The sequence below is a fragment of the Falco peregrinus genome, chromosome 2, assembly GCF_023634155.1.
Source record: "Falco peregrinus isolate bFalPer1 chromosome 2, bFalPer1.pri, whole genome shotgun sequence".
In the NCBI taxonomy this organism is placed as follows: Eukaryota; Metazoa; Chordata; class Aves; order Falconiformes; family Falconidae; genus Falco; species Falco peregrinus.
The window spans coordinates 47,832,550-47,975,775 of NC_073722.1; the positions used below are offsets into that span (position 1 = coordinate 47,832,550).

At 41.0% G+C, this 143,226-nt stretch overlaps 3 protein-coding genes and 2 long non-coding RNA genes across 10 annotated transcripts in view; 4 read left to right on the top strand and 1 right to left on the bottom strand.

Annotated features, from left to right (window-relative positions):
- Positions 1-1,779: 1,779 nt before the first annotated feature.
- On the top strand, positions 1,780-92,169 carry FAM193A (family with sequence similarity 193 member A). Of its 3 annotated transcripts, XM_055795718.1 has the most exons (23): positions 1,781-2,303; positions 36,779-36,844; positions 39,527-39,772; positions 40,785-40,951; positions 41,220-41,387; positions 43,810-44,044; positions 47,292-47,416; positions 54,719-54,863; positions 59,711-59,788; positions 61,380-61,492; positions 61,640-61,882; positions 63,821-63,974; positions 64,076-64,255; positions 67,268-67,519; positions 69,978-70,176; positions 71,360-71,632; positions 72,003-72,285; positions 74,509-74,695; positions 76,609-76,839; positions 78,707-79,550; positions 82,296-82,377; positions 90,003-90,130; positions 92,081-92,169. In XM_055795718.1, the coding sequence occupies exons 1-23, from the start codon at positions 2,031-2,033 to the stop codon at positions 92,152-92,154; spliced, it is 4,746 nt and encodes a 1,581-aa protein (XP_055651693.1). In that variant the 5' UTR covers positions 1,781-2,030; the 3' UTR covers positions 92,155-92,169. The 3 variants fall into 3 exon arrangements, with proteins under 3 accessions (XP_055651694.1, XP_055651693.1, XP_055651695.1); XM_055795719.1 differs by lacking the exon at positions 59,711-59,788 and having other exon boundaries at positions 1,780-2,303; XM_055795720.1 differs by lacking the exons at positions 90,003-90,130; positions 92,081-92,169 and adding an exon at positions 85,148-86,032.
- A 16,606-nt stretch (positions 92,170-108,775) lies between these two features.
- On the top strand, positions 108,776-126,690 carry LOC114012974 (uncharacterized). Of its 3 annotated transcripts, XR_008745545.1 has the most exons (5): positions 108,776-114,561; positions 114,657-114,746; positions 116,583-116,732; positions 120,569-122,037; positions 122,953-126,690. It is a non-coding gene; the product is annotated as an uncharacterized LOC114012974 (long non-coding RNA). The 3 variants fall into 3 exon arrangements; XR_008745543.1 differs by having other exon boundaries at positions 120,569-126,690; XR_008745544.1 differs by lacking the exon at positions 116,583-116,732 and having other exon boundaries at positions 120,569-126,690.
- Positions 126,691-126,917: 227 nt separating this feature from the next.
- TNIP2 (TNFAIP3 interacting protein 2) lies at positions 126,918-134,973 on the bottom strand. 2 transcript variants are annotated; one of them, XM_005229857.4, is made up of 6 exons: positions 134,402-134,973; positions 131,667-131,972; positions 129,684-129,767; positions 128,850-129,131; positions 128,361-128,480; positions 126,918-127,866 (listed from the first exon to the last, which is right to left on the bottom strand). In XM_005229857.4, exons 1-6 carry the CDS (start codon positions 134,867-134,869, stop codon positions 127,585-127,587), a joined length of 1,542 nt encoding a protein of 513 aa, XP_005229914.3. In that variant the 5' UTR covers positions 134,870-134,973; the 3' UTR covers positions 126,918-127,584. The 2 variants fall into 2 exon arrangements, with proteins under 2 accessions (XP_005229914.3, XP_013157443.2); XM_013301989.3 differs by having other exon boundaries at positions 134,780-134,972.
- LOC129783712 (uncharacterized) lies at positions 129,719-133,262 on the top strand. The gene is made up of 3 exons (XR_008745546.1): positions 129,719-129,841; positions 130,569-130,915; positions 131,736-133,262. It is a non-coding gene; the product is annotated as an uncharacterized LOC129783712 (long non-coding RNA).
- An 809-nt stretch (positions 134,974-135,782) lies between the features above and the next one.
- The window catches only part of SH3BP2 (SH3 domain binding protein 2), a 92,803-nt gene continuing 85,359 nt past the window's right edge, over positions 135,783-143,226 (top strand). Inside the window, exons 1-2 of the mRNA XM_027791047.2 lie at positions 135,783-135,921; positions 139,204-139,321. The gene's annotated coding sequence lies outside the window, so the exon portion shown is untranslated. The remainder of the gene's footprint in view (positions 135,922-139,203; positions 139,322-143,226) is intronic.

The window sequence follows — 143,226 nt, forward strand, 5'->3', positions numbered from 1 at the left end:
TGGGAATTAAATGCTGTGATGTCAGACTAAGCAGTATTACTTTAGCTCCTGTACGGTTGAGTGATTTTACTATAATAGTTTCTCATAATAATGCTTTTTATCTGTAATACATAGGGGATAGAGAGACTGACAGAGCTGTAATCTTTCTTTCAGAAGCATGGTGTTAAATGAACGGGGACCAAGTGAAAATATAATTCTGAAAGGAAGATAAAGACGGCCCTATATAAGAGTGAAATAAGACATGTCACCATTTCGAGTGAAAGACGTTAGCTCTGAAAATAATGCCATATATTAAGAGATGTCACATGAAGTCAACTTCCAATTTATAGTATAAGGCCTGGAATTTATGTTTGTGGCAAAAGGCTGCATACAATTGTGTGACTTTTATATAGCCCCTACTCTGCCACCACTATTTGCTGTTTCTATTTGCTGTTTATGCTGTGCTATGTGTCCTCCTGAGCACTGAGTGCATTTAAGAGGACTAGGGCCCTGCCCCAAAAAACTCACTATTTACTTGACCACATAATGAACAAACATGTTCTCCTGGTTTAACAGCTGCCCATGTGTACATGCAAAGCTCTTCCACATGTTAACAAGGCAAACTAAGCCTGGAACAGCTTCAGCATGGATGGTAGCTTCTACTGGAGCTGCCAACCATTCATCAGGACACAGTGAAATTAGTGCTGCCTTCCCTTTCTCTCCCCGAATTCCCGAGCTGTCTTTTCTGTGACCTTTTAAGCACGTACAGTCATTGGAAAAAGAAAGGCAAACGTGCTGGTGCCCCTGAACTATGCTCTGACCCCACCACCACTACCACACAACGCCATCAAAATCTCAATGCTGCAGTAAGATTTATGCTGCCATAAGTTATCACTGGGTTTAACATGCTCATAGCTATTATTTTTACATCACGCTGCCCCATCACATCAAAGCCCAGCACTGTAGCATTCCATCTTTCCTGGGGCCCTATGCATGATGGAGTGTTGTGGAGAATGGCCCAGGGATTCAATGGTGATCGAGGCAGCGGCCTGCAACCTGCCGGCAGGTGACGGTGGCAGAAGCGGCATGCCAGCCATGGCTAACGGCAGCCTACAGCGGCGCCTGCTTTGGCCTAAGCTGGAGGCCGGCACCTCAGGTGCGAGGAGAGCATGTGGCTGAGGCCCACCGGCCTGGGGGCGCCTCAGGCGGAGCAGGGAGAGGTGTAACCTCCAGCTTCTGCCGGCCCTGCCCGGGATGTGGGGAGGGTGGGCTTTGTGGGGTGCTGAGGGCCGCGGTAGGGGGACAGAGCCCCCACAAAGCCGGTGGCCCTAAGCACCACGCGACGCTAAAGCGGTTGCCCACCGAAGAGCTGTGTTCCGGCAGCGCGCCGGGCAGGCTGCGGCCCCTTCCGCGGGGGCGCGCCCATCCGCTAGCTCTGAGGGAACGCGGCCCTTGGCACCACGGCCCCTACGGGAGACATCGGGAGCTGCGGCCCCTTTAAGGCGCGGGGTCGCGCGTCACGTGGTGCTCGCCGGCTCCCGGGCGGCGGTGTAGTCCCTTGACCGGGGTGGCAACGTCGGCCGGCGGGGCTAACGGCGGCGGGGAGGACTACAGCTCCCAGCGAGCACCGCGGGGACGGATGAGCTCACCGGCCGCGCCCAGGCGGGTCTCGCAGTGCACGCCGGGAGTCGTAGTCCAACGTTGCCCTGAGGCGGGCTGCGCGGCGGCGCGGGAACTACGTATCCCGGCGTGCCTCGCGGGGCTGGTTCCCGTCAGCGCAAGGGGGAGCCCCCCGACGTAAAGGGGGATCACTTTCCCCTTGTGTCCGCCATATTGGACGGTAACTCTGGTCAGCGGCGCTGGGGCCGAGGGAGTCCCCGTTGCCGTGACAGTCGGTGCGCTCAGCTCCTCGGCGCCCGGGGTGGCCCGTGCCCCGGCCCTGCCCGTCCCCTCCGCTCCCGGGCGCTCGCGGCGGCCCTGCGCCCCTTCCCCTCCTCCTCCTTCTCCTCCTCCCCCCCGCTCCCTCCTCCCTTGCCCGGGTGTCAGGCGCGATGAGTCCGGCCGACGCCAAGCGCGGAGCCAAGCGGCGGAAGAACAAGAGGGGCGGCGGCCTCAGCAGCACCGGCGGGCCGGGACCCAGCGGCGGCGGCGGCGCCGGCGGCCTGGGCAAAGCCGGGGCGGCGGCGGGAGCGGCCCCTTTGCGGGCTGCGACCCAGGCGGCCGCCGCCTCTCCGAGCGCGGTGGGCGGCCTGCTGACAGCGCCGGCGGCGGCCGCCGGCAACGGAGCCTTGGGCGGCGCCGGGGCCGCGGCGGGACACAGCGAGGTGAGGGGGGGGCCCGAGGCGGGCGGCGGTGACATCCCGCTGCGGCGGGTCCGGCACACACCCACGCGGGCGGCGCTGGCGGCCGGGGGGGTTCGCCGCGCCATCCGCCCTCCCCGCCTGCCCCCTTCGGCGGGTGCGGGCCCTGAGGCCTCGGCGGGGCGGGGGTGGCGGGTGCTGGGCCTCTGCCAGCGGCGGGGGGCCGCGGCGCTGCCCTGGGTGGCGGGGCGCTGGGACTGGGCAGTGGCCCCGGCTCCCCACCCTTTGTGGGGGAAGGGCAACGCCGGCTGCTCGGGGCCGGGGCGTCCTGGGGTTTCTCCTGAAATCCCGGCAGGAGCCAGCTCCGGGGTCCCCACTGGCGGGGGTCTTCGGCTCGGACCCCACCTTAGTGGAGGAGCTGTAAGTAATAGGCCTTGAAAATGAGAAAATATACCATTGTGTATGGTTTTTTTCCCGTTGATGTTGGAGCCCTTTTTGCAGCGGGCAACTTCATTAAAGCACAGGAGGTTCATTGTAGCTTGGGCTGTGGTTTGCACTCTGGTGCCTCTGAATAATATAGATCTGTTACGTTATTCTCTAATACGGGAAAATTTACTGGGAACAGATTGCGTGGTTTATTTGGTCTTTTTTCAGGAAAAATTGCTCAAGGATTAGGCCTTTAGAAAGGTATCCTTCTGGCTTAAGTGGCAAAAGAGGAAATAAGTTACGTTCCTTTCTCTCATGAAGGTTCCCCCCAATTTTTTGTTATCTACGCTAAGCTTGCATTTAGGTATCATATTTACAAAAGCATTTCCTGCTGACAGCGTCTTCAGATTTCCATGTGTATGTCATACAGCCTGCTCTGTTTCCTCTCTCTCCCCCATAAACTTGTTGTACACGTGAGGGGGAAATAGAAGAAATGGCTTTTGTGATGTAGGGTGTCTGAAACACCATGATGTAACAAATGGGGGTTTTGTTCTCCACATGACTTTATGCCCATCTATTTTGCTAGGTCAACAAGCGTTTTAATGATTGTTTTTAATACTACCCCACTCCCCTTTAAAACTTGTCTTTCTGCACACTCAGAGTTGGTTATCCAAAATCCACAGTGCTTTAGATTAACCGTTTCTGTATGTCTGACCTAATCTGGTGCTTATTTCAGGCATAATTTCCTTTTGGGACTGTAGCCCTTATATGATTTATGTGCATAATGAAGAAGAAGAATGATGTGCATAATGGTAAAGAGGGGTGCAAGTTTTATTTGTAACTTTGCAAGTCATCACTAAGCTCTGTTCTAGTTAAACCTCTGGCAGGAAGATGCATCTTGTTTTGTTTTGTATCTTAAATTGTAAGCTCTTCCAGGTACAGGTTCCTAGGTATTGTTGGAATAAGCGTGATAATGCCAAGGGAAATAAAACAAGAAGTGGAGCAATATGCAGAATGGGACATAGATGTTCAAATAGCAAAGGCTCCGCTATTCCCTGAATATTTTGATGTCAGTATCTTGTGGTTATATGTAGCCTAGGACTAGATTAGGTTCTAACCTAATCATACTCTATCTGATCTTTTTCTGAAATTTGTCTGAAAAGGGTGACATCACTGCTAGTCTTCCTACTTCACGTTTCTTCTTTCTTTCAGATTAGGTAGTTCCTAATAAAATTTCTCAGTCTTCAGGAGTCTTTGCTTGGAAAGTATAAGTCATTTCTTCAAAATTAAATACAGTCTTTCAGCACTAAATTTCCGGGAAAATAATTGTGTTACATGTACTGATAACTTATTCATACCCTTATAAGTATGCACAACTTGTTACTTTGTATTTGTAACTTTGTCTTGATGGATCTTTTCTGCTTGTACTTTTAGATGTGTTTACAATTTGTGAAAAGTTTCCATTTCACTTAAGTGATTCTGAAGACTGATGGCCAAGCAAGGAATTAAGAAGTCTGTTAAATAGTTCAGTTAAGCAAGAATAAACCTGTAACACAGACCTTAATTAATCAAAAAGCATCTTAGAATTAGATTTTGAGGATAGATAAATCCCTGTGCTCAGGTTCTGAAGGGTAAATGCATATACTCTGTAATACTCCTTTAAAGTTGGTGTTACTTCCTCGATACTGGTTTCAGTGACCTTTTTCTTGACGTTTTCAATACCTTTCCAATGGTGATGACTTAAAAGTTAACTGACAGTCTTGCTTCAAAGATGAAAGGAAAGATGAAATCTTAAAGCATCATTACATGACTATCACTTATGTGAAAAAGTAATCTCCTTAATGATTAATAATTTGCTGGTTAAGGGTACATGTTCAAGACTTCATTCTTTGAGTGAAAGACTAGCATATGTTGTTTCTGGATGAAGCTGAGAAAGAAAACTGTATTTTACATGACTGATCACTTACAAATTAGATACAGTGCTTTGGCTGGATGGAGAGTAAGCAATGCACTAATAGCTGTAAGGTAGTAACCAGAGTTGCTTTACTTTCATCTTACACTGAATATTGTAAAATTTCTGCTAGTGGTTAAGAGAAATCATCAGCCAATTCTCTGCTGGACAAACTTTAATGTGGAATCTCTGAAAATATATAAAGCATTAAAGCCCCCAGAATTTGCTGCACAGCATGATGGTTTTTACTTGTTAGCATCCTTTCTATTTCCAGCTTTTGTCACTTCCTTGGTTTTAGGGCATCCATTCTGGATGTGGTACGCACATCCTTCTACTAATGTTCTATTAGATGCTTCTTCCAAAACTTCTCTGAAATAGCGTGAAACATGGCATTTAAGGAATAATCCCTGTGTGCACTGCATTTTTGTGTGTCAATGATTGTTCAGAATGAGATACAATTTCAGCATGCTTTCTAAAACAGGTTGAACGGAGTTTTAAAATGGCTATATTTACAGTTGAAACTAAAAGCACGTGTTGTGCCATTATTGAAATTCTAGCTAAGCCTGTTAGAGCTAACAAATATATTTTAATTGAGGTTTTTGTACATCTTATCTGGAGAGGTTTTTTTTAAGACTGTAGGCTAAATTCTGCATTAGAGTATGTGCTGAGTCTTGTTCTGGGATGCAGGTGGGCACCTCCTAATGGAATCTTCCTGGAAGCTACATTGCCCCATGCACATGCTTTATGGCATCCAAATTCATCCTCTCTAGTATTGTCAGATGTTTTGGAATGATAGTGAAATTAAGGATGGTTTGGCAGTGTTTCAGTGCAAGGGAGTATCTCAGTTTTGGAAACCTGTAACTGTTGATTTTACCTGGAATCTCAAACAAAATCATTTTGTTGTGTGGTGCTGCTGCAGGACTTCCCCAGCAGTAATGTTTTTTCCTTACAGAACTATTTACAGCAATGTTACGGAGTGAGGAGTCAACTATCCTATAAACAACAGTAATTGGTAACCAGAAAATAAAATAAATACTTTGAAGTTTAATGTATATATTTAAAGAAATAGATTTTGCTTTCTGTTGGTTTTTTTAGTGTTTTTTTTGTGTTTTGTTTTGTTTTTTTTTAATTCAGTAATGCATTGCATCAGGCCTTCATAATTTGATCCTATAAATTTTTGACTACGGTTGGATTCTTGATGCTATGAGATGCATTTGATTATCTGTATCAACCACTGCATAACTCGGATATGCTGTAGTAAAATGGGCTGTTCCTTAATATGTGCAGGTACTTTGAAGAGTTGTATGTCAGTGGCTGATCAGCTACAGGAGCATTTTTTGTTACAGACCAGACTGATCTTATGTTATTAAGGGGAATAATTTAATAGCCATTTTACAATTCTCTCACTTGCATTTTTCAAAGTATTTTTTATTTGTCGAGTGTAGTTATATATTGTCGTCTTATGTTTGAGAGCTGTCTGGTTTAGGATTTCCATAAAATATTTCACTGGACTAATCTGTTACTATGAGATACTGCTTTTTAAATAGAGATTCTATACATATCAGACAATATATTGCCACCTTTTAGACCAGTTTTTTCAACAGCTTCATAGTTCATGGCATTTCACTGCTATCTGAGCTTGATTTGTTGTGTGAGATTTTTCCCTTTTCTCTCTTCCCCCTCCATGATTCAAACAGTCAAAAGAAATAGTATACAAAAGAGGAGCTTTGTCAGGAACTCGGAAGTTCAGCAAATAGCTAGCTTTTGTACTTTTATGTAGGACCTCCTCCTCTCCGAAAGCAAACTTACTTTGGCCAGTTTTTATCAAAGCTCAGGTAAACTAGATAATTTCCAATAAAGAGAATAGTACTGTAACGTCTACTCTTCAGGCTGAGGAAGCAGGGACTTCTAAACACTGATAACACTTACTCAGTGAAAAGTAAGTCTTTTTAAGTCTTGTAGCATATTTGTTCCTCTGACTAAATGCAGTTCACTCTCTTTTTTTTGAAATAGACATGTAGTCCCTACCCTGAAGAGCTTATCTCTGCTTAGTTTTTTAAATAAAAGGAGATGCAACAGAATGGAATGAAACTATTAGCATTGCGTTTAGGTGATACGGTTGAGCTAACTTGCTAATTTAGAAAGAGAATCTATTGTGATTTAAGTGATTCTAACTAGAACATTTCAAACTTTAAAACAAGCTGAATATATGCATACCATTCACATTTTTAAGTGAATAGATCTGAGAGCACAGGCACACGTATTAGTGGTTCTTTCAGATCTTATAATACTGCCCCTGGGAAGTGTGTGCCTGTGTGTACCCATGACCTTAATGTATATCCAGTCTGAGTGCTCCATTTCTTCCCCACCTCCTGCACCTGCTATATCATGGTCAACTGATAATGAGAATAATCAGTTGTGAATTGTTAAATGAAACATGTGGAAAGGATGTCTGAAAAAAATGGCATCTGGTTCAGCAGTGTCTAATCTGTACTTGTACTAGCTCAGTATTCTCTTGTGGCTTTGTTATGAGACAGTTGATGCAGGGTGTGAAGGCAAATGGTTTGCTCCCTCTGCCCCCCCCCCCCCTTACTGTATTGCTTGCAAAACGGTTGAGAGATTGAGAGAGAAGCCTTTTACTCTTAAGAAAAACATAGTGGCTCCTTTCCCTTCCAAACTTTCGTTTCTTGACTGTGAAAACAAAACATTATTGATTTAATTTGGAACTGGATTAATATGAAAAGTTAGTTCTGAAATAGGTGTGTATTGATAGAATATTCAGGGTTCTTGTCTACAGGTTTTTTTGGTCCCAATTAGTACCTGAAGCATCATTTAGGTATTTAATACCACATTATTTCGTTGGTTATGGCATGCATCCTTTTGTAGTGGTATCCCATCTTGAAAGGATCTGAGGGCTCCCTTCTCCTTTACAGTCTTTGTAAAGAAGGGATCCAGGCTTATGCTCATCTCCTTGGCTGGCAAGGCATGCTTAGTGGCTGTGGAAAATCAATTTGGTGGTGTTGGGTGCATACAAGAATAATGCTTAGTCCCTGATGTATGTGTAGCAGGGGTGGTCCTTAACAAATACAGGTCTGCTGAAGATGTGTTGTGGAGATGTGATTGGGAGAAATAACTGGGAAATAAAGTTGCTTTGATTAGGATGTATGGGGCTTCATGGATGTGCTAGGCAGTGTTCCAGGTTTATATGGATTTAGGTAATCAAAGAAGATACAATATTTGTTGGGGCTCCTTTACTGATGTGAAAGGAGGTCATATATCCTTTTCTATGAAGATAATGAAAACAGTTTCCACATTTTCCTTTCTTGTGGTGACGTATTTTTTTAATAACAACTGAGGTAGCTTTGGACTGCTCTGTTGTGAGAAAGAGTATTCCATGTGTGAAATTTTCCCAGGAAATTAAACAGAAGGAAAAATTTGAATCAAATGGATAGAAGAATGCTGCAGTTGAGTTCTCTTTCTCTGCTGCTATCTTAATCTGCAAGTTCCAAATTTATTATGCTGCAAATGAAGAGTTCAACTGCGAAATGATGTTTATGATGCTGCTTTTAAAGTCATTACGGGAACTGCCCAAACTGAGGCTTGTCTGAGAATGTAACAAAACAAGTATGCCATTGTTTTTTTTGACAAGAGAATTCTTAATTTTTATATTGTAAAAATTCAACACAGCCTGTGACGCTATTGACCTTCACCTCCTAGCCATGTAAGGAACACACCAGAAACAGTATTAAAGATAGGTCTGAGCAACGTAGCAATTATCCTGGAGTATGGATTTTCTTTTTTATATCTTTTCTATATAAAATTTATATATATATATATATATAAATGTACACCTGCTTTAGTGGTGCTGAAGCTAGCTTGAGCATTGTTTTACAAAGTGGATTTTAGGGGAAGAATGAATGGGTTTGCCTGCAAGCCTGTCTGAGGCTGTTGAACTGAAGGTGTTCATGTTGGACCAGTGATAGTGCTGGAGAAAAACTTTCTTGGAGTGTGAACTTTAACCAGGATCTTAAATAATCAACTTACCTTCCATTGCACAAGCCACAAATGTAGTTCTCTATCTCAAAATTCCTAGTTATGACAGAACATACTCAGGCATCTGAGAGGGAGGCACTGCTGTTGTGCATCACTCTGTAGACGGGTCATCTCTCTCCACTCTTTATTAAATGAAGCCTTGAGGGACTTGGGTACAAGCTGGGTGCCAAAGTTGGATGGTATGAAAAATCTCTGTAGGAGGCCATGCTTAGCCTCTAGTTGCCTATTCTGTTATGACTTCTTTCAAAGAGGAAAAAAAAAAAAAGTTGGAGCTCAAAAGGGTTGAGATAAGTGACCCCCTAGGTCATTTCTTAAAACTGAAAGAACAGCTTTGCTTGTTTATAGGGAGGAAACAAAAGATTAACTCCACTATGCATTTCTCAGAAGAAAAGCTCTGGGTACTTCCATGAAATATTGCTATGCATAGTCTTTTCTCAGGCCTGGAGAAATAAAATGAAAGTTTGCAAATGCCTCTGTAGTTTTACTTATGGTGGAATGTCATGAACTTAAGTTATTGTGTACAGTAGAACTTTACAATAGTCCTCCTTTTTAACATTTTGAGCTGGTTTGCAGTAGCTTTGTCAAGTGTTTACTTCTGAAGGAACCTGAAAAACATGAGACCACAATCATCCAGGTAAATAAGTTTGTACAGGGTTACAGAAGTCATTGTTTTGAAGTCCAGAGCTTTGGACTGCCTTGATCTAGATTAGACTTGCCATGGCATCTGGGCTTTAAGGCTTCTCTTACGGTCTCATCTTCTACTCGTCTTAGAACGTGGCTGTGGGAGGTGAATTGCTGGTGGTGCAGGATGGGCTGGGAGCCCTGTGCCGCAGTAGGCAGCTAGGACTAATTTCTGGGAGTGTGCATGGATGGCAATTGCTCTTAGAAAAAGCTGCTGGATTATTTTTTTTTTAACTGCTTTGGCAGCAGTTCAGTGGTCTGTGTTGAGCTGCGAACAGATGGAGGATGTGATCAGCTGTTGGGGCAGTGTTTGTAGCCTCTAAATAGCTGTTCCTTGTCTTCTCCAGGGAAAGGTAGCAGGCTAGATAGAAGTGTCCGGCTGGCAGCCCAGGGGACATCACTGTTCTAGATCTAAATTTTCAGATGCCCATCTTTATTCTAGATACTAATTATGCCTATGCTATCAAAAGTGTTAGCTTAGTCATGGCTTGCATTGCAATGTCAGCTTTGCTCACTTTGATCCATAAGTCAGTTGTTGCTCTTTTTGGAAACCACAAATTCTCTGCTTAAAAGTTAAAGCAAAACGAAACAGTGAAGAAAATGGGGCAGTGGTTGGTTTATATCCCACATCTGTGAACATGTTGATGAGGTAAGCTTTCTAGAGATTGTATACAAATATATGCATTGCTAGCATATAAAACTCTAGTGATTAATATCTGTTTATTAAATATATGTGGTTTATATGTTAGCTACTTAATTAAATCCAGTAGTTGTGTAAAAAAATAAAAATGTCAAGGGCTCCATGAACCCATAACTATCTTTAATTTTCTGAATTAGGAATTTAAACACTGTCAACTTTTAAGTCTGGCCTAAGGCTTTTATTACCTAGACTTCTATGGGCAACAGTGAAATAATTGATAGTTATTTTTGTGTAGTTTTCTTTTTTCCCCTCCCACTTAAGGTCTCTCCTCCGTTAGGAAATCTACAAACTGAGCAGAAGAAACTCCTGAAATTATTCCCCAAAGAGGGTATTGGAGAGAAGGGTAGAGTAGTACACGTGTTCCTCTACAGCATCGGAAGCTGAAGGAGATGTACAGTAATGGGTATCTCATTTCGTTATAACACTCAGAAAGCTATTGGGAGGAGTGGGAAGGGGGAGAACGCGTATGGCATGTTGTGTTAGGAACATCCATCTCCCAAGACAGCTTTCATCTAAAACTGGTCATCTAAGCTAATATATGATCTGGATTCATGGTCATAATCTGCCTCTTAGGTGGACTTAGCACAGCTGTGTGCTAACATGGCTGTCTAGCTTCTGCCAGAGCTGGTGCATAATAACTCGGAGTTAGTGTTGAGCTGTATCCATCAAACATTCTTTATGCACCACCACCAGCTATTTAGGAGCTATAAGCCTGATGTTTGCCCACTAGACCAACATCTGAGCAAGACCCTGAAACAGCACCTGGATATACTTCGTATGTAGCAAAATACTGCTTTCTCAGGGAGTGGCCTTTTTTGGTCTATTTTTATTGTCCCCCTGTGTCAGAAGAAACAGGTGGCAGTTACAGATCTGGTAAGTTAAGAGAAATCTGGGATTGGTGAATGAGGATGGGGTCTTTGGAAGGATCGAATAAGACTAAAGTGGCTTTTTCTTTCCTCTTGGATGATGTAGGAGGTGAGTTAATGTGGATGAGGAGAGAAAGAGCTGTAAAAGAGCAGGCATTATTGATGTTATGTGAAATGTGCTTAGCCTTCTGAAATGGGCAAGTGAGTTCATGGAAGAAACACTCTTGAACATACTAATTGAGAATTACATTATATAACCTTTCTTTTTCTTAACTTTACTAATAAGTTTTGGGTCATGTCCTTATAACAAATACAATATTTATATACAATACAAATGATAAATTATTATTATATATAATTATAAATTATAAATTATTATGTATAATTATATATTATATTATATATTATATATATTCTACACAAATTATAAATTATGTATAATTATATACAAATATATAAATGCAATATTTATATACAATATAATATAATGAAATATTATAGTATTATAATATATAATACTGTAGGTTTTATAACTGAAAACCTATAGTTTTCAGTGTCTGTTATGTAGTGACATCTAAAATAAACTTAATTATATCAGCATTGTGAAGTGAGGAAAAGAAAAGAAGGCTGTGGATTGAATCCTACTCCTGGAAGAAGTCTATTAATGCAAGCCATGACTCTTCAGAATTTATGTATGTGTTTATTAGGGCATATCTCATTGTGGGTAGTGCTGAGATTTGATGGAAACTGTATTAAATTCAACGTACGCATAATGTTCTGCAAAGTGCTATAAGGCTCTACCTTGACTCCTGTTCTGCTTTAAGGTCTGGGCTGTCAGACTGCATCAGTGACAGCTCTTTACAAACAAAAGTGGCTTTAGACAGGGGTGCTGGACTTGAATGCACTCTGCCACCTGCTTCTTCTCTTTGAGGCTTTTTTCAAAGAGAAAGAGCTAGTGCAAACAGCTGTATGTTGATGTGGCTGGAGTCAGTGTGCTGACTGTGGGCACTGCAAACTTTTGGATTTTTTTCTGTGTTTTGGGATGAAAGTAATAGATTATTTTTTTGAGAGCCAAAGCTTGTTTTCTGGTTTTGTTTGGTTTGGGTTTTTTTTCCCGTATATGCAGAAGTAGTAGCTTTAGCTCTCAGAGCAGAACTCTTCCAAAGCTGGGAAGGTGGTGCTACCATTGAATTGTACACAACAGTAGCAGCTGTTTTCTATACTGTGGGTTTTTTTTCCATTGATGTATGTGCAACAAAGTAACTGTGATTTAGAAATACCTTTCTTGAGTTCATGTGTTTTCTCATAGGCAGACTTTGGTTAGTTTGTGGGTATTATGAGAAGTTATGGAACCCCTTACAAATTCTATAAGCATGTTAAGCCCAATGTTTCAGACTTGTTGTAGGGAGTGTTTCAGAGATGGATGTGAGGCTCTGAATTTGGATAACACTAATGTTGATGCGAGCCCAGAGACACTTTCATGGACAGATGTGTGAGTGAGAATGTGTGTGTGCATGCTCATACATGTGTGCGCATGTATCTAAACTTTTTAAAACACTGTATTTTTGAATGTGGGTTAATGTGAGGTTGCTGTGGAAGTGTAGGCATGAAGTATGTGTGCATGTACTTTTTTTTTTATTAGAACATGTACATATGTGTTAGGGCTGCTGATGTGCAAAGAAGTGCCTGAGTAAATGTTTAAAGGTTCTTCACCACACTGGGTCTCATAGTGAAGCCAGTCATTGGGAACAGAAGAGTTTGCCTTAAAAAGCAGTCCTGAGCCACAGTACAGTTTTGCCAGCCTTTAATGTTTAATTGGTGTGGAGTTAATGACCAAAAGATTTCTTAATTGCCATAATGCTTCCAGGCTGCTTATCTTCAATAAGCTGCTGCCACAACAGATGGCAAGTTAGTGGTTTAACTGAGGTTCGCTAGAAGTTTTTCCCCACTTCATTTTAATGGCCATAACTTATCTATGCGGCAATAGATAATGTGCAGTTGAAACCCAAGTCTTTGCTGGCATAGGCTTAAGATGAATTAAAGTTTTATTTTGTCACTCAGCAAGAGATAGAACACTCCTTTACTGTCAGAAGAAACTTTGCAGTTTTATCTGTGTGATCGTCTTTATTTTATCTTTACCTTTTCCTGGCTACTCCCAAGATTCATCTCCACTGTAGTGTCATTCTCCGCTTCTTTTCAGGGAGCCTGCAGGGGATTGTACTGGTGTCTGCTGTGATTTGAGACAGCTTGCAGCAGCAGCCTGAAGCTGACTGGTTGGTTGTTTTTTTTTGTTAGTGTCATAACTAGCTAAGAGTCTGAACCACAGGAATAAAAGTGGACAAAATTAAGCGTCCATAACTTTCAGATATACTTTGCTTTAAAAAAAAGATTCTTATGTTTTCAGTGGAAAAAAATTATGTATTTTTTTTCTGTCCTGAAATCAGGCTACCATACTTGTACAGTATTCTCCACTAGCTATATGTTTGAAACCTTACGTAGGACGAACAACAACTTTATACTGAGGAGCATTGCATCGTAACTAAGTTATTAGTTATCATTCAGTATTTTCGGAAGTGTTGTTGTTGTTGACCTAAATTACTGGTTTTCAGAATTATGGGGACATCATGACACTTATTTGTGCATACTTTGAATATTTATTTAGCCTGCTTGTTGCATGTTTTTTAAACTTGGTCTTATGTCTTCATAATAAGAATGAAGAGGAATATTCTTTTGTCAATACTTACAGTAATTCTGAGCCTGTATTTTCATTTATAATCAGCTGAAAAATCCAGTGACAATTTAAGATTTAAGGGATTGTTTTGGTCCCCAGGAATTTGTTAAAACATTACTAGTAATGGCCTGTGGGATTTGATTCCTTAAGTACAAGTAGAGCTTTTGAATAGAAGTCTGAATGTGTGCTTGCCTTTTGTGGCTTTTGACTAAGGACGTAGAAATGAGTATGTGTCTAAATGTGAAGCCAGTTCTGAAACAAACTCAGGAGTCAGTGGGTTGTACCTCATGATGTTACCTGTTGGTGAGATTGGCTCATCCTTTCAGTCAATGAGGTACTTCTGATGATTTGACAGCAAAGCTGCAAAAGTCTATGGTAGTCCCTGTCTGGTCTCTGTTAAAGTCTAGAGGATCCTAACTAGTGTTAAACCTCTGTACTGAAGATGCTAAAAAAATCCATTGAAGAAAGTTACTCCCAAGCCTGTTAATATTTATGATAATCCTGATAAAGTTGACATGCCCTATCATTAGCTTTTTTCATGAAGTGTTAGCTTGGTGAAATGGCTGATATATAGTGTGGAATGTTATAATGCAAGGGTACTTGAGGTATTGCCCTAATGGAAATAAAATAAATCCCAAATATTTTGTGCTTTTACATTGTAATTGTTTTCCAAACTTAGGGACGAATGATTCTGATGAGAGAAGAATTTTCCATGGTTTCTTTGTGATTCATGCATTTCCTTTTTTTTTTTTTTTTTTTTTTTTCTTATAGCAGGAAGTTAGTCTTCACTGTTTTGTTTTGCTTGCATTGTCCTATCTCTGACGCTTCTGCTACAAATATATTCTTATGTGTAGTTTGCTTGAGTAATTTCACTTCTGAAGTTAAATGCAAAGCTTGTTTCTATTAACTCATGATCAGCAGAAGATGGTGCAATGGACTCTGCCTTTATTGATGCTTTTGAGGTTTTATGTTTACGACTACTAAATTTTTAGTGTCCTTACTCTTTTACGCTAGAATGGATGTTTTGTAGAGGGGCTGTCCATTACATTAGAGGGTTTGGATAAGTATAGGAATTATCTATTAATAAGTGTTAGTACATGGTCAGGGAGGTGTTATGTCTGATGATTATTTCTCTTGTAGGTGTCTCTGCTTAGTGGGGTTTACTGGGGTTTAGTGGAGCATGAATCCCTTTCGTTAAATCCTGAGAGGATCACTGGAAGATGTCTTTTTGGCACCTGTTGTGTCTGCACCTTCAGTAGTTTGTTGTTATTCTGCCTTTCCTCTTAAGCAAAATTTGATCAATGCTAGTGAGCAGTGAGGATGACAGTAGCTCCTCTTCCTGGAAAGCCAGACGTCCTGATCTAGTTGGCCTACTTTTAAAGGAAATTACATTGGATAGGCTTAAAACTTCCCTATAATGCCAGAAAATGGTGGTGGGGAAGGCATAAAGGGTAAGTAACTGTGTCCCACTGTTACTGTGTGGGTATATCCTTCTAATCAGGCTGTCTCTTTTTTTTTTGTGTGTCTTCCTAATCACTTTTACTTGTATGTTCATGAGAGAAAGCATGCATTTGCATAACCGGTGAGCGGGCACTGAGCCCGCAGGCAGAGCACAGGCATGTATCAGGAGCTGGTAGACCAGGGAACTTGAGCTTTGTGGCTCTGTTTTTACCTTTTGTGAATCATCTTAGGCAGACTCTACTGATTAGAGAGCTTTTTATCTTCTTTTGAAATATTGAAGGACAACAGTATTGGTATTTATCAGCCTTGATATGTATTAAAAGGTGAATGATTTGTCTGAAAAATACAATTAATTTTATTTAATTTTTTTGTTTGTTTTTGTAATTGCACTATAGGAAGCAGACATAAATCCAAGCAACCATCTTTTAGAGTACTGCTTCTCACAGCACTTATTTGGCTATGCTTGCTTAACCTTTTAAATCTCTTGCTAGCCAAGTAGCCAGACTTGCTGCTAGTCTGAAATAGCAAAATGCTTTGCTAAAATCTTACTGAAAGACCTGTCTTAAATTTCTTTCTGTTAGAAAGGTATCTTTGCTGAATAGACCATGGTTCTTGGGGGTGGGTTTGGAGATCTTTCTTGTTAAAGAGCCCATTAGAACCTGATGTTTTGTTCTTGTGAAGGTACTTGTTTATAGTAACAGAATTACCCTTCAACTTCCTTTTTCATAATCAAAACTCATTAAACTCAATTATTCAAGTGTGTGTGCTGGCTCTCATGTAGTTTTATGGTTCCTTCTGCAATTTTCAAACTATCTCCTAAAGTTTAATACCAGAGCTGAATGTAATATTCCAGAGTTTCTTATGAATGCTATAAAATCTTGACTTCAAGTTTCATTCCATCCTTGTTTTTATCTCATTCATTTGTCTGTCTTCTGGCCAGTGGAGATAGTGCTGATTATATTTCTTGTCACTTGTTTGTCTAACCTGCTTTTAAAGTGACCTTGTGGATGGGAGACTGCCAGACCTTGCCAAGCAGCCTATCTTTGTCCTTACGCCGTTACATAGAAATCTGCCTTGCTGCAATTCAAACATTTTATCGCTTGTTCTGTTTGCTGTGGAGAACTGACTTTTCCTCTCCTCAGTGTTCTGATCTGTAAGCTTAGTGCCCCCAATTCTTTCAGCGTTTCCTGGCAGGTAATATTGTCTACACCTGGTAGTTGTTCTCTTGTGCCTTTACTCCAGCTGTTCATGTCTGGTTTGAAGACCTGTGTTCAGAATGAGTTGCAATTGTCCCTCTGAGATTTACCAGAGCAGTATTACGTGGAAGGATTATGTCATGTGTCACATAAGCTATACATCCCAAGGTGGCATTAGCTTTTTTCCAACAGTCTGACCTTGTTGACTTCTCTTCTGCATACAGTCAGTCAGCTGTGCCTGTTTGGAAATTCGTGGTAGTTCTATCAAGATCCTGCTTTTTAGTTTGACTATGAGAACATCTCAGTAATTAAGACTGTCACAAACATTAATCAAGTAAATCATGACATGTATTCTTTCTCCCCTGTCTAACTGTCACAGAAGGCAGTTGTACTTGTTTGACATGTCTTGTTTTTGACAAAACCAAGGTGGCTGTTCCTCCTTTACATATACTACCTAAGTGCTTAAAAAGACTTGTTTGAATATATTTGACTTAAGTTCTCTGGGACTGAAGAGATGCCAGTATTATTCCTCAAGTGTTTTTGCCCTTCACCTTTCTTTTTTTTCTCCCTCAGTTGTGTTTGTTGTTGTTGTTTGTTTATGAATTTTTTTTAGGTATGACATTTATTTGCTTTAAAGAAAGGGTTTATATAGTTCAGCTTTTTCTAAGCTTCTGATATCTCAGACATCCTCCACAAGTTTTCAGAGATGGGATTATTGATTTTGAGGTGGCTCAGATGATTTCCTGAGCAAATTGGTTGAATGTTATAAAATCTAACTAAATTAGAAAAAAAATATGACTATTTCCAGTAATAGGCCACCTCTGAGGGGGTATTTTTACTCATTTATTTGTGCTGATTATGCTAGTCACCTGCTTGTAGTTGTTTTCTTTAGTGAGGACTTGTTCTTCATTAATCTGTTTTCCCTCTTCATTCAGTAATGGACAAATTCTCTTGGTAGTAGTAGTGTACTGGTAGAACGATTTCTTAGTAGCCTCAAGCTATTTTGTGCCTTTAGCCTTTTTAATTTGTCCCCTGTATTCTTTTGCCATTGTTATGCTTATTATTCCCTTTCTGTGTGCTTTTTCTGAATCATTATTCTCTTGCAATGTTTGCTGTTCTCTTGCTGTGCTTTATTTTCTTGAATTTGTATCTATTGTGTCACTGGAGAATTAGCTCTTCCTTGCCTTTGACTCGCCTTCTGTGAGCTCTTATTTAGTGATGTTAAATCTTGTGTTTTGCTGTTCTGTCTTCCTTTCCCTCTTCAGTAACCATTGACTTGATGGTTCACTTCCAATAAAAATCTCTCATTGTTTACTGTCAACCACTTCTTTCTTGCTGGCTACAACTAAGGGAAGAGTCTCTGGTTGCTGTTTTAAAAAAGCAGGTTCCTTGAACTCTCACTGGAGTTCTGCAGTGTTCTGTTCCCAGTAGGTGCTTAGGTTCTTAGTATCTCCTTGTAACGGTAAGACCTATGCTTTTGTTACCTTTTCTGAGCAGGCTTGAGAGTGATCGTGTCTTTCCTCCATTTTTTTATGGTCTGTAGTAAGCTTGCAACGTGATAGCACTCATGTGGTTTTTTACTTTTATGATTTCTAGACTTCCAAGATACCTCCCTCTGCATTTGTGATGCTTGTATCCTTTAAGTATAGGGCATAAACCACTGCTGGGCGCTTGAATTTGTTTGTTTGGTTTGTTTGTTTTCCTATGAACTGACTATATCCTCTTTCTGTTAGTATTCCGGCTGGGTATGGACTCTTAGGGAGTAGATCATAGTCTTGATGATGTTCAGAGAGTTCTAGCTCCTTTTTGTATGCTTCATACATTAGTATCCATACCTCTAAGATTGATGAATTGGCTGCTTGTTTTTGATAAACTTTGCGTGAATAATTACTTGTTCTTAGGCTCTTGTTCAGGTTGTTCTACTACATTATCTTTGGACTCTTGATGCTAGCGTAAAATATTCTTTACTCAAGTTAACAGGAAGAGCTTCTTTTGTGTGTTAATTCCTTGAGATCTTCTACATTCTCATGTACCAGCACATGGAACCCCCATCACATGATCAGAGCAGCCAAAGCTGTCCTCTGATAGCATTTACAAAAGTGGGGTTGTCTGCAGGATGAGTTTGTTCCTGACAGTGTTAGGATATGGAAGGCTGACGGGGAGCTTCTTACTCATTCTTGGTTGTTGTTAGCAGTATAACTAGTACCAGTGTTGATAAGCAGCCATGAACTGATACCAACAGTGGTTGGTGTGAGGGATGAATGCTGAACAGCTTTCTGCAACACCTTTGAGGTGTTGCATATCTGCCTGTTGGTTAGACCTGATATACGTGGTTTCTGCTCCTCGTAAGAGTTGTTCCAGACAACCATTTTGATTTTCTTGGGTCTGAAGAAGGCAGACAACAACTGGGTCAGTACGCAGTCCTAGATGGTGTGTGCAGACACCTTGTTCTCTATGACTTTTTCTCTGATAAAACTGTTTAGCTCCTTTGTCTTCGGCAGTCTCTTCATAGGTTGCCTGAAAGACCTCACAATCACAGATGTTTCAGCTGCCTCCTACATCTCCTTAACACCCCACCCCCAAACCCCCCAGACCACTTTATAAGACAATCTGTAATGACGAATGTACCGCACTGGATTTTTTTCCTTGTTATCTTCTTCAGTGTAGGAAATATAAGCAACTCTTCCTACAAATCCAGCAAGGACTTCAGTTTGGTTTCGTATCTGAATGTAGCCCTTACATCTTTGGGTCAGGGAACATATGAGATGAGAGTTTTGGAGATGCCACTTTTTTGTTCCAGTTACGTATGTTGGCATCATGGTTGGCTTCCTGCTATTGGCACCCCTGCCTTTTGGTGATGGGTAGCTGAATATACTCTCTGAACTCTCAGATCTCAGCTTCTTAAGTTGCAGCAGTAAATCAAATGCTTGGGTCAAAGGACTTTAAGCTTTACATGTTTCCTCAGTTAATTCAGTAAATTTCTGGTCCCTGCCGTAGTGGTAGTTGAAGCACACCATGTGTTAGGTTTCAGTAGTATATTTCATGTGGCTATAACAAATTTAGTACGTGATGTGATGTATGCATGAATGGTGAACATCTACAGCTGGGCAATTAGGGAATAATGAAGTACAAGGACTGAGGTAGTCCGCTATGTATATTAGCGTAACGTGTTTTTATTAACTTTGTAGTGATTTGTTCGAAACATAACCTTTGAATGCAGTTCTGATGCTGCATCTCTTCCTGTAATTTTGCTGATTGCTCTTAATTCTAGCTGTTGATCTAGGACTCTGATTCTCATTGATGCTGTTTTTTGCAGAATTGAAGGGGCTTAGAATTATTTCTCTCCCTTGTATTTTCTCTGTCATGTCTGAATACAGCGTATACAATTTGCCTGGCCGTCTTGTTTCTCTGTTATGGCAAAAACATGGCTAGTTTTTGAAATTGTATTTGGTGGACCTTCCTGAAAACGCTCTCTCCCATTCATGGTTTTACTTAATATTTTAGGAGATTTTGCTGTCAAGAGTGTGCATGTTTAACCCTTTACCAGTTACCAGGTGAGGTCATTTTCTTCTAAAATAATTCCTGGAGTAGAGCATTTATGGCTGTATCATGGAAGCTACATAATCAAGTAGTTAATTCCTAGATGTTGTTCTATGCGCCTTTAAACTTGCCTTTGCATGAATGCTTCTTACTGTTCATAGGGAAAGTGCTGGCACTTCTTGGGTTTTTTTGTTCTTTTGCATAATTGTGTTCATTTTACGTATTTCTGTTCAGGGCTGAACTATAAACAACAGATTAAATCTCGAACAACTCTCTATTAGAGAAAAAAATAATATATAAAAGCATGGTAATTAACTGTCAGGGCTAGTTGAGACTACTTGGCAGGATTTTAACTACCTGCTCAGAACACTTTTGACCGTTCTACTGGGGAAAAGAAATGCTTGAATCATCTTTGTTATTAGACTTTTGTTGTGTGGGTTTTTTGGTGTGTGTTTTTGTGTTGTTGTGTTGTTGTTGGTGGTTTTTTTTTTTTTTTGTAGCACATATGGCTGTATGATTGCTGGAAAAATGTTGAACATTTTTTTAGTAGAGGAAAGGCAGGATCCTGGTAGGAGGTGGATTGGCTCTGTTCTGCTGTGTCGTATTTGGCTACAGTGAAGGGAAATAATACATGTTGGGGTATGGGCTCCTAAAGAGTTTGTGATGTGTGTAATTAAACCAAAATCTCCTTCCCTCCCCTTGTCCCCTGGAGAGCCTGGGTTCTTGGTAGCTGCACATCTGGGTATTACAGGCCCAGGTCTCTTTTTGCTCAAGTTTCAGTTTGTCTGCATTTAAGTTAGTTTTATTTTGTATACCTGCTCCCATTTCATTTGTCAGCTAGGGAATAGCATTTAATGCTGTGCATAAAACTCTTTAAATATAATTAATTACTAAACTTCAACAGTAAAAGTCATGATTTCCTCTTCCTCTTTCCCTTATGGCTTAATATTAAATTTGATTTTAATTTGGTTTCAGGTTTTCAAGTTTGCTTTATCTTGCAGATTGTACATAGCTTTATACAAAACTTGAAATGCTAAATTTTTGTCGTTTTTATTTTAAATGCAGCGTTAGGAGATATGTAACAGCCTTATAAGAACTACTGTAGGCAGATTTCCCTTCATGTTCCTTGCCACAAATAGAACTTAAAAAAAGGCACAGGCAGCTTATCTATTACAATTGGATTGCAGGTATATTTGGGCAACTGCAAAGCTTTTTCATGTGAATGGTGATAAAAATGTGAAGGGATCTGGGCAGCCTTTTAGGTACTGTCTATCTGTAGAAATACTGTAAAATGTCTTTCATAAACTATTCCACTTCATTTGAAATAGATCTTCACTATCCCTATCTTCAGTTCTGCTTCACATCCTTCATGCTGTGACTGATAGTATTTTACTTCAGTTGGAATGTATTCCAGGACGTTTTACTCTGGTTTCACTGTCCTCAGTTTAATTCTTGTCTTCCATCTATCCCCAGTGCACTGACAGAGGCACCTTCTTTGCTTAGCTAAGCTAAATGAACCAGCCTCTTGCTGGGCTGTCACCATGTCTATTCCAGTTAGTAATGTCTTGAAGGTGGTTGACTAAATGAGCTTTCTTCCACAGGCTGCAAAGCAGCACTAATAATTTCCAGTGTCTCTTGAAAAGAGCGTGATGCATCTTGGAATCCTGTTTGATTTTCATGGTCTTACGGATGAGCATAAGCCATGGGTATAACCAAATCCTTCTCCCCATTCACTTCCAAATCGTGATAGAGAATTAACCTCAGAAGGTTGCAAATATAGCACAAGACACTTGTCAGTGTCTCTGACTTTTTTGAAATGTTCCCTTAAGATGTGAAATTTCTTGATTTAAGGCTGGGAATTGAAAAATTCTGACAGCTGAAAATGTAAACTATGAATAATTATTTGAATAAGATGAAAGGGATGAAGTTAGAGAATTATCAGTAAAAATCATTTAATAGACGTGCACAGTGATACTTAAAAAATAATCAATTTCTAATAACATATTTTTCAGTTTGCATGCAGTATCTCAGATCAGTGCAATGCAAAATACAAAGAAGATAAGGATATTAATTGCTGCTGGCTTTAATCTGAATAAATAGTCTTATTTAGCCAAGTAATTGGTTGCACAGGTATAGGCGTACTGTAGTTTCTTGGTTACACACAACTTAAGAGCTGAGTGCCTCGTACTTTATTATAGTTATTTGGCTTTTGTTCTGTTTAAAAACTTTTCGTTGAGAAGAATGAAGGTACAAGAAAGATGAGCACAAGTTCTGTGTCATGGTTTGCAGCCTTTTGACTTGTCCAAAATGTAGGGCTTTGATTCTTCCTGTCTTCACAGTGTCTTTGCTGAAGTGTTACTGTTCTAGTATACAAAGTAAGTTTTAAGGGAAGAAGTTAAGATGAGGTTTAGTATAGAAATACTACAACTTACCTTCCTCCCTTAAACTTAAACATAGATACATTTTTAAAAATACTTTTAATGGCTCAACCCAATGTTTTGTTTTGTTCTGGAGGTAAATTTTTCCTCTATTTGTGATGCTGTGAGGAAATGGCTCATCAGTTGAAGCTGCCAATTTGTGCAAATAGTGGTGCTGTAGTTAACAGTGAAGTTTGACAGTTAGATGAAAGTGCAGTTTTAAGCTTCTATTCTGTGCCCCCCTCGCACCTGCTCAAGGGCCATATCTTTCATTTATTGCAATACAGTGTGAATTTCAGTATGGTAGATGATATATATTTTTCTAGTATGTGTTCATAGATTTAAGCATGGTATAAATTGTGATTCTGATACTTCTAGTTCTTTGTAAGATGAGACAGATGGTTTTAGGTTCAGAGGAAGATAAAATGAGAAGATGGGACTTGCAGTCATAGGCATTTTTCACGGCATCAGGGATCCGTTGCTTTCTCCTGTAGCAATCCTTCTCTGCTGGAAGGCAATTAACCATTAACCACCAGAGACTTCAGTCAGTGCAGGTTTGCTATGATATTAATAACTGTTGCTTGGAAGCGTACATTTTCCTTGAGAATGAATATTTGCAGGGCCTTGGGGATGGTTGGGGAGTTTTATCTTCAGGGCTGGGGTAGCATTGCGTCTGGGTTTACTGCTTTTGAACAAGTAAGGGTGACTTCAGCTTGTTAGCTCTGTGAATGCAGTAGGAGCATTTTTGTTCCCAGATAATGTGGATCTTCCAGATTTTTGTCCCAGAAAACCTTCGGTTACTAATTGTAAAAGGGTATATTGTTAATGGGTTGCAGAGAACTGTGGTAATGCTGTTAACTTTTTTGTGTTGGCTTGGAAGGAAACATGAAATTTTGTTCATAAAGCTTCCAGAGGATGTAATGACTTGGGAAGGGATAATAAGAGCTCTCGGCTGATTGTGGAAAACCAGTATTTGTTCCTATGCTACAAACAAACGGTATTCAGGCAAGCATTGCCAAATTCCATGTGATTTACCTAGCTAGATAGATTAACCTTCAGTGGCTGTGCTGATGGCCTATGCCTAGCTGCACAATATTTTGTGTACTAAAAAAAGACTTAACCTGGTCCTTGAATCTATTCACAGTGGCATGTAATGGAGTAACAGAGAAGTTATTTGGTATCCAGTGGGGATTTCTTGCTGCATACCAGTTCTTGTGGCTACCTTGTAGGAAGGATCACGCTAATTTGTTCCTGACTTCCAAGGGGCCCATTTTCTAACTCTTTCTGGTTTCTCAGAAGGTAACAGATAAATGGTTCATCAGATGGAAGCATCTGAATACACAACAGAAGAAAACTGATGATCAAGAAGGAAAAAAAAAATATTGCTAATTGATTCTGAACCCAGGTGATTTCTGTTTTAGATTATTTGCTACTTGCAGTCTTTAAATAGGGCTTATACTAGATCATATCTTCTGGAAAAAACAACCAAATAGGAATTAATTCAGGAAGGTCTTTGGCCTTTGCTAATAAAGATTTTATGAGATCATGTGTCAGGCAGCACTTAGATAATTTTCTTAAGTACAACTTATGTAGGTTTGGTTTTAGCGGTGGAATTCAACTTAGAGCATCTGCAAAGCACAGCACGACTTCTGATAGGGTCTGGACACTTAGTTCTATAAAACAACATTTTTTCCTTTTTTTTTTTTTTTTTTTTTTTTTTTTGTCCTTGGGATATTATTTGATAGTGATTAGTTGTCCCATCAGACCTTAAAAAAAAGAAAAAGGCTGGGGGGTTTATTACAGTGGTTGAGGTAGGAATGAATATACCCATCTGTAAGTTTCATGGAATGAATAGTCTAAGTCTGTAGTATTCAATTTAACATCCAAGGAAGTAAGTTATCCTTGTTTAATAAAACAAAAGAGATAAAGTTTAAGTATAACCTGGCTTTAACTTCCAGTTAAAAAACTAAGTGATTATAAATCAATCTGTCTTGTAACAGCATACAGATCGGAGTTTCATCTTCTTAATTCTGGTTTATGAACCCTTCTTAGTTCCTGTAGAGATTGTAGCATATTTTTGTGTGTGCGAACATTTTCATATTGTGGCACTACAATCTGTGAACTACTCATTTCCTAACAGGTGCTCATTTCTTGAAGGATGTATTCTAAGATTCAGCTGAAAGAAGAATTGAGTGTTCTATTGAAGAACGTGTGGGAGGAAGGGCATGGAATATAGATGTTGCTTCCTTAAAATTCATTACAGAATAATAATATCTGTGTTCTTTTGAAAGTACTACTTCAAGTTGTCTGAGATACTACTGAAAAAAACTTTCCTAGGATAATTTCAGGCCCCTTTATTTGCAGTGTAGCTCATTTCTTTTAAGTTGGCTGTGTTTGAGTGTAGCTTTTTATCAATCAAGGTTTCATGGGTTTGTGAATTTAAGTAGCTGTTTAGACTTCTGTCTACTCCGGTTACTGTGCTAGAGTAGAATTGTTAAATCTTGGCTCTGAGGACCCAAAAGAAAATAAGATGCAGCAGGTAAATAATCGGTTCTGTGTAAATCTACCGGAAGTGTTGCTTTTACCTGCATTCAGAGGACCTGCGTCCTTAAACAACTGGAAGTAGAAAGAAGGCTGGTTTTATTCCTATTCTGCATTGTTCACTGCTCTTATTTCCTTCCTCCCTGCTCTGTTTTTAGGCTTTTGTATGTGTCTGGTCATACTGTGATTATGTATACTTTTGCACTGACTTTTTAAAGCTATGTATGGGATTCAGCAGATGCTAACAGTACCAGCAGTTTTCCATACAGTGCTGAGGGGGGAGAAATGCCTTTAACTTTGTCCAACTACTAATATTATGCCTTAAGTTGAAAATCAGGGCTGTATACAGGTGACTTACCCCCTCCTCCCCCTCCCCCTGTGATGAGCCTGTAAATAGTTAAAACTTATAAAAATTTTTGGCACAAGGTCTTGTTGGCCAAGTAACTTAGACTTGAGTTTTATTTAGTAGGAGGTAGTAGAGGCTTTTCATTTTGGTTCTGGTTTAGGGTGTCTCCCAAAATGGGCGAGATGGGGACAGCCTTCTCACCTACCCCCAACCCCTTCCTCTTAACTCATAACTTTTGCTAAACCAGAAAGTACTGATCTTTTTGAGTAAGTCCAGTGTATCTGTACTACTCATACTTTTTATAATTCCTCTCCCTAGATAGAAAACCTGTAATGATAAAGGCTTCAACTGGAATAAGTATTTCCTTTCAAATAATTTTAGTTTATGCTGAAAACTCCTTTGATGTTTTGACTTAGTATCAAAGGTCCTAAAGGACTTCACTGCTGGGAAAGAAGCAAATGAGGTTTGGGGTATGGTGAGAAGAATAATATTTTTGTATTTTTAAGTCATTCATAGCAAACTTGCTTTGTTATCTATATGCAAGGTAGATTGAGCTTTCTAGATTGTCTCCCCACCTCAGCTTGTCAGCTTGTTTGTCATAAACAATTTATTTTAGGAATAATTTTAGGAATTACTAAACTATGGCTATATGATGTTATGTTTCCTTAAATCAGAGTGATAAGTTTTGATAATATGACTTGTTGAAAAAGGGAAGCCTTCAGAGAACCTGTCTTGCAGATGTCTGTAATGGTGTGATTATATTTAATAAAGAAACCAATGACACAGAGAGTCAACTTTATTACATTGTAAAGATTAAAATTGCAATAGAAGTGTAACTAAAATTATTGATGTCTCAATGTTGTAATTTTTCTCATTATTCATATACAAAGAAGGATTTTTTTTTTTGTATTGGCTAAAGAGGGATTTACCTGGAATCTCACAAACTATATTTTAGCAGTATCAAAAGTCAAAAGAGATAGAAACCATTTTGCTCATAAGAATTTTCCATGGAGATGCTTGGATAGTGAGTTTCTAATTTTGGACTAGTGTGATGGCTGTCTCTTTAGAACTTCTAATAGATTTATGAATATGTTGTTCCTAATATGAAGCAATACCATACTTCACCTTTTGGAGGGCTAAATGAGTGACCTACTTGATGATAGCCCTGTTAGCTCCTTGAACAAGTATTTGGGTTTGTAATTGAGTGCAACACCAGTGCTATCTGCTCTGCATTTTCCTATTTTTTGTGTGTCTTAACAAACAAAATTAGTGTGAATTGTCAAGCTAGATGAATTGACTTTTTCTAGTGCCAGCATTGTTTGTCTTCCTCCTTCCCCCTTCATATAGATTATTTCCTGTGGTTAGCCCTTCAGTATATAATTCCCACTGGCTAAGCATGATGGAGGGAGAGTAACATGATAGGCTAGCATGCTTTACAGTCACAAGACATCCAACATGTGGTATCCAAATGTATATACACAAGAGTGTACATAAATCAGTTTTAGTAACATGCTGTCAGTTGTTGTAGCTAATTGATATATCTCACAGCTAACATGTTCTGCAGCGAATCTGCTTCCACAAATGAACTCTGTGACAATTGTGTGTGTGCAGTCATGTTGTGCTTAGCTCCTTGACTGTCAAGTGGAGTTTTGCCTTATGTCTACTTCAGATCAGTATGGTAAGGTTATATATTTGACTGAGCTCTCTGGTATGATGTTAATGATTTTTAAGTGTGATAGTTATTGAACATAAATGTGCTGTGTATTAGATACCAGCGTAAGTAAGGGTTGAGTTGACATACTAGCTGTATTGATGTGTAGTGCGTTCTGCCATCTGGAGCCTCTGCCAGGTTTCTCACTAGCGCCTTACTCCTGGCTGTGGTTCAACTTCTGGCAACTTCTCTCTCTCCTGCTACTTCATTATTTCAGATCTAAAAGGTAGTTTATCTGTATTTCATAGAATCATAGAATGGTTTGGGTTGGAAGGGATCTAAAAGATCATCTAGTCCCAGTCCCCCTGCCACAAGCAGGGACACATTCCAGTAGGCCAGGTTGTTCAAAACCCTGTCCAAGCTGTCCTTGAACACTTCCAGGGATGGGACATACACAACTTCTCTGGGCAACCTGTTCCTCAAGTAAATCTACCCTCCTTTAGTTTAAAACTGTTACCCCTTGTCATATTGCTACAGGCCCAGCTAAAAATTCTATCGCCATCTTTCCTATAAGCCCCTTTTAAGTACTGAAAGGCTGCTGTAAGGTCTCCCCAGAGCCTTCTCTCCTCTAGGTTGAGCAACCCCAGCTCTCTCAGTCTGTCTTCATAGGAGAGATGTTCCATACCTCACATCTTCATGGCCCTCCTCTGGACTTGCTCCAATAGGTCCATGTCCTTATGTTTGGAGACCCAGAGCTGAGACACCATTCCAGGTAGTATTCTCCAGTAAAGGGGGAGAATCAACTCCCTTGACCTGCTGGCCACACTTCTTTTGATGCAGCCTGGGATTCAGTTGGCTTTCTGTGCTACAAGCAGATATTGTTGGGCAATGCCGAGCCTTTCATCCAGCAGCACCCCCAAGTCCTTCTCCTCAGGGCTTTTCTCAATCCATTCTCTGTCCAGCCTGTATTGATACTGAGGATTGGCCTGATCCACATGCAGGACCTTGCACTTGGCCTTTCTGAACTTCATGAGGTCCACATGGGCCCACCTCTCAAGCCTGTCAAGGTCCCTGTGGATGGCATCCCTTCCCTCTAGCATGTTGACCGCACCACTCAGCTTGGTGTTGTTGCCAAACTTGCTGAGGGTGCACTCAATACCGTTGTTTGTAGTGCCAAACAAAGATGCTGAACAGCACTGGTCCCAGTATGGAACCCTGAGGAATGGCATTTGTCACTGGTCTCCACTTGAACATTGAGCTGTTGACCACAACGCTTTCAGTATGACCATCCAACCAATTCCTTATCCACCAGGTGGTCCATCTGTCAAATCCATGTCTTTCCAGTTTAGACAAGGATGCCATGTGGGAAATATTTGAAAGTAATATTCAGGTTTTATGTTTCAAATTTCAGATATAAAGAGAATCACGACAGCCTTGTAACACTCCTTGAAATGCTTGTTCTTCCACAGCCTTCACTTTATCTCCCTGATAATTGACATAAAGATTTAAAGGTTCTCTGAAATTACATGTAGTCCAGTAGCTTTCTAAAGGAGTACCAAGGGAGTGATTTGTTGCATCACTAACTTGTTTATGGATATGTTTGTCTTCGTTGAAATTTTTTCCAATGTCAAGAATGTGAACTACACTAGAATAATGCAGCCCGGTCTGGGAAGGGATAACTTCATGAGTGTTAATGCCCAGAATAGCATGCTGTGTAAAATGGATTAATAGTCTGCAAAATTAATCAGTTGGCCAGATGAAATGTTGGCTGCCTTAATATGGATATTTGAATTTTAGTTATCTTCTTGTCTTTGCTTTCTCTGGCTTCTATTTGGTACTTTGGCATCCTTAGTAAAACGAAGGATCTTGTGTAAGAAACCTTCACAACTTTCCCTGTTGGTGATGTTTGCAGCTAATCAATAATCACTTTTTCTGTTGATGTGTCTCCTACAGTACTGAGACTCCCTGGCAAGCAGGTAAGTATAACTGCATTCTGATCAGTGTCACTAGAGATGTGGGATTATCACATGAAAAATGTAGATGTTCATAATGTCAGTTTCTTAAGCAAAACACTCCTGGTTCTAAATCAGGGAGGGATACTATGGTAGGATGGCTGGCCCTCGCTGTTTCCCAGACCTGGAGGCAAGAGGGGAACTCTAGAGAAAGGAATGTTACCCTGTAGTCTAATAGCATCATGTTAGAGAACTTAGACTTGACACTCAAAAACCCATGGGCCCCCATGGGATACACCCCTGAGTGCTGAGGGAGCTGGCAGATGTTATTGCCGAGCCACTCTCTGTCATCTTTGCAAGGTCGTGGAGGACAGGAGAGGTGCCTGAGGACTGGAGGAAAGCCAGTGTCACTCCAGTCTTCAAAAAGGGCAAGTAGGATGACCCAGGAAACTACAGGCTGGTCAGCCTCACCTCCATCCCTGGAAAGGTGATGGGACAGCTCATTCTGGAGGTCATCTTGAAGCATGTGGAGGAAAAGAAGGTTATCGGGAACAGTCAACATGGATTCACCAAGGGAAAGTCATGCCTGACCAACCTGTTACCTTTCTATGATGGAATGACTGGCTGGGTAGATGAAGGGGGGTCATGTTGTCTATCTTGACCTCAGCAAGGCTTCTGACACTCTCCCGTAACACCCTCCCAGGTAAGCTCAGGCAGTGTGGGTCAGGTGAGGACAGTGAGGTGGATTGAGAACTGGCTGAAAGGCAGAGCTCACAGGGCTGTGATCAGCAGCACAGAGTCTGGCTGGAGGCTGTAGCGAGCGGTGTTCCCAGGGTCAGTACTGGGTCCAGTCCTGTTCAACTTATCCATCAGTGACCTGGATGAAGGGGCTGAGGCACCCTCAGCAAGTTGGCTGGTGACACAGAGCTGGGAGGAGCGGCTGATCCCCCGGAGGCTGCGCTGCCATTCAGCGAGGCCTGGGCAAGCTGGAGAGCTGGGCAGAGAGGAACCTCATGGAGTTCAGCAAAGGCCAGTGTCAGGTCCTTGTGCACCAGTACAGGCTGGGGCTGACCTGCTGGAGGGCAGCTCTGCGGAGAGGGACCTGGGAGTCCTGGTGGGCAGCAAGTAGCCCATGGGCCAGCAGTGTGCCCTCATGGCCAAGAAGACCAATGGGATCCTGGGGGGCATTAGGAGGACCGCAGCCATCAGGTGAAGGGAGGTGATCCTCCCCCTCTGCTCTGCCCTGGTTGAGGCCGCATCTGCAGTGCTGTGTCCAGTGCTGGGCTTCCCGGTTCAAGACAAACAGGGAACTACTGGAGAGGGTCCAGCGGAGGCTACAAAGATGAAGAGGGGACTGGAGCATCTCCCTGATGAGGGAAGGCTGAGGGAGCTGGGGCTGTTTAGCCTGGGGGAGAGAAGACTGAGAGGGGATCTTGTCAAGGCCTACAAATACCTTAAGGGTGAGTGTCAAGAGGCTGGGGCCAGGCTCTTTTCAATGGTGCCCAGGGACAGGGCAAGGGGCACAAACTGCAACACGGGAAGTTCCATCTGAATATGAGGAAAAATGTCTTTCCTTTGACGGTGACAGAGCACTGGGACAGGCTGCCCAGGGAGGCTGTGATATCTTCTTCTCTGGGGACATTCAAAACCTGCCTGGATGCCATCCTGTGCAATCTGCTGTAGGAGAACCTGCTTTAGCAGGGGGTGGACTTAGATGATCTCCAGAGGTGCCTTCCAACCTGGCCATTCTATGATTCTGTAGTTTGTTCATCTTTTATCATTATAGCTAATAAAAGTATTTGCTGGTCTTCATTCATATACACCCCATTCCCCCCACCTCAAAGCTGTGTTTTGCTACTGCATCACGCTAAACCAGGACTACGTGAACTATGTTTGGAAGTAGGAGCCTCCAAGCTTTTTACTGTTGCCAATTAAACATTTACCGATTTCCAGGCTACTGCTTAAAAGCTGTATGGAGTTAAATTTTCTGTAACTGACGTAAAAAGAATTTTTTCTTCTAAAACAGTAATAATAAACTCTGATAGCACCTTGAGTTTTCTGAGTATAGCTGTGCCAATGAACCTGGAAATGTGTTGTGTATTGCTGATTGTTTTCCTGCCTGTTGTTGGGTATGTTAATTTTGCATTCTTCATACTCCAGCGCTAGGGAGAACTCTTACATTTGATGTTTTTTTAACATACCATTTTAGTATGCTGTTCTAAAAGGGCATGTCCTCTTACTGCAAAACCTCTGGTACTTTGGGGGATTATCTGAGACATCAGAAATCTTTAGACCTCTATCTTATCTTCTATTAGAAAAAAATATTGTTCATCTGCCACTTTGGTGTCAGACTTTCATGACCATGGACAGGGACTGTTAGTCACCTTGGGCCAGCCCAGGTGCCCCTGGCTGAGTGCAGCAGCCCCAGGCACACACTGTGTCAGAGGACACTTCTACATTTCTTGGCCATATTGATATTGATGATAAATATACCTGTAGCTGCATTAGTAATGTGGTGGTCCTTTCTGAGAGGATTCCTGAATATAGTTCTGGGTCATTGCTCATCTGATTCCAGAACCACCCTGGATGATATTTTTCCCCGTGTTAGACCACCCATAACAACTACTTTGATGAAAAAATGGAGTTCACTGTTCTTTGTAGTGCGGGTAATGTTCTGCTTTTAGGCACATAAGCTTTGTTTTGCTTTGGTTTTGGAGTAGTTAATATTATGCAGGGCTTACACTATTCTGGTGAGTTTGTTCTTCCTATCATATGGTACTTGGAACTAGTCTGTCCAGAGTGTAGCCAAGATAACCTTTTCTGTGAGAAACCAGGCAGTACTTTGCTTCATCTCATGAATGGGTTCTTCCAATGCTTTAAAAAATGTGCAAGGGTTTCTTAAAGTACAGCAGCTGAAAAATAATCATAATGTTGAAATACATGAAATCACCTAGGTCAGGGGAATGACACTGCCAGGTAGGTCTGTTTTCAGTTTGCTCTTCCTCTGAAAAACTGTGCATACCAGATAGTTAACTAGGTATAATACGGACTTAAAGGGATTAAGGAAGGTGTAACTGTTGGTAGTTTACTGCTGGTTTTTACATTTCAGTATATTTTGAGTGCTGTGATATACCATCTGCAGAGGCTGTTGCTACTGCAAAGACTACAGTCACTAGTGACAATGCTCAGGAGCAATGTTTAAAGCCAACAAATCCTAAAACGTTGCTGTGCTAGAGGTCTGGCCAGCATGCTGTCCTGTCTGTTGGTGCTTTGTACTAGATGAATGGAGAAGATAACTCTGGTGAATGTGTAGAATAATTGTCCTCCCATGCGCCTTTCCAGGTCTTACCAGTCCAGAGATGCCTTCTTCAGATTTTGTTTGCTACCTACTGTTGAACCTTTCTCTCATGCACTTAGCGTTATTCTTTCCCCTCATCCATGCATTTGACTTTCACAGTGGTATATCCTTTGTATTGGTTGGGGTTAGAGAGGAAGGAAGGATGCTAAATTTTCACTTACTGAAATCCCATCGTTTCCTACCTCTTGAACTGTGAAGGCATAAAGAAATCTTTCTTCATATCTGAAAATCACTTGGTATTTTGTGAGTGGCGCTCATCTGCCAGCAGCAGTTCTGTAGTTCTGTGACCAATTTAGCTGTGCCTGGGAGAGGAGAGGAACAGCTCAGGCTGTGGCTGGAGAGCACCCAAGTCAGAGCTTCACTTGGGCTATGGGGAGGGAGGTCTTCACCAGCCAGTGCAACTTGAGACTGCTGGCTCCCAAACGGTGTTGGGCGACAGTGGTGGAAAGCGAGGCAGAGCTGCTATGTGAAGCTGCAGAGCAATGTTGTAGTGTGCTGGCTGACTAGAAGAGCCTGAGAGAAGGCTTAGCACAGAACAGCTGTGGCAAATGGATTTTGGCATAAAAAATGTAGGCAGGAGAGTTAAGTGGCTTAGACAAGATACCTTGTTGAGTTTTGGGGGGAGTAGCCAGGGTTAAGTGCAGTACCTGTCCTCAGTGTTACTCGGACACAGAAAATGTGTTGTTTCAGATGTTTTAACAGACTTTAATTTTTCACTTCCCTATATAAAAGTAAGGGAATTAATTCAAGTGGTATGCAATACCTTTGTTATATTAGGACATTGTAAAATAAAGTGTAGCCTTAATTGTCTCTTGATAACATTGTAGTTTTTTCTAGTCAATATTTTCCCTTACATGCCTGAGAAAATCAGTGCAATATTTTCTAGCTGTTTTCCCCCAGGAGAGATTTGATTAAATCCTGCATTCCTTTTGAGCATCGCGTTTCTGTTGAAATGGTTAGGGTTCAGTGATGATGAGCCAAATCTAAATTTTCTTCCTGTGCTTTTCTTTTCCTGAGCTCTCCTGAGACGTTGCATCACTCTCACTTCCATAATGTTTGTGTGACTTCACCAGCTTCAGCTGCAAGAAAGATGGGGGTGTGTTGTCTAGTAGTATGTCATTCAGCCCACTGAAGGTCTGATTTTGATAGTGACAGGCTATTGGGGCAAATTATGGCAGTCTTTGAGTGTTTCTGTTCTAATTGCTCAACCAGTTGTTCAAGGTCATGCAGGTGAAATCAAGGAGCATTGTTTAAGCTGTGATTCTCACTTCCTTCATATTTTCTGGTATTAATTATACTCTGCCAAGGTGGTGTATGCTGTATTATCCAGAAAACTAACATTTTATAGAGGGTGAGTTAGTGTGACAACAGCTTGCAAGAAAAAACAGTATTTCCATATATCTTTTCCATTGTAAATGATGTTTGTAGCAAGAACAGAAATTTTTTTATTCCCCCACCCCTTCCCATTATGGTGAAGAGTGCATGCAGAGATTCTTATGTTCCTGGTCCATGTCAGCCTTCCTTCTGGCCCTTATCTTCATGAAACAGGTTTTTAAAATGTAAAACTTAAAAATGATGAAAAAGGATACTCAGGAGTGTAAAAATAAATTTTATTTAATGAAAAAAAAAAAATTAGGGTTGTCCAAAAGTGATATCTGTGTAGCTTGTTACTTCTACTTTAAATCTCTGCACACAGAATTACATCTGTCAACATACGGCCCAGTAACTAGATCTTGTAAGGTCCTGCCATTCTTCTGTCTCTTTAGTAACATGAAGAATTTAGTGCTATTGCTTAACTTCTTAGTCTTGGGCATTTTCCTGACACAGACTTTGGATAACTGCAGTTTACTGCATCTTTTTTGAAAGTTTCGTAAATAAATATATTCTTTTAAATCATATTTTTCTCTAGTACTGGTGAAGTATAAAGCAAGCATTAACGTACTGAAATTATTAGTGCAACTATAACGTCCTTGAGCTTCTTTAGAACCCTTGGCTGAATGTCAACCACTCTTGGTGGTTTGCTAGTTTTTGAGTGGTCCATTTGCTCTATACTTTTTATTCTAGCAGTGCTTTGCTTTGAGACAGATTCTTTAATGCATCTCCCATAAATACGCTTTTCACTGGGAAAATAACTTGAAACTCCTCTGTAGGTAACATGAAGATGCAAAAAATAAATGTGGTGTTTCTGCTATGACCTTAGCTTGTTTGAGCATTTTTTAATGCATCTGTTTGTTTGTTAGCATTACAGATCTTGACAGGCTACCTACTACTGCTCCTTGCTCCTTGTGAGCCTTGAAAAAGAATGTAGTTGTAGTTTTTATACTCCCCCTCCCCCCCCCCCTTCCTTAAATTATCTGTGAGACTGTCTCTTTTTTTTTCCTCTCTGTCTGTTTTTAGCTTGCTATTGTTCGAGCCTCATTTGGACAGCTTCTACAAGATTCTTCTAATGTTTTCTCTAATATGCTATTTAGCCATATCCTTCCATTGCCTGCCATTTCATTATTCACCCCGGCTTAAGTCCTTCTTGTGATTTTTGTATTAGCTCTAAGCCTCACATAAAATTGTCTTAAATCCCATTGCCTATAGACAATTTTTGATTATTCTCTTCAAGTTTCCTCCTTTATCTAACTAGTTTCTTTAAATTCCTTGAATTTTGTTCTTTCTGCAGATATTTAGTTTACTAGGAAATTCTGGGGGGGTTACACTAATATTTTGAACCAAATCCTGCACAGTGTTCGAGATCAAGAGATGCCTTTTCTTTTGTTGTTAGCATGAAAACTCATTCCATGAAGCAGTCAGTCCTGATGGTCAGTATTTTGTCTTGGCATCCTGTGACATATTAGTGGATAACAAACTTCCCACTGTTTTTGTCTTCCCTTTGTAACATTTCTGACTGCCTTCAGCTTGGTCACTGGACATCTGCATGTTTAAATGTGATAGTTCATGCATTTCTCATTATGGTTGTCTTGAATGTAAAAAAAGGTAAATGTACTCCCTTAATGAATAGGTAATGTTTTTGGATAAACTTGTCTTTTTTTTCTTTTTTTTTTCGTCTCAAAAACTTTTTTTTTTGAGCTGCAGGTAACAATTTCATTCTAAACTTTATTACTAGTTCCTTTGTTATTGAATGCATTATACATCCTAATACCAAGTGGACCTCCAGTACTGGAGGATTTATTTTTTTGGTGAAGAAGACTTTTCTTTAATCCAAGAGACCTTTTCTTTTTTCCACTTTTTGGAAATTGGCTGAATAAAAATAGGGAACTTGTTCCACATGACCGTTTTTGCTCCCATGATTTTAGATCTGAGATGCTTGGCTTGCATATGAGGGGTTTTTTGTTAAATGCCTACTCTTGGAAGTCAGCATAGGGGTATGTAAGCGAGGTTGTGTGGTTTCTGATTTGTATCTTAACTACAATGATTTGAAGATTGTGTTTTATCCTCTACTTTGCCTTTGAAAAATACTGCTGGAAACAATGGCTTCGCAATAATCTCACTGGCTTTCTAAACTGAGCAGTCAGTTATTCTGTGAATGTATAAAACTGAAGGATGCTCCTTTGTGTTGGCAGAGGCTCCAGTTTGTTTCTGGTTTGGTAGCAGGGTAAAAATATTTCCTGAACTCTGTACATCTAACACTAAAGATGTAGGGGTTCCTATGTTAGAGACTGGTTTTTGTTGCAGTCTTTAGAGTATTCTTAAAAATATTAATATCAGATAATAGTAGGTGAAAAACTGGAGCACAAAAGTGTATGAAAGGTAGAACAGAGGCATGAGGTAAATTATATCTGGAATTCAAGAGACAGGCCAATACCCGAGAAGAGGGGAAATTAAAGAATAAAACAGTTGACTGACTTTATTCCCCCCTGCCCCTCCCCCCCCCCCCCCCTTTTTTTTTCTTCTTTAAATCAAATGCCTTTTCTTCAAGTCCAGTGTGATCTAGGGCTCTTCACTGTCAGTCACTTCAATTTGTATCCTGTCTTAACTTTACTCTTGTTTTAGTGTCCTCAAATAATGCTGAATAAAAACACTTGGAGCTTGTGAAAGACATATCACTTACAGTGGTGTAATCTCTCTTAACACTTGCGGAGAAACAAGGTATAGAAGATACCTCTGAGAGGTTTCTGTATGAATTATAACCTGGGGCACTGCAGGCTGCTGCAGCGGAATAGCCGAATGTGATTTAGAGGCTTGCTGTGGAAGAGTCCTCCTGGTTAACACTGCATATTTTTCTAAGCAGTATTGTATTCAGCTTTCAAAAGGCAAGAATCTTTGGTAATTGTCTCAATTCACAATGGAGTTTGAAAGCTACATGCAAACAATCAAATACAGAAGGAAATATGCCATTTTGCTTATGACTTTTCTTTTTTCTCTATCAATTTTTTATCTCAGAGTTGTTAATAAAACATCTATAGTGCAAAAGCTTAAAAGAAATAAATTTTAAACTTTTGCATCTGTAGAACTTTTATTACAAAAGAAAAGGGACTTTCCATCTTTGCAGTCAAACATTCATTCAAGTTTCAAAAGCTGTTTTACCAACCCTCAGATACAGGGGAAGCTTTTGTTGTTCAGTGTTTTTAATGCTCTTTTAGCATTAACTATTGTAACCAATATACTGTTAATTTTTTCCAGGTTTCGCTAAATGGTACACAGTTTACAGACAGTTCTGTTGGATCAGAGTTCACAGGTGTTTCTCAGGTATGTGCAGCCAGATTTTGTGGGTGTATATGTTAGCAGAATTATTTACTAATGGGAGAAGGTATTCAATGGTGTTAGATGTACAAGAGAAAACTCTTCAAAAAGATTTCTGTTTGTTGCTGGGACTTTGATGACTTCACTAGTCAAGCTTTAAAAAGCAGTGAAAGCTACTATTTCTAAAGTGAAATGTTATTGTTACAATAAGCTTGAAATTGGACAGAGATGTAAAAAAAAGCTATGCAGTTTTATGGTAATAAAGTTATTCTTGGAAATAAATGTAAATACATAGCAGAGATGCAGTTATTTTTGTTCTGGCTTGTCCCGCTTCCAGCTTTCATTTATGAATGTTGTATCCGAACATGTTTCAGGGAGAAAGTGAGACTGGATGTTTACTTGCAGAGATGCATCACACAATTTTTTGAAGCTTGACTACTGGAAAAATATCTTGCTTTTCTCAAAATGTACACTTTGTTCTGATTACACTGAAGACATGTATAAATGTATATGTGACCTAATTCCAAGCTCATCTAATCCAGGAAGAGTCTACTGACGGTGTTGAAATGGTCACATGAACAGTCACTGCATTTATAATCTTCTAAATAAATAAGAAGCTGCAATTCATAGCTTCATTTTAGTATAATGGAACCATAATGGGAATATGAGATGCTTATGGTCTAGTTTTTGTTGAGGTTTTAACTGTCAGTTTTGTTAAAAATAAACTGCTTAGGAATTCTCATTCTTAGCAGTTGATTCATATTGTGCTCTAAGAAACAAGTGCTTTCATTTGAACTTCAAATTTGTCATAAATACAGGCCTAGTTGGGAGATTGTTAGGGCTTTAGAGTCTGAGAGTTGGCCAGAATCAAGATTGTTGTTCCTGCTGTATTTGCAATGGCTGTTGTGATGATTGTGGTGCAACTTCAAGCAAATTGTATCCATAAGTCTTAAGTTCTAGGCAAAAGGGTGTCAGGTTGTCTTAGCTTCTGAACTTTTAAATTTTTGCTCTTGCTTTTCCTGTTTGTGTTGGAAGATGTCCTACAGATGATGTTTGTAAGGATTTGCCTGCAGTAGCTATAAAGATGTCATCGTCATTCCAACAGAATTAATCTGGCTTCAAAAAAATTAGTTTTAGCCAGGAAACTTTCAGGGGTAAGGGAATGAGCAGCCGTGGCCTCCTGCATGCAGGGTTTTTAGACATTAATATGTCTGCAGTTGAGCGCAGGTCAGCCAAGAGGAAAGTCTGATTTGAGAAATCTGTTAGTGATTATAGAGCTGATAAGGGGATGGTTGGTCCCAGCCTCTCATGAGGCAGAGCAAGTCTTCCTTCACGAGAATGTTTTCTGAAAACCTGCAATAGACACTTGGGTAAATTGTCTTCTTTTTCTTGCCGTAGTGCTTAGGTGTGAATTCCTGAAGTGGCATCAACGGATAAAGAGATTAGCTGTTCTTACTAAATCTATTCACTTAAATTTCTCATGAACTTCTGGAAGAGAAGAAGATCCTTCTGCAGATGAATTCAGTCATTTTTTCCGTCTTTTTTTATGTCTAGAGTTCTCAGTTTCTCTCTCCATATTGCGATGTCTGTCAGCTTTATAAATGCAAAAAGCAGAAAAATCAGTTTGTAATGCTGTGTTGTTTCTCTTTAGATGTCAGCAATAGGGAATGGGATTGTTGTTGCTTTGAAGACAAGAGAGTGAATTGTGTTATAGCTTGAACTAGTCCTTTGCCCTAAAGAACTTTTCACCTGTGCTTGTGCAGTTCAGCCCTACGAGATCTTTAAAGCAGTATTTTTGTTAGTATTGAGGCTGGAGCAGTATCTAGAGGCACGTTTGCATGACTGACTTAAATTTTGCCTTTCCTTTGAGAAAGAATTTAACTGTTTTGAAGCTTATGTAGAAGACGTTGCTAATTACGTCGGAGCTAGTAGCTGTAATATAAGCAGACAAATCTGTGATTCTGCCATTACAAGATGTTTTATTCCATTCATTATAACTTTGCTTATGTCTTGTAAAGTTGGGTTCTCTGTGGCTTGTGCTGCTTGACGTATTTTTGAGTATCAGTCTTGGTGAATAATCAATGTTTCATGGCTGAACCATAATTTCATGCACAGTAGTATCTTGGAAGAGGAATTAGGTTTTGAACTGCCTCTGTCCTCATAAGTTACCAAGTCTACTTTATTCAGTAGCTAGTAGTGGATTTTAAGACCCTACTGATTGATTGGTTTTATTAAAACTGAGTTAAGCTTTTATTTTCTAACAGGCTTAGCTGACAGTGTCTTTGTTTCAGTTAGTATTAAAAAAGGAGATGGTACAGAACTTCCAAGAACAGTTACTTTCCTTTTTATCTGTAAGAATGCCAGCAGTAGAAGGAATTGTACTATCCCTCTTTAATTTTACTTACTAAATGATTGCATCTAGGCTGAATTATTTTAGAGGGAAAGGCTGTAGGGCATGCTCCCTGAAAACATTACTTTTTAAATGGGAGTGTATTCATAATCAGAATTGTTTGTGACATGGATATTAAGACTGCTGCATTTGATCTTGAGATACTCCGCATACTCACCATTTAATAATGACTGGTTTTGTTTTGGGTGTTTTGTGGTTTTTTTTCCAAATATCAGAATAACTTTTCCTGGTACATGTTCTGTGAATAACCATTTGTCTGTCAAAACATTTGTTTGTAGACGCCGTTTACCTTTGGCTTGGGCCAAAGGGCACCATATACAACTGGCGAGCATTGTCTTCTTTGTAGAAGTGAACGAAAAGATACTTCGCTTTCAGAGAGCGGAATAAAAAATTCTAGCAAAACAGCACTTTCCTCATCTCCAAAAGCAAACAATATGCTGCATCTTCCACTGTGGGTGTGTCCAGACTGTCGAAGAACAGTCGAAAAGGAGGAGAGGCATGCTACAATAGAGCAGTCTCTTGTGGTAAGTTGAAGTACTTTAGTGTAATAAGAAGAAATGTGGCTGTGGGTTGAATGCTACTTTGTGCTTTGGAACCGCTTTTTGAGTTGGTTTTCCTGTGAGCTAAACTGAGCAGGCGCGTTGTTCCAAAAAAGTTCTGATTTTGAATTTTGGATTTCTGAGTAGAGCAAGGTTTGCATTTGCTTCTTGCTGGTTTTTTTCCCTTTTAATTTATTGGATATCATACTTCATCCTTTCCCCCTTTACTTAAATTCTGTTTCTTCTACTCTTACGAGTGTGACTTTAATCATTACACTTTATTCTATTCTCTGTCTGCTTGTGTATATTCACCCCTTTGTGAGGTTAACTATCTGAATTTTCCTTGGTCTTTCTGTGGCACCAGGCAGAGACAGCCTGGGGAGGGTGCAGGAGGGAAGCATGGCATGTACTGGGGCTGGAGCACAGAGAAGGGAGAGAAACAGGAGACAAAAATACCAGCAGCCCTGGGGGAGAGGTTTGTGTCATCTGCTGGTACTGAACAGTGCTGTACACAGGATATAGCAGCCATTCGCAATGACAGCAGCCTTCTAACATCCATTACTGTGAAGTAGTATGGCTGTTATAAACAGGGAGATTTAATGATTTTTGCTCAAAGGGGTAGTTAAGCTACAAAAGTAAAACATACTGTCAAGTAGGGAGTGAGGAGATATTACTAGTTTATGATGAATCACGGATGATGCAAGCCTTCCTTTAGCTTAGTTCATTGTTTATGCTGGAGTACATAAAGGTGATAATTACAACTAACATACTTCCGTTATTAGAAAAGAAACTATGTTTGTATCATTGGTTTTCTTTGTCCATCTTTTGCATTTATTAGGCTTTTTGAAGGTAAATTTTTTGTGCCTTGTTGAGTGTCCTCCCAAAATATATTCAGCATTAAGAATTGCCACATTAATATTTGCCTACCTATTAACATTTCAAACTTCTATCTTAAAAACTGAAGGCTGTCTCTGTGGTTTTTTTCCTTTTCTTTCAGAGCCAAGATTTCCTTTTGCACATGCCTCTTGGAAACAGTGGATCACAGCAGGAATCTGTAGGAGGAGGAAGAATAACTGTTGGTGCACAGACGGTACCTGCTGCAGATTTTAGCAATTCCTCTCCTTCAGACATAGCATGCAACTGTGAGGCCTGTAATGAGCGCAGGTAAGAACTGAATTCAAACTCAACAGCTTGGTGTCTGTAGTCAGTGTCAGCAGTGTTGTAGCTTATTTGTCCATGTATGCTTAAACTCTTTAAAAGGGCTGACAATAACAGCAACTTATGGATGGCAGCTTCTATCTAGTTTTATACTTGATTTTAGGCATTTTCAAATATATATTGTTTTTCCTGAAGAGCATCTTTGGAGTAGTAGAAATCAGTACACCTATGTGATTTACAAATAGTGTGTCATGTTTTTTGTCATTATTTTCAGAGAGAATTCAGCAGAGCCTGAACGTGAACCTCAGCAGCTTCAAAATTACTGGTCAGAAGTAAGATATATGGTTCGGTGTATATATCGCCAAGCTGGGACCCCTTTGGCAGATGACCAAGACCAGTCTTTGGTACCAGATAAAGAAGGAATGAAAGATCTGGTGGATAGGTACAGCCCTCTGAAAAAAATCTATTAACTGCTAAGAGGATTTTTAAAATTAATTTTTAAGTAGGTTGGAATATTGCTATTTAATAAATATTATTTACCATCTGTAAGGCTGGTTGCTTGTAGTGCTCTCCACTACAATGCAAAGTCAGAACAGTCAGTTCTGTTTCATGAAGGATTTTTAAATGCTGGACCAAACATAACGGGAAGCTCTTACATTTTTATGCTGTTTCCAATAGGAATATTAATGTATAATTAGGGAAGGTCCCAAAATCTTATTCTTCAAAAGACTTTGAGATAGTTATTTTTAAGACAGTTATAAATAACTTTTTATGTTTAGTTGGAATTGTCCCACAGGAAAATCTTACGTTGAGCTAACCTGAGTTATAATAGTATTTGCATCTTACTGTAGTTGTAACAGCTGGAATACACTTCAAAAAAAATCCAGATAATAGCAGCCATTGATAGCTAGATGAGGTGGATTTGGAGAACTTCTTTCGCATTTCAGAAGTTGAAATTGTAGCTTTTCTAGGTGTGAGGTTGCAGATGTGCTTAATGAGATCCTCATTTGTGGCGTTTTTTCCATTTAAGAATAGTGTGGCTGGCCTTAAAGTGCTCCAGGAGGTGGTTCTCAGTTTCTCTGTAACTGAATGTGTGGTCAAGGAATAGTTGCTCTCCCTTGGTTCTGTACGTACTTAATGTATCAAGGTATGACTAGTCTAACAAACGTGTTAGTTCTTACGTGGAGTTAGTAGTTGAAATTCTGGTGAGATAAGGAAACTTTTGGACACCAGCATGTCCAGTCAGTGATGCTAACATCACTCAGAATTTTTTTTAACACAGCTAATCAGTGTGATATTGGAAGTGTATAAACAAAACAGGTAGATAAACAAAACCAAACAACACACACACCCCCCAAACAAATCATGAAGATGGCACGCCAGAGATCATGATGTGGCCAAGTAAATCTATGTTAGAAAGCAGAAATTCTTCAATTTTCAACAAAACGCAGTATGTGCTCAGCTCTGTTAGATGCAGCTGGCAAGAAACAGACTGTCTGGTCATCTTGAAAATAAGTAGTGGTGCCAGGTACTGTCCATATTGTATATTGGAGCACTTTATGGCAATATGATAGTACTCTATTTTGTGAGCAATAAGGGAAGAGCAGGGAGTAGATAACAGCAGACTTCCATTCATCTAACTCTTTAACTACTTAAGTAATCCCTTTCTTTTTCCCCACCTCCCTGTGCTGTGAAGAAACTGAGGGAAGTGCTTAAAGTCCATGCACAGGACTTTAAATAGTACATTTGTGCTCTAAAGCGCTTCAAAGCAACCATCGTGGTCACTTCTCTTCTGTGTGAGGTGGTACAAAAACCCATGTCTCACTTCCAGGAGAGTGTCAGGCTTGGCCAGCTGTATGCTGTCCTTAGCAGGAATCCCTGACCCTCTTGGAAGCTGGGTCTTACAGCGACAAGTTTTGCAGGTATGAAGTGCATGGAGGGTAATACAGTTCTGGAGCTTCAGTATTAGTCTGCATCCTGGGGACAAGCGAGTCCCAAATTCTGGTCTCTATTCTAGACTTTAAAAAAAAGTAAATTTTAAAAATACACCAGTCATTTGTAGTGATTGCACTTAGGAGCTACCACAGTAGAGTGCCCTGAGTCACGTTCCCTGAAGGATGTTCTTTCTGGCCCTGTGAGTCCCACACCTCTGCTATGGAGTGGCACAGCTTTAATAAAAGGTGCAAAAAATGCCCTTGTACAGAAGATCTGTAGTTTGGGGTAAGAAGCTCTCAATGTAGGTGAGAAGGAGGTTCATGAATGCCTTGAAAGCTTTGTAATTGTATGAAATGTCTTCTTTCGATTCAGCCCAGCAACAGAAGGGTCCCCGAAAGCAGTCACCGAGTCCAGTCTGTGCAGTATGTATTTAGGCATGTTCTGGCTGCCTAGCGGGTCAAGCTCCCTCAATGGCTTGAAGTAAATGCCTGTCCTTCTACAGGATATTAGTCTGGCCTAGGTCTGGCTGTTCCAGCTGGGACTTTTACTAGGACTGTATGTAAGAACGTGGAGAAGTTGTAAAGAAGCCTCTCTTAAGAGTCGAGGTATCTGTAGGGTTGTATGCAAATTGAGTAAAGATACTTCTAGCTCAGAAGTTGAAGTGAAATACCAAGGTCCTAAATTTATTTGTTCCTCAGGTGTGCAAGCATCCTTGTCCTAAAGCTGCACAGGAGCTCAGTTCCACCATGTAAAAGTAGGGAACTGGACTGTGTTCTCCCAGATTTAAGGTAGTTACGTAAACGCTAGCCCCTTTTTTTTTTTTTTTTTTTTTTATGACAGTGATGGTAACTGGTAAATATTTTTAGGAAAGTGAAAATTGTTGGTTATATGCTTTTTTTTTTTTTGTCACAAATATTCTAAAAATACAGGCTTTGTGAAAGAGATCCATATCAGCTTTACCAGCGGTTGGAACAGCAAGCTAGAGAATATGTGCTTGAAATGAAGGTTCGTCTGCTCAGACACTTGTCACTGGGATCTAAAGTTGCATCAACATTAGCAATACAAGGGCCACCACAGGCACATCAGTTCATCTCACTCCTCCTTGAAGAATACAGTGCACTCTGTCAGGCAGCATGTACAATCAGCGCCTTTCTAGTTACTCTGGTAAGAGTGGAAAAATAACATACGCTTCTACTTGCTAGGGGTCATGCTAGCAGAGCTGTTCCAGGCTTTTTTAGATGTCTTCTGTGGTTTGTAAAATGTAAGGTTTTTTTTGTGTGTGCATGCTTAGAGACAGGGAAACTCTGAAAATGCAAATTTAATTCTTCAGGAATGTACATTAGGCATCTCTTAAAGTGAATTGATTATATTATCCTTTGTAAAGAAATAGGTGGGATGCTGTTTCTGGCACCTGTTCTGAAACTAATCTTTATTTCTATCTACAAAATGTTAGATAATGCCTTTGAAAATGTGGGAAACACGTCTTTGTTAGTCTTTAATGGTCTGTTTGACAACATGTTCAAAGGACTCAGACTTTTATGAGTACAACTAAATTCAATTTTTCTATGTTCAATTTTCTTTTCACTTATAGGCAGGAGTGGCTACTTGAAAAAATGATCTCTTGCCTCAATGTGTCTGCTATGTTATTTATTACTTCTAAAATTCTTGGACTTCACTAAATGCTTTTTTTTGTTAGCTGATTGTGATGTTGGATGTGGGATTATATTGTCAGGTAGAAAGTTAACAGTAGCCTTAATCTCGGAGTAACTGTCTATCATGAGTGAGTAATACAGTAAACATTCTGTAGTTCTGTTTTAAGGGTTGAGAAGGTTATTAATACTGGATTTTTTAATAATCCTTTCCTGTTCATCCTTTGCTGCTGACCTTATCCTGTACATCCCTTCTCTTGTGTAAACTTTGTGCAAGGAAAAAAAAAAGGCGGATAAACTGGTAAATTTGGGGTTTATTGCCAATTAGCTGAAAGTGACACACTAGGTGTATAAAGAGAAGAAAAGAATAGGCAGTAACGAGACTATGATAGCTACAGGTGAAACATAAAATGGAGGGGAATCAGAGTGTCATTACTGAGGTAGGGCTGTTAATGCAATTGAATTGGCAAAGCAGGAAGATCTTTCTGTTAAGTAACTTGAGCATATCTGATGCTTTTTTCTGTTGTCGATGGTCTGCATTTGCTGCTTCTGTATTGTCTTCCCCAGCTTTATTACTTGGATACAAATGTGAGGTCACTGCCATCTCTAGCTAATTGGCTGCTTTTAATAGTCATCAAGCCTCTAACAAGGTGCTTGAGAGAAGATTGCTCTTCAGGTTGATCCGCATTGGAACTTAGAAATTTATTCAACTGAAAAGCAGATGAATTAAGAGTACAAATGTTACCTTTCTCAAAGTAGATCTACCAATAGTGAACCCATTAGTGCCAGAATTGCATAGCTGATTAGGAAATAATATTTTAATTCCCTCTCCCCCCCCCCCAGTTATTATTGTGAACTAGTAGTCACAGAAACTTAGCAGGTATGAGAGGTTGAGATAATGGTCATGAAGAGATGGATTTTGAACTCCCTAATATATTCCTTTTCTTACAAAATTCAAAGTTACACAGTGTTTCTATTCTCTTTTAAAAAACGGAGCATAAGACACAAAATACCCCAAACTTAACTTGTCCTATTCCTTATGAAGCCCACTAAGTACTGAAAACTTCTTTCTACTAAGCTTTGACATTCAGAAGCTGAAGTGTGAGAACGTGGGATACTGACTCTTATGATACATTTCTTAGACTTACTAATCCTTTTATTAAAAAGGTTATTAAATATGTCACAGCTTTCAGTACAGGTAGTAGGGTTGCTAGCCTTTTCAGTGTGCGTGGCTGTTTTCTCTCAAGATGCCAGTGCAGTATGGAAGAAGGCATCTTTTCAGGTGAAATACATAAAAGGCAGTTAAGATCTCTAAACGTAGTGCAGCCTTCCTTTTAAAGGTGAAATCTTTGCACAGAGCATGCTGTACAGAGGTGTGTAATGCCTTGAACCTCCATCTATGAGGAGCTACTTTCTCAATGAAATTAGGAACAGTTGTCTTTCCTTTCAAAGGAATCCAGCTCTAATTAGTGAAGTTCAAGAGCAGGAGCTAACACCTTGTGCCCGCCAAGGAATGACAGATTATACTGAAAGCAAGCTGGGAAGACTGTGATCAGTACCGAAGAACCCTTGAGTAAACAGGATAGCAGACTGAAAGGGAAAACTTGCCTGGTATTTCTTTGTGAGAAATACAGTAAGCTGCACAATACGATATACAAGATTTTGTAGATGTGTTGACTGTTCACAGCATATTGAAATTGCTTAGAAAATCAACCTTTCTCAGTGTTGACACTTGAAAAATTATTAGCCATTTATAGAAGCTTGAAATATTTGGAAGACATAGTATTAAAAATGAAAGGGTACATGTGTCTTGTGCAACTCAAGAAAAAAACCAAACCCCGCCTACCCTTCTTTAGTAATAAAACTCCAAACTTGATTGTCTTTTTGAATACTGATAGTGTTGTGTTTAGGTCTGATATAAATATGTATTTGGTTTTTAAGCCATTATGCTTAAGAAAACTTTGACATTCCAGAGTATTCTGATATTTCTGGGTACTCAGGGTTATAGTATATAGAGCTCACTTGCTGATTGGATAGCCAGAACACTTGTATTTAATTTTGCTGTGTGTGGGAGTCCTAGTACAGAAAACCTGCATACCACTGGCTGTATGTGGGAAAACTTACTGACCTGAGATAATATTATACCTGTCATAGATTCTTATGGTTTCACAATAATAGATTTGAGTCTTAGGTCTTGTAAAATTACATACAATTATGTGTTAAATCACATAAAATAGAAAACCGTTCTGCTTACTAGAGAAGTAGGATCTTGGTCTCTTGTCTGTTTAGAAAACTTAGTTTTTGAAGCTGTACTTGGAGAGAACTGTTCACTTAATTTATGTCTATTTTGAATAAATATTATAGCTTGCAATTATATGTCTGTTACTAGATGATCTCGAAGAACTGAAAAATAATCACAGACAGACAATGGTTTGACAAGAAAACCCGAGAATAACTGGTTCAGATGATAAAATACTTTTTTCATTGCAGAAACAAATGGAAGCTTTCAACAGCTTAGTCTGATTTTCCTTTTTCTTCTACTCCATGAAAATTTAGAAAAACAAGGAATGAAGCTATGATTAAGTCATTAATTACTTAAATTCTGAGTTTCTGGGTATTTAAACTGGGTAAGAACTGAGCTGGACAATCCGGCCTGTAGGTTGGAAACTATTTTTAAAAAAAAAAATATCTTGCATTAGACAGAATTTGTTATTTTTATTTTCTAACCCTGTCTTATTTCTGATTGTTTTTTTTTGTTACAGGAAAATGAGCATTTGAAGAAATTTCAGGTGACATGGGAATTGCACAATAAGCATCTGTTTGAAAATCTGGTATTTTCTGAGCCACTCCTGCAGAATAGCTTGCCAACGTTGGTGTCACAGCTAAGGTAGAGATTAATTTTTCTTTTGTAATTTAAAGGAGAAATGAAAAGCCATGTTTGCAATCACAGCCTTTAAAACAAAACAGAAAAAAAAATCTCTGCTGCTTCTACAATGTAATCGGTAAAATTCCTTGTTGATCTGTCTTGAAAACAGTATTGTTGATTGAGCAGTCAAAACTTGCTTGTCAGAAGAATTGCTGCACTAATCTGCTTATTTGTAGATCACCTAGTAAAATGACAGCATCCTATGAAAGTGCTGATGATACGACTGAATAGTATTGTTATCAGGCATTGCTACTGTCTTTACAGCTCTACAAGCAAATTAAAGCCTCAGTACCTTCATGTTTGTCACAGCGCACAAATAGCTCCATTTGGAGTTTTAAGTAATCTTTTTATTGGAGAAAGCAAAAGAAACAAAATCCTTTGCTATATGCTTGTAGGTCTGATGGCATATTGTGTATCCTGGGGCTTTAGAATGTGTATTTTGTTAGTAAGGTTGCTCTGTTTATAATTTGTGTACATGCAGAGTGTTTGGGTTTTCTGGGGAAAGAGGTATTAATTCACAGAAACTCTATTCTTTATCTAGTGTCTGAACATTTGTAAAGTACAGTCATGGATGGTTTGTGTTGACCTCTCGGTTTTGTTTCTAATGGAGACATGTATACATGTGTTCTAAAGGTATTGTCTTGCATGTTTTTCCATGGTGCAAGATCAGTTTGAATAAGTCTGTCACAAGAGATGTTGCTCACAGTGAATAAAGAAATTTCTGATGAGTTCTCCTTTTGCTAGGAGATACTAGAAAGGAAAGCCAGAAAAGGCAAGAAAGCTTAATAGTCTTCAAGCTCAGCAAGAAGTCTAAGGTCCCTCAGAATAATTTGTCTAATTGGTTTACATGAAACTGTGTTAGTACTGAAAAGGGTTTTTTTGTTTTCTTTTTTCTTTTTTTTTTTCCTTCTCTCCAGGCAGGTAAATCTGTTGCTGTGCTTAGTAGGATGTTCTTCAGTGGCATATTTTCCCAGTGATCTGTGTTTGACTTCCCAGTACCACTGTCACTGACACAGTATCCCTCAATCATCTCCATGCTTTCTGATAAGGCTTCTCTGCGTCTTATCCAGCAATCCTGCCTATATCAAGACAGTTTATATTGCCTTCATCTGCAGAGCTGAGAACGTCTTAGTGAAGCGTATGGTCATTTTTTAACAAAAGGTTTTCATTTACCTGTTGTTCTTAAGTGCTAGTGCCATTGAAGTCTGAGCAACAGAAGGTGTTCCTCTGCAGAACTTCACTGCAGTGACAGCTAACTTCAAGGCTTAAATATGATGAAGTCAGAATCTCTTCTTGCAGGAATTTATTTTCCATACATCTGTGTATGGTAGATAGCTTTAAGGCTGTTGATTGACATAAGTGTTTTGGAAAGGAGAGGTTCAGCACAAGCTTCCTGTTCCATGGTTTCTGGTTTATACAGTGTATGTCTTGTTTTTCTTTGGTAAACGTAGGTTATGTCTGTTTTCACGGACTCCCAGGATTTTACTGCTGAGTTCTCTGGGTCTTGAAGTAAGAGAATTAGGTAGCCTTCCCTGGAAAATTTTTCTCAAGGATAATCTGACTTCCATTGGGAACTGGTGGAGAAACATTCCATCACACAGGCCTCACATGGAGAAGAGGGATCAGCCTAGTCCCCTAATCATTTGGTCAGTAGAAAATCATTTGCATGCAGCGGAGAAGGTGTTGCCAGAGTTTCTTTACAGAGGAGCGTTGGCCTTGTTGTTTTCTTTTCCTGAGGAAGAAATGTGAAATGGCATTTTGGCGTCTCAGCCTTACTGAGGTGTTCACCCTTTCGCTCATCCCTTATTTAAATCACTAAATCTTTTGTGTATCTCTGACTTTTTGAAAATATATAGTTGGTGTGTTGTGATTATTTCCAAGGGTGTTTATCCGATGTCAGACTAGGAGACATGCTCAGTTAGGGAGGTTTAAACATAGCAGTTTTGTGGGGATGAAGGTTATTAACTGATATGAGATCAGCTGTGTCTGAAGTCTCTTCACAGGACTGGTCTTCTACTCAGGGTAAACTAACAGGGTCTTAAGTGTGTTGTATCTTGTTCTGCTACCTAGTCAGTGCCTCTGGTTTGTATAGGAGGCGTACTCAGTTGTACAGTCTGCAGACCAGCTGTAAGAACTGTCCCTATCCTTAACAAGAGTTAATTTATCAGTGAGATTAATCAGTGAGATTTCTAGATCAGATGCAGCATTTCATAAAGCTGTATTTTTATAATCAGTATGTAAGGAAATCCAGTCCTTTCATAGGTTAGTGACTAGTACTTCCTAATGAAGGTGTCTATATGAAAAGTTTCTTATAACTTAGGGTTAAGGTGCTTTTGTTTACATCCTACCACTGACATGCCTCCTACATTCAGTGGACTGCTTTGTTGGGGTTTGGTAATGAAGTAACTGATACCTGGGGGTTTTCTGTCCTATTTGCTTTCCCTGTATGGGACGGGACAGTGCTCAGGGTATATGGGTAGCTTTGGTTATATGCTGTTCACCAAAAAATTCTGGGTTCCTGATCAAGATGGCTATTTCAGTGAAGTTTGTGAGGCATGCTACTGCAGCAAAGGTGCTCTGGAGTGGAGGAATGTGCAGAGGGACTACTGAGAAGTGAGGGGGGAGTGGGGTGGTGTAGAGGAATGAAGGTGGGTTAATTAACATGGATAATACACTGCTGTGGGCTGGCTTCAGGGACGGTGGTTTGGCTGATGTAGATAAGGTGCAGCTGTGGCCAGTTCCTGCTAAGTGATTAAATAGCTCGAAGGGGAGCAGCCAACGGAGAGAGATCTGGAAGGGGAGGAGAGAGAGTGTGCCCTGGATGAGGAGGGACTAGGAGAAGGCAGTAGGGGTGAGAGGCAAAGGGTCTGGCTTGATGAGCATGAGGAAACAGCACGAACAGTAGATGGACCTTTGAGGCCTTGTGGGGGATTGGTGGCCCTGTTGGGACAAGGCATGCCAACTACTTATGGAAGTTAACTTGGTATATGATGGTAAAAGACCTTGTTGAAGCTGGCTAGTTTTGAGAGTGCTGTGACAGGGTGGTTCATCTCCTTGCCCCCCGGCAGGAAGCATTGAGACCCTGATGAGTGACAGCTGTGACTCAGGACTCAGAGCAGGCAGGACCAGGAGTGAAGATGGCTAAATCTGCATATGTACAAAAGCAGCCCCCCAAGAGCCTGAGCAACCAGAAGCACAGCAAACAGAGCAGACAAACAGAATGTAGTGTGCCAGTTTGTGCAGGAAGGGCACTGTCCCACTAATGGCTCAAAGAGGTGAGCTTCAATAGTGGTCACTGTGCCCTCTGGAGTAACCTAGCTGTGGTTTCCACTTGGCCAAAAACCAGTGTCAGGAGGCGTGTGGCAACCCAGATGGAGCTCCCACATAAACGTGCAGCTGTCCAGGTCACAAGCAGCAGGGAGTGCCTGAGCCTGTCACTGCTACCAAAGTGCAGCAGATGTAACAGCTGTGTGAGGTGTGACCAGGTGGATGATCTGCTCAGCCTGGTGGCAGAGCTGAAAGGGGAAGTAGAAAGGTTAAGGAGTATCAGGAAGTGTGAGAGTGAGATAGGTTGGTGGACCCACTCCCATAGCTGAGACAAATGAATGGGAAGGGCACAGAACAAAAAGCAGACTCTCCTGCCTACTCGCCTTCAGGCAGATGGAAAGGTCCCTAAGTGATGGGGAGGAATGGAAACAGGTCCCTGCTCAGGGCAGCAGGCGAATCACCCCCCAACCAACTTGACCTTTCTGGGTACCTCTTTACAATAGATAGGCAGCTCTGGAACCTGAAGGAAAATGATGATATGGATGAAATCCTAGCCAGGTTAAAGTTACCTAGTGAGTCAGTCAACCCCACACATTCCACCCAGTTCTGCTAGGAAGAAAAGAAAGGTCGTTGCCATCGGTGACTCCACTCTGAGAGGAAGAGGGATATGCCAATCAGACCCAACCCACCGGGAAGTCTGCTGCCTCGCTGGCGCGTGGGTGAGGGAGGTTACTAGAAAAGTCCCTTGTCTAGTATGGCATTCTGATTATTACCCATTACTGCTCTTCCAGGTGGGCAATGATGAATTCCAAATTACAAGAAGTCTTGAGGGCAATCAAGAGAGACCTCAGGGCCTTGGGGCTGCTGGTTGAGGTATCAAGAGCATGAGTGTTTTCTTCTATCCTGCCAGTTGCAGGGAAGGATGGGATGTGTCATCAGAAGATCACACAGATCAATACCTGGCTCTGGGCCTAGCGTCAACAGCTGTGTTTCAGGGCTTTTTTTGATCATGGGTCAGTTTACATGGCACCAGATGTGATGGCAACAGATAGGGTTCACTTGTCTCAAAGGGAGAAAAGGATCCTAGGTCAGGAGTTAGCAGGACTCATCAAGAGAGCTTTAAACTCGATTCAAAGGGGGAAGGAAATAAAACCAAGCTCATTAGAGGTGAGCCTGGGGGTGGCATGCCAGGGTTGCAGGTGAGATTGATAGCACAGCTGAAGTGCATTGGTGCCAATGCCTGAAGTGTCGGCAGCAGGAGGAGCTGGAAGCTATTGTGTATCAGGAAGACCAGGTCATAATCAGCATCACAGAAACATGGTGGGTAAACTCAGGACTGTAGTGCTGCAATGGATGGCCACAAACCCTTCAGAAGGGATAGACAAGGAGGGAGAGGTGGCAGGGTAGCTCTGTATGTCGGGAAGTGTTTCAACTCCCTATAGGTGAATGATGGTGACAGCAGAATTGTGTATAGGTAAGAATCAGGGGGAGGGCCTACAAGGATGGTATGCTGGTGGGAGTCTGTTATAGACCACCAACCAGGATGAACAGGCAGATGAAACACTCTGTCAGCAGCTGGGAAAAGTCTCAAGATCATTAGCCCTTGTTCTCATGGGGGACTTGAACTTACCAGCTGTCTGCTGGAAATAAAACACAGTGGAGAGGAAACAATCTAGGAGGCTCCTGCAGTGTGTGGAAGGTAACTTCCACCGAAGAAGATCATTAATGGAGCTGGTGAAGGGTCTGGAGCACAAGTCTGATGAAGGGTGGCTGAGGGAACTGGGGGTGTTCAGCCTGGAGAAAAGGAGGCTCAGGGGGGACCTTGTTGTTCTCTGCAGCTACCTGACAGGAGGTTGTAGGTGGGTGGGGGTCCATCTCTTCGCCCAGATAAGAAGTGACAGCAGGACAAGAGGAAATGGTCTCCGGTTCCACCAGGGGAGGTTTAGATTGGATATTAGGAAAAACTTATTTACTGAAAGGGTGATTCAAGCATTGGAACAGGCTGCCCATGGAGGTGGTGGAATTGCTGTTCCTGGAGGTATAGATGTGGTGCTTAGGGATGTGGTTTAGTGACAGACTTGGCAGTCCTGGGTTAACAGTTGGACTTGATGATCTCAAAGGTATTTGCCAACCTAAATGATTCTGTGATTTGAAGATATGCAGGCATGCAGTAGGATCTATATCAACAGGTATGCTTTGAAAGATTTGGTTACTGTAAAGTAAGCAATTCTTAAGTTCTCTGTATGTGATGCTTTTTATTAACCTTTTTTTGGTACAGTCCCGGAATATATTCCATCTCTGTTTACAGGACTGAAATATTGCCTAGGTTGTTGCTTTGTACTTGCCTTGGGGGGTGAAAGTGTGTTTATTAGTAGCATGTTCAACACAATAAAAATTGAAACCATAAATGCTGTTGTATTGCTAATCTAAATTTATAAAAGTGAAATTCTTTTGCCTCTGACTTGAGAGCGCATTGAAAAAAGACTCTGTGCATGACTAGTGTTTGAAACAATAGCACTACTCAGCAGCAGTTACGAGAATAAGTTCTTGACTTTTGTACAGTAGGGATCAGTATTTCACATAATTGCATAATACCAAAAATGCAGGCTTCAAGTAGTAAATTGTGATCTAGTAACAGGAATTGACACTGTTTGCACTAGTAGTGTGGAAGTGTTGTATCCTAACCTTAAAATGCTTTTTGTATTCTACCAAACAGGGACTTTCCAAGTCTTTAATGTGCAGAATTGCTTATGCACCCTTCTGAAGTGGTTATGTTGCAGGTTCTGGGCAAAACCAACAAACCAAACCAAACTGAATTTATTGGCATCCTCATGCTAACAGCTGTAACTTTAATGCTTACTGAGTTGTCTGTTTGCTTAGCTCTTCATTATACTTAATTGCCACATTCAAATTAAGGGCTCAGTTCTTTGGCAGATGATAGGCAGAGCGGTGTAGTTCTTAGGTTGATTTCCTGTTGTAATGGAAATCTATAACAGACCTCCCTAAAATGCTGGAACTGGGCTTAAATATAAAATTTGGAGATGGTTAACTTTTGTTACTTGGTACTGGCTTTGAGTCGCTATACAACCTCTGTGTGCCTGATTAACTACCGTCCAGTTTCATCTTAATTACCAAGTATGAGAAATATTGAAAAGCTTCAGTTTATTTGTGTCAATTTACAGGTCATTACAATTCAATGTGCTTTAAACACACATAGAATTGAATAGAACAGTTTTGAGTAGAATTTTGTCTTTTTATTTCTGAAGTCAAGATGTTGTGGGTTTGCTTATTTACTTAAGAATCGTGATGTGCTTTAATAGATTTTTTTAAAAGGAATTTGCTATAGAAAAATGTGGTAGTAGAAAGGGGAGGTAGATCTGTTTTAGGGCAGTCTCCTATTTCTGGAGTTCCTTACAGAGACAGTCATCAGTGAACGGCATAACCACATTTTGAACTTGATGCTGCTGAAGTCATGGTAGATAACCGCATGCAACCAAATTATCTCACTTGCTTCATTCTACAGCACTTATCCCAGCTGGAGCTGTGACTTGTGTAGTAATCTTTTTTAGCATTGATCATGAGAGTTCTGATTAACAAGCTTCTGTCTTTATTTTTACTATGTAGTTCTTCAGTAAATAGTCAACGTGTATATTTAGCCCATAGAATTTGGAAGGATAAATATTTCAAGCAACAAAATTTGAATAAACACAGCCCAGTAGGTTTGACATCTGGTTGCTCGTGGGAAAGAGGTTCTAGAAATGTTGCACTTCCCACATTATTGCTATTGCTGGTTACAGAACATTGGAACAAGTAATTGTTGGATATTTTTTTTTAAAAACGACTGAAAATACTCATATTTGGGATACAAGCAGCGATATGAGCCTAGCTGTATCCGTAACTGCACTTAAACAACACTTTTTGGGCTGGTAGAACTTAAAAGTGTGCAAAATGTCAGTGAAATGTCTCTTCTGTAACAAGTGCTATTTGAACTTTCAGGCTTGGAACAACACACGATTCCTGTAGTGAAGATATGTATAGTACCTTGCTACAAAGGTATCATCAGCTGGAACAGGAAATGGGTCAAGTTGCTGAAGCATGGCTTGAATGCCAGAAAAGAATAGATGATTATGTTGATGAACAGGTAAGAATCATGTAGACAGTCTCAAGACTGCATCAGCTGCTTCCTACATAATCAAGCCTGTGCCTCCAGCAAAAGAGTTTCTGTGGTAGTTTTATCCAGAGCTTTGAAGCAACAAATGGGACTTTCTCATTGATGTCAGTCTTTCAGAATAGGAAAGAACACAAACATACCAATATGTAGTGATGATTGTTACAGAAACATCTTCAAATCGTTGAAGCAGGTTGTTGTGCCATCATATAGAGAGGTTCTGTGAACACTTTTTAATTTCTTTGGCCTGCAAATTACCCATAGCACAGTAACCTGAAACTTTTTTTTGTAGATGTCACTGTGAAAAGGAAAAAAAAAACCCACCCCACCCCATAAAAATCCCTAAGCTTCCAAAATAGTAACTGCACTAAATGAAATTCGGAGATTGCTTTTAAAAGCTATTGCATGTTGTGTTGTGTGATGATGACCTTGGTACAGGTGTCAAAATCAAAACTCTGGAGTCTCACTACGTAAGTATCTGCAACCGCTGAAGTTATCCTTTTTTAATTAAGTATAGGTACTGATAGCTGATTCTTCTGAGTTTGTGCTGTGTTTCAGAAAATAATCGCATTGTTCTGGTGACTCCTACATTATCAAGAGCTTAATTTTCAGAAAAATAGCTGTTTATTTTGCAAGTGGTTGTTTATACTCTTCCGAAATTGCTCATGTGCTTTTTATTTCATGTTTAAAGCACTTGAGTAATTTTTTTTAAAACACCTCAGGATAAGGTATTGAAAACTGTTTAATTTTATCTTAAGTATAGTAGAAGAAAGAATGTGTTCTGAAATATCTGAAGATACAGAATTGTATAGACCTTATTCTTAAATTTTGAAGTTTTATGAGCATTAGGAGTATGGAGATCCGATTTGAGACCTAGTAATGCAACATTACTCCTATAGATAACATATTTATTTTGAAGTCTTATAGTACACTGTAAACGCCTTTCAGAAGCTGTTCCCTGTGATGAAGATGTAAGTGAACTTTTACTGTTAATTCCAGTACCCTCAAGATGGAGACAGGACATAACTAATCTTACTTTTAGAGATCGTTCTATATTTGGAGTCTGCATCTGTGAGCTATTAGTTACAGAAAACCAAGTTTTTTCTTGGTCTGGCTGCTTTCATGCACCTAAATATTTGATGAGATCTCAGTAAAATTTCATCATCTCACATTTTCTGCTACTAGAAGTAACCTTCCCCATGGTGTCAGGGTGTCGTGGCTGTCTGATACTGCGTCTACAGTAAGAAAGGGAGCCCAGTTCACTTCATTTGCTTTATTTTTCTAAAAGATGGAATTTCTGTAGAGTCACATTCATATCAGGCTTCTGACTGGTTGATCTGTACCACTTCAAAATCAACTTCTAACTGATTTATTTTCATATTTTTCTGTATCAAGTGACCATGCAACTACCACAACTACTGTCTTGGAGCATTTTATCTGCTCAGTGAAGCCTGCATCCTGATGCAAACATAAACCTTTTTACCATTTGGGGAAACTTAATGTGATGACTTCTTCCTAATGACAAAAAAAACCACCACTGCAAGGGGGCTGTGTAGGAGAAACAATTCCAAACCTTAAACTATTAGATTTTAAAGGAGATACTGATACTTATATTGGTATTTACATGTAGAAAAAGCATTTTCACAGTCATGCTTTACGCCCCATGTTGATTATTACCTGTGGTTATACTCTTGATCAAAAACACATGATTCAGTATGACCATTTACCTGAATTTGCAAGCAATATTTTTGTCAACTAGATAGAATTCAGAAAGCTGGGCTACTATGGAAACTGTAGATCTTAACAGCGAATGTGTATTCATTATTTGCTGCCTCTTGGCTTAAGAAAACTGTGAAGTTTTATTGCAAGTGTATCAAAGGTTTAAAGAGAGAGCATCACAGAGGAAAACCTAAGAGTGGTCCTCATTTATCTGCTGTGGAACTATACCCAAAATTTTAGACAGGGCATCAGCAGAGATAATTAATGGACCCTCCGGTATGGTATGGTATGTTACTACTTCTTGGAGAAAAAGGTGAATACTTTTGCAAGCAATACAATACCTTTTTTTAAAGACTGCGTAAGACAGCTGTGTCATGCTCAGACATGTAATTTGATACGCTGCTGTAATAAAATTCAGAATAAGAATTCATTCATATCAGCACGTGTATTCATCACATGTTAAAATCTGAGGAAGATGTTTAGGGTATCTGGAATACCAGAGAGTTTAAATGTATGCAGCTTGTACCTCCAGATCCTGTTTCTCTTGGCAAATTTAGACTATATTTTACTTAGGAGGTCCTAAGTATATCTGGATCATTTCTATAAGTAGTGGCTAGATAGTCATATGTGTGAAAGTATTTCCTTTTTTTTACTGCTGGCTCCCACGGAAGAAAGGAATATAGAAATAGCTTTGCCCAGCTCTACAAGAGCCCACGAAGAGCTTCTTGCTTGTCTCTCCATATTTGTGTGTGATTATTTTATTTTTTTTAACAGTCCTGGACAACTTAATAGAAAAAAGTGTTGTACAGCCATAATGGTTTTTTGTCTTTATGGTGACTGTATAAATAATTGAAATGCTCACTATTTTTGGGTGCTTGAGAGTTTGTGATAAGAGGAATTAATGTTATTATTTCTAGTGAAACAGGGTAGGAAAATAGATTAGGTTGACAGGTGTAATTTGGGATGCTCAAATATGCTATTCACATTCTATACAGGGCATTTTTTGGAAGCAACAAGCATCTTGTGATGTATGTATGAACATCACAGTTATCATAGGTGATCTAGTGGTATGTGTCAGTTCTGACCAAAACTGCTGGCTTTTTTTGCATGATGAAATCTATTTTAGAATGGGAAGTACTTGTTCACCTGTCTGTCTCACTTTTACTATGTCTTGTCTGATGGATCTTAAATACTTTTTGGTCTTCAATAAACAGGGAGGAAGAAAGAGGGTGCTAGTGGACTTCTTTTCTCCATTGGGTAGCAGTGGTAGTGTATTCATTGCAGATGTGCAAGATTGAAATGTAAATTTTTACTTATGATGGCATTTGATTTTTATCTCCCACTCGCTAGCAAAATTTTTGGGCGTGAATGATGTAGCTTGTATTGCAGCTGCTTTGCTCTGCTGAAATAAGTATTCATTGGGGAAAAGAAAGAGGGAGAGAAGTGATTTCCAATTTTTTATGGAATCAGTAACTTGATATACTTGCAGACATGGGATAGTGGAGAGACTGGGAAGCTGGAAGTAGGAAAACTAGCTTCAGCCCCTGCTACCATTAATACTCAAGAGTACCAAGACTTAAACCATGCTGTTTTATTTGACAGTTTCTTGGCAGGCTTGAATAGGCAGCTCCCAGTTAATGCACTGGCTGTTTTAAAAGTCATTCTTTGGCATTAAAGTCTTCTCTTATAATGTGTAGTAAATATAGGTGGCTGTCTCTGATGGTGAGGATTTAGCTAGGTGGCAGGGCACCTAAGCTACTGAGTGTTGCCATATTGAAATATAACTCAAGGTTTCTCAGAAACTGCTAATATAGCCAGGGTGGAATTTCTGATGTTGTTGGCCACAGGCTCTGCAGTACCTTTTAGTGTGTCTAAGAAATGGCATCAATGGTTCAAGAGTATTTAATGTATGCTGTTATTTTAAAAAAACACACATGCACATGATAAACTCCTTTTTTTGTTGTTGTAGTTAATGTAACCTCACTAGAGCAAAGGAAACCAAAATCCACAGTAGTAATTATAATTACATGCTGCTGACTTTCAGAAATTCATTAGGCAAAATTTTACCATTTAATACTGTTTCAAATCCCCAGCTTAGAATTTTGTTTTCCCAAGTTAGGTAATGATAATAGCAATAATACACTTGGGTTAACACTGAGACTTTAAACTTTTGATCAAGTATGAATTTCTGGAGGCATGCTTTTGAAGGAAGAAAAAAAATCGCTAGTGGCATAACCTACTGGACTTCGGGTCACTAACTTATCTTTATGAAGCAAATTGCTATATTCTATAAGGTGGTAGATTTTTTAAAATTAATTAGGTAAATTGAAAAGAAGGACTGTAAAAGATAGCCTAGATAGCAGTTTTTCTTCACTGATTAAGTAGTGCTCTTAAAATGTTGTAAGGTACAACAAGAGAGGATCTGTTCTCGCATTTTGCTGTGTTAAAATTCATGGAAGCTTTTCGCTTTCTCTGAGCGAATTGCTTTACTAGATAAGAAAAAATATTATTTGTGTACGAAAAGGTTACAGGCTTTATGTACGTTTATGGTGATGTGATACAGGGACGAGTGATTACAAAATATTTTTCCATGGGCATGAAATACATTGAGGAACAAAAGTGATAAATAGTGTTTGTCTAGGTCACTACTATTTTTTTTTACTCTTTGATTGTGTGGTTAGTTCCACATGTGGGACATCAGAGTTTGCACTTGAGCCTGTGTTAAGGCCTTGATGACAGTCCTGTATTTCTAGATTTTAAATGGATTTTAGTGGATCTGACATGTTGAGGATTTAATGCCAGTCATATTTTATTGAAAATGCTATGAAAATATTTAATGAGAAGAATTATGAATGTAAGGAATAACAGTGGAGAAATCTGGCTGAAAAATAATGTAAACTAATATTAATATCTTATGTTTAAGTGACTCAAATCAAATGATTAGCAAAAAAAATATGCTTCATATTGACTAAGTATGTAAGAACTTTCAAAATAGTATAGACAAGCTAGGTTTAATGAAACTGATAGACCGATTGACAACAGCATAGGTTTTCTATGATTAAATCAATGAGTTTTCCTTAAATTCTTAAATTCTGTTTTAGATGGCAATGAAAACAAAACAACGCATGCTAAAGGAAGACTGGGAATTTTTTAAGCAGAAGCGTTTTATTGAAGAGCAGGTAGGTTTTTTTTTATACCATACTAAGTTATACTAATGCTTCATGTATATTTGTAAGATGCAATCATATGAGTGTAGTAATTGTACTAGTTCTATGTGATATAATTCTAAACTATGCCAGGCATGAAATTTGGTCAGCTAAGACACAGAAAAGAAAATCCAAGATGAGTATATAATAGTATGTAATCTTAGTTGCTAAAAGGTAAACACGTAAGCACCATAGTCTAAGGATTGAAAATCAGTTGTTAAAATACTTTATACAATAAAAGGGGAATTTTTGATGCCTTAGACTGGGGTCCGAAACAGCCAATACATTGAGTATGGAGCTGCCTTGATGTACATGATAGAGAATACTGTGTTCAAGAATTTAACATATTCCCTTGTGTGTGCAGAGCTGGGAAGTGTTAAGCCACAGTAGCAGGGCACATGATTGCATCCGTTAGGACTCTGGAGATGGCTCTTAAATTTGTTTTGTGGGGAAAAGGCTGAGCAGAACTATCTGCCTTTTTTAAGCTGTAGCCAGAGAGGGGCCAGTAGAAGTTCCTACTTTTATAAAATTATCTGCAGTTTAAGACATGGTACTCCCTTTTATAGCCTAGAAGTGCTGGAATATGTATCATGCTTTCCATAAAAGTACAGTGCGACTTGGCCAGAGTCAAGTCTGAGCATGGGGAACGTCTCTGTTCCTTTACCGCTGTGCAGAAGGAAATACTAGTCATGAGCCAGAGAGAGTATGACAGTACATTTTAATAAACTTAAACTGAAGCTTAAATTGGCAGTGTCTGAAAGCAGTCATCAGTAAGTACTTTTACCTAGAAGGAACATAAGCCTGTGTTAACCTTGTCTTTAGAACATCTGGTATACAGGGCTTCTCAGAGGACTTGAGGAAGAATTCTTTTTTTCCTTGATCCTAATTGAGGTTAAGTGAGCTGTAAGTCCATGGCTGCTCTAGTATGAATCAGGTCTGGGCATCTGTAGAAGTGGAAGCATAGCCACATCCTTGTTTAATTTAAGGTTTGTATCTAATGAAATTAGGTGCTTTCAGGATTATAGGTCTCTGCCAGGTGGAGGTTATTTGAATTATATTTTTTCATTAATGCAGTCAGGTCCTGTTTTGGAAAGCTACTTTGTTCCTGGGATCTATCCCATTGTTGCTACAGAATTAGTCCTAATTCTTTTTTGCAAGCTAGGGTTGAATTTGCATTCTCTCTACATTTGTCAGCAGTGTCCTTTTGCGAATACCTTGGAACAAGACAAGAACTGCTCAAGTTCAGAGTGCATCAGCAGAAATACCATGCAAGATGCACATAGTAATGAGTCAAGGAGATGGGCTTGGCCACTTTACTATTCCATAGCAGAAACATACTTATCTTTGAGGAGTTTTGGTGCCAAATGTTTGTTGTTTGTTACTTCCTTTTTTCAGTCATGATCAAAACACCACCTTCATGAAGTTACTGTGAATTACTCTGCTTTTGAAATATTTTGTCCAAAGAACCGTTTTTCATTATGTAGCTTGTTAATCATGATGTGCCATTGAATTGTTAATAGAAAGACTTGCACTACTAAAACACTGCCTTTATAATTTACTTCAGCTTAATAACAAGAAAGCACTAGCTGGGGAGAACAACTTCACAGACACAATGAGACACATGCTGTCATCACGTTTGAGCATGCCTGACTGTCCGAACTGTAATTATAGAAGAAGGTGAGCTGATGTTTTTAATATGAAATCAAAATAAATCATTAATTTCTTGTTTGACGAAAAAGGAGATATATTACTGGAATAAAGAGTATTACTTTGAATACTAGTTCAATAAGGTTATAAAAATCTGTAATCTTAATTCTTGAACAGATGTACTTGTGATGACTGCAGCCTTTCACACATTTTAACATGTGGCATCATGGATTCTCCTATAACGGATGATATCCACATTAACCAGTTACCGCTACAAATTGATTCTGCTCCGGATTATCTATCTGAGATCCGCCCACCCAGCATGTCTTCGGCAAGTTCAGGATCAGGTTCCAGCTCGCCTATTACAATTCAGCAACATCCCAGACTGATCCTTGCAGATAATGGTTCTGCACCAACTTTGTAAGTTGTCTGTTTTAAATTTTTGTACTGAATTGAACTTAAGCAGGCAAGTTGCATTGGCTGACTTATCATCATGTAATGCTGTTTTACTTCAGAAAACTAATTAAAAATGCACTGTATTCAGTAGACCACAACTCCAGTGCTATATGTTGTGCAAACATAAATAAATAGATGCTTCTTAAAATTTTCTGAAGATATTGACATAACAGTATTGCTAGAAGTGTATGATGTATTTTCCTGCTTTGTGATTACAAAGACATCAGATACTGATCTATTTCAGAGCATCATTTTAAAATCGTATTTTCTTAGACTGAGCAAGGGAGCTGCTGTTTTTTTTCTTTGAGGAATTGTCATTTCATATGAATCAGTTCCAGAAAAGCCTTTAGTTGGGAGGTTTTTTAGGGTTGTTGAAGTCAACTCAAATCTTGCATCAAAAATTGTCCCTATCAAGGAGTATGTGCTGCTCTTTTTTTTTTTTTACCAGATTTGAGGCATTAGTCAAATGGTAGACTTCTGTTCCCTCTGTAATTCTGAGGTTAAAAATGCTTGGTAGGCTGGCTTCTGTATGTGCTTAAGGTACAACTAACAAGCAGTCTCTTCTGTTATGTGGTATTCTGAAGAAATAATCAAAAAAACCTGAATTCAGTACTGGTGGGAACACTGATGAAATAGCTGTTGTCAGTACAGTCAAGGAAATTGGCATTAGTGTTCTGTGTTAATGTGGTGTGATGAAGGAGAACAGTGCAGATGTGTGTGATGATTCTGATGAATATCACTGATTCTGATGAATATCACTTCACTAAGTTTGATGTTCTTCTAAATGTTTACCTTTGCATCTACTACCATTGGTGGTTTAATCTTCTGTAACAGGAGTTTAGTTTCTGAACCCGTTTGAGGAGTGCTTGAAAACAGATTATATGGCAGTATGTTTAGCTACTTAAATGTGTGGTTTGAAATTTCTGTAAAGTCTCATCAGTTTTGGTACTGAAATGTCCAAAATTGTTCAGTTTATTTCTTCAGAAGCTAGTTCAGTTGAATCCAAGAACTACTTAGTGTAAGAAGCCTATTTTTAGGGAAATACCATTGCTCCTTGGGGAAGGGCCATTTTATGTCTTAAAATATCTGCTGTGTTTTATTTCCTCATTGCATATTTGAAATATGCTTAATGGTGCCATCATGTAATTAAATTTTGGCACAGTATCTCACAGAATGCAGGAAAGATAAAGTGCACAATTTAAGAGCTCTTTTAAGAGCTCTGGATTGCTGTAGAAACATGAACTAACCAATCTTTGCAGTACTTCCCTAGAGCAGGTAATTAAACATGCATGTTCTTTTACTAGCTGTCTGTGTGGAAAAAATGTCCATTAAGTATTTTAGAGCAGATTCTGAAAAGCATGTAGATGTGAGGTTGTCTAGGAACTAATTGCTGTTGAGAAATTTAAGAGTTACTGTGATGTGTTCAGTGTTCCCTACTGACTGTTACTGGTTTGACATTTAACGTATGGAAAAAACTTCATTTTGATATTGTACTTTTTTCCACTTCACGCTTTCTGTAAAGGAAATCATTGGCATAAGGCTGTTTTTCACCAAATTAAAGGTCATCCATATCCTGTCATTATTAATTCCATAGATTCTTGGTCAGAAAAGAGAGGTGGAAAATTATTTTACACAGAAATAGAGAGAATCCCATTTTCGATCCAGTCTGGTTTTCAGGCATGCAGCTGCTAATGTTCAATAGGATTATATGGCAGGCTGCTTGGTTTTACTTGCTTGAAAAAGAAAGTTCAGTTTAACGACTTAGAAGAGAATTCTTTGACTCCTAACTGGAACATTAATACAAGGGATGCCCTCAACTTTATTTCATTTTGGTGTTCTACCTGCTTTCACAGTAACAGATTACTGAGCACTGTGATTTATCTAAGCCTCTTTTCCCTGCAGTGGTAGTGATGATGAAGATGTTGCACCATTACCAGCAAAATTTGCTGATATCTACCCACTGAATAATTATGATGATGCAGAGGTGGTAGCCAACATGAATGGAATTCACAGTGAGCTAAACGGCGGAGGTGAAAATATGGCATTGAAAGATGAGGTACAGCATTTATAGTGTCGTATCTTTTTCTGGCAGTTGGATGTGCTTGCTGGAGAAAGGCTTGTCCTTCACCTCTGTGTTAATGAGTTAATGTTGTCCAGTCTCCTCAGGTGAGCAGTACTAGCAGCAGTTCCTCAGAAGCAGATGATGAAGAAGCAGATGGGGAGAGCAGTGGTGAACCACCAGGGACTCAAAAGGAGGAAATGTCTCTAGGAAAAAGGGCCTTAAGGAAAGATGAAGCAAAAATAGATAGTCCACCACCTTCTTATCCTAGTCAACAGGTATAGTAGTCTAAAAGCAACTCTTTTAGTCAACTAATTTTTTGTAATGTGGCTGCTCGAATGATAATACATTCACATCTTCAGTTAAATATTTAACATTTAATATATGAAGTTATCAGTATGTATGTATGATACCTAAAATATTTTTCAGCCAATTGTATTATCGTTGTGGCTAATATCTTCCTTTAGTCAGAACCTGAGATATGTTATTTATATTGAAGGTGTCTTCAGTAAAAGGGGAAAAAATTTATTCCTGCGAGTATGAATGAGAAGCAGAAACTAACAACCATTTCTGCTTGGAAGTTTGAGCTTGGTCTTTGTTAAATATTAATGTTATTCGAAATTAAGGAGGTGGAGTGGGCAGAATTATGCTAAGTACTTAGTTAATGGGTACTTCTTAATATTGTATATGAAGAGTAACTTTCCTTGTTGAAACCCTGTAGTTAAAACTATTGCATGACTTATGGCCCGGGTCTTGGTGTTTGATTTAGATCTCTCTTCTTTTTTTTTTTTTTTAAATAATTTATTTGATGTTATTGAGCTCCTTACTGTAAGGTCACCAAACCACCCAGAGAACCATGCTTAGAGTATCTGCTCAGCAGGTAGCGGTGTTTGGTTTATCAACTGAACACCAAAGGAAAGCATCGGATGGACTTGTCTTTGTCACTGTGTGGCTGTCATTCTGAGTTACCCTGCAGCTACAACACGGGCTTGCTGCTTTGAGAGAGAGCATACCAGTTGCTTTTGTTGCTGATTGTAAAAAGAAGCCACATCAGGTGGGGTACCTCTGAGAGCTTAGACAACGGTCAGGTGGAACTCCCATTAGATGTTCCCCTGTGGTTAGGAAGTTTGCAAGGCCTTCCGCTGGAAGTATTTTCTCATGTGTTAAGAGTATTAAGCTACTTCTCTTTCAGTGAGTATGTCGAGATATTTTTTTTTTCCTGTGTGTGGCTGACCAATGGCATAATACTTATATGGGCCAAGACCTTAGTCAGACTAGTTTGAAACTGGTGAACAGATTCAGCATTTACTGTAGAAAATCAAATGAGATTATGCCTTGCCTTAGGGATGCCAGCTAAAACGCAAGGTAAGAAGTCGTATTTAAACTTTTTCTTTTTTGTATTCATTGAGAAGAAGAATTTTCTCGGTGGTGTTCTGAAGAACTCTTAATGATTTTCTGTTTTTTATCTCCATTTTCTCTCAGACTGAGTGTCTACCTTTTAACACTGCATTCAAGTGATTGATTTCACTGGTATATGTCATGTGCATTTGAGATTTTTTCACTTTATCTGTTGGTGTTGTTCATTTACTTGGTATCTTTTTTTTTTCTTCGGATCTCTTGCGTGCTCAGTACCAAAACGTTTCTCAGAATTGGATGTTGAATCTCACCATACTGTTTGATGTCTCCTTCCCATTTTTTCTTAGTAGATTAGTATTGGTTTCCTGGTAATGCTAATTTCTTAATGAGAAAGTTGTTTTTTTCTTCTCTGTGTAGCTAGTAAATCAAATACAATGATTGAATTAATGAAGTCTTTGGCTGTTAAAGTATGTCTTATGTCAAAGGCTGTAATGCTTTTAAGTGGTAATGAAGAGTTACTTGTTTCTGAGAGGAAGGCATATTATAGAACAATACCACCTCTCAGTTCTTTTCTAGAAAGAGAAGTTAGCTCATGTTGTTTTTTGGAAAAATATGTACTTCCACGTTGCTGGGAAAAATAGCTGTTGGGAACTGTTCCTGGTGTTGCTTCTGGTAAAATTATCTTCCACTGAAATGTCAGGTGACAATGGCAGGAAGAAGTACCGAGTTGGGAGAGGGAAGCGAAGCTGCTCGTTCCTGGGCTGCTTTTCTTCCAAAGTCTTGAATCCTTTTGAGACAACAGAGGCTATTGATACTTTGAGAGCAGTAAAAAGTTCTAAGAAAGCATGGAATTTTTCATGGTTGATGTGATTATGAAATTTGTCAGGAGAAATGTCTGCTTCACACAGTCACAGAATATTTGAGTTTGGAAGTGATGTCTGCAGACAGTCTAGTTCAGCCCTCCTGTTAAAAGCAAGGTCATCTAGAGAAGGTTGGTCAGCACTGTCTAGTCAGGTTTTTGAGTATCACCAAGGAGGGAGGCTCCAGAACTGCTGAGGGTAACATGTTTCAGTGTTCAGCCACTCTCAAAAATAAACACTTTGAGTGGAATTTCCTGTATTTCAGTCTGCCTGTTTCCTCTTGTCCTTTCATGGGATACCACTAAGAGGAGTCTGGCTGTCGTCTTTCCTCTTCCCTGCCCAGTCAGGAAGCACACTCTGGTAAGATCCCCCTGAGACATCTCTCTTGAGGCTTGAATGGTCCTAGCTCTCTCAGCCTCTTCTTGTGCGATAGATGCTCCAAGAACTAAACCATCTTTGTGGTCCTTCACTGGACTCACCACGTCTTTCTTGTACTGGGCAGCCTAGGACTGTACCCAGCACCCCAGGTATGTCTCACTAGTGCTGAGCAGAGTGGAAAGATCACCTCCTTTGATTTGCTGGCAGGGCTCTGCCTAGTGCCATTCAGGACTGCTTCCAAGTTTATCAGCTAATGAACACATTACTATTTTCTACTCATACTGTTTATCCATGTGTTTGGGAAATAATCATCCCATTTGATTTTTTTGTAGAGGGGTAATTAGTTCCTAGTAACGATCAAATACTGTCAAGGTTCCTATTTCTGTCTGTTCTTGATTATTTGTATCAGTATCTTGCTTGTTGTCAACGACAGTGGACGTTAAATGTCTGTATAGTATGAAATGTTGTCAATCTTTAGGGCATTCTTTTCTTAACTAAGATAAAAACCCTCCAATAGTGCTTCTCTTCCACTACAAGGTTTTTCTGTTTGTATTAGATGAAAGAATTCTGTGCATTCTCTGAAAATATTAATTGATGTATGCAAAATGAAATAACTGATGATTACTAAGAAAAAAGGATGGGGGAAATTGCTGATTTTACTGTAGAGTAGATTGAATTATTTTTTTTCCCTTACAGGCTGACCAAGGTCCAAATGCTTGTGAATGTCATGTTTGCAAACAAGAAGCCTCAGGTTTAACAGCCTCTGCACTTGCAACTGGACGCCTGCCTGCTGGCCACCAGTTTATGAATCCTGAAAAACCTGCGCATCCTGCACTTCATCTTTATCCTCATATCCATGGACATATACCATTGCATACAATTCCTCATCTGCCTCGTCCCCTTATCCATCCCACCTTGTATACAGCTTCTCCCTTTACACACAATAAGGTAAGCCTGATGGAGATGAATGCATCCACATCCCAGGAAAAATACTGTATGTGTGTATAAACCAGCATGACCAAGTATCAGTGAAACCATGAAAATTGCTTTAAGTTGTGGTCTGTTTATAGTAGTTCTCTTGGAGGGAATAGTGATGGGTAGGGAACAGGACAGATTCAGAACTGGTGGAAGGTTCATACAGGAGAGCGAGGGGTAGCTTTTGTCAGGAAGACTGATCATTTCCTTACTGGGATTAGAAAGCATGTGGAGTCAAATGAGTCTTGAATGGTGGTAGCAGTGATAGGACTTCAGTCAGTGTAATAGGACTAATTAACTCTTCATTTCATTTATATTGAAGGTCAAAATTTAATATTCCATTTTGGCAATAATATTCTGAGGCTTCTAATTAAAAATGGTAGTGATTTTAATTTGTGAGGTTTGGGGTTTTTGTTTGAGTTTTGGGAGGGGGGGGGAACTGAAGCGTAGGAATCTGTAAGGGGGTTTTTTGTGCTTTGAGAGAACTTGCTTTTTTGCAGGTTCTGCAAAATTGTTTTGACCCAAAACTCGTGAGTAATAAACAAGAGAAAGATATGGAAGAAGGATTAGGACCAGGTGACAGCTGTTCAGAAGTACAAGTCAATTGCAAGAAATACTTTTAATGTGGTGGTTTCACATACTATTTAAATCAGTCAAACTGTGGGTGCTGTTGAAAGCAGCAAAACCTTTGGTCACTATATACATATTCCTGTCATCTCCCTTTCATGTGGTCCAGTGGTCCTGTGGTTGCAAGGAGAGTTGACGAAGATGGCTGTTACTTACTGTTACTGTCCTCCTTAACATTCACTTAGTTTTTTTCCTGTCTTATTGGTGTCTGTTGCTTATCTCTGTTGCAGTGCATCAGTTCTGTAAATGCAGTATGCCAGCCTGCCTTTTCTCAGCAGCCTACTGCCATTCCTGTAGGACGGCATTCCAAACCCCTCATTGCTGTACCTACCTTCTGCCATCTTTCCAATCTCTTCTTGCATCTCTTACAGCAGTCTACTCAAGCTCCCATCCCTGATTTCTGCTGTCTTCCCTTTCAGAAGACCTTTGTGTAGCAGAACATCTGCAGCACGCTGTCAAGGCTGCACCAGAAGCCCCATGCAGAGTAGCACTTTGCTAGCACTAGAGTGGCTTTGTAATGCAGGCCAGACCTATTAACTCCGGCACAGCACCTGAACCAGCTGAGCTCCATGTGTTTATGTTGTGCTGGAGTTGGAAAGACATATGTGGAAGCTGAAGCTTTAGGGAGTTTTCGCCTTTAAAGAGCCAGCTGAATTCAGTAGAGCTGGTAGTGAATGAGCTAATAAGCCAGCCCTGTTGGATCAGGCTTGGTTCATCATGGATAGGCTGTTCTGCCCTGTGAAGTGTTCCTTTGTACTCATGTATATGAGTTTTCTTTAAGGCAGGGTATTCCAGCCCCTCCCACCTTCACCATTAGTTAGATAATGAAAATCCTTCTGTATAGAAAAAGGAGACAGGGGTATGCAAGTAGCTTGCTTGGCCATGAGTGTTTAGACTTTCATGTCTGAAATGTCACTGGACTCAGCTGATATTTTTAATATCTATATCTACTTCTGTGTAGCTTTTCATTGCACCACATCTAGTGTGAAAATAGAACTCACTTTTCCTTGGCTTTTTTAAAGGTGACAGTAATTGAATATAATGTTTGCATTGCACAAGGTCCCTAGGAGAAAGTTAATTTTAGAATGTGAATAAAATATTTCAGCTAGGAGAAATGGGGTAAGCCAGTACAACTTGCCTCTGTAAAACAAGCAAAAGTGTGTGTTCCTGGGTTGGGTTTTTTTCCCCCAATTTTTAAAGTAAAAGGGTGTATTCCTTGCCTGTTAAGTTTTAAGTCAGGAACCTGTTAATACTTGGAGATGAAAAAGCAGAAGAATATTATCAATGTTAAAATTATGTTTTCACATAATGTGTTTTATTTCTTTTTCTACTGTACTTATTTTCAATCCTGAAGTATTCATAAACCGTTTATCACAATTGTCTTACGTGGTAATGAATTATCATGTCACAGAATATTGGTTTTGGCAGCTTAGGCTTTGAAAGGTAATAATTCCTAACAAGTTCTGTGTTCATACAAATACTGTTTTTAATTAAAAATGATGATAGATCAATATCAATAGATATTAATCCAAGTATTTTTGGAGAACACTTTTTGTATTCATCAGCAGAATCTCAAAGCAGTGTTTGTGATTATAAAATATATACATGTACATACAATCTGCGTAATGTATTATCTGCTTTAAAAATCAACAAACCAGTCTTTATATCACTCTGGGAAATATTGTTTATTATGCTTTTTATAATGCCTTTCACAATTGAAACACTATGATTTGAATATTGCTGTTGGAGTGACTGTGTAAGCAAACAGAATATTAATGAGGAAAACACACTTTATTTTTTATAGGCATTACCGCCAGCTCCAGTTCAGAATCATACAAACAAGCATCAAGTATTCAATGCATCTCTCCAAGATCATATTTATCCAAGCTGCTTTGGGAGCACTCCAGATTGGAATAGCTCTAAATTTATAAGTCTTTGGGGATCAGAGATGATGAATGACAAGAACTGGAATCCTGCTACATTTTTGCCTGATACAGTTCCTGGTGAGGGTTTATTACTACTTCACACTGACTAGTTAAAAGCCTTATGTTTTGAAATGGACTTGTAGCACTTGTTTCCAGGAGTGGTAGGTTTCATCATCATGGTTTTATAAGATGGGATTCTGACAGAGATTTGCTGCCATTTCTACTCCAGTGGGGCTGAAAATTGAAAAATAAATTCTTAGGTATTGGAGAAGGGATGCTAAAGGCAAAAGAATAGCATGCTGTTTTTCACCTACAGTCATTGTAGAGGTATTTTTGTCTTCAGAAGTTCCAGTTTGCACAGAAATGGGAATTAAGGGGAAACTTAAATAACTTTTAATCTTCTGCCACAAAGGCTTGCTCTTTTTCTACAGGTTTGTAAGAGCACTGGTCACATGGTACTCCATGCTGCAGTGTCTTATAACGTGCAGAGATAACTGCATTGTCATTCAAAAAGACAGGCATAAATAGAGCAAAAGATTACTTTAGCCCAGGAAGCCTTTGAAAACACTAGTGGTTAAAGTGAAAGAGAATAGAAGAGAAACAACAGTGTGGAGAGAGAAATATCTTTCCATTTGCAATGTAGCAAAGATGAAAACACTTTTTTTTATTATTTTATTTTTTACTTGAATGAAAGAGGAAGCTCAGATTTGTGTGTTGGCTTTTTTCAGACTGATCTGCTGCTAACTTGTGTCATGCTGTTACAGTGATATTTAAAAGGAAAAGTACTAAAAACGTCCAGAAAACTTCCCCAGTAGGACAGCTCATCCATTTACTAATGTAGTTAGGGATAGGTGTTCCAAAAGATATGTTGCTCCTGCTTGTAATTGTTGCACAGCTAACCTGGACTTAAGATGTTGAAGCTTATATACTTAACATGTAAATGGTGGACTGATTTTAATCTTAAAATTATACATGGATAAAGTTATCGGTAGCATTTTTGCTACTTGTTAACACAATACTGTTCTTAAAATTTTAACTTCAAGTTTGTGACTTCTGCTCTGAGACTTCTTAGCACCTTGTTACAGCTATGTTATTTTGGGGAGAGGGAGGGGGAAAGAAGGATCACTAATCCTACAAAGCCAACACTAACAGTATATCCTTGCTTGTCGGCATATAACTTATTGAACGTTTAATTCTAAATGCCATAAAGAAAATTTTGTAATTCTGTGATTCTTAATTTCTGTGTGTGCTTCAATTGAAGGGAGTGATATATTAGCACCAGCACTCTCAGAAATAAGACCCGAAGCACTTCCTACTACATCTAGCAATGAAGCAACAGCAGTTACTGATAGCAAGGAGAAAAAAAATGCTGCAAAGAAGAAATGTCTGTACAATTTCCAGGATGCCTTTATGGAAGCTAATAAAGTTGTCATGGCAACCTCTTCTGCCACTTCTTCTGTCTCTTGCACAGCAACTACAGTGCAGTCAAGCAGCAACCAATTCAAAGTATCATCCAAGAGACCTTCATCGATAGGTAAGGATTTGTAATTCACATACAGCTTATAGGTAAGGATTTGTAATTCACATACAGCTTAGTGACTGCCCCAAGTACAGGTAGCTAACCATAAAGGTTTATGTCTGTTTATTTTAGTAATGTTACGTGTCTTAGTGGTTTTCGTTAATTGTTGTTCTTACTCTTGAGTTAGTCTCTGTACTCCTGGATTAAGGAACTTTGTAAAATATCTTGATGTTAGGGTTTGGAACTAGTAATAGAAAGGTGTTGAAATACTGCTGATTTTTACTGAAGCTGAGAACTTCCAGCAATTCGTATGATTGTTTGGGTAGTTATTGCAGATATATTAGTTATTATTGATTTTAAGTGGTTTGTTTTTCCCCCAATGTAGGTGAAGTGTTCCACAATATTAATAAAGAGGACCATAGACATTCAGCACCAGTTGCACCACGAAATAGTCCTACCAGTTTAGCATCCCTTCCTTCTCTTTCTCCTGCTGCACTGTCTCCAGCCTCTACACCACATCTTCCAAATCTTGCTGCTCCTTCTTTCCCCAAAACTGCTGCAACAGCCCCTGGATTTGTGGATCCTCATTCAGGTCTTTGTCCTACTACAGTTGCGCCTCCTACTTCAACCACAGACAGCTCTGTAAGTGCCCCACCAAGTGTCTGCAGGTGAGTTTGTTGTTATTGTTTGTTTTTTTTTACAGTAGAAGGGGAATTAAAATACGTATGCATCTTCTCTTTTGCCAGTGGTTGTAGTGTGAAAGAAATGTGTGCTCAGCAAGTGAGACAGAGTTCAGATACTTAGTATGTAACTTGGTGTGAAACTTCAAAAATACGATTTTGGCTGCAAAATCTAGTTGCTGAGTTTAGAGACTTATAAACAAAAGTTTGCTCACTTGTAGAAATGTGACCTGGGATAAGTAAGTCAGGCTCTATTCTTTCATACTCTGTCATTGCCAGTAGTGATTGCTGCTGCTGAGGCAAAAACCTGCTGTATATTATATCTGTTTTCTGTCATTTTGGCATTACATGGCAAGCAGGAGTGAAAAGCTGTGAAAATAAAGAGTCTGTAGACAGGTTTAGCTCAAACTATAAAAAGGTCATGTGTGGTCTTGAAATCTGACATATAGTAACACATTTTCCGGACTACACTTAAGACTTCTTAGGCATTAGTCCCACCAGTGGTTGTAGTGTGGAAGGGTGTTCAGATATCCGAAGTTTTTCAAAGGTTTTGGAGTTTAGGAGGAGCTTGGTAGGGCTGTCTTCTGGTAGTGTTATGTATTGTGGCAGACTGACAATGGTGCCAACTCTTTGATATGTCTGAAGAGCGCAGGTATAACAGAAGAGCAGTTAAGTCATTGCTGTAAGTACTTGGTGACTTGTAGGCCTGTGGTCATGGTTGCTACGAGTGTAGTCTCCTGGCTATTGCAGTAGTTAGCAGAAGATGATGTGAGATTTAGGCAGAGTTCTGTAACTGCATACCTGAAGTGCTTCTAAGAATATCCTTATTTCTGTTACCAACTGTTTTTATTGATAACACAAAACATGTAATTGTTCTTTCATGCTTCAGAAATACTGCAGTTTCGTAAAGAAACTTTCTTACCTAGTGCAGGGAGAGAATTTAATATAGATTATTTAACACAATAGAAATCCAACTTCTGTCGTCATCTCCAGGTGCTAACGTGGTAACATTATCTCATAAGGAATGAACTGGGAGAGAACCCAGAAGCAATTATTGCAGTCTACATGAATCAGTGATATCTATAATGGGGAAAAACTGCTTTGTGCTCTAGCCTTTCTGTGTAGTGACTGAGCAGCAGAGTTAATGAAGCCTTGATTTCTATGGGATTGTATCTGTTGCCCCTAGCACATAGTGTGCCACCAAGCTGCTGGGCCCTGTAATGCTAACTCTCAACAGGCAAGAAACAGTGATGCAAGAGCTGCTCAAACTGAGTAGTCAGAGCATTTGTACTGACTGGTGGTATCTCCTGTTATGTGCAACAGTTCTGCATGCCTTTTTCCTAACTAGGATACTGAAGTTGCAGAACTTTTCATTCTGTCCTGGTTGCTAATTCTTGAAAGACTTACGGGGAGGGGAGAGAGAAGCAAGATCAAGAAAGAAGATTCACATATATTTTGCAGATAAGACAGATTATGGCCTGCTTTCACCTTTCTAACATAAAAGGAAAGAAATACTAATGCTAGAGGAATGTTTTTTTTAAAAAATATTTTTTCTTTTGAAGCAAGATCACATCAGTTTTTGAAAAACCGGACAGTAGATATGTTGAGTGCACAGTTACACAGAGCCATGGAGGGAATAAACTGCTGTGTATTTAAGAGACGCACTAGTATTTCCCCTTGAAAATAAAGGTGCAAACAGGGTAATGGAAACACTTCGATTTTAGCTGACCTTCAATTTTTTTATTTAAGCCAAGAGCTAGAAAATCTTACCTAAACCCAGGAGGTTTTAGAAATTAGTTGAGTAACTGCAGAGCTCTCTTCAGACCGCAAGTGATGAGATGGGTACCAGTTTCAAAACCATTTCATTTAAAAAAAGCTAGAATCACTACCTCTGAAACTGTTTTACCTGTTTAAATTCAGGCAGAACAGTTGTGAAACTCATTCTCTAGGCTGCTTGTTCAGTGAGTCACTAAATGAGTTCTTATAAATCACTTACCCATGTATAATCTTCTCTTGCTGCTTGGTTTTGAGCATGTCCATTTGCAAGCTGTTGGATGCATCTGCAAGGATCTGATGCATCACTCGTGGCTTATAGCCCAGTCTGAGAGTCATTGTTGCTGGTAGATGTACAATAACTGTATATGTTTTTCTCAGTTTTCTCTTACTGATTATAATTAGAGTTTTTATAAGCTTTTTCTTAATTTAATATAGTGATCCTGATTGTGAGGGCCATCGTTGTGAGAACAGTAACACGTATGATCATCAACAGTATGATGGAGAGGAGAGTCAAGATGAAGACAGCTGTTCAGAGCATAGCTCCAGTACCTCAACATCCACAAATCAGAAGGAAGGCAAATACTGTGACTGCTGTTACTGTGAGTTCTTCGGCCATGGAGGAGTAAGTTATTGGATTTTAAATTGGTTTTATGTGATTTCTTTATTGTTTACTCATCCTTGATTTCATGTGATTTATCAGACTGCAATTAAGGGGGGGTGGCATTGGAGTTTACTCAACAGAAGTAGTAAAAAGGAGCTTGCTTAGAATAATTTTCCTCTTTGAATTGGAGAATTGGAACAAACCTTTCCACTTCAATGCAGTTCAACAGTAATAAAAGTTACTAAAAGATTTAGGAAGCAACTGACTTGTTTAGTAGATACCATGTTTGATTGAAACTGCAAACAGGGACATTGAGCCATTTAGATAACTTTTCAAAATTCATGCAGTCATCTGTAGTAGTGTAATTATGAATAAGCCACAAATCTGGGTAAAAATACATTTAATATAGGACATTTTTTAAAATGTTTGTGGCAATTTATGAACCATTCTCCCATCTGTCAAAACAGCAATCCTCAAAGTATTTATGTTGTTTGTTGTTTTTTTAAAAAAAAAACTATTCTTACCTAGAACTTAGGCAGTGTAATTTTAAATTACACTTTATCAGAGGAAAACCCAAACTACATTTTCCCTGTCTTCAGTATTGCAAAGCATTTTCTTTACTGGTACATCTTGATAGGCACTCAGTTGTATTTGTATTTAAAGGGTGTTTTGAAGAAACTATTAAGTTCTAAAGCCTGCAGGTTATACAAAATCTTTTCCTTTATGTTCTGTATTTTACTACTTAACACTTTGTATAGCCCTTAAGTTAATTTCATACTAGTAACATGTCTAGTGACTTCTTGTAATCATGTCTTTTCATTTGCACAAATGAAATGCTAAAAGCTGTTAAGTGGCCACATATATTTTTTTTTCTTAACTTAAGATTTAATTTTCCTGCTGGCCTCATTTCTAAATCTGTGTAGTCCGTTTTAATAATCAGTTAACTAGTACAATGTGTATCTGGCCTTTTTTTTTTTTTTTTTTTTTCTTATTTGAAGTAAAAGCTTAACTTACTGGCCCTGTATTTGAACAAATACAGTTTCATCGTAGGGCCTGAAGTGAATTAAAAGCCCCTGCCCTGTGGCTGAAAGGGGTAGGGAGGGGATGTGTCCATGATTGATCTGTCTTTGTTAGTTGTCTGATGGCACAGTAAGTTACTCGTTTTGCTGAAGTGGCAGAATAGTACAGGATTTTTAAGTTTGTGTGTGTACCTAAAGCCATATTTAACAGGCAACAGGCCTGTTAAAATCCTTTTAAGGATTTTTTAATAGGCTTAGTTTTGTTGGTTTAATGAGTTGAACTGGTATAGCTCCAAACAGATGGGCATTAGATCTGGTGCAGGAGGGGAGAGGGTAAGGCAGCAGGAGTGAGGGAGGAATGAGGAGTTGAGATGCAGGAGCAGTGGCTGGGAATACAGATATGAAACAAGACGCAAGGATTCGCCTTGCAGCAGTGTTAACAAGTTATTGAAGCGACTCTGCTGGAGGGTATGCTGGCATGCTTCAGTGCAGGGTAATCCAGCCTTCACAGTTACAGCCCAGAGGCCTGTGTAGCCCAAACTCTGAAACAGACTTAATATAAAATGGAAACAGCAGCAAATGTCTGCTCCCTTCAAGTTTTCAAATGTGGTATACCAATCACAAGAGAATATGGAAATCTCTTTGCTTTTAAAGAGGTAACTTTGTCTTCTTACTTGTCATTCCCTTGCAAGAAGAGACATCCTTTTGGTTGGAAAATACAGTTGACAAGTTAGCACCAAGTCTGATGAGTTCTGTTGCCTCTTAAATAAACCTTTAGGTACACATACAAACAATAAAGAGTTTGTTATTCAGGTTTAGACCTTCCCAGCTATTTGCAGGTCAGAAATGTCAAAATCTCAAAGTATTAAGTCAGTGAAATTTTTATAGTTTAATCACTAGATATTTGTCCTTCAGCCTCCAGCTGCACCAACCAGCAGAAATTATGCAGAGATGCGAGAAAAGCTTCGTTTACGTCTAACAAAAAGAAAGGAGGAACAGCCGAAGAAACCAGATCAGATCTCTGAAAGGGAAAGTGTTGTTGACCATCGAAAGGTGGAAGACTTGCTACAATTTATAAACAGCTCTGAAACCAAACCAGTAAGCAGTTCTCGGGCAGCCAAACGAGCCAGACATAAGCAAAGAAAGGTAAGACATAAAAGTAGATTTATCCTAGACCTCATGTTTTTGAATCTGTGCGCACTCTGTAAGTATAGTGCTGTACACTGACTTTATGATATTGGTATAATTGGCTTCTGTGTAGTTTGTGGTACACGGCCCGTTTGTATATACACAGCTAGCTCTACCTGTTCTGATGCTACCTGAGGAATCTATGTAGTAGACTGGGAAGATTCCTCACAATGTCATTATCATGTATTTGGTTGATTTGTACTGGAATTTCCTACACTTTAGAAAGCTATTTGGAAGTGTTGAGAAATGTTAAGCATTTGACTGTTTTGTAGAATTGACATATAACAGCGGTGGAAGTTAGAGAACTTAGTGTTTCTGTATTGGTATAAAGGTTATGATAAAGTATCTCTGTAGGAAGCCAAGAAACGTAAGGTCAGTGCTTTTAAGAGAAAGGAATAGTAGAGATTTAGTATTTTTAGAATGATTGCAGCAGGCACCTTGCTGTCCTCACTGAAAGAGGTTAAGTGCTGTGCCACGTGATGACGTGAAGGGCTATCCCAAGCTGGAGTGAAGTGGCAAGCTGCAGAGAGGGGACAGGGAGGAAAAAATTACAGGTTGCTTTCAAATAGAAACTGTCAAAAAGATTTATTAAAAACTCCAATGTGTAACAGTGATTATTTATTTTTTTTTTTAAAAAACACCAGTATTTGCTGAGTTAATAGAGGAAATATGTTTGGGTTTTTTAAGTTGAACAAGCAGGAAACTGACTTTTTGTACTGCAGTTCAGTATCAGCCTTTGGTATAAAACTTAAGGCACAATGAGATTAGTAGCTGAATGTTTTTTGAGTTCTGGTAAGCATGTTGTGTGACCACACTATAATACTTCTTGTTTGTGGATTTCCTTGCTGGCACTAATTCTACACTCCTTCAGACTGTTCCATGGGTTTGGAAGACCTGATGTTCACAAGTTGTGTTCTTTATGTTCATGTTTTAGCACTGTTCAGCAACCTCAGGACTTAGTGAGTTATTTTATAAGTAAAATTCACAATGCAAATTTCACTTTGCTCTTGCAATGCAGTTAGAGCATAAGTGGAAGATTCTCTTAGGGTTTTTATGTGTGTTCTGTAACTGAAAAAGTAATCCAATACAAGCACTCCTAAATGTGCAAGAAAATAAATGGACATGATAGTTCTCAGTGTATGCCTTCCTTTCATTTTGCTAATGATGCAAGATCTATGCTGCACAGCAAAGTTTCAGGCATTTGCAATAATGGTTGGAAAAAAATCCCTTGTGTCTGTTTTATGTGGTTAATGAACTTAAAACTGACAGTAGAAAACCATACCATCCTTATTATTTTTGACAATTTCAAGTGTAACTTTAATGTGCTTAGTGTTTTGCTGTAAAATGTTTTTAATGATTGCTTTTCCTAATGTTTGTGAACACTGAAACAGCGCAACTCTGCTACCATAGCAAGAGAACAGGTAAAACATGCAACATAATACAAACCCAAGTTACCTTAGTAATACATGTGGTTGTTGAGGATTAAGCTCAATGTGTTGTTATCAGCTGGTTTTTGTGGTTGTAGAAAAATTTGATGTGGAGTTAGGTTTAGCAGTAGCAAAGAGAAGACCAAGAGTTGGTATGAACAACAGTCAAATATGTTACAGAAACATAGACAATACAAATACTGAATTATTTTTATGTACTTTAAAGGGCAGCTTTTGTATAAATAGTTATTTGCTTCCTGTATGGCCTGGTGGATTAAATATGTTCATATGTTAACATCCTAGGATTTATAACATTCATAGAGAAAAGTATTAATAATCCCTAAAACTTCACTTTCTAAAATATTTGTCACTTTCAATAAACCTTTATTGTTCTGTAGCTTGAAGAAAAAGCTCGACTTGAAGCTGAAGCCAGGGAGAGGGAGCATCACCAGTTGCTTGAGGAACAGAGGCGGCGTGAAGAAGAAGAAGAAGAGAGGCTGAAACAAGAATTACAACGGCTTCAAGAACTGCAGCAGTTGCGGGCTGTAAAGAAAAAGAAGAAAGAACGGACAAGTAAAGACTGTCAGAAGGTGGACATGCTTACTCGAAACTGCCAGGCAGTGAAGGAAACTGTCCCAAACGCACCCGAAGACATTCAGAACGGTACACTTGAGCAATCAGAAAAGATAGAAACCTCCTCTGCTTCACTGTCAAGACACGTGAATCATACAGAACAGAGACCGGTTTCAGAGACAGGCTGTGAACTATCCAATCCTGTAAACACTAGAGACTCAAAGCTGCTTTATCAGAAAGAGGGGAATGTAAAGCAGCATGAGCCCCTCTCTTTTCTGCTTGATATCATGCATCAACATAAAGAAGGAAATAGCAAGCAGAAATTAAAGCAGATAAATAAACCATGTGCTGAACAAGTGAAAAAGCCTGTTGAATCCCCCAAAGCAGCTGAAATACAGACTAAAACCAGAAACCAAATAGAATCCAAAGCAAAAGCAGCAGAGCCCCCATCATTTGCAGAACCTAAAAAAGAGGAGAAGAAATTAAACAGTAACAACAAAAAACAGTTGAACCATGTAAAGGAAGAGAAGGCACCCGTAACAAGTGAATCCCCCTCACCAAGTGAACAGCAACAAAATAATAAGCTAATACTTGCAGATTCTCCTCAACCAAAAGGCAAGAACAAGAAAAACAAGAAGAAAAAAGGGGACAAAGTCAACAATTCCATTGGTAAGTGTGTAAGAAAGTTTAAGAAGTTGGGTTGTTTCTTACCGTTGTTTGAAATTTTTATCTTCGGTCATTCCCGCCAGTGTAAGTTAGGGAAACAATGGCTCAAGTTTTCTTGACACCAGTTTCACTGTCATTGTAACAGTTAGGACATGCATGTAGTTTTAGTAAAGAAATGCAGGATTCTTTTAAAGAATGAATGAATGAACTTACTGCTTTTGTATGATGATTGTGTCAGTTAGGCTTTACAGGAGACTGGCTTCCTTATCTTGCTTAAATAAATAGATAAATAATTTAGTAATGTGCTGAAATCCATATTGGACCTTATTAAAAGCAATAGTTTCTCTCACAGCATTAAGAGTATGGTCTAAAGTTGGTCTTATTCTTTGAGCGAGGAAAATAAGGGGATTTTGCAGCCAAAGAATGATCATTTATGCATAAATATGCATTTTCTCAGTGCAAATTATTTCTTTCTTACATTTATTAATAGGTAGGTGAGTAAATAAGAAAACTAATTTAATTTTTTATTTGTCAGAGTGAAAATTTAGTGGGATGTTAAATAGTTGATAATATTGAGTGTTTTCTCCACATGACTATTAGGTTGTGCTAGTAAAGATATCTTTAGTATTTATCTGACAGAAGAAATTAAACCTGAGAAGACCGAGTTGCCTCAGATAAGCTGCACTTGCATGATTTTCTTCCCAACATATATTTTTTGTTTTCCTGAAAACATCTGACAGCTAATAGAGCTGAGGAGCACTTGCAGTGCTAGCTGGCTGGCGTTGTCAGCACCCTAACCAAACTGCCATTCTTGGGCACAAGTTTATTCCCTGCACATGCTTGGTTCCTTATGGAACTGCCAGCTGGGATGGCACTTGTGCAGTATGGACATCTATCTGCTTGGAGTACCCGATCATTTCCCTGGGATCACCTGGTAGCTGAGTGGTAACAGCAAATAATTTAAATGTCCATTCACAAAAATGACTTAATATTGCAATTCTCACTGCTGTTCTGTCTGGTAAGTACATTGAAATAGAGACCTTAATCCTTCTGTAGTCTCTGCCAGGGTTTCAGAATACTTAAGATGTTGATTAAGTGTTGTTATAAAAAATGAAGACTGAATTCATGGTTGTTGCAAGTGCTAGGTGTAGAGCCCAACTTTATTTTTGTGGTCTCTTGGTTGGGTTGAGTCAGCCCAGTCTTTCTTTTTAGCTCTTATGTTCAAAGTTTCGATTTCATGTCAATGAAGCAATGATACAGCATTGAACCCTTTTCTCTGATACCTTAGTTCTTGTGCATACTGTGTTGTGGCATGTTTGGGTTTTGTTAGTTGTTTTTTTAATTTACTGAGAAGAACGTGCTGCAGTCATTGGAGCAAGACAAAACTCTAGAATTAGGAGTAGAAAGAGAAGACTAGAGACATTTGGAGCCTTCCTGCAGCTTTAAAATAAAGTATTTTTTTATTATTATTATGGAGGAGAAAGCGTTGAAGGGAGTTGGGGGGTGGTAGAGGGTTTTTACTGTAAGAGAATGCAGGTAGTTTCCAGCATCTTTTCCTCCTCCCTGCCCCTTACTGCTGTTTTCTGCTGCTTAATCAAATATAGTTACAGTTTCTGAAGACTAATATTTAAATGGGAAAAACCAGCGATATATGTCTGAATTTATAAAGAGATAATTGTGCTGCTCTCTGAAGAGTTGGGACTGGACTGCTACTTGGAATAGTTCTGACTTTAGAACTACAAGAGTAATACTATAATATACAATTTTTCTTTTAGTTGTCATTTCTCAAAGATACAGAGTTGATGTACCAAATTAGCTAGGACACAAAAGAAGAACTAAGGAAAAAAAAATTAGAACTAGGGTAAATGAAAGAACATGAAAAGAGGCTAACAAAGTTTGGTGGTTTTTTTAAGTGAATTTTTAAGTAAAGTGTTAAGGCAGTGAAATTTATTGGGTTTGGTGTGAGTTCTGTTTCTGAAAGTTTATTCTGCCAGTAATTTTTAACTCCTTGTTATGAAGAGGCTTAAGAAAACTAGGGGTATAGAGAAGCCCCGTGTTTATACGGCTTTCTGCTGCTTCAGAAGTAAGTTGCACAGCAAAGACATGCAACTTCTCTAAAGGCATTCCTGGTAGTTCAGAAGTCATTTGTTCCCATAATCTCAAGGATTATGGAGAGTCCTGATGTGTTTTCTGTTAGTTTCTTCGTCTTGCCCTTTTTGGAATGTGTTATGAAGCTGCTTCAGAAATTAGATTGGAGCATATATGTAGTAAGAAATGAGACTTCAAGGGGAAAATACTCAAATTGGTTGCTACAAAAATTTACACTTTCTTTATAAATACCATTTTTAAAATGTTTCTAAAGCTGTCCTTTTGTTAGTAAGGCAAACAGCTCATGAGTATCGTTTACTTGAAATCTATCTGAATCATTGAGCCTTTTGTGTAATTTGACCATTCTCCTGTGTATTCCAGGTTTATGGCATCCTTTGCAACCCATGTGATGAGTAAATTTGCTGTTGATTCATCTCTTCCTTGTTCCTAACTACCTAAAGCTTGAGCAGATGTACTAGCATGGGGTTTTTAAGAAGTGTGTTCTTAATTACAGTTTATATTAATTCAGTCTAAACATGAATAATCGATAGTCCACCAAGTTCAGGCAGTCCTCCAAAAAGATCTTTAATGCAGCTTCTTCCTCTCTCCTTCCTCCCTCCCCATGGAATCTAATACTGTGTTATCCTTTTTCCTTTGTAGATGATGTGTTTCTTCCCAAAGACATTGATCTAGACAGTGTGGAAATGGATGAAACAGAGCGAGAAGTGGAGTATTTTAAAAGGTAAGGTGCTGTAATCCCTTCGCATAAAGTTGTTTTGCTTCTTCCCATATTCCATGGGTTAAAAAACCCCACAACGTATTAACTAACTTGTAGCAGGAGAGCCTGTGTTGTAACATAGCAAATCCTGTTACAGCTGACATTCTGAATACTGTAACAATCACGAAAGCTGTAGATCTGTGGACACAAATCATAGCTGAGTAGCACAAATACAGAAATGAGTGCCAGAATCATCTGCGTGTCCCTCAGGTTCTCATCAAGGCTTTCAGAATATCCTTAGTTACGTATTTTTTCTTCTATAGGCAAAGTTTGCATTAATATTTCTTCTATTATCCACGCAGACCAAATGCTTATCAGTGTTTTAAAAAATAAGATATTAAAAAGGTGCGATGTTAGGTGTTAAATGTTGAACAAATAAAACTTTTTTTAAATTTCAGAACATATACTTCAAAAAGGTTTGTACATGATGTTTTCTTCCTTGTTTATAAGAGCTATTAGTTTGGAATTTTATACTGTACATGGAGTAAAGATGGTATAACTGTGGGATAGTCGCTTATGTTAATCAACAAAAGGGGACGCTGATGCTAGTGCAGTGACAGTAAAAAGAATAATACGAACCTGTGCCTGTGAAACTTTTTTCTTCTGTGCATTCGTTATTTTTGGGATTTACAAATTACTATTAGTTACCTTTAATTCCTCAAATATGAGCAGACAGCTCATGTTTAAATAATGTAGTACATGTTCTTCCATAATACTGAAATCTACTCAAATTTGTGTTCTTCGATGGTGGCTGGGTGTGCTAGTGTCCCATGAATACTTCTAGTAAGCCTTTCATCATGATAGCCAAATCTGAAATGCTATAAATAAATCAGTTTGTGCAACTGAATAATTTAGGAATCAAGAGCAGTATTTCAAAAAACAACTAAATCAATTTGTTTACAGGCTTTAAAAAAAAATGGCTTTCAGTATGGGTTTCAGTTTCTTTTCTAAATTTATGTAGCTTTCATAGTCTGTGTGCTTGGGATTTAATATATGTCTAAGTCTTGGAAAGAACAGAGTGCAACTGCTTCTCTGTGCTGCTGTACAAAATACAAAAATTTCCAGTTTAATGTCAGTGCAGAAATGAAGTAGGTAGGCTCAATGCTGCTATCATGCTATAATACTATACAGAATGCATATGTCTGTGATTATTTATGGAGTTACGATGCACTAGATGATGAAATTTTCAAAAGGACAATCTGCTCTTAAAAATCATTTTTCTAAGGGCTCCCAATTAAAGGATTTTTTTAAATCAGAATGTAGGTTATTATAGGCGAAATGTGTCATATATTAGTACCAATGTTGGTTTAGCATAAGCCTTTGTTAGGGGTTTCATGGGATATTCGTTGCTTCATTCAAGTCGGCAGCATCTGTAACAATAGAAAAGCTCTTTTCACCAATTTCCTACTCTAGATAGCATAAATGAAGCAGCAGTGTCTTGTATTTGCAGAAGTGTAGCTGAAGTTTGGCGATCAACTTGTCAAACATGATTCCAAATGAAGATTTAACACTTTTAACTGTACTGGTTTGTAATTATTTTAAATTAATTTTGTAATTAATTCAGTAATTGGTACCATCTACTCTTCACTGTAATTTCACATGTTAGGAAATATGTGTAACTGTCCAATATTTTTTATGTATGTCTCTTTAGAAAAGGTGTCTGAAAAACCCTGGTAGGTGCTTTTCTAGGGGGGAATAACAACTACTTAATGTTGTGAAGGCATCTTTAATGCTTATGTTTTCTATCACTTGATAATTTCTGACATAGTATTTAGAAGGCTAGCAACATCACTTGTTTCAGTAACCTTCCATGGTAATGAGCTCCACAGGCATACTGTTTACTGGTAGTTTGTTACTTCATCAGCTTTTCTACTTGCTTTGTAGGGCATAGTAAATGGATACTTTTAATTACACCCTGACTTCAGAATTAAGTTTGCAAGCTACTTGTAACTTTGGCATGGAAAGAACAAGTGTCGTTGTTCTAACCTTCCTCAGTACCTTTTCTCTTTCACTCTTCCCGTCTACTCCCCTTTTTTTTTGGGCTTTCAATTGTTACAGAAGCTGTTAACCTTGCAGAGAGAGGTATGCGCTACCTTGATGCTGTCATGCAGCCTTTAGCTTAAACAAGCTACATGTTGCCTCGATGAAGTTCTTCAGTGTGAACTGTCACTGAAATGCTTGAACATGCCAACCTTTCAGAAGTTCTTCCATAAATTCTGTTTAGTGATGGTGAACAAGTGAATTTTCGTTCTAAAGGTGCTTTTTCCAGGCATGTGGGCTACTGATCTGCTGTATTATAAACAAAACTCCTTTCCCTATATCTCAAACATTGCTGTATTTAGAAGAGAAGCAGCAGTGTCTCATGCTATTGGGGCTTCTGCTTTACGCATTACCTACCCCTCATTCTTACTGTTAACAAGGTTTTAGGTAAATACAGCAATGTCTTCTGTTTCTAGTTAACATTCAGCTAGTATCTGTGCTGCTAAATATGCAGTGTTCTTTGCTAATTCATTCACTCACTCTTGGTGATGCAGTGGTGTTTAAAGTAACAGGTTTATGATGTATTTGAGTGATGGACAAGTAATTTCTTTTTTTAGGTATTTTTTTTAGGAGGTTTTGTCTTTCTGAATGAGAGGTGCTCTTCAAAACAGAGGGATAACACCAGCGATTAGATTTTAAGTGTATTGGTTTCACTATATCATTTATACTTCCACTCTTAACTTTTTCATTTCAGATTCTGCTTGGATTCTGCCAGACAGACAAGGCAGAGACTTTCCATCAACTGGTCCAATTTTAGCTTGAAAAAAACCACCTTTGCTGCACATTGAAATGACACAATATGGGGAGGGAACCCTGCAGGAATCAATGAACGACAACTCCACTTACCTGTCCTGCTGTGCTGAGAGCTTATCTGGTCTTGAGCCAGTGCTGCCTTGCCTTGTCCCCAGTGCTGTGTGGATCTGCACTGAACCCTTTGGCCTGATAATTCTTGCGGACTGAAAAATTGCCACTTTCTACCTGAATTTGTTAGCTTGTGTGCTTGTAGTCTGTGAGTGAGACTTACTTGATTGTAGCTGTATGCCGTTGGAGTTGGAACAATAGCTCTTTTCCATCTCCTTCTGAATGCCTTGGCCTCAAAGACTTTAAATTGCTTAGGCTTGGGTGGAGGCCAAAATACTAGTTTGCATCATCTGCAGTGGCTCCTGTCACTTCTGCATCTAGCTATGTTTTGTCATTCTGACTCCTGACAAAGGAATGGACCTAGTCAGTTGTGCTTTCATCTGCTCCAGAATTCTCCTGACATGACTTCATGAAAAAGAGGCTCTTACTGGGACAAGTATCTCCTCAGTTCTTTCACAATCTACTGTTTAAGAGTGTACAAGTTACGCTATTTGTGTTTTGATTTTTTTTTTTCCTGACTTGTAGCCAGCTTGTGTAAGAATACTTGCAGAATGAGAAAATTTAAAAAAGAACAGTACTCACACTATCAAATCTGTTATAGAGTGTATAATTGTATTAACACTGAAGCCTAACTGGCTACTTTTTTAACATATTGTTAAGTAATATTAAAATCATGTCTTTCTTTTTGAAAGATGGAATACATTAGTATGGCAGAAGATTTGTGTCTTGCTTTTTTCGTTTGGGTGGGGAAAGGGAAAAAAGAAACAGGCAAAAAAATAACGGTTTTCTAAACTAAATTTCATCTTGTGTCAAAATCAGTCAGTGAATGCTACCTAACTTTAGCATATTTCTTGTTTACCAGCTCACCTGATGGGAAAAATTGCTATCTGCTAGAGCAAGAAAGACTCCTGCTGAATGCTGGAATTAAGTTTGTGAATTCTGTGTATTACTGTAATGCTTCTATTTCCTTAGGCAACTTGTAAGAGCCAAGGTGGTACAAAAATTTCCAGTTTAATGTCAGTGCAGAAATGAAGTAGGTAGGCTCAATGCTGCTATCATGTAAACAGTTAACGATATAGTGATGTGGAAGAATGGAAGTGTGGAAGAAAACTGCTGATTTAGGATTTTGATCTGTATAAAGATGTTGCCGTTGTAGAAGTTTTCCTGATACTGTGCTATTTATTGAAAAGGAGACATCAGAAGCTTTCTTCTTACTTCCAGATGACCGTGCTTACCAAAATTATATGGCAGTCTTCCACTCAGCATGTATTTAAAAGGACAGTATGGCTTTAAAGCCCACAAACATTCTTTTCTAGAACCATTCCACGTTTTTCTTTCTTCTACTTGTTAACACATATTTTTCTGTGATACACCCACTGGGCTTGGGACTGCTTTGCAAGGCACGGTGTAGTTACACTTAGCTTTGGACTTGAGGAGGTTTAATGGATGAATGCTTTCATGTGCTCTGTGGTGCCCAGATCTAGCAGTAGAGTTGGGTTGCCTACAGACCACTGAGATATTTACAACTTCACATCCCTGTTGTTGGTCCTGGAGCTCCTACCCCAGTGTGTGCTGCTGACACAGAATATAGTTGCTCGGCTTACACCCAGCCACTGTAGGTAAGAGCCCTCAGTTTCATCTTGTAGAGGAGAGAATGACACAGTACTTCTCAAAATATAGTCCAGGGATGTATATCGGACAACTTGTATTACTCTTCTTCAGATGCAGGTTGAGAAAGGGATTAATAGCTTAGCCTTGCTTTTTTGTCAATGCTGTACTGTAGCCTGTGCATTTATTTGCTTGTGCTGGAGGAATAACATCTCAAACATAAAAGGTAATATCTATGCCACTTAGCACAAACCGTCTCTGCAAAACTGTGTACGATTGAAAGTGCCTGCATCAGTTAGTGGAGAAGAATGAACTTTGTTTCTTGGGATCATGAAGGCTTCCATCTGTTGCAGCCTGAGTTAGATCTTAGTTTTGTAAAAGTGGAGAGGCTTCTCATGTGGGACAGTGGCTGTGGGGGAGGGGAAAAAAGCTCTTGAAATAGCTCAAGCTGGTGTTTGTGTGAAATCCTTTTCACGTTTTTTCAGTTCTAAACCGTAACACAAGATGGCAGTGTATGTCATCATTAGTTACTTCTACGTCATTGATCTCAACAAATTGAGTCCTGGGATGGAAAAACTAGTTGATGTCACATGGGTGAATATTGGTGCAGATCCCAGCCTCTCTAGAGTAGGAACGCTTTGAAAGTACTGAGATATTTAACGGTGCTAGAAAACTCATTTCGTAGCGTTTGTTTTCACTAGTAAATGGGGAAGAAAGTTGACTTTATTCTGTACTAACAAAGCTAACATGAATATGACTGCTTCTCTTTATTTTGAAGTCCTGGGTTAAGACTACAGAAGAAATCCTTTTGCAATATATATATGTATTTGCATATATATATATATGTATTTGTAATATCCTTCAGAGATATGCCTTAAGATCCATCATGGTGTATTAGTTCAACTGACATGATTCCACACACTACACAGAAAGCATGAAGGATGAGTCTCTAGGGATCTGCTGTTGCACCTTGGTGAGAACTTAAAGGCAAGTCGTATTTTTATAAATTCATAATTAAGTGAGGTTAAGTGTGGATTAGTCTGGGAGCCAGGAGATTTGAAAGTACTGGCTTTACTTCTACCACTTTTTTGACCTTGGGCAAATAAGTTAGTTATTGTTACTCCATTCATTAAATGGTTTTGTTAAGCGTTTTCGGAATTATAAGCATGTTTCTTAATGCCTAAATGTAAGTAGCGATGTGGAGCCTGCTTAGGTGCAACACTATAACCTATTGGAAGTGCAAATGGTCTAACACTGGTATTTGTGTAGTTCAGATGCATTCAATCCAGATAAATAGGTTCAAAGGTAACTTTGAGTAGAGGAGACCTGTATAAATAACAACATCATGACTGAATAAATTTTAATGCTTCCGAAGATTTGGAAGGGAGAAAAATTCCACCTTTGAGTGGGTCACTTTAACTGTAGTGTAAGTTGACCTCCTATTCCTTACTCATCGTAACCTGTGTGAAAGATGAGTATTTAAGCTCTGGAGGTGGCTAGTGGCATTATCTGTTTTAGGCCTGTCTGATATCCATGCTCCTGAATCTGAGTGTGTGGTGGTACTTCAGACATTTTCATAATGGAAGAGGGCATAATTGCACTGCAGTTTTGTATCTTGGACAGTGTTGATATTGGAGACTCTTAGGACATCTCTTAACACAGGGTTGTCTCATCTCTGCTTGTCGTTCACTATTGCTGCTTTCCAAGGCAACAGAATTCAAGAGTCTTCAGCGTGCATTTTTCATGTGGCATCGTCGGTACTTAAAACTGTGTAGCTGAGATTGAGCATGCTGGCCACACAAATCTCGCCATAGCCTGAGAGGACTGATATGTTAAAGATTATTAATTAATGTGTAGGAGTTCTGTGTGCTCATTGGTGCTCAAAAAGGCTTTGCAAGTAGCTTTCTGTTTTGGTGGAAAGTTAGCTCACCTTTAGTGTGGATCCTGTTCTATCATGGTGGAGAAATTAAGGGTTACTAGCATAAATTTTTACACTAATTATTACAATTTCACATATCTCCAGTACAAATGAAGGTGTGCAACTTGTAATTGCAGAAGCTATTCTGAAAAAAAAAAAATAATTTTCTGTGCTTGCTATGTTGTAACATACATCTGAGCAAGATTAGGTGTACATTATATTTGTTGTCTTTGGTTCTTTCTCTGTATTTAAACCTCCAGGAAATCTGGAGACTGAAATGTTTGGTAGGGGAATTCTTTGAAGTGAAGTCACAAAAGTGTTGATTGAATGTCTCCCTTCCTCTTCCTGTCCATCAGAAAGAACCTTTCAAAATTCCAGTTTTCCAAATTTTAAATGCCTTCCTAATTGCCAGCAACATGTCTGTCCTGTGTTGCCCTGTAAGTCATTGACTGGAAATGTTAAATGATCATAAAATTGTTGTATCTTAAGTGCTGCTACGGGCAGCTTATGTAACTGAACTGTCATTGAAAGAAGGATGTTTTTCTCTTCTTTTTCCCGTTGAGCAAAGCAGTAACAATATGCAACTTAGGGCCTCGTTTGTATTCTTCACAGGTCTGTGTGTCCAGTTTCAGCTCTGCTGCTGCTTTTAGCTATACAGGTGGGGCTCTCCCAGCCCAGTGCTTACAGATGTGGAAGAAATTACCTATTGGTACACTATGGATCTACATACATTGGTGAAAAACATGCCAGCTAAACATGGGTTTTCATGTAACTTTTGGGGGTTTACTGGGGTTTGCTTATAAAGATAAAAGGGATTTTGAAGTGGGTGGTGTCCAATTTCTATCTCTGGGGAAGATGTGAAAGGAGAGAAGGTATATATTGATTGTGTCTCCTCTGATACGTTTTCCTTAATGATTTTTTTAATTTTTTTTTTTATATACAAACCCTTCCACTATTTGAATGTCTCGATTTAGGATGGCTTGAAGCATGTTTTCACTCTTCAATCACAGGTTCATAGCCTTTAACATTGCTGTTTCACCAGGTATTATTTGATCAGAAATATGTAGTTTTATTGTGACATTAGTGGCTTTTCAGGCAGAGTTGCCAGGAGATCAGACTGTCTGTAGTCTAGATGCTTGTTTAACCTCAGTTTTTCTTCCAGTGTGGCTGTGTTCCAGAAGTACAGCAATCCACAGAACTGCATAGATGCAATGTGTGAAGAGGGATCTGCTGGACAGTTCTTTTCTAGAAATTGGCCAAAGGAAACATCTGCCAGTGATGAGCGTTCAGGTATCTCTTGTCAACTCTTAACCTCCATTTTCTTCACCAGTTTTTCTGGAAGCTGAACGGAAAAGTAAAACCGGCGTATCTTTGACAATGCTGTAATACCCATAAGCTGACAATTTCAGATTCTTAACTGACAAGCAACATGTGAGAAGGTAATATTCTTTCTGCAAATAATACTTATGTCCAGCTTGCCATGTTTGGAGAGAGTAGAGAGAGGGCAGATGGAGTAGAAGAAAGATGTCGTGAAGAAAAACTGATGCTTAGTATTAAATCGAAGAATAAATAAAAATCAATTTCTGAGTGCATCAGTGTAATTAGGACACTTATATTGCATAAACTAACATGCATTCCATACCAAGTATGTCACTGAACCAGCTTATTATACATGCTAGATTTTTTCACAGGGAAAGATGTCTAGACTAGTTTTCCCAGCCTTTAAACAGGTTATGGACACAAATGAAGTTAGTACAGTGTTTTGCACTGGTTTGGGAGGGGGCTTGCTTTCAGGCAACATGATGTTGACTAAGGTTGTTTTGCTTGTTACTGAAATACAAGATTTTTAATCCTGCATTCTGGAGCAGAAAAGCTGGAATGCTGAACTCATCAGACCAGATAATTGCTGCCTGCTGTTGCTTCAACAGACTTCATGCTGCCAGCCACTCAGTGTCAGCTCATGGGAGAGTGGTTCTATAGTATCTGGAAATAGATAATCAGCAAAACCTTTTTCCTCCAAAAGGGGGAAAAAAGGTAGGAATCAAGGTATTTGAAATCAGATAATTAATCATATATACTATATGTCAGGCACTCTTGTCTTCAAGACCTTGTACAAGTTTTTGCCCATCTGTTGCTTGACAACTAAATGGGTTGCACAGTATTGCTAAGGGCAGTTAAGGTTTTCAAGGTTTTTTTGGTTTGTTTATTTTATGTTGAGGGCAAATTAGAGGTAGCCAGTTTGTGAGAGGTCCTCTTAGGACAGGGGTCCTCAAACTACGGCCTGCGGGCTGGATACGGCCCCCCAGAGCCCTCAGTCCGGCCCCCGGTATTTACAGAACCCCCTGCCGGGGGTTGGGGGGGGAAATGAAGCAGCCGCAGATGACTGCCTGCCACTGCATCCGTGCGCCGGCCCCCTGGTTAAGAAGTTTGAGGACCCCTGTCTGAAGACAGTCTTCACAGACTAACAGGGAAAGACAAGTTTAAGCAACATTACATCAGCCTCTTCACTTGCATTTGTTGATTATATCAGGGTATGAGCTGTTTGCTCTGTTGAGTGAATGCTAGAGGCTGGAAGCAGAACCATGGTTGTATAGTCTTGGTGACTGAAAGATGTCATTGCTAGAACTGTTTCTTGAAGTGGGAGGGGAAGAGAGTGTCCTAGTACACTAGTACCGAACATAGCAACAGTATTGTTGCCTTTATCCTTTCATGCAAGGTCATCTCTTAGGTTTCTTAATTGGGCGTACTCCTGCCTTCTGTAACAGTCTGCAGCTAAAGTCTTCATCTTCTAGTTAACAAGTAAACAAACTTTTCCATCTGAAGAGTAATGAAAATGCAGTTTGCTGCTCTTATATGGGGCTTCTGCTATTCCTTTCTGTGCCATCAGTCTAGCTTATAAGCTTTAAAAGATTTCTCTTTCCTTCCCAGAGTCAGAGTGCGTGTCTGAAAAGCCCCTTTAAAGAATTAATGAACCTTTTCAGTAATGGGCAAGTGGCGTGCACTGCAGTTACAAGCCATTTTATGTTCTATAATGAAATTTCATTGTCCCCAGTTGCCTCTGAGCCTTTGTGTCATTTACATTGGTCATACTTTACATACTTCACCAGGTGAGGAAATTCTCTGAAAGTTGTCTTGAAAAAATTCTATCCTTTTTGTATCACGAGTAATGCTCTTTACGCAAGAGGCATGAAATTGTGTATTGACTGGTCTATGTTTTTTTTTTAAAAAAAATAAATCTAGGACTGCCTGTGGACTTCAAGTGTAATTCTGGGAGGAGCTGGCATAATGTCAGTGAAGATAAACTGACTGGGTAAGAACAGAATTAGAAGGCAAAAGGCTTAAATCTGTGTTGCTCCTTATTCATATTACAGGACTTTAGTTTAACACTTAGCAAAGTAGTTAACTGAACAACCTGCCAGAGAAAGTTGTATGTACATTACCCACTCTGTACTGTGTGTTGTTGCTTTGTAAAGTGGTACGAAAACATAATTGGCAGTTGAGTGCTGGTGAGATAGGTGAATGCATGTGTAAAGGTGTAAGAGCTTCAGCTGTTTCTGAAGTTCTCTGCTGATCTACAGCTGTGGACATAATGCTAGATAGTGAGGTGAACAAGTGGAAATGTAGGAATTAAGCAGGTCAGTGTACTGATTATGTGGTGTGAGAAATAATCATCTTAATACATCAGAACTGTTACTCTGAATGAACTGAAGGAATATTTTGGAACAAAGACCACCAATTGTGATCATTATTGTAACTGCTCTTCTGAAATCCCATTTTTAACCCATCTCAACAAGAAGGCAATCCAAACTGGTCAGAGCCGAGTTACTGGAGAGAGTTGGCATGTTCTCATGTGATCTGAACTTTAGTCTCTTTGATTTTGTCAGTGCTAGCCAGTATAGCCTGGTTTTCTCCATGCAGATGCCTTTTTTTGGACACTAACCTACACTTGTGCAATAGGAGCATCATCTTTTCATGCCTTGGAACATCTTAGGTGTAGGATTCGGGGGCTTGAATGGATTAGGCATTGGCAGAGATGTAGACTGTGGCAGTGCCTTAAACTAGGATGTGATAATCTGCGTGATGCATGCCAATAGACTAAACGTGGAAGAGAAGTCTTAAAATGCTGAAGTCATTACCCATACAAAGGTGTGTTTGTCCTTGGGTTGGAACCCTTAAAATGATGTGGTGTAGGGACAGATAAGCTCTGGCATCACCTGCTGCCATTTCCCTTTTCTCATCCCAGCAATATATTAGCATGACATGATATGATGTAGGAGAAGCATTTATTAAAAACAGCTGAAACACAAATACAGCTGTAGATCAGAGTCTCCAGGCTGGCTTATTTTCCTTATTGCTGAGTTTCTTTCAAAAGCAAAACCAACCAACCAACACACACAGACACACACCCCCAAATACTAATGTATTTAATCTGGGGGATTATCATCTATACTCTGGATTTGGTTTTTATGCCAATTGACGCTTTATAATGGTTAGCCATTTGCAATTTAAGCAATCTTGAATGTTGCTGTAATATAGAATCACCCAAACAAAAGTAGCCCAATGAGGAAACAGTGCAGCTGGCTGAGAAATTGTGGAAGTGATAGTGTTTTGAAATGACTGGGAGGAAAGAAAAAAAAAACCAAACCACACAACACAAAACCTCTAATTCTTTTGGGGTATACACTGGAATGCATTCTGTGTCTTAGATTGCAAGAGATAATGCAGTATAAGAATGAACAAGTGTGTTACTTCAGTTATGTGTGTAAATATGGATGCCCTGTTGTAATGTGTAATGGACTAAAATGGTACTTGCCTTAAAGGCAACATTGTTTTAAATGTGTAAATCTTAAATGTTGCACAGAGATGACTTCTTAAAATTCTACTTCCTCTTTAATTTTTTTTTTGTTGTTATGGTAACATTTTTATAGGCCTGAACTCTGTAAATTGTGTCATTTCATGGCCATGCTGAGCAAGTGGTGTGCTCTGCACGACGTCAGTCATTGTATCTTCTGTGATAACCAAAACTAGATAGCTGTGGGTAAATGAAGAAGGGGAAAATAGCTTTTTTAAAGTACTTTTTTTAAAAAAAAGATATCTTTTTCTTCATCCTAAGGTCTTTAGTAATTATTTAAATTTTTTTGCGTTTTAACTTGATTTGTAAAGCATGTAAGAGAAGTTTGTTGTAAATCTTTAGTGCAAACTCTTGTGTCCTGCAGCTCTTGGGAAATGTGTTACTTCCTTTTGGTAAAGGACTGATTTGATCCACTTGTTTTCTTAAATAGCTTTTGCTTTAACCTGCTCATAGTATTTCTGGTTTCTTGTTACCCATGCAGTTCATCAGTTCATCACTGCACTGAGAGTTGGTCTTTCCTTAGGAGGCTTATTAATGGATATCTGAACTGTGGTAAAGCTGTCTCCAAGCTGACACTGGTGTCCCACGCTAATGTACAACTGGAATACACGTGGCAGGAAAGATGTGAGGCAGCTATGACTTTACTCCATTTTACGGAAGAGGCATCATCGCAGATATGAAGCAGCTTTGCCCCAGCTACCATTAAAGTCTGAAATGAAGTTGGAAACTGAACCCAGTTATCCAGAGGCCCGAGTCCATGGTTGATTTACATAATCTTATGTCATGAGGATTTATGCAAGAACTACCCCTGGATATAAGAGAGAAGCACTGTGAAGCATTAGCCTCTTCATGATGATTTTTGCACTAGATGTTTTCCTCATCTGTTTACTCACACCACATCCCAGACCATCTCATTGATCCTTCTTGTTGCTACAGGTCTTGTGGCTGAGGTTCCCTGCAAATACCGGAGTGATTGGGTTGTCTAAGTTGTAATGTGCTCCTGAGGCTTTTTGACAGCAGAACTTAGGAATTAATACCGGGAGCTTAGTTTGTTCTGTTAAGCTGTTATCTCATGCACGCCTGAAATGCCACCATCACGCAGTAGCGTTTCTTATCATGTCTGGACAGCTGTGAGGCTGCAAACGGATGAAGTGCCCTGTGCTGTAGTCAGACCATGTTGCAACCGAGCTTGGTAGGGTCAGAGGGAAGTAAAACTCTTAGCTGTTCTCTTAACAGTGTTGGATGAGAGAAGGAGGAGGGATCTGGTGTTTCTTAGCTCATTCATTCCGGGCACAGTAACAGCATGTCCTGTGCTAGAGGCAGTCACTGGGATGGATGGGAGCTGTGGATTTCCTGGTCTGTTGTAATCTGTCTTGGTAGATTCTCACAAATTGGGAGGCAGGTAGCTCGGCTGTGAACAGACTGCAATCCAGACACTTAGTGCTTAGTTTTCTGTGGGTCACTTTCACCTCTGGTTTTAGTAAATTTGTCTTGCCTTGTCAGGGTATGAGGTTAATCTGGCTGCTGTTTTCTATCACATGCGACAGTGTTTACTTGTGGGAGCAGGGTCTGTGAAGTGACCCCGAAACCAAGTATCACTTTTGTACTTCTGAAAGATGGTTTAGTGGTTATTAAACACTACTTTCATACTCCTGAAGGATCCTTGGTCTTCAGAGTATGGAACAGGCATGTGGGGGGAATTTTCATCTGAAATATGTCATGCAGAAGTTTAGCAGCAACTATTAAGTGGGGTGATGGGACCATTAAATGCTAATTAATGGTGTAGGTTACATTCTGAGATCAGCATCGAATGGACTCGCTACCTAGTGCAATATCACCTTCCTGTTGTATGAGGAAGTGAACCAGCTGGCTTACATGTTTAATGCTTAAACGCTAAAGACAGTTCAACTCGTGTAGTTCAACTATGGTATAAATGTGATCTCTAGCAGTGATTGTTTGCTGTATAGAATGGCGATAGTTTCTGCTCACTAGACATGAATTTCCAGGAAAGCACATGACTTCGTTCACCTTACTTTTCCTAATAGAAAGAAACTGAGAGCTTTCAGCAGCAGCAGCAGGTTTTGCATTGAGTGCGGATCCTTGTTTCATAGCACATGTACTCAGTTGCATGGGAGCGGGCTAATTTCCAATGATCAGCACAGAATGGTTTCATCTAATTGAAGTACTAAATCTGGCACTTCCTGTGAGAAGTGTAGAGGGAGCTGAAATCATCTACTGCTGTGCAAACCTGGGGAAGGAGACCAGGTATATGTGAAGAGCTTGGCCAAGTGTGTATAAGCACGTTGGTCTGGTGGGATGGCTTTATTCCAATAGAATGAAAAGTTACCTCTTAAAGCTTTTTATTGAGAAGTGACTATGAAATCTGACACTTTGTTTTAAAAAATTAAAAAAAAATTCCAGTGATTTGGTCTTCAGATGAGAAAATAATCTTCCCTTTAACCAGCAAGACAGGATACTGACTGGTAGATTTCGATCACTTAATATTTGCCTTAATCTGCAGAATATTGAAACATATCACTTGCTGTGTTTCAGCCAAAGTGAACTTGCCAGGATTACAAAAGCTGTAACTTTTTTAGTGGTGACTAGATTCAAAGGTTAACCTGAAAGGTTAATGTGCTGTTTGAGGGTAATGTTCATTTAGGTGCAATTTGGTTTGCCTTTCGTCTGCAACTAAAGCAGAAGCTCGGTCATTGGAAACTTGAGTTTCAGAACAGTAGGTCTGAATTTCACTGGTGGGAATCACAAAAATAATTTGTGTGGATTCTGTCCTTTTGGAGCGTGGAGGTTATGTCCTGCTTCTTCTCTAGAATGAGGTGCTGAAATACTTCTGCTGCCTTCTGTAGTGGCATTCTACTGTTCCCTTGATGGAGAAGCTGCTCAGAAAGGAAATGCTCTGGCCGTAGTGAGAGCCACGTGACCAGTACAGAGGTTCGTGTGCTTTGTGGCCAAATGAGCTGCTTTTTTATGCTCGCTGTCATCTTCCCCTGCTGTTTTCCATTGCTGACACTAGATGCTTTTTCATGTTCAGGGATCAGCATCAGGAATTTCTTAATTTATCCAAATTTTATATGATTTCCAGGTTTTTGTCACTTATCCTCATATAATATACCACTGATATACCTCAAGGGACAGGTGAGTGCTTTGAGCAGAACTTAGCAGCTGCGCTCTGCAGGAGGTGGGAAAAAAGTGGTCAATTTTCAGGTAACAACAAAGCTGCAAATGCAGTTTGATGCTATTCTTTTCAAAATAAATGGGACAACCATGGGGCATCAAAAAGAGTGCTATAAATTCTATCTGGCTCCTTGAGGCAATTAGCCAGGGGTGCTGCTAGCTGAGAACAGATGAGAAAAACAGATGACAGGAACAAAGATGCATTTTACAAGTTTGGCTGGAATTTTAAATTGCTCTTATCCCTGTGTTAATTAGGAAAACAAATGTTTAGCACAGACTAGTGAAGACTGGTAGCATGCACTAGAGAAGGCTCCCGGTGCAGCATCCTGCCTGTGCTGTGATTTTTATGGCAATTGTGGTTTCTGTTGAGCCTTCTAGTGAAGTCTAATGCACATTTTAGAGCCTGGGCATCCTTTTAGATACTCTCTAGCACCCTCCCTGTGCTCCCTCAAGGGTTGTTGCCCAGCTCTCTGGTACTCTTTAAAAGTGGCTGCGCTACCTGGCAGTAGATCAGGTAGTTGATGATTTCATTTTATTGGGCAGGAGGGTTAATGACTTCCTCAATTTACAGCTGGAAAGCCTGCAAGGGAAATTTTAGTTCTGAAGCTGCACATTAACATCTCTGTATTGTCAGGCTTGATAGTTTGATAGTCTCTTTAGTCAGAGGCTGAACCCAGGAAGGCTGCTCAACAGGAACACAGGACAGGGTAATTCAGGTCCAAGGGGACTTAGAACTAAGTTTCCCGTGTAGCCTCCTGCTCTAAGCAGGGTCAACTTTGAGATCAGATTGGGTTATTTGGGTGTCTTACCCAGTTTGGCCTTGAAAACCTTTTATAATGGAGAGTGCAAACTCTCTGGGCATCTGTTCATTGATTTATTGGTTGTAATAAATTGGCATTTTATTATTATTGTTCACTTCCTAGCCTTTTAGGCTCATGTAACATGTTGCTAAGCTTTTTGTCTGTATTGGTAAAAGCAATCTCATGGCTTCTAAGCAAGTTCTGGAGAAAGCCTGGGGATTAAGCCATGTATTTCAAGAATTTGAAAGTGAAACAGCATTGCCATTCCAGATTTTTCCATTTTCTTTAAGCACATTCCCTCCCATTATTTAAAACCAGCACTATCTTTTCCTGCTTCTTTCTTCATAGGTTCCCCGTCCACAACTATGATAGCAGTAGAAGAGGAAGGACTCTGTTTTCGATGTATCTTGGGCTGCTGCTAGGACCTTTAGAATATCTCAAACCATTTGATGATGCTTCTAGTAAGTTAGATATGACCTCGGTTTCTCAGGAAGTGAAGGATAGAGGTGATGAGATGAGAACAGGATCCAGATCTCCTGTTCTTAGGTACTGCAGTAAGCAGCTCTTTGTGACAATTTGTATTCATATAATGTTTCAGTTGTTGAATACTGGATGGTGAAATGCCTGGTTTACATCAGCCTTGAGGGAGAGATCGTGTTTCTGTGGTTCCACTATGTGACAATAATGTTATGAGCATTGCAATGGTAGTGTTTGTTCATGGCGGAGTAGCATATTAAACCTGGCATGCAGTGTGATATGTTTGTTAATACTGTATTGGGCTGGTTTTGTTGACGAGGAGCCTTGTTTCATTTTGGCCGCATCATGGCTGTCTCAGGCCTTTCCCTTTTTAACCTACTCACTCTGTTTAAGTTATATTAAGGAAATAATAAATAAATGGCAGCGGGCTTTCCCTGGCTGAAATTAGCTGTTGACCTTAGACTAACAGAAGCTGCACCTACAAAAAGCCCCCACTGGTTTTCCTAGTGGGCTTGAGGAAACCTCTGAGCAGTTTTTTGTGAGTTAATATTTGGAGGAGGTGTGGTGGGCATGGTGTGAATGTTATATAGTGTTATGCTACAGGAGCTAACAGTTGCTTGAATGAGTGGACTTCCTGATTCAGAGGTAAAGAATGAATGGTCTCTCCTCATAGTTTCAATTTTATTACAGAAGGTACTTAACAGCAGCTCAGTGGTGTCTGCAACCCCACGCAAGTGCTGCCTAGACAATTGTTTCCACTGCTTGAGAAAAAGTCCATCTGACGCACCAATGGGAAGTTGATGCTTTCAGTTCATTAAAGGAAGCATCTATGAGCGTATGTACTCAGCTGAGAGTGTTTCAGCCTCTAAGGGTCTGAAAAAGGCTCGAACTTTAAAAGCATCCATTGTCTGAAGGCACAAGCTGTTAGAGCTCAGCTCCCTCTTGCTGTAGCACTGGGACTGAGTGCGTAGTTGCTATTTGTTGCAGCAGCCTTGCTTTATTTAAAAATAATAACCTGTTGCTTTCTGTGTTTGCAAGGTAACCATGAATTTGGAACACGTAAAAAGTTATCTGGCGGCTGGTTCTCTAGGGACCTGTAGAGAGAACTGATGATATACTCACTTTTTACTCATTTTGCTGATGTTTGTGTGGTTTGTTCTCTTTTTTGCAGACTAGCTCCTTCAGTTTGGTTGTTACTGTGATCCAGGTATCTCTGGAAGGTGGCATTGTGGGGGCTTTTTCCCTCTATGTTGCTCTAGTGGTTGCTTTGAGATTGCATCAAAATAATGTCACTTGTTGATGCAGCAGGATACTGATGGCCTCTGGGAAAGGTTTCTTAATACATCAGCGGTTGCATCCTACAGACCAGAGAGCTCAGATAGTCTTGGAGAAGTTACCCTGCCCTGCTGTTCAGGTTTGCTGTCTTTCACATGGAAGTTGTTACTGCCTTTTTCATCCTAAATGAGTTTACTGTACTGCTGAAGCAACGAACATGCTTGCTCTTAAGGGCTTGGGGGCTTTTTAATATTAGATTATTACAGGATTAAATATTCGGCTACCAAATCTCTGATGTCAGCCCCTTGGTAACAGAGGGATGTAATGATGTTAACAGCTTTTCTGATATGGCTTAGAGGGCAGCACTGTTTGCCCCACCTTGTTCTTACCTGACATATTGGTGTCAGAAAACATAACTCCAGTGATGACATCATCTGACAGTTCACTGTATATGGTTAGGAATTCAAAACTGCCATTTCTTGTATGCATTGTTACGTCTTCTCTCTCCAAATATAGCAGCCTTTTAGCTTTGGCACAGCTATGGTTAGGGTGATAGACAGAGATGATACTTCTATTTTTATTTTTCTTTAAATAGCAAAAGAGTTTATGGTGGTCCTTGGGAACTGGTAATCAAGACCAGTTGAAGTAAGAAGGGACTTTAGCTGGTCATGTGTTGTCTTTTGTGACATATAATTTCCTGAAGTGACCCCTAATCTACTCTTTCTTTACTCTGGGTCATGCTTCACTTGCACAGACTCTGCCACTACCTTCAGGGAGGTCTGAGAGCTGACCTTCGCAGCCAAGTAGACATTTTATACCTTGGTGCTTTTTTTGTGCCCTTTGTCCATGGACCAACGTTTTCCTTGCTGCTGAGATACTTCTTGTTGCCGTCTGTACCCCTTCCGTATTTCAACTTCAGCCAGTGTTTTACTTTCCTGTCCTCGTGTGTGCTCAGGCACCATCTCCATATTCCTCCCCAAGAGCCCATCCCTGCCATACGCTTCCTTTAGCGCTTAAGCTCAACCAGGAGTTCCCCCTTGGGCAGAGCTGGCCCCCTGCCATGTTTGCTTGACTTTCTGCACGTCGGAACAGGCTGTTCTGCTTTGAGTGGTTGTTCTTGGAGATCAGCCGGCCCTCCTAGGCCCCTTTGCCTCAGCCTCCAATGGGACCCTGCCTGCCAGTTCCCTGAACAAGCCTACATCTGCTCTTCCGAAGTTCAAGATCTCTATTCTGTTACCTGCCTGCCTCACTTCTTTTGGGATCTCTATATCACCATCGTACGTACCAGCTGCTGCCAAGGCTGTGATCAGTCTGCACAGCTTTAACTAGCTCATCTTGATTAATGAGTAGCAAATTGAGAAGAGCCCCTCTCTTTGTCTTATCTGTCATTTTTTTCAAAAATTTGTCCTCTTGGATTGCTTGCACCCTTCCTTGTTGCCTTCCCAGCAGACACTGGGGTGCTGAAAACCCCCAGGGAGAAAAAGAGCCTGTGATCAAAAGGCTTATCCCAGCTGATTATGGCTAATTTCCTCCACTGTCTCTGTTTTTCTCTCAATTATGCTTATTGGTCTTTTCTGTTGTCCTGACCCATAAGCTCTTGACCACTCTGTCACCTGTTGCTTTGAAGTGTTTCTTTGTGTAGAGCACAGCCCCAAGTTCTCATTTTCTCTTTTTTTTCCTTCCTGAAGAGCCATCACCTATCCATCCATCACAGCACTACAGTCACATTAACTATCCCACCACATCTCTACTTATAGAGATATTATAGCTCTGTCTGCATGTGGACTTGCAGCTTTTTCCATTTTTCAGTACTTGTGTACAGGCCCTTCCGAGAGGTCCCCCATGATAAACCTTGGGAGGGGGAGGGTCTTGGGAAGAGATTAGGGACACTGGCTGCTATTTTTTCCATAATTTTTCTTTTCCATGGAACTGATTGTGGTGTCACGGTGTTAAATCTTTTCATGAAGCAAAGGAGCTGCTCCACTTGTGTAGGGATTTCACTCCTGGGTACTGTTACATCCTGCAGAAAGACCTTTCGTAAACCCTCTCTAGGACAGAGTGAGCAAGCACATGGTAGGAGATACAGGCATTTCTAAACTGGCTCTTTCATATGCAATTTCTGTGATAGAGGGTGGGTTTGCATACCTGTAGAATGATGCTGGCCTGCCTCTTATGGATTGGTCACTCTTTAAGACAGTTTGCAAATATGCTAAATCGCACATGGTTTACTTTAATACGTTTTCATCTACTTAACACACTTGCACAAATGCACATGTGTATTCTGTCTCTGGATAACTTCTTTTCAACCTTCTTCCAGCAGATTTTGCTTTTCTTCAGCATTTTTTCCAAATGGTGGACTCTGACCCACAATGGATTTGAGAATTAGTCCCCAGAGAGGAAGAACAGAGGAAACCTTTTCCTTCCTCTCTCCATTGTAAGGGAGCAGAATCAGCTGGTGTCAGTCCCATACTTCCTCCTCCTCTTCTCAGAAGCTGGCAGAATACAGTTCCCTCCTCCCACATCCTCATCTCTACTTACATATGTACAACTATTGATGATTAGGAGTCTTTTTTTTTTTTTTTTCCCTCTCATGTACAGGGTTCTTCGGGTGAATTCCACCCATGCTGTGATAGCTCCTAAATTATGTCCTGACTATCTGAAGAGGAACTGTCCTAGAACAATTGCTAAGGAGTTCAGTGCACGCTTCCCCTGCGCACTTCTCCATAGCTGTGGAAGTTACAATATGCTCAATGGCTGTAGTATCTTGGTAACTTCTCTTTGGCCTTTCTCTGTGAGGGGGTTCTGCTGTATGTAGTTTGAGAGAAGAGAAGCTAGCCAGTCATTGTGGTGTCCTGTGCCTGCCTGTCCCCCCCAGAAATTCTGTCTATTGTCAAATGGGTTTCTCTTAAGCTAGTTAAAACTCAAGAGATGCCTCCACGCTCTGTAATGTATTTTGAACTCTGTGCTTCTGTAGCACAGGAATTGTCTAACTCGTCACAGCCATAGCTGTGCTGTGTGCCCTGTGCTATACAGCTGCTGCGACCAGATGGCTCAGTTTTATGCTTGTCTTTACTGTACCTGTCTATAGCCAGGAGAGTGTGTCTTGCAAGGCTACATTGGGGCAAAAACATTGTGATAGACTGGAGACTGATGGCAGCTGTAAAACCTTGGGGTGGAGTGCCTTGCTGTGACATTTTGTGGCATGCAGCCTGTTACTAAGCAGATGTGAAGATCGAAACAGCCTGTTACTAGTAGAACCCTTTTCAAGATGGAGTAGACCTTTCCACATGCTCTGGCAGTACAAGAGTATCTCTCTGTAACTTCCTCATCTTACCACTTACCTGAGGGCATGTATGTTTTGATGAAATCATTGTGATGTGTTTTTCTTGTTTCTGTTGTTACAGATTAACAGACTAGTGTTTTGGGTAACTTCATTTTCTCATCTGTAGTGTAATGACTGCTCTGTCCTTTTCTATTTGTCCCATGTTTGATACAGGCTCTGAGACTTTTCATGCAAACAATTGTTGTTTCCTTTCCTCTTTGTTTTTTCACCTGTTTTATCAAAACTCTGGCTTCTTTCCACTCATAGACTCCTTAAAACATTATCTAACAAGTCATCATATACTTTAATGGTGACTGTATTGCAGTAAACACGGTATTTGGTCCAAAGTAACTTTCAATACCAACGTCTGTCAAAGCAAGCTCTGCCTCCGTTCAGTCTCGTGTGCACACTTACCCTTTCAGACCCACTGCTGAGTTAAGCTTTAGCCTCCTCCACTGCCAAGCCAGCTTCACCCTCCGAACTACTGTGCTTTCTGAGCATCCGGTGCCTCAGCTGCATACCTCTGCTCCTGGCACATTGGTCCCTGCAGAGATGCACAGAGGAAGGGTCTTGCTTCTCAGTATGTTGCTGCTTTGTGCTGATCTTTTCTCGAGATGTTGCCCAGATTTAAGTGTCAAAACCAAGTGAAGCAGATAAACCATAGTCCTGTGTTTTCTCTGCGAGCTACATGTTTCTCATTCACAGCTTTTGAGCCGGAGCAAACACAGAACGCCTCTGCTACAGGCAGTGTTGAGGCTAACCTCTGGTCTTGACCATGAGGTTTCCAAACCCTTGTGGTGAAGGCTAGTATGGGTAATGATGCAGAAACGGTATCCCACTAACAGTTTCCACAGCTCATTTGTCTTCCCTGCTATGCAGAAGACCTTAAAGTGTCAGCCTTCCTCAACCACAGTCTGGTTGTGGTGGCTTAATTTTGCAATAGCTGTAGCCATCTTGGTAATTCCAGCGCACCGTTCGCGCGTAGCTTGCTCATCTCAACAGGGGCATTCCTGTGCACGGCTCCCATGCTGACAACAGGTGTCTGTCTTTGTTCCTGTGTAGAAGGATTTTCATCTGTGTGTGCAGCCCCAGCTCCACGAAGCCACTGATGAAATTGCCATTGACTGCAGTAGGGTTTGGCATTTCCCCAGCTGTGCTTTCCTTTGTGCCTACGTTCATTCAGCGTGTGTTCGGCTCTGGTTTCATACTTAACTCTCTAGCCCTTCCTCTTCCATTCTTTTCTCCTTAAAAGATGGTAGAAACACAGAAATAGCACTTTGTACAGTCTTCAGAGGGGTTATTTTGTGGTTTCCTGGAGAGTCTAAGCTTTTGTCAGTCTGTCTGGTTTTTTTACCACCCACCCCCCCCCTCTCCTTTTAGACTTACGTGCTGAAGGCACAGCCTCACAGGAAACCATCCTTAACCAAACCACAGCAACAGAATTATCACATACGTCCCGCTCCCCAAACCTGTCTGAAAGATCACATAGGTGGCACACTTTCACAGCCTGAAGAATTTCACTGCTTTGCAATGGGAATGCACACACTGGGTAGGAAATCCCAAGACCTTCCACTGTCTCTGCGTCAAAGGGCCAGTGCTCATTAGGCTCGTATCAATTCCTTTTAGGGTTTTGGGGTGAGGTTTTTTTGCTGGGGTAAGGGAAGGAGGGACATTACTTGTACCTTCATCACAGTGAGCTTCAAAACAGCAGTTCTTTTTCAGGTTGTGCATGTGCTGAAGTGGTCATGTGTTGAAGTCATGCTGGGGTTTGACTAGGTGACTGGAACACCAGCTGGAACCTTTTTGAAGTTGCTGTTTGTTGCCTACCATCGTGATCCTTTCCGTTCTCATGCCGGATGGCTTTTTATTTTTACTAAGATGTAAGCTCACTTAGCATCAGTACTGAATCAGGGATGCCTTCGCTTATACTAATGATGCCTTGTTTTGGGAGTGTGCTGGTTGTCTGTAGTTGTGTTCATTGTTCATCTTTGTCCTCCACGAGCTTTATGGTTGGATGGGGTTTTTTCTGCTAAAAGGTATTGCTACCTGTCAGGCATTCTTTTAAAGTTCTGTCTCTGATTTTAGATAATGCCATTATGTTGGCAAGTAGCGTACTGAGCACAAACAAAAGATCACTGAAAATTGCCTTTTTGGCAATGGTGAGTTTATATTTGATTTAACTCTAGCTTTAAATACTACTTTTTAGTAAAAAGACATGTATCACTGCTTTTAAGCAGTAACATTCCATGGGATCAGCAGAAACAAAACTCTAGGTTTCCTCTGTGCTGCAGCAATCACGTGTTGTGTTATATTCACTTTTCAGGCTGGTAGAGGATGGTAATCGCTCATTAGCTCCATTGCATAGTACGAGGAATAACTTGAACAAAACCCCAAAGTTACCATAGTAAGTTAGCATTAAGTCAGAACTAGAACTTGGAATTTATGTTGAAAATCTTGACCCTGTTTTGTCCAGAAGGTAGTGAGCCCTTGAAGCTGTTCCTGTTTTCTCTCTCATGTCCGGCAGTAGTTGTACAGAAATTAAAACATCCTCATAGAACAATAACATTTTCTGATAGAATAATGAGGCCTTTTAGTTAAAATAAGAAACCATGAGTTTGCACGACACTCCACCTCATCTGTTGGAAGGCTCTTTTCCTGTGCTGTTCCTTTTGTTAAATTTAGTCTTTTCAGATTTCTCAAGTTTATCTGAATTTGCTAACTTTCCTCTCTGATTTATGTCCATAGTCCGGACTAATTCCACCACTCTCACCTTTATTATTCAAGATCTGTAACAATGTAGCGGAAGGCCAAATTCTGCTTCTGGTGTTGGTTGACCATGTAAGAAATTACTTTTTCTACATGTTTTATATTAGTATTTATTTCCTATAGTAAATAATATCTATCTTAGAATCTCTTTAGGTCTGGTCACTATACTGTGCTTTTTGTAGCATGCTGAACAAATTATATTTGCATTAAGGGTGGAGGTTTTTTGTGTGTTTCTCCATACCTTCCTTGAAGGACAACTTTATTCTTCTCATTCCAGGAGATGGAAAAGAAGCTGCCATGGGTATTGCGCAGCTTCCTTTCCTACAGATACCCTGCTGGTGCTTGTCACAGGCAGAATCTTGGATGGGGTGGTTATTTAGTTTGCGTTTACAGGGCAGTAATGAGCAGTAGTAAACAGTGAGCCCATGGGCAGACCTTGCTCACCTGGAGGATGCTTCTCAGTCCTTGCTGCTTGAGGGCGGGGGAGGTTTGGAGGTGGACATTCTCTACATGCAGCGACTGCAGCCTCCCCTCTCCTTAGTGTCACCATGGCTGCAGGTGGGATCCCACCCATGTCTCATACCTGCTCTGTGGTCTCTACCGCAGTTACAGTCGGCATCTTCAGCAAGCTCCAAAGTCTGGTCCTCCCTTCTGCTGGCAAGAAAAAGACCAAAACCAGTTGTATTTAACACTTGTGGAGTGAAGAAGCCCGAGCGCTATGATGCGTGGTAAGGAGAGAGAACACATTGTCTTTCCGATTATTCTCTCCTTTATCCTTCCCCTTGAGTTTCTGCAGCGTTGATGGTTGTTACCATGTACATCTCTGCCTTGGATTGGCAGCTCATGCCAGACTGAGCAATGAAAGAGTTTAAAAGTATAAGGAGCATCCTAGGGCAGGGGAAAGAAGAGATTTGTGTGAGAGAAGGGTGATGTGATGTAGTGAATGATGCAGCTGTTGTCTGTCTTGTGTCCATGCGCTGCTTCGAAGCTGTCCTGCATCTCGAAAGCCTTCACATCTCTCTCTCTGGGGCTCAGAAAGATGATCAGAAGCTTGTTCTTGGTTCACGGCTCATATCGTGAACCTGTTCGTGGTAACATCCAGAGCCCGTTTGTGGTTCACACTTGTGCTGTATGCGGTTCTGTACTTTTGGACAAGCAGTTCCCTGATCATGGAGAGGGGATGAGCAACGCTGGGAAACCTGTTCAGGAGGGGTGACACAACCCACGTGGCTGTGTGATATGGCAGACTGGCCACGTGACGGCGTGATAACATCTGGCACATGGCGGTTCTGACCGCAGGTACAGAATTCAGTCGTTGGATGGGGAGATGGGGGGAAAAACCCAGAAGAATTAAAAAATCTGCTTGGGGAAAAAAAAGAAAAAAGCTCTTGGCCTTCTGGATGTACTCTGAACCAGAAAAAACCTGCACACGTAACAGTTCAAGTAACAAGCCATAAAAGAGACCACACTGTGAGATGAAAGATTTTTTTTTTTTTTTTTTTACTTGAGATACCAGTGATGAAAACTGCCGGAGGATGTTGCAGTCAATGACTTAAGGATGGAATTTCCACATTTCTTCTGGGTTCTCTTGGTTATGCGGAGTGACGCCAGCCCTTTGGGGTTACTTGAATGCTGATGGTTTTGTAACAGTCTCTAACGTGCAGGGATTTTATTTTGGACATCAGCACTCCTATCTCATAAGTGGATTTGGGTGACGTTTTCATGTTCCTGTCCAGGAAACATGAGAAATTCTCTCCTGTTCCTCCTGCATGGTCAGGGGAGGCAGGGGAGAAAAGAGGGCTTGGTTAGCGCTCTCAATAAATGAATAAAACTGTCTCTTCAAGATCACATTGCCTCTTGTGTTAAGAGATGTTCTTTGGAGCACTTCCAAAGATGGTCTTTATCTTACAGGAACGAAGATATGTATATGACTGTGTTTGCAGTTTCCAGTAACGCTGCTGTGATTTTTGCTTCTGATTGAGCAGACGTGAACAGAGCTGCTAAGTGGTAGGTAGCAGGCACAAGCAGTTGGCATTGCTACATGAGGTTTATATGGCTTATAGTTTGCTTTAATGGTGGACACCACCAGACTTGCTCCTGCTGTTCTGATGCACGATGTGGAGGTCTTTAAAGTTGTTCAAATGAAAAAAAAAAAAATAAAAAAAAAAATTGGGTTTCCTCAGCCCTAACTTTAGGATTTTGGTTCCTGATGTTATTGGCAGTTTTACCAGGCCAGTACTGAGATGGGTGACCTGAGGTAATTTTTCTGACTTCTAGGAGGATTCTTTAACCTATTTATTACAGGCATAAGTATGTTCCACTTTGGCATAGAGGCATTATGGTATTGCAGTGACTAATGCAACTCTAATGCTGCTGTAGCAGGTTGGTTTGAAAACCCCAGGTCAAATAAAAGTTAGGCTGGACATGGTGACTGTTCTCAATTGCAGCAGGTTTTTGTGACATTAGTAGTTTTAAAAACACAGTGTTCTAGGAAGAGTTTGTAGCTGTGGCAGTAAATGCTTCTTCTAGCTGTCACCCCAGGTTTCATGATAGAATTGTCTGTTTGTATGTGTATGCACATGCCCCTGGTCATGGCTACTTGCAAAACTTACTTGAATAAATTACAGTGAAGTGTCTGTTATGCTTTCCCAGGCAGCTGTGTTGTCCTCTGGCTGTCAAGAAGTGAGCTTCTCTGCTTCCTGTGCCGTGTCCTCGGGCGCCGCAGTGTGCTGCGCATGGTGAAATCAGGGAATTTCAGTGAGCTAGAGAAGGAAGTGAACGTTCTGTTCTCCTGCATGGTCGTGGTCATGGCCAAAAGTACACAGATAAAACTGGGGGTGTGTGAAAGGGGACATGTTCAAAGAACTGTGGGAAGCATACTCTTTATCTTGAGCAGATAGATGCAAAATCCCTGGATTTTCAAATGTAAGTCTCCAGCAGAGGAGTTTTGTGACCCTAACACAGCTGTGCTGTCTGCATGCCTTTTCATTAAGATAAACTGTGAAGCAAATGCCATGTTACACAGCTAGCAGGTAGTTAAGCAAAGGGAATTTCACTTTGCTGCGGAGACGGGAAACCACAATACGTGTGTCTTCCTCCAGGTTATTCAGTGGGCATTTAGAGAAAATATCCTGGGGGTGGAGGATGTGGAGAAGATCGTGAAAATCTTAAGTTTAGGTTCCTCTAGTTCATTCAGACACTCTCTTAATAGATCTGCTGGGTGGGTGGGGAGGGCTGTGTTGTGCCACAGATAGCTTTAAGAGCTCTCCTGTCATTTGTTAGTGGTATCAAGATGTGTAATCACATTATAGTCAGTATACCTGTTGTAAAGGGCACTACTTCCAAGTGCCTTCAGCAAACGATGCATTTACAGTAAGGCTATTAAAATGGGTTCCTCAGAAAGGTCCCTTTTAAAAGCAGCAATTGGAAACTACAGGTTTTGGACTGCTTGCTTTGTGCTGTTATGACCAGGGACCAGTCTTACTGACTGGCAAACACTAAGCAAAATGTTTTTTCTGCTGAACAGACTAGCTGAAGGTAACCTGCAAATAAAGAAAATCTGACTGGTGATGTTTTAGGTTTTGGGCTGGGTTGTTTGTTAATATATGATAGAATTTTTGGAGGTATTTTAAGTGAAGGAGGCAACGTAGGTCAATGGCCAGAAACCAACAATTACTGCTTGCTTGGTACCATAGGGATGTCTATCCTTTCAGTTGGATTGCTACCTGGATTGGCCCTTTTTGGTGTATTTTACAGAAACAAGTTAAGTAAAGTGATATCTGGACCCAGAAGAGCATTACGCAATGTCAGACACTCAGTAATTTCAGTATGTCCTTCAGGTAGTTACACTGTAGTAGTGGTACATGTGCACCAGCACATAATTTACAGTCATCAAAAGAAATTACATCATCTGCTAATGTGATTTTTTTTCCCTCTTACATGTCCATTTTCCAGATGCTCAGAGACAGCTAGAATGAACAAGACTAAAATCCATTATGCAAACACCCAAAGACAGATTTTCTGTAGGAATCTCCCAGAAGCAAGAAGAGGTGCAGAGCTTTGTTCCCTGCGCATACCAATACAAGAATGTGAAAACTACAGTCCTTGGTAAAGAGTCTAGGATCAGCCTCTGACAGAGGCCAGTGATGAAAAATAGAACGATGACTATACATTTGTGCTGTTTCTAATCTTACTTCCCTGAGGATTCCGTGCTGGCTTTTGTCACCTAGTGATTGAGGGACTTCTGAGCCTTAAATCTTCTTTCCTTCGGTTCATCTGATCATTTTGGAAACCGTTTATCCTTTTGCCATCCAAAACATCCCATGGCAGTGAGTTACTAAATCTGATTATACCTTTTCTGTGCAATAACTTTATGGTTTCAGCATTTTTCATTTTCACTTGATACTGAATTCTTGCATTGTGAAAAGCAGCAAGTACTAATCCTCCATTCTCCACCTTGTTTGCTCATGATTTTATAAACCTCAGACATCAGTCATGTCTTTTCCTACTTAAGAAGTTTGAGTTTAAATATCTTTCCTTGCACGGAAGCCTTTCTGTGTATCTCTATCTGGTTCCCTTTCTAGATATTCTGTATGTTGTCTGCATTTCATTGCTTAGAAGGTGACCCAAGCTGTATAGTGGTGATGAGAACTGGATTTGTAAGTTAGCACAGTGTCTTCGGTTTGACTCTCCAATTCCCAGCTTCTTTTTGTCTTTGTCATGGCACCCGATCACTGCCCTGGTATGTTCAGGGAGCTTAAAACGAACCTTGAAATGGCAAAAGATGTAACGTTTCCTGACTGACTCACAGAAGATACTCTGCCTATAAATGCTAGTTCACACTTTCTGTGGGAGGTTGTGCCAACCTGTATCAGTTAAGACATGGATTTGTGATTTTTACAAAAGCTTGACTTGCTAGAAAGGGTGAGGAAGGCTTTGCGTTGTTGTAAGTTATAGTCATTGGTCCTCTCCAAGTTCCATGCCTGTTTCCTTCTGTTCCTGTCTCCCCTCCCAAATGACCCAGCTCTGAGAAATGGAAGGGAAAAATCTTCCCTAAAACTGTTTTGGTTCTTTTTCTGATTCTGAAGGAAAATACTCGAGTTGTGCTTCAGAATACCAGTAGTTCCCAGCATTACAGAAGCAAATAACTTTCTTCGTTTGATTGTAAGAAGGGGAGCTGAGAAGAAAACAGAAAGCTGGTCCTGCATGTGAGGAATTCTATTTCAAAAGCCTTCCCAAACACCGGGGTGGAAAGTGCTGTCGTTTTTGCAGCAACTGAGGAGTTTTGTCATTGTCTTTACTGGTTTGAACTACTTCTGGTTTTGTGGAAAGGTAGAAGCATGAGAAACTTTAAATGTTAATGGTATGTGCTGATACATCCTTGATCCTACAGAATCTTTAAGCATCAGGTCTCTTTTGCATATGTGTTCAGGTGTACTGGGAGGTTCAAATGTATGTTAAGAAACTTAGGTGTTTAGGAAAGTTCTGGGAACTTTCTGAGAACATTACTGTAGTACAATTGCTGAAGCTTTTAATGAATTTTTTTAGACTCTTAACATCTGAAACACTAGTCTTACTCTGAAACTGTTGATCTTTTTCTTTTTGGAAAAACTGAAGGAAAAATGTAATGAATTTTTCAGCCTTACCACAACTAAGGCCAATTCTGGGGTCTTGCTGCCCCAGGGAGATGGGACAGGCTGTATTTATGATGTGGAAAAGGATGAAATACTATTTCGGACCAAGATGAGATAGAGGGTTAACTGGTTTTTCCAAGGTATTAGTTGATCTAGTGAAAGATACAGTCTTTCTACAAATCCTTGCCCTGAAATAACAAGCACATCAAAGATGACATCAGACCTTAGTCTAGTGTTTAAGTTCCATTTCTGCAGGATGTATTACCTTCCAGCCCCTCTGCTGTGTCTCTTTGTGAAGTCTTGTTGTATTTGGGCTGCGATGCAGAGCCAGCATTAAGTATGCATTGTGTTTTCTTCAGTTTTACTTGATTTTTATTCCTTTCCCAGATGACTTTGGCTGGCATTCCTCTTATCACTATGAGACAAAGTACTATTTGTTTTCTTGCCTTTTGTTTTGTCCCCCAGCCCCTTTTATATAATTTTGTCAGCCCTCAAGTGTTTTCCTTTGTAGCAGAAGACACAGCTCTGCAGCAGGTGTGTCTCAGTTTCGGGTATATGGTACCTCTGCTTACAAAGTCAGAGCACCCAGCTGCAGCCAGAGAGACCTCCCCTTAGCAGGGAGGCGGCTGTAGCGGTGTGTGTGCAGTGTCCTGTCCCTGCTCTGCTCCCACAGCCACCCTCCACCTGTGCAGAGAAGCTGAAAGTGAAGCCAGAAGTGCAGTTCTCACCAGTGCTGCCAAAGACAGGATTGCTTTCTTGGTGTTTCTCCCACATCAGCCCTTCCACTCATCACCTTGTCCATAAATTTAGTGCCCTTCTATGCTGTCCTTTTTTGCAGCAGTGCCGGGCACTCCTTTAGCAACACCAGACTGGACAAGTCAGGGTTACTGGGAAGCTCTGAAGCTGGCCTGAGTTCTGCTGTTACAGACCTGGCTGCATCCTGCTGCATGCTGATGTATTTCACCCCCGGCACAGGTCGTAAAACCCCATTGCTGCTCTGCTGGTGGCTCCAGCAGCCTCCTGCCCTGTGCCTTCCCCACCCGTTGCAGGCACTGAGCAGTCCCTGGCAGAGGAGGCTTTTTGGAGTCACGCTTGGGTGTTAAGTCACTCCAGTCTCAGCTGTTTCAAAGGAACCGTAGGTGCTTTAACCACTCCCAGTCTCTGTTGTTAAGACTAGGGCTGCCTTGCTGCTGTGAGGCTGAGATCTAGAAAGTCATCTGGTGAATTGGATCGAGGTGTTAAAAATCCAGGAACTGTGTTCAGTGCATCAGGCATTTTTTGTTACCAGATAGGGGGGTGGCACAGGAAGTGTACTCCCACCCCCCCACCCCCAAGTTTTGCATTAGCCACTGGTGCTGATGAAAGCCCAGCCCAGCTTAAGTATGTTGATGTGACTCCATTACCACTGTGTCAGGGAACAGGAAGGTAGAAATGGATAGATGCTATCACTGAGTCTGACCCTAATGAAATAAGTGCCACTATGTTAGTCATTGCTAAGGTGGTGGCGGTTAGTGGAAAGGCTTGTACAGGAGCCAAGAAAAAAGTAACAAAAGGTTAAGCCTGGAAGGGCGGAGAAGGGAAGAGTTGGGCAAAAAGAGGAACTGAGGAGCTGGCAAAAGGGATTCAACTTCTTGTAAACATGCAGTTTTGTGAAAACATGGCTAGGATCTGCATAGTAGAAGGTTTTTGGAGGCTGGAAGAACAAAATCTCTTGTCTTTTATAACTTTTCTACTCCTGACTAGCGCAACAATGATGCAGAATTTTTGTCTGTATTTCACATCCTTGGATTGGGGGAAGCATCCAGATGATGCACCTCCCAGACATGCACTTGGCAGAACATGGAACCAAGTCATTTCCAAATTGCAGTATTTGGAGAATCAGTGAAAACAGGGTGGGATGTTTGAAAGAATTGACAGTACCATGCCTGGAGGTACTTAGGAGGTTTTGAAAAGCTGTTTTGGTTTTTAGAGAAAGCTAAATTAGCAGAACCAAATCTTCTATTGAAACTTAACCTCAGTTGATTCTTCCAGGGGAAATGTAGAAAGAAAGACTGCCTATGAACCAGAAGGCCGAGGTGAAGAGTGGGCTTATCTGTAGGTCAGAAGAGCCAGGTTCAGGTCGTCTTCTAGATAGTCTGTCTAAGCCCCTGTCGGTATTTGCATACGTAGTGGAAAAACTTCATCAGGACAGAAGGAAGAGGCATCTCTGAACAACCTGTTGCTTAGAGCGCTGCTCTGCAGCAGGAGAAGTTCCTGCCCTACCACCAGATGTAGGTGCACACATGTACGTGATTTAATCAAAAATACACTCTTCCGCTGTATGCCTACATGGATTTTGGAGATTCTTTGCAGGCAGTGTAGTGAGCAGCTGTGGGAGGCGGTGCACAGCGTTGTTTCTCTTCAGTTTGTTGCAGAAGTACTGCATAATGTGTGTCATGTTTGAAAAGGGTAGATGGCAGGAGGCAGCTGCTAGTTTATGTGGTCCTTGGAGTCAACTTAAGTGCTGTGGAGGAAGGGTGAGAGGGATTGCTCCATCCCTGGGAGTGCTCTGCTGGGCCTCGACATGCTCCCACAGAGCAGGGTAGGGCTAGCAGAGAGCTGCAGCAGGCTCTGCAGGCTGCAAGGGCTCCTTGTAGGAGAGAAGTACGTAAGCACAGTGGCAGAAAAAGGGGGTAACTTTTTGTAGCGACCAAGTGGACACTGCATGGAGTTTTTCCGATCAGGGAAACTAATGGAACTCGCTGTACTGGAAAGACTAGGAGGCAGGCTGTGTGGTTTCCTTGCCTCTTGCAAGTATGTAGCTGGACTTCTCTCAATCTTCCGCTCTGTTGTCATTTTATAATCCTTTAAGTCCTCTGGCCTTTTGTCCAATTCCACCCACCATGCTTTTCTTGATGTACAGTTTTCAAAGCATGGTATAGTACTTCAGCTGTGCTTTATAAGCACCATATGGAGCAGAGGGCTCTCTTCGCATCCAGCTGACAGCTGTCCTGTTTATTCTCTGCACTTTGCTGTCTGGCTTATTTGCAGAAACCTGTGACTCAATCCAGCCTCTGAACCTTTTTGAGGAATTGCCTCATTAGTGATTTCTCATCGTGTATTTGTGCAATTCATTGTCCTCAAACTATGTATTTGTCCTTGCTGAATTGCCAGCATTTCCCAAACCACCTCCCCAGTTTGCCAAAGCCATTCTAATTCCTTTCACCAATGCACTGGCACCTTCTTTTCATTTGAGATCTGCACGTGTATAATATATAAATAAATATAATAATGTAACACATAAATATAAAATAGACCTTTTCTGTCCCATGCAATAGTGAAAATATCTGATTGTTACATCCAGGACCCATCTTTGAGGAGCCTTGCTGATATATTCTCCTGGACTGATTTTTGCACCCCTTGAGGTAATGTTTTTTAGTTTGCTTATTGAAACATCATGTGAAAATGACACTCTGTCAGTAGCTCTCACGATATCTACTGTTTTTCTTCTGTCTACAAGAGCTGTTACCCTGAAAAAGGAGGAAATGGTTTGACCATGAGTAGCAGCCAACATGGATTTGTCAAGAATAAATCACCTCCCTGCTGTCAGGTAGGCACTTAAAAATCACCTGCTTGTTCCTTTTGGTGGGACATTGAAGTTAGTTTGTTTTCATTTTAAAGATGTTTGTTCTTTCCAGGCTTCTGAAGTTTCATCCATGACTTCCCAAACAATATTGAGTATCTTAGGGAATTCAAAAAGTTCAAACAATTTTTTTTATTATAAACTTTGCGATGATTAGCATCAACGCAGTCACTTTGGAAAAAACTACCATGTCCAACAGATCCCTAGTATGAGGTCATGCTCCCTTGTTATCACTTGTGTGTGTTGTGTTAACCGCTCTGTTACAGCTGACTTCTGGAAGGACGGCAGGAACCGTGCACTTCTTTTATCAGATTCCTCCAGTCCTTTTCTCTTAGTCAGAGTCCAACTCCTTCCTTTGTCAGTCTCTTTTAGTTTAATGTCAGGGTCCTAAATGTGGTATGCACGCAAGTGAGGTTCAGGACACGCTGAAGTTCAGTGTAATTATATATAGGTTCACTGTCATATTAAGATCAGAAAATTGATAACATCAGTAGTGAGTAATGCCCTTCTTCTCTTCACTGTAAGTCCCAGCGGTTCAGTTCCTGGCTTAGAAAACAGCAGAAGTGTGTTGTGCTTGGTCTTGCTCTAGTTCTTCAGTAGATGTAGTTCAGCATCTCGGGGCCACTTCATGCAGCCGAGGAAAGTGCAGAGGTTGCAGGTCGCATTTGTGGTGCACCCACAAACTCATGGGAGAGTTTCCAAAATGACTGCTTGGTTTTAGCCAATGCCACTGTTACCTCACCTTCGTGAGCAATGGAGCCACATCAGCATTGTAATACAGAGGAGGGAATACTGCAGGCACTGACAATAAGCGTGAGGGATTTTTACATTATCGCCCACTAGTTTGCACATGGTCTGGTGTGATTCATCATCTTCACAAAATGTGAGAGCAGCTGCAAAGAGAGTGATTTAGAAATCTCATCCAGTTGAGCCATGAGGAAATCAGACATAACAAAAAGGCGGAAACAGTCGCTGTATCCCAGGCTTACCATAAAACTCTCACAAGTTGCAAAAAGCTACAAATGTCATGGACCGTGAAGTCAAGGAAGAAGGGATAGCTCTGAACAATATCCAGCCAGGAGAGGAAGGTGTCTAATGTATGTATAGCAAAACCACACTGTCAGGATTTTAACATGCTGTGATTTAGGGGACCTAGTTATAAAATAGGTACCTGCATTAGACCTCCCAGGTTCTCAAGGCACTCTTGCTTTCTACCAGTCTGTTAGCTGAGTTTTCAAAACAAGCCTGTGCGTTAGAATTGAGGAATTTCTAGTCTGCAAAAAACCAGTAGATTTCTTTCCTTCCTCTTCACTCTCCCTTCCTGCCAACAATGGACTGTGTAGTCTTATAAACACTTCAGAAGTGTTTGTTTTAGAAGCCATGCCAAATACACCATTTTTCTGAATATCCAGCACTGGTTCCTGAGACAAGTGACTTTTTCTAGTGTTTTAGCTGAGGTTTTAGGTGTCTCCTCTGTATCTCTGTAGGGTATTTATTTACCTGTAGATCTTGAATACTTTGAATGTGACAGTTAATAAATAAATATATAAAATCTATTTCAGGATTGGGGTTGGTGGGGGCGGGGCAGGAGAAAGGGGAGAATTAGGTCTATTTTTTTTAACAGTAATTATTCATCAAATTCAACGAGCGGGTGGGTTGTTTGGCTGGTTTGGGTTGTTGTTGTTTTTTTTTTTTGCTTGACTGGTGTCAAATAGCTCAATCTAAGGTCGCTCTGGTAGTCCTGGTAAGCACATTGAATGTGAGCATCAGGCTGGCCCTGGAACTAAAGGTGGTTGTCCTTAGGCAGAGCACTACCAGCAGGTCGAGAGAGGTGATCCTTCCCCTCTGCTCAGCACTGGTGAGACACATCTGGAGCAGTGAGTCTGGTTCTGGGCTCCCTAGTATGAGAGAGACGTGGACATACTGGAGAGATTCCAGCGAAGGGCCACAAGGGTGATTGAGTCCTTGGGGTATCTGCTGAACAAGGAGAGGTGGGAGCTGGGACTGTCCAGCCTGGAGAAGAGGAAGCTCAGCGGGGTCTAAATACCTGATGTGGGGACAGTACAGAAGATGGATCCAAGACTTTTCTCATTGATACCCAGTGACAGGACAAGAGGCTGTGGGCACAAGCTGAAATACATGAAATTCCATTTAAATATAAGCAAAAACTTTTCTACTGTGAGGGTGATTGAAACCAGGAGCAGGTTGCATAGGGAGGTTGTGGACTCTTCATCCTTGGAGGTGGTCAAGACCTGACTGGCCACAGCCCCAGACAGCCTGCTCTAGCTGCCCCTGCTTTCAGCAGGCGGGAGTTGAACTGAATGATCTTCCGACCTTCCTCTCCTCAAGCTCAACTGTTCAGTGATTTTTGTAAACTTGCCATTGATTGTGATAGTCATAAATCTGATCGTGGTGAATAATTCATGCCTAGACCTGCTGTCTTCATTCAGAAGTTCCAGTAAGTTTCTTTCTGTGTTTCCTTTAGGTACTGGCTCTGTGCCAGTGTCCTTTTCTGTGTAGTTTAATCCCTACCAGTACTCTTGCATGCATACACAATTTTCCATTATGGCTTTAATGGATGATTAAAAGCTATTCTGCTGTTTATTTCCTAAGAATCCTTTCCTTCGTGATCAGGATGGGGTTGGCTGTACTGGGCACTTGCTGGTTGTTCTATAGCTGGGAATGTTAGTCAGTATAGCTTTTGAAGGTGACTGGGTTTTTTTTTCTTTTTTCTTTTAACGCACTTGAAAAGTTGCATGATCATTGTAATTATTTAAGTACATAACCCCCAAACAGGGGCATGGTCTTAAACTGCAGCGGTGTGTCAGGCCTCAGAGTTAGCCTCTTCAAACCAGGCATGTCAAATCAGTGACTGCCTAAAAGTGCAAGTGGATGCGATTTTCTGGTCCTTGCAAAAACCAAGACAGCTTGGGTAGAGAACCAGGCCTGCCTGCTTGCTTATTCTTTGTCAGGCACCAGGAGGAAAATTATGTGGAAGACACTGGAAAGAGGAGCCCTGGTGGAGCCTGTGACCATACACAGTGGCTGTACAGGAGACCTGAAGCTGAGATTTTTGGCGTACTCAGCCCAGAGCTTTCTCCATGAAATCACAGGGTTGTCTCATTGAAATGATGTCAAAACAGTTGTACTGCTTGCACAAAGCTTGTTCTGGTTTGTGTTAGTACCATCTCTAGAAGAACAGCAGGGATGCCCCCGTGTTGTGCACAGTGCCATCAAACACAGCGCTGAAATGAGTCACAGCTTTGTTTTCCTCAAGTTGAAAGCTGCATAGAGGAGACTTTTAAAGTCCAGTCAAACATTAGCCTTATAACTGTATTAACACCAGCTTGTAGACAGAGTGATCAAAGACACAAGCCCAGCTTCTCGCTTACAGACTTGGGAGTCCTTTTCTGTTGTTGGGGACATTGTGTGTCCCTCTGGTTAAGGTGGCAACCAAGGAGATCAATTTTGTGGAAATCTGTTACAAGTTATAATCTGTTCTCACTATTTGTTTTTCAATATTGCAGCAAAACAGAAATATTTGAATGTGTGTATAGTGTAGGCATCCTTCTGGGGCTTGACTCAAAGTCGTTCAGTTGCTCAGACCCTAAAACAGGTCCAGGTATAAATTTTGGTGACTGCAGGATCTGGGTTGTTTACAGCTGCTGGGAATGCAAAGGCACAAGCTGACTGCTGGCAATCTTAAAAGGTAGCACTTGCCTTTCTAGGCTGTGAGAGTGGCTTTTACTGCTCGAGTATTTCCCAACCTAGTTACTGCCCAGTGTGTGTAGCAACCGACATTAATGCACGCAAGAGAGTGCAGCAGAGGCAGGGGGGAGAGTGTCCTCATACTGTTTGCAACACTGCACGTTAAGTTCCTTAGCTGTGCTAAGAGGAAGTGGTTATTCAGTTTAGCTGCCATTTCAGGAAGGATAAAGCTCTAGTAAACTTTCCCTGAGAGAGTCACCTGGAAACCACAGAGGTAAAAATTAGCATTTGCCCACTGCCTGTCGAAGGAGCTGGTGGTAGTGGGAAACAGGACAGGGTGAGCACAAGCCCTGACTTGAGGAGAAAGGCAAGACCAGTGCAGTCCCCACTGCACAGGAGTTACACTGGTCAGCACATGCTGGTTTTTGCCCCCAATGGCTGTTGTTAGGAGTTGAAGATCTTTGACATTTTGTAGGAGGGGGTGAGGTGCCGTGAGACAGGTGTGTGTAGGTGCCACAAAACAAAGCCTCAAAACGGTTCACAAAATAAGCTGTCACCCGTTCTTTGGGTGATGGTGGCAAGGTGGTTGTGCTCGTCAACTTTTTCCACTGCATGTTGTGCCTCCCCAGGAGCTGTCGCTGCACAGAGAGTTCAGGGGATTCCACATCTGGTTATCAAAGGATGGATCTTATGTAGGAGGGGAAAGCCTGCCTGCACCCCACACTGGCTCCTGGTCTCGGCCACAGAGATTCATGTAAAAAGATGACTTATTGCACATAACTATCTCTAAAACACTCTGGTCTAGTCTCCCTTGTTGCATCAGTGTCTCTTTCAAACAATTTCTGCCTTATTCCCCTTTCCAGATCCTCTCTGCTTGGCGGTGAGCGCTGCAGAGCCATCCCTTCTGTGAACTCCTGACTTGCATATAACACAAGCCTTTTGGGCTGTCAGAGACCTCCCATCAGTCCCAGCACACCACTGGGCACGATCTGTGTCCTGTATGTTTTGGAGTATCTCTCTTGCAAGAAGACTGGCCCTGAAAAGGTGTAAAACCTCGCAGGTGCTGCAGGGGAAAGTGTTGATGTTACCTCTGGAGCTGAAATGCCTTCTGATGACTGCTTGTCTCTGTAACACAAGAGATAATTGAAGAAGCAAGGGCAATTGTGTGGTGCTTTTAGGGCCAAGCTGTGTGTCTTGGTGATCAGAGGCACTTGACTGGAGTGGCTGGTGTCACGGGCTCTGGGTTCTGCTCCAAGAACTGTTGTTGTTTGAGTGTGATTGGAATAGGGCAAAAGTGGGATCCGATGATCAGCGAGTGGACTGCTCAGGGGAGAGAGAGAGGGCCAGGCCTCCTCAATCCTGTTAAAAGAGATTACTTGTGGTTTTAAAGCGATTTTAGTGTCATAGAAGAGCTGTCAAAATTCTGTTTGTTTGGGTTTGTTTTTTTTAAAAAAAAAAAAAAAGAGGTGCAAGCTTGGAGGCAGACAGAGCTTATTTTGCAGCATTCACCCTCTAATAAAGGCTAAAATACCTTCTTGTATACGCACTTCTTCTTGTGCCAAAACCTGCATGTGTGTGGCTATTGCCTGCTACACGTGTTTCAAATTCCCTACAAACCACACCATTCCTTGAGCACTCCCTTGTGATGAGGTGTTACCTTCATCTATTGTCTCTTCAGCTTCCCTTTAGGGCGCTACTTTTCATGGCTAATTTGAGGCTTGACCTTGCAATTACTGGTACCATGAGCTTCAGCTTTCTGTTTAAAAGCTGCTCTCAGGACGTAGCTGTATAGAGATGAGGTTAGTCTGGATTTCGCTTGCTCTTCCTGCAGAATGTTCTGTAGGATCTTCTCTTGCTCTGGTTTCGCATCTCTTCTTCTCTTAACACATTTAGCCAGGGAAGAGCATCCTGGACAAATGAGTACTGGTAAATGGGAGGCTGTTGTTTTAAGAGCAATTAAGAGCATTAGAGTAGATCAGTATGGACCTTATTAATGAATTTTGTAATTACAGTATATCTTTCCACTCCTGCCATTGATAAAGGTAAGTTGTAATAACATTTAAACCTCATACTCTCTCCAGGCAGTTGCATTTGGTGTGATGCCCCTCCTCTGCGTTGTGCAGCGCTGAAGCACAGACACACTTCCTGCACGTTTCTGCTTCATTTCTGGTGTGACTGGGGATGCATCCCTCATCCTAAGAATCATCTCACATACATTCACAGTTGCCATCTGTTTGGTCCTTAACTACAGGTACAACTTGTCCCTCCCAGGTCAAGGTTTGCTGGCCTCATAGCAGAGGAGATGTGTTGTTGGAGAGCTGTCACTGGGAAGGAGACCTTCCCCGCTGCTGTGCCCAGGTAGGCCTGCACAGAGGTACCCTAACGTGGGGGAAGATGCCCCCCTTAAAACCACTTCCTTTCTTGTGCCCACCACATGTGTGTGTAACAGGTGCTGTTTCAGTGCATCATTTAACTGCCTGGAAAACAGGGTGTGTTTCAGGGGCCAGGCCACGCAAGGAGGGGTCTGGAAGATGCAGGCTGCTGGTGCTCACCTTGCCTCGCTCTGCTGCTGTTGCTTTTCTGGCTCTTTGCTTTGACTGTCCCGTTGTGCCATGCGGGTGGCAGAGGTGGGCTTTTGCAAACTGCTTGAACAAGTCTCAGATGCCATTAAGAGATAGGAACTGCTCTAGCTCTTACTTTCTAGGGACCCTAAACCTGTTCTCTTAGGGGCTTGTTCAGTGGCTCTGGCAGTGCAGAGTGGTCAGTGCTGAAGGAGCAGTTCATAAAATGTACCCGGTAGGTGTATCTCATGTGTGACATGTTCCTGCTGGTAAGGACCAACCTCTGCTCAAGGTTAGGGTTCAGGTTAGGAGTGGGTTTGGTGGTGGGCAAAGAGGCTGCTTATCACAGCAGCCAGGATCAAAGGAAGATCCATTTCCCTCCGGAGATGTCTGGTTCCCATCTGCTGGCTGTCATTGGAAGTGGTAAGTGGGAAAGCTCTGCCCTTCCAGCTGGCAGGGGTAAGAACGGGTCTTGCAGAAGGTGGAGCAGAAGGTGCTCAGTGCTGAGGTCAGAAGAGGAGCTGAGACCCACTAAATTAGATCTGCATCACCGAGGGCAAGTTCAGATGGTGGAAAGGAGGAGTAGGATGCTCTTTCAGACTCTGTTCAGCTGTTGTGTGCATGAGTCACTTCACATCCCACCAAGTCCCCCTTAATCAGCGATGTTCTTCCTCAAATGGCTGTGGACCTTCGCATGTCTCTCTGGATGCCTGAGCTTTCTTGAGATGTGGTGGTGATGGTCAGAATGAGGGGCTCATTCCTCTGTGGGTGTCTGAGCTCCTTTGTGGCTTTCGCTCCTCGAAGGAGCTGGAATCGCTTAGTTGAAGGAGATCTGACCTCCTCTCACCTCCTTCACTGCATGTTCCGAGAGGGATGGAGATCCTACCCTGCAGCGCGGTCCGAGATCTGCTTCCGGCTTTGCACCAGACAGGAAAAACCCAGGGCTTTGCGAGTGGGTCTGGTCACTGTTGGGGCTGCTCCCAGAGCAGGTATGTGTGCCTGTGGCTCTGCTCCCAGCCTGGGGCCCAGGTGGCGGGTGCAGGTGGCTGGCTCGGGTGAACCGCAGCTGGCCTAGCCCAGGGAGAGCTGTGGGGGCACAGCTGGAGGGAGACCACAGGTTGACACCTTGCCGTCTGGGCCAGCAAGGCACTGTTTCCCTTGGCGTGGGCTTCTCAGCAGAGAAGGCACCCCTGGGCATCGCCCAAGTCCGGACTGCTGTGGAGCAGGACAGGGAGCTGTGACACCCGCTGTCCCGTTCGGCCATGCCATTTTGGGCTGTGCGGGGCAGGTTTGGGATGGGGAAGTCTGGCTGCAGCAGGGACCCAGAAGCTCAGCAAGGCATGGAGAGTGCTAGTGCTGTCCGAAAAGCCAGTAGGGCAGATACCAGGCTTGCCTGGTAACGTGTGCGTCCCTCTTGTAAAAACTGCTGCGATATTTGTGTGTGACCAAGAAGGTGCTATTGGTGATTAAAAACAAACAAACAGTTGTTGTATGAAGACAGCTTTGACAAAGAGATTGGGTGAGTGCAGGAGCGGGGAGGAGGAGGGAAAGAAGGTAGCAGCTGTGACAGGGAGGGGGTGGAGGTGAATCAGCAAGCGCTGCAGAATTGGGCCCCACTACTTTTTCCTCCCTCCCACTCCTTGAGAAATTAAGAGTGTGAGAGCCTTGGGCAAGGTGAGTTCATGTGACATGGAGAAGGTGGGCATCCGCACAAGCAGCCAGATCTGCCCCACTCATGGGTACTCGGCCCATCTGTCAACCAAGTTTCCAGAAAGCATGCTGGAGGGCTGGCCTGGGGAAGGATGGTGAGGGAACAAGTGTGGTTAAGCCAAGTACATGCTTCAAATAGGTTGTTTTGGTGCCTTCTAGAAATAAGCTGTCTCATAACCCACCATCTGTTTCAGTGCTGTCTGCAGCAGAGCTCTGTGTGCTGTGAAAATATCTCAAGCTCCTGAGGGATGCTGTCGGCCATTATCAACACCATACATCCAGCACATGTTGTGAAGAGTTCCTGCACCAACAGCTTCTTACCAGTAAATGTAAAAAGAGGAGGGAAAAGTGGATGTACTACAGAGAAAGGGGAAGAACACACTGAGCAGCAGTGGGAGTGGAGACACAGAAGTGCTGGGCCAGTTGGGATGGTTGGTGCCTTTCAGGAGCCCCTGTGTAAGCAGTTTCTGCAGCACCTTGTAAATCCCCACCTCACCTTGCTGGAGTTCTGACCCCCTGGCTGGGACAGCCTGTGGGCAGGGAATCTTTGGCAAGGAATGCTTCAGTGAGGGTGCTGGGCTGCCCTTTGCCCTTGGTGAGCAATTTGAGGCATCAGGTGAGATGGCAGGAGTGCTTAACCCCATACCTCATCCCTCTGCTGAGGTCCTGCTGGCTTGAACTGGTGCTTTGTAAGTATTTCTTACACTGTAGGTTTTCAGTTGAACCTCCTCAGCTGAGAGCATGGTACTAGGAAATATTACTACAGCATACTTTGAATTCACATAGACTTTGTAGAAAAAGAATTTGAGACTTCCCTTTTCTAGAATGAGAAGCACTGCTGTTCTGAGTACAACGGTGTGGCATCTTGTTTGGAATTTCCCTTGCTTTCTATATATACACATGCAGCAAAGCCACAGGAAATGGAAGTTTAAAAAAAAATACCATAGAGTATAGGTGTCTGCTTCTTGAACAAATTTTACTCTTGTAGTCAGTTTTATTATTAGTGAGCACTTAATCTTGAGGTATCGTTTAAGGCTTGTTTTAAAAGATGTGATGTCCTAAATCATTGGAGGGGGAAGCAGGCGTTGCCTTAAAAGTTGCAGAAGACTTAATATGTTTTTTAGGTGCTATACTGCTTGTGCTACAGAAGACAGCATTGTTGTTGATCTCTCCCTTGGGGCTTTTAGGGTAGGGACCAACTTCTGAGACTTCTCCCAGTTGTATTTTCTGAGATTTAATGAGTCAGTCTTGTCTACAACTGCTGTCGTGATTGTGTGCTAAGGGCGTGCTTCTGCATGGCAACCAGCATAGTTATTGGTAAACAGCATTTACTTTAAAATCCCCCCCAAAATACATTATAATTAGGTTCAGGAGTAGTGAAAACCCACTTGCCAGCAGTTGGAGGATATGTGGTCTGAAAACCTAACTGTTGGTGAGACAGCTGCTCGGGAGCTCTGAGCTTTTCCTGGGTCTGAACCCGGCTCATTTGGAAAGCAAAACTGAGGAAGGTAATGAGGGAAAAATTTTAGGAGAAGGATGGACTAATCATGAAGGTAATTGGATAGATACATCTTGGCAGCTCTTTATACGCTAGGAAACACTCCTACAAGTCCCAGAAGAGACAGTTACCCTGCCTCCTCCCAGCCTCCCTGGACCTACAGAGGTACCGCTGTCTGTCTTCCACTGTTGGTGTGCCTCTCCAGTATGGGCATTGCTCGCCAGTAACGAGAGATTTACAGAAGCCTAAACAGGCATTAACTTTGCCTGAAAACAGGGTTTGTTTATCTTGGATGCCTTTTGTTACCAATACAGCAAATAAGGAACCGAGTCCCATATGGTCCTGAAGTTTTTCTGTATGGTTTCGAGTCTCTTGTGTGAGGACTTGTTTCTGCAGTTTTACACTTGGTATGTGTTACAGTGAACAACCGTAGTACAAGTGGATAATTAAAGTTTATGCTGTTGAAGGTCCTTTTCATTTTATGCAGTTACTTTCTTACTCATATGCTTTTTATTGCTTTCTTTTAGACAAGGAGCTGGGTTGCTTTTACCATTTTGACAGACAAGACAGGCACTACTTGGAGGGCCATCCAGGTGGCAGAGAATGCTGTTGTGAGGCCAGAAGGAGCTTTCCCTGATTTAAAGGATTCATGCTGGGAGCTCATGGCTGCTTTCACTTCAGTGTTGGGACAGTGGAGCCTGAGAAGTTTTATTCATTCTGGCCTGCAGCCTCAACTGTGATGTAGGTGGTGGTGGTGGTGATTGCTTGGGATGCCTTGATGCGTATGCTTTGCCTTGTGAGGAGAGGGCAAGTGAAGATTTTATGGTTTCTGAAGAGATCTACCAGTGACTGGTGTAAAAAGTCAAAGCGCTGGGTAATAGAAAGGTTGTCTTAGAAGGGACAGTTTACGCCCTATAAACTGAAACAAATATTTGCATGTAAGCCAGTGGTGGTTCTTTACAGTGTTTGTAACTGGTACCTTGGTTAAGCCAAGACAAGAAAGAAATAGGTAAAGCTTTTTATCAACAAGAAAAAAAACCCCACCAACTCTGTAGGAAAGGGTAAAGTGAAATATCTCTGAAGTGAGGCATTTTTATGCTGAAAGCCAGCAGCTCTGTCCTAGATTTTTGCCACAGGTGTTCAAATGCCAGCCACCATTTATTGCACAGCTTTAGGTGGTAGCTGTGATCTTTGCTTGATCTATGACTTGACCTGTTTGTGTCTGTTGACCCGCTGTGGTCCCTGTTGTAGGTATATCCATTTTCCCAGCATTGCAGTGCCCTCCTTTCCCAGGATTCATACTGATCTCTACTTTGACCAGGGACTGATTCACAGGTCTTAAATCCACAAGAATAGGTACTATCACTTTCTGTGTACTGCAGATTCTTGTATCTATTTCCAATAGTTTTAGGTCAGTCTGTCCACCTATACCCACAGCGATAAACATGAGTGGAAACCTATAGCAGACTGGAGCTTCTGATATATATTAAAGCAGTGATCATCTCAATGCAATAAAAAAAAAAGGTACTGCCACGATCTAACTTACAAACACAACAATAAAGTAACTGTCTTGTAATGTGAATCACTAGGAAAAAAGGTCCATATTTTGCTTTATCAATTGCTGGCCATATAGTATTGATATAGACTAAAGCTGTCAACAAGGCTTGTCTAATGAGAACAGTCAGCAAAACTTAAGATTAGCTTATGCCACAGGAAGTTTAATCATGTTTCTCAGCCTGTATTCTGTGGGCTGCATCTGATCTCTACAACCTTAAAAGGTGATGTATAGAGTGGTCACTTAAAAAAAACCCCACACATTTCTGCATGTTTGTGCATGTTGTGGAAAAACAAGCCAGTAATCAATCACAGGTGTGTAGTTAGTTGAAGATGAGATTAGTAAGAACCACTGTACCTGCACACTGGATGCAATGGCCCAGGCATCTTTTCTGGTAATATCCCACCGAAGACAACATTAGCATAAACCATCATCTTCCTCTGGGGCTGTAAAAGTATCAAGGAAAATATCCACAGTACTCCTAATGGGTAGTACTGGGCAGGAACCAAAGCAGAAGACAGGAGCGTTATCCAGTGTGAGTTTCCTTGAATTATGAAAGGCCATGGTTGTACTAGGCCTTTACTTTGTTATCCCATCCTCAAGTCCAGCTCTGACATGGTGAGAAACACCCAGAGCCAAGGCTGAAAAAACTGTGACCTTGTTGTATCTGTACACTTTATCTTCTGATACTTCTCAAAATAGTCCCCTGCTCTTTTAAGTTTTCTCCAGGGTAGATAGGACAAGAAGAAGAAATCTAAACTAGCACTGGTGTAGTCATAGATGTGTGGCAGGGCAGGGTGTTCAAGGTGTTCCTGTGCATCTGAAAGGCCATTCTTTCTCTTGTAAATCAGGAGTGATTTTTCATGATATTTGAAAATAGTCTGAGACACTAGTTATTGCTGAAGTAATAGCTCCTATCTGAAACAACAACATTTAGTTTGCCCTTAGTTTAGTTACTGGGCCTATTTCACATTTCAATACCTACACTGAAAGAGATTGTTTTTGACCACTTTACTAATGTAGTAAAGCAACTGCACAATCACTTTTATTATAAAAATAATTCTTGGGTAAAATAAGAATACAATCAATAATTACACTAATACACATTTACAAACGTGTAAAATATTTACTTCTGGCACAGAAAAAATAAATATCCCTGTACATTGTTTCTGTGCAAAAAGACAAGCTAGTTTTAGTCAACAACCAGTCCTTTTATGTTTTCTTCACTTCTCCTGATTTTAGTTGAGCACAAGGATTTTCAGGCAAGATGTCTGAAAGTTCACCTTCAATAGACAAGAAAATACTTTCGCTTTTAATCCAGATAAAGCACAGTAAGACTTTTTCCTATCTTCTGCCAAAAAGCTCCTCCCCCGTTCTTCAGCCTACATTTTTGGAAGACAGTAAGTTCAATAATTTTTTTCACAAGCCTTCAGACTGCTGTGAAGAATTAGACTCATATTTGAGTCAAGCTGCACTCTGAAGCGAACTACCACTGTAAGTTTCAGCTTAGTTTGTAGTAGAATTTGTATTATGCTTGCCTTCCTCGTAGCTGCCAAAACTAATTCTTCATAAAAGCACCTTGCTTTATCTTGAAGTCTTTCATACAGTGTAAGAGAAGGTGAAATCAAAGAAGAGGTAGATATTGTTCATCCTCCTAATTCCTAAGAGCTGTCCATTTGAATTACTCTGTTTGAGGACTGTAGGAGATATGTATAGAGCAAAGTTTTACTGTCTATAAAGTAGTGATTGACTTAAATGCCTCCCATGACATGGTCACTGACAGCATTCAGCAACATGCTTGAGGAATTCATCACTGAGTTCATCACTGAAAAACCTCATACAATGAGGGCATCTAAGTTCACCCTGTGCCCTGCCCTCAGATCCTGAGTTTCCATTGTCCGCAGGAGGAGAAGCTTGTTCAGACTGTGAAGATGTTCTTCTCATGCCTGTTTGGCCTGGGCTGTTGCCCAGTAGATGTTCAACGTTTGTCTGTACATGCATATGATTTTGGTTACCAATGTGAACTCTGAAATGACTGCTTGTGTCTCTTGAATCCTAGAAAAAGAAAGGAGAGCACTTGAAAAAGATGCACTGAAAAGTTATTCTTTAACAAAATTTTTATCATCTGTATTTGAAACACTGCTCGTTCTTATCAGAAGATTTGTAAATAAAATATGCATCAGGTTTTGCGGTTTTATTGACACAGTTGTTAAAGAAGGCTTGCAGAAAACACAGAATATAGCCAGTACGCTCTTGAAAGATGCCACTGTTCCAAGACTCATAGCTGTCCTTCTCCTCCTTCTAAGAATTCACCCTTACTATGCTGATCCAAAATAGAAGAAAAACGGTCTGGAAGGGGGTATTACATGTGTATTGGGGAGCATCTCTGTAAGAACTGACTACAAAATAATGTAAGGTTTTGATAGCTGCACAGAGCTGAATTGGTTTTAGAAGTACTAATATATTTTTTTTAAAGTATATTTTAGTCCTGAATCCGGGCTGAGATGCTTTAATTGAGTAAAAAAAAAAGTAACTTGTTGCGTTCTTACCTGTCGTCTTGCTAGCTGGTGTTGCAGACATGCAACTTCTGCCTGAAGCTCTTGTATTTTACTCTGTGCTCGTTCTCTGTCAGATCTCTCAGATGTGAAATCATCTTTATAAACTAGGACCTGAAAAATAATTACTATGTTAATATTCCATAGATTAGAGCATTGGCAGGTTAGATTAGAAAGCTGAGGCAGAGTCCTTTGTTTGTAAATACTTATTCCCAGAATCTCAACGTTCTCTTCTGTATTTTATCTGTACTTTAAAGGTATTAGTATTTTTTTTCAGATCTTTGACATCTTGCATTAAAGGCAGCAGAACTGCACGCAGTTCTTTAGTAATTTTCCTTTAAATCTGTGGTTTATCTGTATAGCCAAATGTGGCAAGACCAGCAGCAAATGTCAAAAGAATTAATTTCATTTTGTCCCCTTGGATTTCAGTTGTCTGGGGAGAAACTAAGAATTCCCACCTATAGGAAAAAGAAACTTAATGACCTGTTGCTCCAGCATTTGTATGCGTTCATTATCTCCTTCACTGGCCTTCTTCACATCTTCTAATTCTCTCCTTGTTTTTATGCATTCATTCATTTTCTCTTCCAGTAGCTTGTTTAACCGGAGTATCTCTTTGTGCATCAGGTCAGAATTCGTTTGTGTGGAAGTTACACCATGCTGCTGCTCCAGTTGTGACTTCATCTCTTTTAGCTGCAAGTGGAGTCGCTTCACATACTCATCCCTACTTGCATCGTATTTCTGCCACTTTGCATTTAAGTCTTCCACCTGAAAGATTACCCAGGAGATTCATGAAGGGCATGAAGACTCAAACATCCAAGCGTTCATAGAGTGTCCATATATGCAGGACCAAAACTCGTTTAAAAGATTATATAATATGCTGGCTGAACCACTGAGTGTGGCTAAGCCACCTTACAGGGGAGCAGATTACCACGCCGTAAGCCAGGGTCTTCACAGCCAGCCAGCCTTCCCCATTCACCAGTCCATAGGGACGTTATTAAATAATACTGAACGGGAGGGGCTGGCAGTCACCCTGGGCCCAGTGCTGTTATTCTGAGGTGGAATACTGATGTGTGGAAGGAACACTGAAATTCTCTTCTGCAGTGTATTTTTAACAACAAACACCCAATACATTAAAGATAATGTTGTTGTTAGCCAAGAGAAGAAAGACTTACGTGCCTTGTTGAAAGGACTAAGAAAATTTTGGACTCACATTAAACTGCTATTTAATTAGATTAACCAGGCTTTACCTACTTTGAGTTTACTGTAATTCAAAATACTTAATCAAATCTTACTCTTGTACAAAATGAAAGTACTCACATGAGCTACTTTTTGTTTTAACATCCTGTTTTCATCTTGTAGGTTGCAGATAAGAGCTTGAAGTGAAGTTTCATTGTCTAAAAGCTATAATTTTCAGATAAAGGAAGTGTTACTTTAACATAAAAATTGCAAATGCTGCTTAGCTATGCTGTTAAACTGTAAGTAATTTTTTTAAATTCCTCAAACTATTTGCTATCTGTGAAACAAATGTGTACATCTAGGTCTACTTATTTCTGTATAGTCTATTCACAAATACTAATAGTATAGCCTACAGCTTTTATAATAAATAAGGAAAGCAAAAATGTACTCCGGTTTTTACCACCTCAGTATTGCTTTTAAGTAGATCTGCGTGGTGTCTGTCTTACCAAATTCTCAGCCTCCTAAAGGTAACGGGATTTTACACGCATGAGGGCCTACACTGATGACAGCAGACCTTAACAGTTTACATGAACTCCTTGGAAGTTCTAGTAGAAACTACTAGTCTGGAGTGGGGGAATGCATGACAAAGACACAGATAGGCTTTCATTTTGCTTTGTTATTACTGTCAATTTTGGCCAGCACTAGGAAGAAATTACTGAGAAAAACCCTGCTTGCTAAATAATTGACTGAAATGATACCTCTTTTTTACAGTTGACATCTGCTTAAAAAAACCCCAGTGTACATGAGTAATATAGAACACTTTTGTACAAAATTCCCTAGAATCAGCTAGTAATTGCATCTGAAATTTCTCTTCTTCAACAGGGAAGTCCCCGCTGTACAAGGTTAGCTACTTATTACATATATCAAAGTCAATCAAGTTTCCTGTCTATCAATTACACGTAAAATATATAATACTAAATGCTTCCAGTCCCTTAAAAAGTCCTTTTCTCTAGTCATTTCTTACAGGTAACTCTAATGAGAATTGGTTTTGTTGGAAATGCTCCTGGGATGTTTTACAAAATAGAACCGAGCATGTATAGTTTGTCATAAAAGCATAGGTGAGTGATCATGTGAAACACAGCATTACCACTACATAGCAGTAAGAGCATGAGACAGAATTTCTCTTTTTTGTGTGTGAGAATTGGCTGTAGCATCCCACGCAATACTCTGTTCTCTGTTATTGAAGGCAGCACCACTAATGTTATTTCCTTATGGTATTCTCATAATTATCTAACGAGTCTGAACCATCATGACTTCTGGAACAAGAGAACACCACAATCTATTCTACACTACGCTGAAAAGCTTCAGCTAAGGTGATGATGTGGTTTCAAAGCCACACAGCCATTAGGAAAGTACATCAAAATCCAGGTGTTTCTTTGTAACATTTTTGCCACCTTCCTATCATGAAGCAATTCTTCTAAATATCCCTGCTGCAGAGAAACATTGCCTTGCACTGGGAGGTCGGGGGAACCCCAGCGGGGGGTGGGGGTGGGGGGGGAAAGTAGCACACACCTTGACTCATTTTTCCTTAACCAGCTTTCTGTCCGTCTGTACTACATGTGCAACACCGAATCCTGATCTAAGAAGATCACGTGCTATATCATTCTTAATATAAATACTACTTTAAAATATCTCTACTTGGTTTTGTGATTTAGATGCTTAAACAAGTAATCAGGAGATACCACCTTCAAAAGCACAGCACCATCTAGTGATTCACTGAGGCATGCTGTGGTATGAAGATACTGTCCCCTGTATATGCAGGGAAGAATTATCATGGAATTGCTGAGGTTGGAAGGGATTTCTCAGGATCCTCTCCTCCCTAAAAAAAAAAAAAGCCTCTGATGATAAGTGAGATGGCTAAAATGCAAGTGATGGACAACTGCTTCCATCCTGTATTTTTGGTACTGTGAATTACTTGGAGCCTTGCCATGGTAGCCTTTTCACCCTACATGAAATTATTTAAAGGGATATGTCTCACCATTCTCCCGTTAAAACTATCATATGCTAACTTAACACCTCAGAAACTAATAAGACTTTAAAGAGACATAGTAGCAGTAAGAATACCTGATCAGATCTTCCCATAAGTGTCTGGTCATCTGAATTCCCCTTCTCTTTTCTTTGCTTCTCTTCTAGACATTTTGCCAGATGTTGACACATTTCTGCTGTGGATGCTAATTTGCGTTGCAGTTGGTGGGTTTCATCAGTGAGTGAACGGCACAAAACATCGCTGGTGGCCTGAGCTTTTTCTCTCTCTGCCAAGCTCTTCTGAAGTCGTAAGATTTCTCTCTCCTTTTCAAATGGAGGTTGATTTATCATCTGCTGTATCTCTCCATTTTTCTCCTCTAGTTGCTGATTCAACTTCTGTACTTCCTAAACATAAGGGAGAGGGGAAGTTATTTAAAAGCAAAGTGAACTCATATGTTGAAATATATTTAAGACTGAATTCCATATTGCAGGAATTCCATATTGCCTCTACGCTCATTGCAAAGTGACTTAAAAAGTAAAATAAATCCAATTCATTTCTGTATAACCACTCAGCCTTGGAATCGACAGATCAATCCATCAAAATCAAGAACTGCTTGGACAGCTATACAAGCGCTTCCTAGTCAACAGTATGAAGAAACAAGCAGGAAAAAATCAGGAAGGTTTTTCGAAAAGATGTGCAACTAACTAAAGATGTACCTTACAGGAAACGAAGTAGCTTAAAAGGAGTAACTATGAAGGCTCAGAAATGCTTACTGGTCCTACATTCTAAATTGCCTCATAGCAGAGATTTTCCTCAAAAACAAAAACCAACAACCAAAAAAACCCCACCCAAACACAGAACTGGAAAATCATCTTATCAGAAACCAGCAAAGTGGTTTTATTGTCTGACACTGTCACAAGGACAAAGCAGAGGGAACATACACAGCAACTTTCTCACCTAGGGAAAGGACGAGCATTAAGGACAAGCAAAGAGAAAATTAAATCCATGTGGCAGCAATGACTCTATTTTGGCCATAGCTGACTCTCCAAGGTACATGAGGGGGTCTGACGTACTCCTGCAAAACAAGTGTGGATCTCATTGCCACATGTTCTTGTTGCATTGGAAGCTCTGTGGGATCATCCAGACTGCATTAAGTTAACATCTCTGCAGGTGTTTTGAGAAGGAAGAAGTTTGCTGGCAAGCTCTGTAGTACCATACATGTGAAGTACGCCAGTCCTGACTTTTGTCAAAAGTAGCTTGTGCTTGATTATCTTCCAAAAGTAGTGGATGCTGGTAACTGCAGAGAAGTCTCTGCAGCACTGCTTTGCCAGAATCAGTGATGCCCTAGATGCCAGCGTAGACCATGAAACAGGTACAAGTTTGACTTTACCCTGCCAGCTCTTCAGAAGTGCTAATGGAGCTGTAAATCACAGGGAGCACTCTTTGCCAACATATGGGCCTTGGACTTCACAAAATGTCTTTTTTTGTTGTTATTTTTAGTGGCAATGATTTCAGTGTTTCTGATTGGGCGTGAAGTATTTATTTCTAAAAATAATAACATTAATATCTAACTTACAGAAATAGCACTTGTTCTGTTACTGACTTTTAAATTCTTCAGCATCGTGCTAAATTTCCACTTTGCTATAGATTAAAGACATTCAGTGTCAGACTTCAAAATATATCCAGATACCCCAGGTTTGTCATCTGTCTGCAGAGTGTCTTTTGCAGAATAAGATCATCTCTCATTACAGATTTCTAAACTTGAGCTTATTTAAATGTATTTTAGGTCAGTGTCATATATGGAAATTGTTTTGTATAAGCATTAAGTCAAGAGATTACTTATGCCAAAAATACTTGTTTCAATTTTAAGTATTGACTTCTCAGTTTGGAAATTCCTTTATGTATCTAAAGAAGTGCTTTAAAATTCTTTACGTATTTCAGACTGAACATGGGTAAGGCTTAGTGACAGTAACAAAAATAGCACTTGTGGCAGATGGGAGCGGATGCAGTTTCGAGACACTTCTTTTTCTGCCATAAAAGATACCACTCTCCATTATCGATCTCCTCACAATCCAGACTTGCCAGTTATTTCTCCAAGTCTTAACGTGCTGCCTTAATGTCAGTACAAACCACCATTTTTAAGTGCACTTAAAAAAAAAAAAAAAACACAAACGGTTGAATAGCAAAAGCGGTGGCATCAGTTGTTTATCTTACAGCACAAAACTGCTGCATCAGGTCAAGAGACGGGTCTTCAGTAGGTAATAGGGAGCTTCCGCATTTCAAGATTTTTACTATTTTTCCTTCTTGTAAAAACAGTCGCATGAAGATTTATAACGCCACAGTAAGTTTTTGGCTGAGTATTTTATGGTTTCCCTTCTTTAACTTACATGCAGGGCCCACCGGTGCTGCATACAAGTGACTGCGTCGCTTTGGGCACAGCCCAGCTGGGGACGCTCACCGCCAGCGCCAGGCCTGTCACCCGCACCCCGCACGGCGCTGCGGGGCTCGAACCCGCGGCTCTCTGCTCCGGGCCCTGCCCCCCCAGCTTGCGGCCCGGCCCGTGCGCGCCGCTCGCCCCCCCGCTGCCGGCGCATCCCCCCCCCCCCCCCCCCCCCCCCCGCCTCTCTCCGCTTCCACAGCCACCAGCGCGCGGTTCGGCGTGCAACACGGCCGCACCCTCCGGTCCGGGCACTGCCGCGCTGACCGAGCCTGCACCGCGCCTTTTCCGAGCGCGGAGCGCGGCGGCGCGGCCCCCCGGGAGCGCCGCTGCCGCCCCGCGGAGTACGCACCCTGCCGCCTGGCCGCGCTCTCTGGAGGGCACTCGCCGTGTTACCTGGTTCAGAGCCTCCATTCGTCGCGCCGAGAGTCGCTCGCTGTCCCTGAGCTGCTCGCGGGCCTGGCCCAGCTGCTCCAGCAGGCTGTCCACCAGCGAGCGGGCCGGCTCCCCGCCCGCCGCCTCCGCCTCGCCGCCCGCCGCCGTCGCCTGCCGGGCCAGGCTGCTCCGCAGCTCGCGGATCGTCGCCTCCTTGGCGGCCAGCTGCAGCTGGAGGTGCCTCAGCTGCTGAGCAGACTCGTGGTACAAGGTGCAGAGCGCGTTGTACCGAGGCACTTTATTCTTCAAGCTCCTGTTTTCCCGGTGCAGCCTCTCCAGCGTCTCCTCCACCTGTTTGAAGCGGGTCACCAAGGGGTCTGTGCTGCTACCCTCGCTTACCGAGCACATGGCCGGGAAAGGTGAGCTGCGGTCCCAGTGCTGCCCCTTCTCCTCCTTCTCCAGGGCGAGCAGCAATCCAGCCAGGTGCATATAAACCCGAAGAGGAGCCAGGCAAGGCCGGGGCTGCTCTCGCTGGTGCTCCGCTCTTCCGCCTTCCCCGCCGGGGGAGGAGGCTAGCAGCGCTCCTTTAAGGGCTCGCAGGGCCCGCCCGCTGCTTTTCAGCCGCCGCCGCTTTCCTGCGGCGCCCGGTGGGCCGGGCCGGGCCGCGCCTCGCCCCTGCGCGGGGGGATCCCCGCCGCGGGGGGGGCAGAGCCAGTCCCTGCCGCCGGTGCGGGACCCGGCCCCGCGACCGGGACCGGGCTGGCCGGGGAAGCCCGGCCCGGGGCGAAGGGGAGAGGAGGCAGCTGGGGGCTGGGCCGCGCGGGGGCAGTGCGGGAGCGGGAGGCTGCCGCGGGTACGGGGGAAGGCTGGGCCGAACGAGGGGCCGCTGAGGGAGGGCGGCTGTGGGTGAGGGGGCTGCGGAAGGCGCCGCCGAGCGGGGAGCTGGGCCCGGGGATGGGGGGGTCGCGGGGAAGATGGGGCCGGCGGGAAGCCGCTGAGGGGAGAGGGGCGGCCCGGAGCGGCGCTGGCGGACGGGGCTGGCCCCGCGTTGCGAAAGCCCCGTAGCGCAGCGCTCCAGCAGCAGCCGCTGCGGGAATTTCCGGGCCCGGGATGGGACTTTCCCAGCCGGCGGCGACCCCCGCGACCGGGCCGCTCGCCCCGCTCCGCCTCCCGCAGCGGCCCCGGGGCTGGGGCAAGCGCGACGGGGGGCGGCCCGCAGGCCCGGCCCCGGGGCGCGGCGGAGTCCCTGCCCCGGCCCGGCAGTGGAGGAGCGCCCGGGGAACCCTGTGCGGCCTGTCGGGGCTGCGCCGGCAGCAACGGGAAGGCCTGGGAGCGGGCAGAGCAGCGCGCCTCCCCTCAGAGGCAGCGTCCCTGCGCAGGTGCTGCGGAGAGCCCTCGGGGAGGCCAGCAGCTCCTGGTCATCAAAACTCGGTCACCGGGTGCAGCTGGTGCCCTCGGGATTGCACGTGGAGGTGGAGCTGATGACAGCAAAACCAGATGCCTGGCACTGAACACCCGGGTGCCTGTCGGCCGTCCTGGAGGTGGATAACTTTTCTATTAGCAGCCTAGAGAGAGAATCTATTAGCCGAGGCTGTAGCAGCTATTGGAGAGGTTACCCTGGTCTTGTATTTTTCGTAGGAGGAGGGAGTGTGAGAAGTTGGACTCATGTATTTTTTTGGATTTGTTTAGTTATGACCACGTTACACTGGTAGAACAGCTTGGGAGGAAAAAATCTTAAGCAAGTACAAAAATAAAGGCCGGATGACATTTGATTATTATACATGTTTATTCTGTGTGTATGCATGCACATGTATAATAATGTATGTGCACGCAGCCTCATTGCAGTAGGTTCAGCACAGTCGCAGATGTTTCTGGACCAAAAAGCACGTCTGTCCGATTATAGAGCAAGTGAAAATCACCACATGCAAGTGGCGGGGGGACAAAAAGAGAAGACTTTAGTCACTGTAATAGGGAGCAACCTGCTGTGTTAGCAGCTGAGCTACTGGTAGGTGTCACAGTAAACAGACATAGCAATGAAAAATCTGTGTGGAGAAATTCACAGCAATCAGAACCTGATGAAAGAAGATACCAAACTTCGAAGTCGAGACACTCAGTTTCACTGGTAATGGGAAGCCTTGTGGTACTGGTGCATGTGAAATGCAAGATACAATGTTTCAGCCTTTCTCAAAGACAATGGTTGTAAGCTCAAACAAGAGGTTGCAATCAAATAGAAGGAAAACTATTTCCCTGTAAGGGCAATCAAACATTGGAAGTACTTTGAGCAGGAGTCTGGGCTAGAGACCTCCTCAGGTCCCTCCCAACATGAATTATCCTGCAATTCAGTTCAGCTTTTTTGAGGTGGAAAGTCATTATTTTGTCACCTCAGTTATGCTAGAAGGGGTTATCCAAAAGGTTAGGAGTCATACATTGGAAATGGTCCATTAGCTTAGCTATTTCTAAAAATATAACTTAATTTTATATATGTAGAAGATCCTGTGTGACAGAAAAGGCTAAAACACTTGCCTAGGGTACAGATCTGTGGTGTATTTGCTATTTCAACTTAATTAATGTAAACGCCCCGTGATTAAGAACAGTGGAAAATCTGTGGAAGCTGAGGGAATACAGTTTTTGGCTTTTTACTTGGACAGTTATGTCCTACAACCTTAAGACACTGTTTTTGCTGCGAAGAAAATTAAGTTCCTGCTTTAAAGTGCCCACACTTTATAGTTTTCATATACATTAGTAGGAAAAGTGAAAAAACTACATTGACTTAATTTTATATTTTCAGCATCATTGTGCTACAGTCAGAGTTAAGTCAAAAAATTGGAGCAAGATTACTTTTGCTTGTTGTCAAAATATTTTGTAGAAAAGTACAGTGAAGCCCTAGTAATAGATGAATCTGTTTGGTTTCCTGCCAGTTCAAATAGCAAACTGCAAGTAAACTTAAAAATCCCTTGTCTGCAGATAGGGCAGCGATGTCCTCAGACTAAACATCAGGGAATTTAGTTACTTATCAGAAAGAATACTTTATAATACAGTTATATTTGTAATTGTATCAGTATATTAAAATGAAGGATTGCAACTGATGACTGAATATTTGATATGAATAGTTCCTTGGATAAAGCCTGCACTCCCCCGAGGAAAACACCATTGTCTTAAGGGAAATTCAACCTGCGTAAGTCTTGAGTAAGAAACAGATCCCGTATGTTCTCGGGAATGCCCTTAGATGACTGTTTCCTTTTGCCAGTTCTGAAATACAGAGGAATTCCTGGGAATTCGGTAAAAGAAGCTGGTGCCAAAGGATGAGTCACATCTTGAGACAAGTTTTTTAGTGTACCTGGCTTTTCCTGGATTGCCTCTTGGGTGCTGTTCAGCAGTTTTGCTGACAGAACAGCTGGCCTATGGAGTAGCATGTTTGTCCTTTTTCAGTTTTAGACAAACAAATTAAGGCTTACTAAGTCCGGTAGTTCCGGTCAGCAAATAATTGCATGAACAACAGATATGCTCTGCACTACTTTATATAAGGAAAAAGCTATTTTCCATACCTTACTGGTCTCAAGTTGAAATACAAGGTGAAGTTCATTTTAACTCTTTCTCAGCATAGGGTGTAACAGGATATTAAATCACGTCAGAAAAATTTAATCTCAAATCAGATTTTGTTAAAGAAATATTGACAGTTACTTTAAGTAATTCTATGCACATTACAACCAACTGTTAGAATGCATGAGAAGTGTCATACAGTGTATGAACAAAAGTGATAACTACCTAGAAATAAAAAGGAGATGAAGCAGATCTTAGGAAACCAGGAGGAAAGGAAGGTGAACAATATAGTTAGATGAAGTATGCACAGACGTATATTTAAAAATTAATTTTAAAGCATGAGTTATTTTTAGAGCTGATAAGAATAATTCCTCTGGATGTAGTAGTTACACTTCTGTAACATTAGTGCAAATCATAAGAGTCTCTATATTTAAAAGCGTAATTCTGTGTGGACAAGGCTATAAAACATGGGGGTGGGAGGTTGTCTGTCATTTTTCCAAATAGTGACGTAGGTTCAATTTGCAAGAAACTGTATTTTTAACTTGTGAACTCGAGGCATTGTTCAGTCAATCAAGCTGTGGTTTTCCCCATTGTCTTAAGTCGCCACTAATTATCCTGGTGGGTAAATTATGACCTAATGATGCCTTGAGCTGATTTACCTAAGCAGAACTGATGAGAAATTAGTGATTAGTTAGGTAATTCTCTTGCTGCTGTAGGCTAAAATATTCAATAGCAGTTCACATTTCCTTTGATGTTGATTTTGCAGTGCAAGAGGGAGTAAAAACCTGTAATGGTTTATTTTCCCCAGTTAAATCATCTGATACACTCACTGCTACAAAAGATACCTGTCTTAGAGCTCTATGAGCATGTGAGAATCTGATTTTCATGGTGAACAAATAGAATGTCAGTGTTTTAGTGACTCACAGATTAACAATAATTACAAGATGCGGCCATGTTTACACTTCTTATGTGGGAAGGGATAAACATCCTTTGTACGCTTTACTGTATTGGATGTTCTGATAATATAATGTTCTACATATTTTGCAGTTGGAATGGCAGACTCATTGAGGGGTTGGCTTGAGGGCATTCAGTATTCCTGAAACTAGCTGAACTCATTGCTATGACACATGTATGTAGCCACCTCTCTGCACTGAGACTCTGATTTGGATCTTTCATTCTTGTTTTCTGTTTATACACTTAACAATACTTCAGTGTAGTTAGGAAATTTGGAATGGTTTTTGTTTATTTCTAATGTAGGCTTTTCCACACATTTTTTTTCACAGTTTGAGTTTTGGAGGATGTCAAAACCAAAAAGTGTTTTGATGCTTAGGGTAGAGTCCCAGGACCTTGGTTTCTGAATCACAGCAAGGCTGAAAACCAGGATGAAGAGCCACGACACTGGTGAGATCGAAAGCAATCCTTTTGCTTTTCCCCAGGAAGTGTTTCTTTTACATTTATTTGGACTAAGATGGTTCAGTCTCAGCTGGCCACACTGTTTCGGACACCAGCCGGGACGCTGCTGGCCTCCTGGGCCACCTGGGCACGCTGGGGGCTCATGCCCAGCCGCTGCCGCCCAGCCCCCCCGGGCCCTGTCCCGCCGGGCAGTTCCCAGCCCCCTGCCCCCAGCCCGCAGCTGCCGGGGGCTGGTGTGACCCAGGGGCAGGGCCCGGCGCTCAGCCCTGGGGACCCCCACGCCACCGGCCCCGGCCCCTCGGCCCGGCCTGCCCGGAGCCCCCCGCAGAGCCCCCTGCCCCCGGCACAGCCACGCTCCCCCCGGCTTGGTGCCATCTGCAAACTGGCCGCGGGTGCACTCGATCCCCTCGCCCACATCATCCATAAAGGCATGAGACAGGACTGGCCCCGGCGCTGGGCCCTGGGGACACCCCTGTGACCGGCCACCGGCAGGAGGTAACTCCATTCCCCACCGCGCTTTGGGCTCGGCCACCCGGCCAGCTCCTAACCCAGCACAGAGCGCGGCACCCAAGCCATGAGCAGCCAGTTTTTCCACGAGATGCTGTGGGAGATGGTGTCAAAGGCTTTACTAAGGTCCAGGTAGACACCACCCATGGCCTTTCCCGCATCCAGTAGGTGGCTCACCATATCATAGAAAGAGATCAGTTTTGTCAAGCAGGATCTGCCTTTCATGAACCCGTGCTGGCTGGTCCTGATCCCCTGGTTGTCCTGCACATGCCACATGATGGCACTCAGGCTGACCTGCTCCCTGGCACCTGTAGTTCCCCTGATCCTCCTTCCTGCCCTTCTCGTAGGTGGTGTCACACTGGCTGACTTCCAGTCTTCTGGGATCTCCCTAGTGAGCCCGGGCTGTTGGTAAATGATGGAGAGCACCTTGGTGAGCTCCTCTGCCAGCTCCCTCCATACCCTTTGGGTGAATCCTATCTGGCCCCACAGACCTGTGCGTGTCTGAGTGGAGCAGCAGGTCACTGACAGTTTCCTCCTGGGCTGTGGGGACTTCATTCTGCTCCTCGTCCCTGTCTTCTGGCTCAGGGAGCTGAGTACTCTGAGGGTGACGGGTCTTACTATTAAAGGCTGAGGCAAAGGCAGCATGGAGTACCTCAGCCTTTTCCTCATCCTGTGTGGCAATGTTCCCCCCTGCATCCAGTAAAGCATGCAGATTGTCCTTGGCCCTTCTTTTGTTTCTAGTGTATTTGTGAAAACATTTTTTGTTATCTTTTATGGCAGTGGCCAGCCTGAGTTCTAGCTGGGTTTTCACCTCTCTTATCGTCACCCTGCATAGCCTCACAACATCCTTATATTCCTCCAGAGCTGTCTGCCACTTCTTCCAAAGGTGGTAAACTCTCCTTTTTTCCCTTGTAACTCTTACGCCTTGTAACTCTTCAGTGCTTTAGACCCTTGCTGCAATTCACCTTCCTGTGCAGGCTTGCTGGTCCTGTACTGGGTATCCCCCCTGAAGTGTTTAGCTATTTCTGGCCCTGTTTTTTCTGGATATTTTTACATTTTGCAGTTTCTCTTTTGTTTTTCCATGGTACAATAGTACCAGTTCAGTGTGTCTGTCCTTGCAGACTGCAATTTATTTTTGTTGCTGATGTTGTCTCTTGATTTGAGAAGTTCCGAGCAGTATACTTGGTCCTTTAGGAAACTATCATGAGATAACTGATTTTTGAGCTGTAGTTTTATTTACAGGAATATAAAAGGCTCTGTGTTCATTGAACACAGGTTATTGGCAACTAGAGACAGTTTTCATACTGACAGGCTTAGACCGCTGCAGCTACCACTCCTACTTAGAAGCAAGTTGCTTCTTTGAGATTGTAGTTTATAAATCTTAGGGTTTTGCCCATGTCTAGTCCTGGTAAGCAGTGCAGGATACGCTGGCTTGTATTTGTCATAGGACATTGTTAACCTAACAACTGATGCTTTGAAATACTCCAGACAAACCTTTTTGGGGTTGCAGGAAGCACTCCTGGATTCTGACTTTCTTAACGTATATATCCATATTACAGATTCTTTGGGGATTCTATATATAGTGATTGAATTTTCTGCTTTGATTAATACAGAGTGCTGTGAATTTCCTGGTTTCTGTTATTCATCTTTCCTCAAAGCCCAGACAGTTTTAAAGCTAAACTTGGAGGGAAGCAGTATAAAATTGCTGAGTATGACTAAATGCCAGGCATTCAGTTGTAAGAGTGGAAACAAGAGGCTGCAGGTGGAAACCTAATTGTTTATGGATTTATTTTATACATTAATATTGTGTAATAAACCTTCCTAATGCAGGCTCCATGGTGCCTTAGATCCAGACCACCCATTCTAACTAGAACAAAATCAGTTTACACATTTCTGTTCTTTAGCTTTTCTGACCTAGAGAGCAAACAGACCATTGGAGTTTGATTAGAGAAATGTTTGATATAAATGGGTTGGGTTTTAAATATTTGTTTTAAAAAGATGATTGGGAAAGGTAATTTTCTAAGCCTATTGGGAACATCAAAAGAAGTTGTAGTCAAGTAGAAAATCTGTACATAAATCAGGGAAAAAGAAATATTGGCCATTTCTTAGCATGGTACTAGATGGTGAAACAGTTTTCAGGACTAGAAAGTTGAAGAAAGGTTGGGAGGAATTAATGAAATAGAACAAGAAAGTGGAAGTTTCCTTGTACGCCATTTACTCCCTTCCCACACACCATGCCATTTCCACATAAATAACAACATTTACCAACATTCTGATTAGCATCTGGTTGAGAGGTAAGAAACAGCATGGTAGTGTTCTTCTGGAGGTCCATCTATAAAGCAGAAAATTCATCAATCATCCTGGAAGGACAGGGAAAAGCAGTTTTCAGCTGAATTTCATTAATGTATTCTTTTGTAGACTGACATGAAGAAATAATGCCATATAGATACCAGATGCTGAAAACTTCAGCTCTTGTTTGAATATATTTTTGTTATAAGCAAGAGTAAGCATGTTCTTAATAGTAGAAGCGTTGTCCATCACACTTGAAGCAGACGTGCATTATGATACTTTCTGCTCTCAAACAGAATTCATGGAACATGAAAAAATAGTATTTCTGAGGAGTCTGGGTACCAGTATCTGTTCAGCCTTAGCACAACAAATGAGTCTAAAGTAGACATGCAGATATGTGTGGATTATAGAAGTTTAAATCAGGAAACCGTAAGAAGAAATAACATTTGCTGAAACTGGTAACTCCTGAAAAAAAGCCACCACGGCTATTTTTCATGGCTAAATTTGTCTGAGACACCACCAAGTGGCACAGGAACTTACACTTCTGGTACAGTGCAATATGCCTGTTTCAACAAGAATAAATCTTTTTGGCTCTAAATGAAGTGCTTTCTCCATTTAATTATGTCATATTTATGCAATATGTTGTGATTTTTGCTGGGCTATTGTATATTTTGGGGCAGATGACTGTTTATTTGTCAAAATAATTATACTGTCTTTTTGCCCTAAGCTGTAGAGGAGGGACTGCAGGGAATCCTGGATGTATGGTTTTGATTAAATATTCTGATGAGAACTACAAATATATTTAACTGAACAAATAGAGAGGCCACCATCTAGTGGAGTGAGTTTGAGAACAGAATTTGAGAATTGATTTACACTGATTTCTAGTGTCTCTTCCCTTGAGTTTGCTGCTTGACTTTGACAAAGTCTTGTAACATCTTAGTTTGCTTTGCCATTTGAACCTTGCAGTAATGATAATAGTGACTTGTTGCAGATGGTTGAAAAAGGCTGCAGAATATGAAGTATTTGGTCCGTGGAATTAAGTTCATACTCAGTTTTCACTTATCCTTAATTTTTTGCCAACATAAAGTTTTTACTTA

What these genes read in the sequence shown, in the direction of transcription:
- FAM193A (XM_055795718.1), top strand. Translation starts at nt 2,031, where the DNA reads ATGAGTCCGGCCGACGCCAAGCGCGGAGCCAAGCGGCGGAAGAACAAG. An exon ending in CTTCTTATCCTAGTCAACAG is followed by an intron (nt 64,256 to 67,267) that starts GTATAGTAGTCT and finishes TTTCCCTTACAG; the next exon opens with GCTGACCAAGGTCCAAATGC. An exon ending in CCAGACATAAGCAAAGAAAG is followed by an intron (nt 76,840 to 78,706) that starts GTAAGACATAAA and finishes ATTGTTCTGTAG; the next exon opens with CTTGAAGAAAAAGCTCGACT.
- TNIP2 (XM_005229857.4), bottom strand. Translation starts at nt 134,869, where the DNA reads ATGCACCTGGCTGGATTGCTGCTCGCCCTGGAGAAGGAGGAGAAGGGG. An exon ending in TTATGGGAAGATCTGATCAG is followed by an intron (nt 129,768 to 131,666) that starts GTATTCTTACTG and finishes TGAAAATTATAG; the next exon opens with CTTTTAGACAATGAAACTTC. An exon ending in ACCAGCTAGCAAGACGACAG is followed by an intron (nt 127,867 to 128,360) that starts GTAAGAACGCAA and finishes TTCTTTTTCTAG; the next exon opens with GATTCAAGAGACACAAGCAG.